This window comes from Calliopsis andreniformis, chromosome 3 (assembly GCF_051401765.1).
Source record: "Calliopsis andreniformis isolate RMS-2024a chromosome 3, iyCalAndr_principal, whole genome shotgun sequence".
NCBI lineage: Eukaryota > Metazoa > Arthropoda > Insecta > Hymenoptera > Andrenidae > Calliopsis > Calliopsis andreniformis.
Window position 1 is genome coordinate 13,914,915 of NC_135064.1, and position 121,896 is coordinate 14,036,810.

The 121,896-nt window shown below is 37.9% G+C and overlaps 8 protein-coding genes across 10 annotated transcripts; 5 read left to right on the forward strand and 3 right to left on the reverse strand.

Moving 5' to 3' along the window:
* Positions 1 to 54,129: 54,129 nt before the first annotated feature.
* Positions 54,130 to 56,881, reverse strand: Mad1 (Mitotic arrest-deficient 1). 2 transcript variants are annotated; one of them, XM_076393561.1, is made up of 7 exons: positions 56,777 to 56,881; positions 56,404 to 56,670; positions 56,093 to 56,323; positions 55,583 to 56,019; positions 55,060 to 55,512; positions 54,692 to 54,990; positions 54,130 to 54,629 (listed from the first exon to the last, which is right to left on the reverse strand). In XM_076393561.1, exons 2-7 carry the CDS (start codon positions 56,668 to 56,670, stop codon positions 54,277 to 54,279), a joined length of 2,040 nt encoding a protein of 679 aa, XP_076249676.1. In that variant the 5' UTR covers positions 56,777 to 56,881; the 3' UTR covers positions 54,130 to 54,276. The 2 variants fall into 2 exon arrangements, with proteins under 2 accessions (XP_076249676.1, XP_076249675.1); XM_076393560.1 differs by having other exon boundaries at positions 56,747 to 56,806.
* Positions 56,882 to 57,404: 523 nt separating this feature from the next.
* On the forward strand, positions 57,405 to 58,764 carry Emc10 (ER membrane protein complex subunit 10). The gene is made up of 4 exons (XM_076393606.1): positions 57,405 to 57,674; positions 57,747 to 58,010; positions 58,167 to 58,433; positions 58,506 to 58,764. Exons 1-4 carry the CDS (start codon positions 57,615 to 57,617, stop codon positions 58,602 to 58,604), a joined length of 690 nt encoding a protein of 229 aa, XP_076249721.1. The 5' UTR covers positions 57,405 to 57,614; the 3' UTR covers positions 58,605 to 58,764.
* Positions 58,765 to 59,008: 244 nt separating this feature from the next.
* On the forward strand, positions 59,009 to 62,348 carry LOC143176982 (BBSome complex member BBS2). Its single transcript, XM_076374681.1, has 11 exons — positions 59,009 to 59,310; positions 59,429 to 59,548; positions 59,667 to 59,855; positions 59,938 to 60,120; positions 60,185 to 60,407; positions 60,518 to 60,729; positions 60,882 to 61,052; positions 61,149 to 61,253; positions 61,395 to 61,698; positions 61,777 to 62,031; positions 62,107 to 62,348. The coding sequence occupies exons 1-11, from the start codon at positions 59,086 to 59,088 to the stop codon at positions 62,199 to 62,201; spliced, it is 2,082 nt and encodes a 693-aa protein (XP_076230796.1). The 5' UTR covers positions 59,009 to 59,085; the 3' UTR covers positions 62,202 to 62,348.
* Positions 62,349 to 62,506: 158 nt separating this feature from the next.
* LOC143176983 (ras-related and estrogen-regulated growth inhibitor) lies at positions 62,507 to 85,304 on the reverse strand. Its single transcript, XM_076374682.1, has 6 exons — positions 85,242 to 85,304; positions 65,986 to 66,074; positions 65,748 to 65,914; positions 65,279 to 65,501; positions 64,594 to 64,780; positions 62,507 to 63,134 (listed from the first exon to the last, which is right to left on the reverse strand). Exons 1-6 carry the CDS (start codon positions 85,287 to 85,289, stop codon positions 62,952 to 62,954), a joined length of 897 nt encoding a protein of 298 aa, XP_076230797.1. The 5' UTR covers positions 85,290 to 85,304; the 3' UTR covers positions 62,507 to 62,951.
* Positions 85,305 to 87,292: 1,988 nt separating this feature from the next.
* On the forward strand, positions 87,293 to 94,685 carry LOC143176984 (insulin-like growth factor 2). Its single transcript, XM_076374683.1, has 3 exons — positions 87,293 to 88,404; positions 92,332 to 92,596; positions 93,307 to 94,685. Exons 1-3 carry the CDS (start codon positions 88,073 to 88,075, stop codon positions 93,313 to 93,315), a joined length of 606 nt encoding a protein of 201 aa, XP_076230798.1. The 5' UTR covers positions 87,293 to 88,072; the 3' UTR covers positions 93,316 to 94,685.
* An 8,428-nt stretch (positions 94,686 to 103,113) lies between these two features.
* Positions 103,114 to 107,181, forward strand: Betacop (coatomer subunit beta). Its single transcript, XM_076393398.1, has 10 exons — positions 103,114 to 103,233; positions 103,408 to 103,821; positions 103,895 to 104,228; positions 104,298 to 104,586; positions 104,663 to 105,003; positions 105,064 to 105,328; positions 105,406 to 105,773; positions 105,835 to 106,279; positions 106,346 to 106,581; positions 106,645 to 107,181. Exons 2-10 carry the CDS (start codon positions 103,454 to 103,456, stop codon positions 106,876 to 106,878), a joined length of 2,880 nt encoding a protein of 959 aa, XP_076249513.1. The 5' UTR covers positions 103,114 to 103,233; positions 103,408 to 103,453; the 3' UTR covers positions 106,879 to 107,181.
* On the reverse strand, positions 106,995 to 114,513 carry Trpl (transient receptor potential-like). 2 transcript variants are annotated; one of them, XM_076393396.1, is made up of 18 exons: positions 114,334 to 114,513; positions 114,021 to 114,243; positions 113,578 to 113,775; positions 113,263 to 113,452; positions 112,633 to 112,818; positions 112,090 to 112,280; positions 111,837 to 112,015; positions 110,918 to 111,202; positions 110,615 to 110,805; positions 110,466 to 110,548; positions 110,263 to 110,384; positions 109,446 to 109,636; positions 109,125 to 109,315; positions 108,842 to 109,041; positions 108,461 to 108,748; positions 108,218 to 108,293; positions 107,315 to 107,630; positions 106,995 to 107,130 (listed from the first exon to the last, which is right to left on the reverse strand). In XM_076393396.1, exons 1-17 carry the CDS (start codon positions 114,511 to 114,513, stop codon positions 107,368 to 107,370), a joined length of 3,237 nt encoding a protein of 1,078 aa, XP_076249511.1. In that variant the 3' UTR covers positions 106,995 to 107,130; positions 107,315 to 107,367. The 2 variants fall into 2 exon arrangements, with proteins under 2 accessions (XP_076249511.1, XP_076249512.1); XM_076393397.1 differs by lacking the exons at positions 106,995 to 107,130; positions 107,315 to 107,630; positions 108,218 to 108,293 and having other exon boundaries at positions 108,569 to 108,748; positions 108,835 to 109,041.
* Positions 114,514 to 118,235: 3,722 nt separating this feature from the next.
* Positions 118,236 to 121,095, forward strand: LOC143177298 (uncharacterized). Its single transcript, XM_076375165.1, has 8 exons — positions 118,236 to 118,330; positions 118,406 to 118,573; positions 118,615 to 118,728; positions 118,774 to 118,915; positions 119,928 to 120,161; positions 120,442 to 120,585; positions 120,845 to 121,011; positions 121,053 to 121,095. Exons 1-8 carry the CDS (start codon positions 118,236 to 118,238, stop codon positions 121,093 to 121,095), a joined length of 1,107 nt encoding a protein of 368 aa, XP_076231280.1.
* Positions 121,096 to 121,896: the final 801 nt, after the last annotated feature.

Sequence of the window (121,896 nt, forward strand, 5' to 3'; positions counted from 1 at the left end):
TACCTTCAGCAGACCAACGTTATCGTTTCTTCGATAGAATAAATTAATTGGTCCATTTCACTCGTTACTACCTCCCCTGAAAGGTCAAAGCGACGAAATCACGTCAGAGGGTAGAGTAAATAGAACCTGGAACTGCAAAGAAAGAAACAATGTTATCAGAAGGTATATCCGAGAGCAAACACTTTTTGTCAGACCTTCGATTCATAGCTGGAAGGTAAATGTCTTGGAAGCGCGCTTCACCCGTGCCACTCTGTAGATTTACTCTACATAATCAAGAAAACACGTAGCAGGGTTTAATAGCGCTCGGAAATTCGTGTTCCATTCGACCCAGGATGTGATTGTGCATGCGAACTTCCCTAATTCGACCGAAACTAGACCAGGTTACGTATCCAGAAACAGGATTTGCCTTAACTGTTGCGGCTCCGAAAAAATTCGTCGAATGGCACGAGCGGGAAAGAGAGTTTGGGAACTACACGGCTGATTCGATTATAGTTTTTGCCTGTGTGCCCGTTACCATCTCTTCTATATTCTACATTCACCCCTTGGCCCGTGAACGAGGGTATTCGCGAATTTCGAGACAAGAGGGAAATATTGGTGAAAATGGCGTGGAACGAGAATAGCTTTCGAAAAAAATTAATAGATTCTATAATGGTATAATCTTAGGTGCATATACATAATGAAAAATAGAAACAAGAGGTATGAGGTGACATTATACTTCTACATACATGTAGATGTTTGAGACTGTGTAAGAAGTCACATGATGTAAGGGTTGACTCCTTGCATACTAAGTGCATCGCTTGCATGATTACCTAGGGACGGTAAGAGTTTAACCAAAAATGTGATTTTGCTTTATTTTAACACTAAGTAATTCATTTCAACCCATTTTTATAGGATCAGAAAAAACAAGTTTAACGAAACTTTTATAACAAATTCTAAAAAGTAGTTCAATATACTGAATTAAAAACATTTGAGAAATAATATCTATATCTGTAGATAAAAGAATCATTAATTGAACAGTTTATTAACAACCATGTATCTTCTCGTTTGAAAGCTATACATGAAAGACGGATATTCAATTTATTTACCATGTGGAACACTCTACGTATTCAATCAGAATTTAATTGAAATCCTTTCAAGGGTTTACGAAAAAAGAAATCACAAACTTCGGCAAATTTCCATATGAATGAAGCTCGCTTGTGGATCCCCTCAATTACAAAATAAATGTAGATACTCTTCCCTCAAAAACAGCCATGATACACTGCGTTGGAACAACTAAAAGACACCTCTTCGAAATCAAATTTTCTTCCACACTAACATATTCCATACCCAAGTGTCCACGTAATTGTTTCACCGCTGCTTCTCAAGAGACAGTCGCGAATTAGCCTCGTTGAGGAATCACTCACGCACCCCCCAGGTACCATCGTTTTTCATAGTTCCTCTATTTTGAAAACTGACCTAACCTGCTCCCTCCTATCATCTCTCTATCCTGTACAAACATAGATACTCTCCCCTAAAAAAGAGCCACAATACTCTACGTTGAAATAACGAAAAGATACCCTTTCGAAATCAAATTTCCTTTCGCGCTAACATATTCCATACCCAAGTGTCCACGTAATTGTTTCACCGCTGCTTCTCAAGAGACAGTCGCGAATTAGCCTCGTTGAGGAATCACTCACGCACCCCCAGGTACCGTCGTTTTTCATAGTTCCTCTGTTTTGGAGACTCTGACCCAACCTACCCCCTCCTATCATCGCTTTATCCTGTATCCCACGGGAAATTTTAAACTCGCTCACCTCCCTCCCGAAGCGAGGCCGACAAGAGCTTGACGCCCAACAGGGGGATAGAGAGCGATGCTACATTTTCCGTTTCACCTACCGCATACTGATCAGCCGACGATAGGAGGCGAACTACTTCCTCGCGGAACTATGATACCGCCGTGAAGTAACGACTCTGTTTTCCACAAAGGATACGCTGGACCGAATTGAACCCGCGCTACTCCTTTGTATGCGGTCTTACGGCCGGCGCGCGCTGTTATTCTACTGGCGTTAAGGGTAACATCCTGCTAAGGCGAATCTGCCTCCCCCGGAGCATTTTAATGGCTCCATTGCCGCCCTACGGCACTAGAATCCGTGGCATATCCCTGAGTGATACTGAGACTTTGATTTTATATGCTACACAATCCAATTTCGCTGAGGTACATTCGTGGAACTGATTAATTCTATGGTACAAAAGGATTCCGAACCGGGTCTGTGTTTTTAGGATTCAGTACATGTATGACTGGAGGGAATAGTTTACCATGTACGCTTGTTTAATAATAACGTGTTTTGGTAGATCTTTCAGAGATACCTAAATGTATCTGTGGCAGTAAGGCAAAATGACCTGGGTTAAATTTTCAAAAAATTCGAATTAAGGCCTTAATGGAGATCTAGAAGAGTTTAAAATTTCAATATTTGAATAGATATTGAATATTTGGTCGTTTAGGTGTTTGAACGTTTGAATATTTCAATAATTCAATGTTCATTCGTATATTGGAAAATTTGAATATTTGAAGTTCTGAATTTTTTAATAGTTCAGTATATGAATACTAGATAGTGTGAAGATTTAAATACAGAAATATTTGAATATTCGAATATTAGAAAATTTAAATGTATCAGAATACTTAAGTAAGTTTAGGCTAGTATTCGAATATTTGAAAATTTAAATTCTAGAATTCTAATAATACCGATGATAAAAAGTTATTATAGGCATACTCATACTGTACTACCTAGTATAACGCTAGTTGCTAAATTTCAAATTTTATTGAATAGTAAACATATCTATTTCTAACTAGATCATAAAAATATCAACTTTAGCTATGGGAAAAATTAATTTCCACGATTTGTTCCCGTCACTATTCGAACGCTCGATATTGAACTCTTCAAACCTGATCTCGAACAATTGTGGGATCGGTTTAAAGTAAACGCCTTTTGTCTCAGAGTGGAAGGGACGAAAATGGTGACCGCAAATTAATGGGCGCACGAGTGGAGTCTTCTGCAGTTCTCTTGGCGTCTTCTGTGGAGTTGCCAGGAAGCCGAAAAAAACCGGAAAAAATGTTAAGCGCGTGGAAGTAGCTCTAGCTGATGGAAGTAATGGTCCTTGTAAAAAGAGGAAGCGGGGTTAAGAATCCCGAAGCGACCAGAAGTCTATACGTGACCATATCTTTGGGACAGTAACATACTTTCCAGCTAATCTATTATGGTCTGACAATGAAATATCTTTGGCTATTTTTGCACAACATGCTTTTATATGTATACTTTTCATCGCTCATGTAAGTTCCTTCGGACTTAAAATACGAAAATCCAACTCCTTTAACAGGCTAAATGTGTGATGGTTCTTTGTAATATTTTATATGGGATATAAAGGCTATCGCTATTATGAACCCTTACTTACAACTACTGTCATATTCAGCAGTGTTCACAATAAAACAAAGGTACATTGAGGCAACTATTTGCCAGAGTTACTTTTCCAAGGTTCAAGTCCAACGCAGTGGGCTCGCTTTTAAGGGGATGGTTTTACGAGAATTTTTAGTATGCGCTTCGACGTGACAGAATGATATGATGTAGTATGCCGCTGAGGAGATAAATAAGAAAGCACTTATGTCTATGTCTCGTAAAGTGTTTATACTTGTTTCGAAAGCAGTATAATCTTTTTAAGTTGTAAATATAACATAGAAAATTTACTTTCAAAGGTACAACGTCCTTGAATTCACTTCCTTATATTCAGAAACTACTGTGACACATTTTTCTTTTATTTACCTCATTTCCAACTTTCATACTTAAGTCTCCTACATTTCTTTTCTCTTAATTTCTCTTAAGTTCTCTTAATTTTGATTTAAAATATAAATTACAAGTATCTCTAAAATAATCACATTGATTTGGCTAACTGTTTTGATGCTACATTACATGTACAGTTTAGTTTAACCCTTAACTATTGACATAGAGTTTGCTAGACTCTGATAGAATCAAGTAGAGTCTGGTAAACTCTGGTAGACTCTAGTAGACTCAGGTAGACTCAGATAGACTCAAATAGAATCTGGTAGTCTCTGGTAGACTCTAGTAGACTTAGGTAGCAGTAGGTAGACTCAGGTACACTCTAGTAGACTCAAGTAGACTCAAATAGAATTTGGTAAACTTCGATACTCTCAAATAGAGTGTAGTAGACTCAAATAGATTCTGGCAGACTCCATATCAACAGCTAAGGGTTAAAAATAAACTCCACACCTAACTCCACATCGACCAGTTATCAAAATCACTACGAATCACCTGCACCTTACCAATTGGTCCACCTAAATTTCACAACCCCTTACAAATACTTCGCGACAGTATCCCCAGAAAAGGCTCGACTTCGTTCAAGTCCACATTACAAGACGAGACACACGACACGGTCTTCGCTCAGAAACGAAAGCTCACGAGTCGCGAAGTTTGCCAGGGAACACGAGTCGAAAATATCGCGCCATGTGTTGCTCTGAAAAATTAATCGTTTCAGGGTACTCCGGGGAGACGGTTGCAGCCACCAGCTCCCGCCGTTCCACCGCTGAAAGACGAGTTATCCCGTAAATTCTACCGAGCACGACGCATCGCCTGCTCGGCATGAAAATTAATGACACGGGCGTGACAGGAGGTGGTGCCTCCGGCCTATGCCGTCAAGACTAACCGGGCGGAGGTGGTCCTAGTCGAGGGACGACGATGGTACCGCAATAATGCAAACAGACACGCGATAATCGGCGATGCCTCGTTAACGAGGGGACTGGGGGCGAAGCACGTAAGTCATACGTGTGTTTCTGCCAGCCGCCTCTTGACGAGGGTTGCTTACGTGTTTCCCGATCCGGCAGGATCCCTTTCGCTGCAACAGTGCAGCCGATCGAGCTCGCTGTAGCCGGAAAGTTTTTTCGCCTTGTCCGATCCTTCCGTTCAGGTTTTAAGGGGTTTCTTTTAACGAACCAGGAAGCGCGGAGTTTATACCTTGAACAGCAAGTGCTCGCGGAGAAAGGGAAACGGGGATTTCGTTCGGTAGGTGCCTGGGTTGAAGAAGGACGATAGTTTCTCAAGTTATTTCGGTTGATTGCTGAATCGCTTGGAAAAGTCGAATAGTTTTAATGTTTGAAGTTCGAGAGAGGGACCTCGTTTGTTTCCATTGGGACATCGCTGGCTTCGCTGCGAGTTATGCCGACTACTGCATTTCAATGAGTGAAAGTGTATGCATGCAGGGGTGCGGGATTATTTAAATATTCGCGGGGATTAAATGTCCCCGGTTGCTGGATACGGACATTTGGGGATGATTCTTAACTCGTACGGGGAAAGTTCAAGTATTTCTGCTGTTACTTTTCGATATCTGCTGCGACAGGAAATTCATGGATAACTTATGGAGATGTAAGTTCGAGAATTTGAATTTCTAGTGTACAGATGTGCACCAGACGTAGTGACAATTTTTATTCCGAGTATGGTTGTGTACATGTATCGACATTTTCACATTTTCGCCCTCAGAGCGAACGGTTTTCGCTTTTCAAACATTTAATACTCGTATTTTTTAATATTCCAATATTTAAATATTCAAACGCCCATGTATCTCAATACTGAAGTATTTAAATTTTATAATAACTATTTTAAATTCCAAAAAATTCAAAGAATTAAGTATGTAAATTTTCAACTGCCCCACAGTTTAAATATTTAATTTTTGTCAAATTTATGATGCCGTTTTATTGTCTCAAATTTCTGGACTGTAATCCATTAGAATAAGACCATCTACGTCATAACACATAATTTTCTACATGCGATTGGACAAATTGTATTATATTTTCTAATACAGACAACATATCAGTTAAATATTAGTATAAAATGTATTCTACTTGCAATTAGAATTACGTCATTTACTAGATGTGAGATACTGAAAACGGAAAATATAAACGGAGCATGGAATGAGCAGCGAGTGGTGGAACTTATAACGCAAACGGCGATTAGGAATGCTGTTGGTGGCTACTGCCAATCACTCTAAAGTCACCACCCGCATAGCAATTTCCTGCGAGCCTTGCTGGGCTATACTCGATCCCTGAGTGTATCCTCCTATCACCTCATACCTCCCCAATAATCAACCCTCGGCTTGGCGCTACTCCTCCACCTCCATTATTTGTCTCTTTGCAGATGGCACTTTACTTGGAAACAATTAGCTACAACCGAACTGGCTAATTACGTATCTAACATAGAGTTTCCTATCAGTTTTGCTGCTGCTCTTATCTTGGACATTGGATCTTTGAAATTTGGTTTGAAATTTCAAGCAGAAGCACTATACAAATAGAAATGAAAATGGTACTATTAGAAATCCTGCATTTTCTACGCTCGTACGTGTTTTACAATTGTTGAAAAATTTGTTGCAAAAATTTTCGTAAATAGAACCATGGTATAGTGCATGCTATGTGCATTTGATGGTGCTGTATGAAAAAAAAATGGAAATTCGTATAGCGTACTCGACCTCGTCTCTAAGAGCTTAAGCAGTAATTTATGCATATGTATATATTATACAGAGATGCCTGGTAATAGTTATATGCATAATGTCTCTACCACTTTTACTTTACTTCCTCTGCTCGAGTGATTTCAAATTAAAAAAATTTCAAATATTGAATTTTCCAAATTATTAAATTCGTAAATCCCCATATTCTTAGACTTAAAAATTTTCTTATTTTTAAACTTTTAGTCCTTCTAGTTTTTCAAATTTCTAGACTCTAATATTCGACATAGAATCACTCTCCTCCTGGTGTATACTTCTAGGCACAAGCTCAGGTAACATAGCTACCAGAAAGCTCTACTATATTCATAGCCAAACTTTTTTAATTTTTTTCGAAACCAAACAAGTTTGAGATTTTTTGCAGGCATCAAGTGTAAACGTCTTTAAATTCTTTTCGCAAAGTATTCGCTCCTCGAGACGAGGTTACACTTTCTCCACTTTTTAAGCTCTTCCTAGTCACAAAAAGTTTCGAGTAGCTCGCGTAAATATAAGTAAAACGCGTGAAAAACTATGGCAACTGTAAAACTCGCGTAGAGCTGGCTGAACAATCCCTTAGCTCATCCCGCTTATCGCTTTCGCCTTCTTCCTCTGCGACAGCGTGCGATCCCACGGAGACTCGTTCAATCATTCATAAAATACGCATCTTAGAGAGATCTTCCCTTCATGTTTTAAATATTCAGCGGCACCGTTCCCTCCTTCCATCGCCACACCCAGTCCAATCAACCTTGTCGCCACCCTGGCAGCGTCTATCAACGCAGCTTTCACGCCCGCATTCGGTGATCGTTCACACAAAGCTTTCCAACCCGCTTTTGAATGATCCGCCAGCAAATCCTCTCGAACTGGCTCCTTTTCGATGTTTACGATCCTAACCACCGCTCGATCGCCAAAAGAAACGAATTTTCATCCCCTGAGAGAGACTACCAGTTCTGGCTACCCTTTCTTGTGGATCGTTCCTCTTTGTTAAAGAGTGATATGCTGTCTTGTATTATTGGTGAGGGGTGAGTCATGTGAACTTCCCTAAAGAGGATTGATTATCTCGTCTTTCGTGAATTACCTTTAGGTACTTAATGAAAAAAGAAAATGATTAATCTTAATGAAGATGTCTGAACCTACTACTAGAAATAAAATGTTAGAGTAATAGATTAGTTATGACTAATCAAAGTGCAATTTATTTGAAATTCTGTATTGAAGTTATTGCAGTTATTAAAATTAATTAATTTTTGTAAAATTCATGAAACTGAAATACCTACTTATTTTAATTAATTTAGTTCAAGCTCGCGTACGTAATTTCAATTTATCCTTGGTTAGTTCCACAATGAACATTTTTTAATTTCCAACTTGTTAATTCTATAAAAATATGGTAGAACCTGCTTTCAATTAACATTTTACAAACTTATGGAACATTTTAAAGCTGGTATTTTACATTTATCAAGTGTCCAGATATTTTCAGCTTTTAACACAGGCATTGTAACAACAGTATTATCATTTTCATTTGCACAGTATTTATGCAAGTGAAAGTGTGCCATTATTGAAGCGTAAATCTGTGCATATTTACAGAGTAGTTCAATCACCCAATATTGTTGCAAAATTTCTTGTTCCATCCCTCTCGATTAGCAGCTTCAAACATTGCACGCGAGAATATAGTCCCCCAACGAAGCCGTTCCTCGAAAGGAAATTAATAGTACATTCCCCTTAATGTCAGCGAGTAGGGAGGCGTGCCGTCAGAATGAGACATGGAAATGTATTATCAGGCGAATACGTCATCGCGGGATTTCGGGCGGATGGGTCGATTCCGCGACACAATTTCAATGCAAATTCTCGACTTTCTTGCGTTGCTCGCGTTTCGACCCAGTCCTCTAAGTGTCCCAGCGAGAAAAGAAAAACAGATACCCCAGAGAGAAACTCTCTAAGGTCTTTGTTTACATCGCCTCCGCTGAAAAAAATTCACCTCAATCGCGGGGATTTATCGCCATGTGGGCTTGTTCGCCATACAAATGCCTCCTTGTTTCGCTGAGAAATCCTTTGTTCGTATTTATGGATCGTTACACGCGAGCTTCGAAGGAGAGAAAAATTGCTACGGTGAATCTGTTGGTTGTACCACAGAGGAAGTTTTATGAAAAGAAATTGATGAATGAACCCGTGCTCCTTCTAGACCCGTGAAAGTTCATCATACCACAACGATAGCCATTTTACAGAATACCACTTTAATAGGAAAAAAATTAATCAAGTACCTGGTACATCTCAAATATAATCAGACTGAGAATGTATTAACCCTCGAATGACGAACGCTGGATCAAAAGTGACCCTGAGTCCGCTGGATCTACATATAAATGTAAAACAATTTGCTCTCCGAAGGTTAATTCAAACACCAAACATACTTCTGAAAATTATTAATTGTGAATTTGGACCATGTTCCTGTGACATTAACATGGGCAGAGCCACACCAATGTGCAAATAAATCTCTGGAAACCTATTTTCAGAATTACCTTGAATATTCTTGCCACAGCGTAAAAATAAATCAAATTAGCTATGAGAGTGTACTTTGAGCTTCGCTCTCGTTAGGCTAATTAATCGAAATCTTATTAAACTTTCGGTCTCGTCATTTGCCAGACACAGTGGCTGCGGAAAGCAACGTAAAAGCTGATTCAATTTCGTAGTAAACAAAACAGGCGCAGAGATCTTTCCCTTATTCTAACCGTACAGAGAAAAGGAATTAGAAGGTTCATAGGAAGTGGGGGAGTATCATTTCCCTTAATTATGCAAAATAGACTTATTTGCGGAACGAGGGGTGGTGTTTCGCGCAGAAAATCAGAGTGGGCGCATTCTTTCTCGTGTTCCATTTGCCGTATTTTACGTGCGAGTCCTCCTTGAAAACCCTTCGCTCTCCGTATAAAGTGGCGGAGCGCCGTAAATGCTTATGACCCCGAGGTAAACGCTCCCAGCGAAGGGTTAAATAGCGGAAAGGGGGCTGGCCGAGGAGTATCTGCACTCGGTGACTTTATTCCGCTCTCTTTTCTCTCCCCCCCTCGCTGTCCTTCTCTCTTGGTCTGTGCAAACTGGCTACTTCCCGGTAAATTTTGCAGATACACGGAGGCTGGCTGCCAGACAAGGCCGTGCGAAGAAGCCAAACAGTGTAATGCATCCAAGGAGGCAAAAAGAGGGGCTGAATTAGAACGGCAGAAGTGGTTGGAACGGTGAACGAGCCACGCCGCTTGGATGACCATCGCGACAGAGTGTTGGCTGTTTTCTGAAACGGTTCATTAGAGGCTGTTTTCGCTAGAAAATTATCTGTCTCGTCTTTGTGCCTGATTTAGTTCTTTATTGTATCTGTCTGGAGCTCTCTGTGGCTGTAATTAAGTCGTAAGGGAAGCTAAACTTAAAGATAGTAAAGTCTGTTCGTTGACGGTGCGTGGGTACCGCTGACGACAAACTTAAATTTTCTATGTGAGTTACAGACTCGTTCGCTGGTATTCGAAATATCAGTTAACCATAGGAAGTATCGTAGATATAGAATTTCAGTTAATTATGGAAATTATTGCGATGCATTTTGGTTCTGTCTGCCTTAGGCTGCGGTTACAGTGGATGAGTTTTCTGACGCACAGAAGTTCTGATGAAAATGTCTGAACTATTTATCGTGCCAGCGAGCCAAGTTCTGACATATTCGTCAGAATACGCATCCACTGTAGTCGCAGCCTTATTTTCAGCTTGTCAACTCGTGTTCAGTTTTTTCTTAATCTTGGATCAACATAACGGCGTTGCAAAAAATTGTTAATAATGTAATATTTGGAGAATTTACAATTCTTTTTGTTTGTAAACTTCTGTAAGTTATCTATGGATACTTCTCGTGGACAATATTAATAGTTGATTAATACAAAATGTTCGATAATAGTTGCCAGAAATTTGAAGGGATGATTCTGCATGACAGAAAAAGCCGAAGATTATTAAAAATGACGAAATTATGTTTGAGTGTCTGGCCTGCCATTCTACTGACTTGTTCTACTGATCGTTGCGTCTGTGCTAGCTAATGCATGCTGGCAGTAGAATAAATTCGAAGTTAGACACATTTCATTCGAATTTTAGGCATTTCCAACAATTGACAACTTTGATATGAAGCCACAAACGCTATTTCATTGTATAGAAAGTTGAAGTTATTAAGTAATACAATTTAGTCAAGCCCCATACCTTGCTAGTACATTTATTCTTCGTAATGTCTTTAACTTCCTTATGTATATGTGTACATATATATATAAGAAATCTTAAACTTCCAATATCCTTTATAAAGGACACTAGAATAGCTCGATCTCGAAAACCTAGGGACAAAGAGAAGAAATTTCCTAAAGAAGCTTCATTCCATCGGTCCAGCACAAATTTAAACGAAGCGTAAATTTCACCTGTAAGAATTGGAACGCAGTTACGAAATTGTCCGTTTCTAATCCAATTTCCACTAGTACTTGCACCAGAACGAAGTAACTTCATCCAAAATTAAGCAATAGGAAAACAATCCAACCGTTGCGTAACTTTCCTAGCTAAAAATTTCAGCGATCCACGGGAGATGAGACGTAGCTCCGCCTCAAGATACACAGAACACAGCTACTGGTGTTTTTTTTCTGTTGAAATATTCAGCCGTTTCCAGAGTCTGGAAAGCATATTCTAATCTACACTCACATTTTTCTACGATAAGAGACTTAGACGACTATACATATCTCAAATTGCATGCAGAACTTCACTTCCATAACTGCTGAACTCTTCACGTCACAATTTCTCTCATAACAATGACAAAGTGAAATCATGTTAAGAGAAAAATATTTTTTATATTTTTTTAAGGTAAAGGAGGATGATAGAAAATATTAACGAGACATTACACTATAAGTGCTAAAGAACTGAAAATACACAATTATTTAGCGTGGATATGATGAAACAGTTATAAAAGAGGCAAATGTAGTAGAAAATGTATAGGGCAGAAAATTAGAAATAGTTGATTAATTAGGACAAATTAGAACTTATTAGGTAGACAGAGTGAACAATTAGAAGTAGTTGACTAATTCGAACTAATTAGGACTTACTGAGTGCAGTAAGCGTAAAATTAAAAATAGTTGACTAAGTAGGACTATTTGCAATGTCTCACTTTTCGAGCCTTTTACTTCATCTGTCTTTTTTATAATTTTCCTATTCTATTTTAAACACATAATGCGTGTTTGAAGGATGCTTTATTAATCATTTTTTACTATTCTTTTTTAACGATGTGAACCATTGATGGTTTACACAGTATTCAATTAGCTTAAAAGTACAACAATATTTTTTTATTTATTTGGGGGTAGATAGAAGGAAGAATTAATTCTACTTTCCTTAAGGAATTATTAACAACAGCCTACTCTTATTCCAGTTGGAACATAGTATAACTAGGAGCACCTATCTTGCACCACATAATAAATCTAGAATAAATAGTGCTTGAGTAAAGGCCATCGAATCACGAAAGTGATTTTCGAAATGAACAACAGAGTATTACTTCAGCCCCGCTGTGAATTTTAATTACAGCAATTCCTCTATAAGAACCTGCTTAAGTTTCACAACGAAGTACCGATCAGATACGACACTTCCGCGGAAAGCTTGTCAACCGAGGCACCTCAAAGAATTAATTTTCCTCCTGACCCATTGGAGAGTTTCTTTGTGCCGCCCGCGCTCGAGCTGAATAATTAACAACTTCGTGAAAAATTCAGTGGCCCTTGCATCGATGCTCTCGATGTTCTCAAATCTGTTGACTGTGGACTTTCGTTGCCTCTGGAAAGTGGAAAATAGATGTGACCAATGATTACAACAGTGCTCTGTGATGTTTTATGGAAACAACGATATGGAAACCAGAGCGGAAAGCTTTCAAAGTTGCACTAGCGGGAACGCGTATAAATTGCAGAAGGCAAGCTGCGGTCCACAATTGCTAAAGCATAATGGAAACTTCGCCAAACTACATTTTTTTTTTTTTTTTTTTTTTTTTTTCACTTTTTTGCATCAAAGTGGCGTCCGTGTTGTTCCAGCCATCCTGTTATAAGGTAACAAAAGGAAGGACCGCTAAATTGAACGCAAGTACATAAATGCAAACAAACTTGGTACACCTACAATAAATTCCGGGATCTATTCTTGCGCGCGTATTATAGTGAGGAATATTTGGTAAGAGCTATCGAATATGCTACGGATGAAATCTGTGAGTGGTAGCCGATAAACCACCCTACATGTTTACTCTCGAATGGATTTATTTGTATAAGAGGTATTATGTATGATTATACGTGTTCCATTTTAAACTAAATACTACGTGCACTATTTTCTCGCTGATAACTCGCCGATATTCCCCTTCCTGCTTGGTATTGCTATTTCACATTTTGCATCTATTAATAGATATAATATACGATACATAATGTATCTATTAATATATATAAGATAAATAAGAATAATATAAAATGACACAAAAATCATATTTCGTTATAAAATATTATTAAAATTGTGTTTGAGGTCTTGTTTTTAAGTTATTGAAAGTAGAGGCACAGTGAAATGTGTCTGACTTGTTGACTTATTCTACTGACAGTGCTACGCCTGGTCGACCTAATGCACGTCGGCAGTAGAATAAGTCCTCAAAGCAGACACGCTTCTCGCACATTTTAAGTGCATTTTTAAAAACTTGGAAACAAAGCGTCAAAACAATTTCATTAATCTTCATTGTCATCTTACTTTGACATAAAGAAACATCCCTTCATCCCAGCAAATACTATACTTTTGACTTTACTACTAACTTAATTTAGGTACTCTTTGAAGCACTTGATGTCTTATCTGATTCTACTGATCAGAATATCGAATCTGAGAAATAATATAATTCATTCTCTAATACATTATCTAGTTTCTCACAAACAAATAAATAACAACGTCGTGTTGCATACAAACATCTTTGATGGTGAAACTGAAAAATATTTCACTTCACATTATATTACTATAGGTATTACAATTCAGATTAGAACATTACTTCTATTAGCATAGGGTGCGATAAAATCGTAGCAGTACGAAACCTGCTATGTACAGTCTGCATAAAGCAGTATAAAGTCAATAAAATAAAATACCCCAAAGAAAATTCTAAATTCTTGTCGTAAGAAGATTTAAAAGAAAAGGGGAGAAGAAAATTGTTTGGAAAGATAAAGCGGCGCTTTGAGTGCGCTGCAGATCAACGTTCGTCGAATGTGTACCCTTATGATCATGACTGGTTGATTTTCGAAGGCAAAGGGGCGAGAGAATCTCCGAGCAGATTCACGGCAAATTAAGTACAGCACGCAAGGGGAAGGGTAAAAATTAATCCCCCGGCGGCGAAGATCAGCCGAGTCGATATGGTTTTCACGGGTCAGATCTTCGAAAGTGGGTAAACCTGGGAAGCAGGGGCGAAGGGATAGGACGAGCTAGGCTGGAGAATATTCAGGATAGACAGCATTAAATATAAACAGTAAGGGGGGTTACGACATCCCCGTCGAATGTCTTATAGGGAGACCTTCTTTCTACCTCGAAAGAAGAATTATTTCCCCTTTTTGGAGTCTCTCTAAGAAAAGTGAGTCATCTGGTTCATTGACCTTCTAAGCTTACTAAATGGGTCCATTTAGATCTCAGTTATTTCAGTAGACTGAACTTTATGCAGGAATGGTTAGTATAAATGTATTGCTATGGATAGGGTGCAGAAGGAAGAGAAAAAGGAATCCGTCTTGTCTGGATGTATTTATAAATTTTTATATTTGAGGCATTGAGAGTAACAATGGACTAACTCCACTATTAGGAAAATGGGAAAAACAGGCGATTTGAAACATAGGGTTTTTTTGTAATACTTTTATGCTACTAACTGAATTTTGGAAAAAATGTGGTGTAATTCACTGTGCTCAATGTCTCATTTGTACAATATCTTCGAGATATTGACTTTAAACTTTAGATCTCCATTTCTTCATTGCAGAGAAATTTTTTTCTCTTTTATCCTTTCTTCATTCTTCTTGCCTTTTAATACATCGTCAAATAGTACGGAAAAAGTTCTTCTACTTTAATTTTCTTCCACTAAATACTCAAATGGTACCTTACAAGCTACGGTTAACTTAAAAACTCAAATCTTTTCAGCATATAATTTATCTTGCTCACGGTTACAGTCTCATCTTATAACTGATGTATACATTTGCGAGGGTATCATTCCCATCACTATTTCATTCCCATAATCTCATAATCTTCCACAAGCAGACGTCACTCGACATCAAAGGTCTATATAATTCGTATCTTTAAATCCAGTTAAGATTCCAGGATCTGCTCATAATCGTCAATCCTTGCGCCATGCCAACAAGCACTCGCGTCGTGACTTCTCGTAATTCCCAGTGACTCCACTAATTTTATACACCTTTACCCTGATTCCATCTCCTCAAGCCATTCCAGCTACATCGCCTTTGCTGCTTCCAGGCGACACAGTTTTCCGCGTTTCTGGAGAATTCCTTTAACCGCGCGCAGGATTCGACTCGCGTCGCAGAATTTTCGCGAGTCACTCGCCTTATATCCGCAAATGCGGCGATGTAGCGCGCGCGCGCGCACTCGTCTGTGTTCACGTTACCTGAATTTCCAAGCCCTGGCTTATTTAAGTACGCCGTGAGCACTGCTTTCGCGCGTCCCGTGTTTGCAGAGTTCATGGTTGAACGTTCGTGGTTATTTTGCGCCAAGCGGGCCGAAAATTTCGCGCGTTTCCGACCGTACGCTGTCTGGTACCACGTACTGGCGATAATTTGTCAGCGATTGCGCGGAAACAAGACGCGGGGCGGAGGACCACTTCGCGCCGTTCCTTTGACCGGTCGCACACTGGCAAAAAACGTCGAGATTCCGATGCTGGAATTTAATTACTGTTAACTCTGCTAAGTATACAGGTGAAAACGCTGCCTGCTGCAATAGTACTTACATTTATTCGTGGGATTAATAGACCGAAATTATTTGAATGCAGGCGCAAACGGAGTCTGGTATTTTTGTATATTTTGAATCTAGGTTGACGCATAAAGGTGGGTCTACGCTGTATTTTATATAGCAACGTTATATTACTTTTTAGAAAACAGGAAGGAGAGAATTATGTGTACGCTACTGTACATAAGTATTTGAACACTTTTATGTTAATGGAAATACCTGTTCATGATACTTCGTTCATAGTAAAAATACGTATTCGGGAGATGCCTGTACTTTTTTATTTGTAGTAACTGCTACCAAATGTTACTCTCATTAATATTTGTGAACCTTATACGTATAATCATCTGAGATGAGGTTGGTAGTTAAAATTGTATCATAGAATTTTACTTGATATATTTTATATACTGCAATAATGTGGAAGTGTTCAAATACTTGTGCATGATAGTCCATGTCTCTTTTCTGTTTTGTAAAAAGTTATATAACTTTGTTACGTAATATGTAGCGTAGACCCATCTTAAGTTTTTATCGCGTCATTTCCAGGGCTGAGTTAAGGATTTGCGAGGCCTAAGACTGAGAAATGAGGGATGGAGTAATACTGTAATAAAATATTCCCTACTTTTTGAGAGGATTTTATACAGGATAATTACTTTCAATCCTTAGGTCGAAGTAAACTCCAAAGTGTCACAGTAAATGTTATTTAAAAAAAAAAAACATAAAGAAGTTGAAAATAATTATTTTTAGGTGTTTACAAAAATTGATTTCAGTACATGAAAAAATAAGGCCTCTCAAAGAGTGAGCCTCTTACTTTACCAATTCAGATTTGGACATTTCTTCCCTTTTTCAGTGAAATTATTGGTACCTACACTTCGAAATATGTTATATTTTATAACTACACATTTTTGTTACACATCAGTGTTGGTATTCATTAAACCTCAGTATTTATTAAGCTTGTGGAGCGTTTTTTAGAGATCATAAATGGTGGTTTCGAGTTGAGAAAAAAGAACGTTTCTGACACCTGGTTTTGGTACGAATTCAACAAAGTCACAGTTGCTGATGCTGTTAAGAACGTTTGTGCCGCATGGGGAAAATGCTGCTGCTCGGAGGACATTGCGGAAATGGTTCAAATGTTTGGAGAGAATTCTTATGGTGTAGTACAGCTTTCCTTAAATCGCTAGAAGTATTATCATGGAGGTCAAATATTCCATCTCTGAAGTAAGAAAACCACGTCTGAGGTATTCTCTGAACTAAAGCATTTTCCCCACAACCAGCAAACATTTATTTTCCACAATATTGATAATCCAGACGTTTTTGTTAGACTTTACAAAAACAACTGTCAAAAATGTTATTCATCTTCAATTTGGTATTCCATCATCCATGATTCGTAAAATCCAGATAACTTAATCAATTCAATAACACTAGGTACAAATAACAGGAACATGGTACTATAAAATAACATATTTTGATGTCTGCGTATCAATAATTCCTCCGACAAAAAAAAAAAAAAAAAAGAAAAAGCAGAAAAAGTGACATAGCACGAACTTCTACATCAACCCAATAATTTTGAACAATTTCATGGAGGCCTGTACCGTGTTATATGTGACATGAATTTTCTGAAACGCAACACATGTAGCGCTTCAAATGTGGACATTTTTGTAGCCTTGGATTTTCCACAAACACTGGCGGAAAGTTAGCTACACGCAAAGAGTGCTAGCTATAAACGGATTAAAAGAATCGCCGATGCGTGACGCTGCATTATCGATTCCCTGATTACGTTGGTTTATCGTAATCCGGTTAAAACTGCCGCATTAATGTCCCTGTAATTCGATTAATTAACCGCAGCTATTGCACATGTTGCCGCGTGTCAAACGATTGTCGCGGCAACTTTCTGTGCGAATAATCATTTCTGATACCGTTACCACGCCATGGAGGCGGATAAGCAGCAAAATTCAGCGGCGGGGGAAAAAATGTAGAGTAGAAGCGTGTTCGCGGAGAAAGGGGGCGAATGAAGAAAGTATTTAGGAAATATAGAGGTAAAATATTTCGAAGTAATTGGAGAAGTAATTACCGGGACCGGTTTTGTCGGTGTGGGGAGCACTAACGAGAAAACGTTAACGCGGCTCGCTAAGTGCCGCGGCTGGAACTGCAAGGGGTACCAATATTCTCTTTCTCAGTGCTTTTTTCTTCCCACCCCCCTCGTGCCTGATCTTGTTTTATATGTTCCAGTTGGCTCGTAACTTGTGTAACTTTGAAATTAAAATTTACAATTATGCTTCTATAATCATACACAATTTATCCGCTGTAGCCGTAATTTTTATCCTGAGTTATAGTAACATGTTGTGTCCTTAATATCTTTTTTCCTGAGCTAGACTGACTTTTCATTTTCAAATTTTACGCTCAAACACTTACTTAAATATTTTAATATTATCATATGCGCACTTTTATTGAAATACCAAAGCTATATTTTTTTTTTAGTTTTACAGGAATATATATTCATATACGTAATGATAATTTATTACATGTCTTTTAGTAATTTTGGGGAGTATCTACTATTAGTACAAGCAGAATAATTTCAACAGCTAAAATTTTCTAACATTTAAATACAAAAATTTTCGAAAGCTTTTTACTTATTTCAAATTCTGAATCCCAATTCCTGACACAGTATCTCTTACTTTTCGATATTTTCCTACAGTGAAATTTAGTGGTATATTCATATATATCTTCATCATGTTTAACTCTTTTTCTGTATCTTCAATTCTTAGTATTCTCTTGATACAATCTTGATGGTACAGTCCTCATTTCTCATACGTACTATTCTTTCAGTCTATAAAGTCCTTACCTTAACGTTTTCTATGTTTTTAACCAATTTCAAATCTTGAATTTGTATTTAAAGTTTAAACACATATACATTCTGTAACCCTTTCCAGCAAGTTCAAGAGATACTCTAAACAGAGTAGGTATTACAAAGACTATGCAAGCGTAGCTCTTGCGATACGGTGAAGCGAATTTTATGTAGCCATTCGATTTTAGTTGGCTATTGGAATGTCAGGTTTTCCAAGCATAGAGTGACCTGTATTAGAATCCTGTTTCGAAGTTACAGCAATTTTGGGTTCTAGTAGATCCGATTATCCACAAATGTCGTGGTTAATCTTCGCGAAAGCTCGATGTTAAGCTACTAAGAAAGTCTCGTTCTGTAAGTTTACCAGAGACCGTTAATGTATGGGACGTAAGCAGCTCAGCTGTTTTTCAAGCAGGAGATTAACAGGAGGATCCGACTGCTATTTCTTAAGAGCGAAATCCAATGAACTGTTGGAAGAAGTTTGAGTTGATTATGCACGACGGCGCACCACCCCATTTTAGTTAAGTAGGCGCTCTTTAAACGAACGATTTTGTGATAAGTGGACAGCTCGAGTAAACCTAGCTTTCTTACTGTCTACGTCTGGAAGTACTTCATTTTTATGAAAGCATCTGAAGTTCGTTAGTATTTCATCTGCTGACGTTGAAAGGTGTCAACTAAGTTTGAGTGCTTTAATGACAGCTTCAGTACTTGATAAAATTTTTATGTATATTTTGTCCTGGAAATTTCTAAAGTAGCGAGACAGCTTGCATTTATGCTTCAAAGGGTATTCTTATTAACAAAAAAGGGACGTTATTTGAAAATCTTTCGCAAAAAGGTGTAAGGGTGAAGAATTTAAGACTTAAATACAAGTTCGTGTATTGTGTATGTTATATTTGAATGTATTTTTATTATACATGATGTGGCTACAATTGGATCCCAAGAGAGGACAAAATATAAACTTCATAATTTTTTGTTGAATGCAAATATAATTAGACAAATATAATTATTCAACTTCATCTATTATCTATTATCAAACCTTTCTTCTTTATAAAACTCTCAAAAATCGAAGAGAAAAAAGCACCGTTTCTTTGACCCAACGAATGAGGATACTTCCCCAAGAAAATGACAACCCTGTCAGGAGTTCAACCTATGGATCGATTCGATCATTCGTTGGAACCCTCGTGATACACTTGCAAAATTCTCTCAGAGAGAAAAGTAGCGTACCAAGGGGGATAAGTAGTAGGGTCACATGTGCAAGGCGAACACGGCCAGGTATTCTTACGTGTCTACGTATTTTATGTCCTTAAAAGCACCTTCTTATCCTGCCTCCTTTACGCAAGGGACAGCGAGGACGCTAAGAGCACCGAAACTTATCTCGGCTTTCTATTATTTATACGTTCTGCTCTAATGGCCAAGACGTGCTGCCTTTTGTTGTATTTCCACTATGCTTCATCTTTCTAATTCCAGACAGATATGATCATCGTGATCCACAGGCGAGGCTTACTGCGTGGCGGTCGAAGACAATGGGCGTGGCCCTAGACTCAGATGTAACGCAATTCGAACCCAACAAACATAAAAATGAAGAGATCGCTCGGGCTCTTATAGAGACAACATCACGTACATTCGAAACGATTAATCATCCCCTGGAGCTTCCCTTCCCGAAGAAACTACTTTGAGTTATGAACAGACAGAGTTCAACTCTGATCTATTCCTCCGATAACTGTGAGAGAAGGATGAAGTTGTGACGTCGATGAAAATGACGTACACTTCCGTCACGGTTCGTGTTCGTCTGTGTACTGCTACCTGTATCGAAGCTCGAACAAATAGCTGTTCATCTGAATTATTCTATTAAACGCGAAACTTATAATTGCAAATGTCTTGCCCTTGCTTCAGAGTCGCAGCAGGGCGGAATCTTCGACGTCTTCGGAGCCACGTTTTTGTTACTTTAAGAATGAAATGACCATTCAACAGGATCGCAAGGTAGAACGATATTTAAATATCGTCGTAAGGTTGCTTTTTACGATGTCTCTTACTATTCGTATGATTTTTTCAACAACATTCTCGTATTCTCGGAATGATCCCTTATATAACTGCAAATTGCTCTTCCGGCAATTCCGCAAAGAGCACAATGCAGCCCTTAAAAGCGAGCGCATCAGACATTCTTCAGAGCTATTTTTCGAGATTCCAATAATGTTTCAGTAAACGCTTAACATACGTACATGGACGCTTCTCTCCTGGAAGTAGCTTTTTCTTTAGTAATCTGCTTCAAGTGGAATAGCATTTCATTTGCTACGTGCATATTTATTACATAATATTTCAATGCCAAAAATTTCAAATATTTAAGTATTGAGATTTTTAAATATTATAGTATTCAAATTGTCAAAGATCTTAATATTTAAATATATGAAATTTTTGACATTGAAATATTTGAATTTTTCAAACTTTCAATATTGAAATACTGTCAAATAATTCTAATTTTTTGAGAATCACACATTTATATATTCGAATTTTTAAAAATTTGAGTACTGTAATATTTGAAGAGTTCTATCTTGAAGTATTGGAAGTATTGAAATATTTAAATATTCGAAAATATGAATATTTGAAAATTTGAAAATTTGAAAATTTGAAAATTTGAATAGTAAAAATCATTCGATATGAGGAATTGCTTCAGCCTATCTCACATGTTGATGAGACTAATGAAAACTAAGATACGTACATCAACGTGAAGTAACTGAAGAATCATTTAAGTGACAAAAGATACGAAAAAGGTTGCAGTGAAAAAACATGAACCTGGTCTTGTAAGTGAATGAGGAAGAGCAAGCCACGAAACACGTCGACCAGCACGAGTGTCGTTACCATGCCAGCGAATTGCCTTTTTTTCTGCGGTAAACACGCTTCATACGACGGCAGCTTAATTAAGAAGCTTCAGTCTGGAAGGATTCGCTCCATAATTTGATCACGAGGCGGGAAGTATGGTTCCTTGTAAAACATAAAACTAATATCTCTGGATTACGAGCTCCGACGTCCTCCTTACATACACGATTACCCTTCGCTATTCGTGGTTTCTAAAGCTGCCAGGAGTCATGAAGTTCGTGGCTTGACTCAAAGGAGGTTACTAGATAAGGAACTGCACTTACAAGAGTGATCAAGATAATATGTGCAAAGCGTTCAGAAGTGTATTATTAAAATTAAGAGATTAGAATATATAGAAATTGTGTCTCAATTAAAATTAAATCAAGAAGTTAAGATTAGAAGAATTAAATATATGTATAGAAACTATACTTAAATCAGTTTACTGTGCACGTACTCGTATTATTATGGATGTGTAAAATACTACAGTGAACTTAATTTTAATATAAGATATAAACTATTGTAAAAATTCAAGCACGAGAATTTACAAGAATAATCCTTCGTGAAAAATTTCGTGAATCACTCATTCATCTGTTGTGCAAATAAAAATAAGTCATATTAAAAAATTATCAATATAGTGCGCTTCAAAAATTTCTTTGCATTGATTTTATACCAATCCGCAAGAAACGAGAACGATATTAGTGGTGCAGCCTGATGAATGCATTCAGCTCTCCCGTTAAAAGTGAATTCAGCCTTTATATAGATGTATTACCTTTGACATCGGAATCAAGATCGATTTAATAGAGCGTAACAAATTGTCGAGGCAACTTTATCGCACTATCAGTCCGCAAAGCTCTTTACAAATACGTGTTCTCGGACGTGTGCATTAGTCTTGAAACTGTCAACCAAGGAATATCGATCGACCGTCTCCTTTTTCTTAATGCTACCCTTTCAAATTAGAACTGCCTATCAACTCAACGCAATTGCCTTTAGAGTCAAGAAAAATATTTTATTTTAGATAAACATGAAGCTGTCTCCTGAAACCATGTTGCTGCTTCTTTTTCTTTAAATCAACCACAAACTGTGATGTCCTTAAAGATATAAATGTTGCAAACGAAACGAGAGGTGCATTTATAACGTCACGTCCCCGAGACAATTTTACGTGACGAATTAAAAATTCTCTGTGCGCGTGGCCATCAACAGAAAGGACTGAACTCGAACGCGGTTAGTCCAGTTTGTTGCAACGACAAAACAATAACTCATATTCGTGGCATTGGCGAACGGACGTTTTGCGTGCCGCAACACCATACTGCGCTAATGGTCGCGGTTGTAACTTCCTCCTATTTTGATCGGTGAACCTCTAACGGCCTGTTATCTATCATTTTCATTCAATGGCTGTTGAACCCTTTTCGCAGACACTTTGTCTCGGCGCAGAATAAGGTAGACTTCAAATAATAACATTGGAAGCTCGTCTGTAAGATGGAGTAGACGTGATGTGATGAAAACGCCCCAGGAAATTATGGTGCTCCCTAAAATTCATGCGAAATTGCCTCTGAAAGAAGTACTTAACTCTGTTTTACTTCAGTCCATTTTCTTGTTACGTCCCCGTTGCTCGAAGTTGAAATAAATAATACTTTGAAGTGAATTTTTTTAATTGGAAGATCTGGACTGAAGATGAACTTGATTAACCAGATATGTACAGACTATATATGTACTAGTAGCAGTAATAGTAATAGTAAGTACAATATACAGGGTGTTACAAAATATGTGGGAGTTGATTTTTGGAATAAATAGACTAAAAAGTACCTCAAAAATTACACCCATTTTAACGACCTGTATTTGGAATTATCAAGATTCTCTTGTACCTATTTAAATACTCATTTTTCAACTTGTACCATACACTCTCTTGTAACCATTAGTTCACATGCACGAAACTCGAAATTAATTACAAATCGGAGGGTTCATTAGCAACAACTCTTTAACCAACCTCGCTCCTTTATTCCAAACATAAAACTGTTCCTTAATTTAACCCCTGATGATTTGCCTGTTATGATTTCGTAATTTCATCATGTCGTGATTTCAGCGAATATCGAAAATCTGAATAAGTTATAAATAAAATACGAATAATAAAGGAAATAAGGCTACTAAATATTAAATACTAAATAAATGAAATACTAATAATAAAGGAAATATATTATTTATTCGGTAGGTATATTACTTTTTCTTAGTGTCCTATCTCTTACTATTTCATAACATGTAGATTCAAAAACACCTTAAACATCGAATTATGTATCCAAAAACATAATTCGAGTTTTGGAAAGCTTCAAGAATCCTTATATTCTCGAATCACGACATAGTTTTGAAAAGAAATATTCTCGACCCACTCGACACTTCCAGATTACCACGCACCTCTAATTGATATGTATTTATGAATCACCCTCTACAGATTCAACAGCATGGAATCGTAGCTCAGTCGAAGTGGCCACTGCCACATAATCGCAAATGCCTCGCTAGAAGGACAAGGCGAGTCGGTGAAGGGATTAGATTCTTAAAGGTGTCTTGACACGCGATTCTCTTTCTCCACCGGAACATCTTTAAGAGCCTCGATCATGCGAGTTTCACGGAAACGCAAAAGTGTTTCGTGTTGGGCGGCATTACGCCCATTCAATCACGCGAATGCGTTCGCCCCGATCATTGATAACAAGCAGATATCCTATTGGGAAATGTTTCATTCATTAAAGACCAGTGAATTCAGACGTAAATTTTTCGTAATGAAAATCAGGCCTCGGCGAACATTTCCAAGGAATGCTGGGATTTTCGAAACGAAATACGTTCCACGAGATGAATGGCGGTGTGTAATAAGTACCTGGCCACGATCAGTCTCGCATTTTTCATGCTTCAGAATTTTACTTCGACCCCCTTCCCACCTTTCTCCCGCAGTAATCCTAGCACACGTTTCGATATCTACACATTCCAAGGCGCTGAATTATTACTTCCGTGGAAATCCGCGGGCGCAATTTCCTACGTAGATTAAAGTGTCAACGGAATGCTTGAAGTAAGAAATGCACTATTGCATTGTGGGTTCAAAGAAAAAAAGCTTCATGTTTCACGTTAATACAACCTGCCTCGCGTAGTTTGCATTCCGATGATAATATGGATTTTGATATATTTATAAAACTGCACGAGCGCGAAATCAGAGAATGAATTGCTATTCATTCCATCCCATGATTTTAATACAGCCACATTAAAACATTTACAACGCTCAGCGATATGCATACTTAAAATTCATTTGTTCCAGCAAGTTTTTACGCATATCAGATGGTATCTCAACATTTGTTCTATGTTATTCAAATACATAATATAGACCTGTAATTACTGTAAACTGTAATTAAGACTTTAAGTACCAATTTAAACACGGCGACTGTTTTAGTTAAGCAGTTTTTAGTAATAAGCATGAAAAGGATATTAAAATATCGAACTTGTATGTACACTTCCCTCCAAAAGTATTAGGACACTTATTTGGCCAGGTTGTATGCATTTAAGAAGAGTTTTAAAATCAATAACGAATTGGACTTAAAATGCCTAAAATTTACGTGAAATTCGTCTGACTTATTCTACTACTGATATGCACTAACCTGAGACACAATGAAATTAGTAGAATATGTCTCAAGTCAGACATAATAAAACCAGTAGAATAAGTACCAAGCCTAATATAGTAACCCCAATAGAGTAAGTTCCTAATTAAACACAGAGAATTAAGTAATATGAGGGTTAAATCAGGCATAGAGAAATTAGTAAAATAGATCCCAAAAATTGTGACTCCTAATGCAGATACAGAGAAATCAGTAGAATAAGTTCCAAGTCAGACACAGCAAAATCTCATCAGAGTAGATACAGAGTGCAGATACAGAGAAACCAGTGGAATAAGTTCCAAGTCAGACACAGCAAAATCTCATCTTGTTTTAATACATAAATCACCTCTCAACATTTCTAATTATTGACTATTTATATTATAAAACGATACATTGTTACATTCAAGTACATTAAAGACAATAGCTGTCCTAATACTTTCGGACGGTGGTGTACATTCATTTCTTTCTGTTTATTTTAAAAATCTATATTCTAAAGCATAATGTCTTAGCACTAAAACTTCCAAGACAGTAAAACTGACTGGTATAGTTACTCCTTATACAAATTTTATCCTTTACAAATATTATTTCTTCTCAGTCATATAGAATAGAACTGAAACAATGTTTAAATAAATGTTATTTCTGTGAATGTTATTATGTACTATCTCCAGAACGTATAATTTTGATCGTGTTGGAAATAGACATACGGTAACTTCGGTAATTCTAGTGTTAACTACTTAACCTCTAATTAATTTTCGATTCCTGGCAAGGAATTACGTGTACATTGCAATATCGATATAGCACAGTACAGTCTAGAAGTTCATTCGCGCTTACGATTCGCACTATCTAACTACGCTTGAGTGGATGTACTGTAGCAAAGGCATGAGAATCCTCCAGTAATCACATCCAAGTGTTTCCAGGGCGCTCGGGAAGGGCATGCTTCCCGAAGCATTCTCAGCCCGCCGAAGGCATCGTTCATTCCCCTCTTTCCGCGAGCCACCCCTCGGGGGAGTTTATGTATGCCGGACGTAGTTCCGCGCCGATTCATCAAACGGTCCTCCTCCTTATCGTTCTTCGCCATTTAAGAAAAGACCTCCATAACCCCGGCCAGAGAAGAAAGAATCGAAGGTGTGAGTAGCATAGCTATACTGATTCCAGGAAAGGGAGGGACAAGAGGGATAAAGTGAGAAGTAACTATAAGGAAAGGGGGATGAGAGTGGGAAGAATGGAAGCAAGGGGAAAATATGTCAAAGCAGTTCAGGTTTCTTAGCAATAACGTTGATTTATGATTACTAAAAACTCGGATGTGTCTGCAATACTATTGTCATATGCACTTTTCGGAAGTTAAACTCGTTAACTTCATGTTCTGTAAAATTTTTCAGTTGATTAGATTCGTTTGCATGTACTCGAAATATTGGTGAATTCTAGAAACCACTGTAATATGCTTTTTTTATCTGTCTCATTTCTCTTTCATTTTATCTTTTACACAGTTCCCATAATTTCAATATCGAATGTAAAATACAACATGCTTAAAATTTGAACATATGAATTTAATAATTCTCCAGTGATAAAATTAGTGAATCGTTGCACGTATGAATGAACTGTTTCCTCTTTTTAACATTTATTATCCAGCTTGTAGAAAATCTCCATATTTTCCTAACACCCCAAATAGTCCAATCCAAATTATCATTGTGTAAAAATAATTACACGAAGCATGAAATACTTTTCCCAAACGTTACATCGTACGCCTAAAATGTGGTTCTATTCTTGAATGACCTTCATGCAACCTTGAACGATCTTGACTTGACTAGACAGTTAGGAAACACTAGTTACCTATGTCGGTGTTTCAAGTTCGCGAACTGATGATAGTTTCCTGACTCCTTCCCATAGTTGTCTCCCTCCTCTCTTCTGCTTGCTTGTCTTACACCTCCCCCCGCTATATCTGATTCAGAATTGGTATAGTTGTGTAACTGGTGCACAGGACCCTCTGTACGTATGTGGAGGTGGAGACATCGCCCTCACCAGAGGTGTCTCCAGGAGAGTGGCCGGAGATTGGAGTCTGTCACTAAGCCAACTATCGGCTCGCCTCTCACGTGTTTCGTCCTCGATGCTAGACACCGCGCCCAATCCCCCTTTTCTTCTTTACTCCTTTTTTCTTCCGGCTACATAGAAAATTGCCAAGGAGACGTGGTGTACGCGCTGGAACTCGCCCCGATAGATTGAGAAGAGAGCTTATTGCTCCGGCGGACCATTTGCCATTGGGAGCTCTTTTGGTCTCTTGTCTACCGTTTACTTTAGATGTGTTCTTCGTCGTGGAAATTTGGTAGGGGGTTCGATTAAACAACTTTCTTGAAGATATGTATGTCCGTTTCAACGAAACTTGACGATAAATTTTGCAGGAACAGAAGATAAGAGCACTCGAAAGAAGTTCTTAAATTTTCATTCTGCCTGCAGAGAGAATGCTGTTAAATCCTAGATTTATTGTACTTTCAAATACAGTAGAGACCTGATAATTCGGCTGGTCGAAATTCGTATTCCGCTTAATTAAAATTCCACTAAAATTAAGGAATCCCGCTCGGGTTAATCCTTTTACCAACAAGGACTCAGGAATATCCCGTTTCTCGTTAAATTTGAATTCCCGATAATCAGAACCTCCAGTTTATTTTATTGCAATAAGATGATATCGTTATGGTTCATCGATAATTGTCATTGCACTTTCGAATATCATTCCAATTTTGCCCTAGATATTTTTAATCTTCTTTAAAGGTAGAGCCTCTTTATGGACTATTAATCCTTAGTTTTTGCTGAAGCGAAAATCATTATCGCATTCCCCTCTGGGGAAGAGTTATTTTCTAGATTCTGTCAACTTATTTTCTACTTTCAGAAAAAAATTATTTATTGGAGAGAACAAATAACTATTCTCCAAACGAATTATTCTATTCTTCTATCAATATTATTAATAAAATAATTTTTAGCTCAGTAAATAATTTTCTTCTAGGCTCATAACTCTTCCAGTAATTTCCTTCTATATTAAACGAATAAAGTGAGGAGGAACAAAAAAGAGGTTAGTCTCGCACAATTCCTATCTATAATCCCGACACTCAACCTGAAAGAGCATCCCATACCTACAGCTCTCAAGATTTAAAGGAAGAACTTTTCTCAAATTCATAATAACTCTTCAAGATAACTCCTATCCACCGACTATATTTATTAAAATCAGAATAGCGTCCATAATACTCATCCATTAACAAAAATTTCTCCATGCCATGCAATCCGAATGAAAATCCAAGATTATTGGATGTTTGAAGAAGGAAAGCCTCTTGCTCCAACTCATCGAGCAGGCTCCCCCTGTTGCCATCTTAGGATGGATCGGCGAGTTTAGCAAAACGAAGAACCGCTTACTTAGAAGATTTCTTAGGTGGACTATGGCACGGGGCGAGGCAAGGCTAAGCTGAAATACTTTCGTAGGGTGGAGGGCAGAGGGGTAATTATCTGTTTCTCGGCTCCATTACACCTGAAGGACGAGTGAGGGCTGGCGAGAAAAGCAGCGACCGGACGAACGTGACGGGAAATAAGAACAGGCCGAGTGGCAGCCGGAAATTACAGAGTCTACAGGTAGCGAGCACTGACACTGGAACTGACAATATGTACCCTCAGGGACCGTGCAACCCCCGAAAACGAACGCTGTTGTTCTGACGACTCCTCTGGGACGGAATTGCTGGGCAGTTGTTACTGCGTAAATTGACTGTACGAACTATTTCATTGAGACACTCGATGGATCTTCAAGCCTCGATTCATAGCCGATGTTGCTTTCAAATTTTGATGGAGAACTTGGCAATCTTCCTCGTGAAATTTTTGCTTCGACGGGTGGACGAAATATGAGATTCTAATTGAAATACCTGTTCTACGTGCACTGGCCAGGAATTTAAGAGAACATTTCCATTTCTGCACTGACTTTTAGGAGATTTCTGGAGATAAAATTCGTGGATTGAGAAACTTGAAATTTTTTGTGCGTTTATTTACGCTTCCAGAAAGCACAGACATTTTTGTGCAGAGCATGTTTTATATTAATCAAGTTATTACGTATTATGTTATATTTACTTACAAAAGAAATTTAAGACAATCTTTCTTTTAAGCTTATTATTTAGTGTCGCATCAGTCACTTTTTGGGTTATTAGCGACTGAGGTAGGTTATAGCTTATTGTACAATTTAGTCTATTTTAAATATCGTAATAAGTTCTCAGTCGTGTTGGCGTCCATCAAGTTATCTTCCAGGGTGGGTTTTATATTGCACTGTAGACGATTTGTGATGTACTTGCTGCAGTCCAAGATGATGTGATCCATTGTCAGGGACACTTTGCATAGTTCGCAGATTGGGTGTTCTTCTTTGTAAAGGAGGTACTAATGGGTGAGTTTTATATGTCCTATTATAACTCTTGAGGTTACGACTTGATCGTGAAAGACAATCTTAATTTATGCGAAGGATTATAGAAAAATAATTCATAGTAGTGTAAAAAAGAACTCAACATCGTTGTAAGTTATTCATGAATATCTTTGATATAGAATGTATAAGAATTACTATAAATATCGTATATGTATATCAGCAAAGGTTTGTAGTCAAAAGAAGCTCACCTTTTCCCATGTATATCAACTTTTAACTGTCTGAGGTGCAAATTTAATCGAGGAAAGATCGTAATAAAGAAAAATATATAAAAATGAAGTTTTTGGTAAATGAGAAACAAGTCTTTCGCCCGTGGATGGTAGAATATTTATGAGCAGTAGTGTATAGTGAAACCAGACACAGGCTGTAAGAAACTTCTTAATAATTAATCCCAGCGTCTTCGTTTTCAGCCGGGAAAGTAATTTAATGAGCCCTTTGGCTGTCTTATCTTCGCGGGCGTTGCTTGTTGGTCCTTGGAGAGCAATAAAACACCGCCGGGAGATTAATTAATCTCACCTTTTATTATGTTTTATGTTAATTCTGTTCTTTTACTTTTAGTTGAGAAACAAAGGCACATAACAATTCCACAACTGGCATTTTCGTATTGATAGAGAGTTCCTACAGCAGCTGGTGTTTGTTTGGATGAGAAAAAAGTACGAGGTATATTGTTAGTGTATTGTGAACTTCATTAACAAAAGCTAATGAGCTTTCTCCAGACGAATTATTCATGTGAAAATGATTAGGGAGTTGGTACAAAGTCAATTACGTACTAGAATCGGAATGGTTAGCTGAAATGTAAAGCTTTCATAACTTTGTCGAGGGAAATGTTAGCACGAAGTTTTATAATATTTTTTAAATAATGTCGGTGGTAAGACATTTATGACGCTTTCATTGAGAAATATCGATAAACCTGTCGTCGCGCTTCCATTTGTACGTCGAGAAACTGACCGTGTTATAATTACTCCTCGGGAACTGACTTGGAATTTTTTATGATATGATATTTCAGGCTTTTGCTAGTTCAAATATCATCTACCCTTGTACCGTCTCAGAATCAACGAAATTCCAGAATGAAACGAGTCTAAAATTACTGCACATGCATTAAAAACTCGAGCAACACTCGGAGTTATGTTCGTCGTCAATAGAATTTTAATTTATATCCGCCACGCAGTGAATCAGCTTAAAAGAACGCTAACCCGCCACTTCATGTTCGCAGAATTTTGTGAAATATCTCAGCAATTAGAGCCACAAATTAGAGTTAGTGCAATGAACATTCTGGATAGAGAACATGGAAACAGTTTCCCTGATTGCTCGACGAAAATAAATCCTTCTGAGGTAAAGAATAGGCTGGCTGATTAGCCTTCGATTTCGGCGAACATGATTTAGAAAAAAGTGACATCATAACCTTGCGTCTTTGAAGATCACTAACACGACGAACCACTTTAATTCTGAAACCCTTCGGTATACGTTAATTGCGAAGTTGCAATTAACTCGAGCCTCATCTTCGCGTTTTTTATCGCGTTTCTGCTAAATTTCTTGAAGAAGAATTTTCAGAGTACCTCCATCTCCAGAAGCAAGTTTTTGGTTAGTTAGACCGGTGATTCGACTTTAGTCTTTTTTGAAACTTTCAGATTTATTAATGTAAGGAGTTTATAACAAACTTGGCGCAGATTTTGCATGTTTTATAGTCCTTACGGACCTTCATATTGCAATATAAGGTTCTTTGGAATCATAGCTATACTGAGAGCTGTGATAAATTTCCAATTGAACAGAATGTAACGAAAGTTGTTAACATTCGAAACCATCGTGACAGTATGTTACATGTATATAGCACTCGATTTCTCGGGAGGATCGATAAGACTCTTCTCACAGTACTGATAACGTAGTTTGCATAAAATAGCCGTTTTATCGGCACCCCATCATCCATCGAGAATTGGCCTGCTCTTCTTCTAACAAAAATTTGCAATCTGTCTAATAAAAAATGAAGCATACCTCTTCACCGTTTTGCCTCGGCGATCGGTGAAATATGATCCAATAATGCGATCGTCTATCATGTCACAGCGTCGCATTGATACGACCTATCTGGAATATGATAGAGCGTGGATGAAAAACGAATTTCCCTGTAATCGTCCAACAAATATCCCGTTTAATGACGCGACCTAGTATAATTTATCTGAACCTCGTCACTACCGAAATCTTCAGTCCTGTTCATGTTCTTGTTCTGTACTCATTCAGTTGTAGCAGAATTTCAGCTATGGCTTTGTGATATTAATCCGCTGAGCCGCGCTTGTAATTCGACTTAGAAAGGTAGAGCGACTGAACAATAGGTACTAGAACTAACGCTATGAATTTTAGCCGTGAACTTAAATAATAGATCTAACACTGGCTTGAGTAAGATCCAGTTGGAGGTAACTTAATTAACCCTTCTGTAATGTTTAAATAGTTAGCATTTATAAGAATGGTATACAGTATCGCTCATAAATATTCGTACGATTTCACAAATTTGGAAAATTACAGATGAATTGGTAGTAACCGATATTTATTGCTTAGACTAACCATTAATTACTGCTAAAAATACGATTACATCGTTTGAATACTTATGAGCGGTACTGTATATGTACGTGTAGCAGGACTTTGGTTAATTAGTTTAACAGATGATATATCCACTACAGTACTTCAACATCCACTGGAATTTTAATCTGTCTTTGCCGAGTGATAGTATGCAGATTGCTAAAGCTATTTGTAAAATACTAGGTGTAGTTATTAAACAGTTTTGAAGATATGAAGAGTTAAAAATTCATACCTTCTTTAAGTACCAGTTCCAGAAGTACCAGAAGTACTAGAAGTGCTGAAGCACCCTTCTGATAGCTAATTTTAATTTTTGGGGTAGCTAGACTACTATGGTAAATGTTTCAATATTCAGACGCTTAAAATGTTGAATGTCCTAAGTAAGTGACCAATTGACATACTCTGACACTTGAATTGTGACCTACCAGCTACACTACTTTATATTATACTATTTTATGACAGTATTTTCTATTTTTTTTTTTAGTAGTATTGGTTTTTTTATTACAATTTAAACTTGAAAATGAATAGAATTGACGTTAGAGTCAGGGTACCAGAGATATGGTCGCTATTAGGATACATTCGTTATTAAATCATAGTTCAAGAGTCAGTCTGAATTTTCGGGCTTTTAATCTCGCTTTATTAAAAGTCCTATGAATTTTTAAGAAACACAAAACACTGTTTAACAAATCATGAGTTGGATTATCAAGTTACATTCAATTCGGCTTGAGGTTCACTCATACCCAAAGACAGGTTTTCAACAATACCGCGAGAATTCATTCACATGGGCAGTTTCTCGTTTTCAGCTCACACTTCAGCATCTACCGCGACGCATTGTCTTCGTTTCCGTTCCGTGGTTCACCAGACCAGGAAACATCTAATTATACCTTACCTTTTCTGTTTTTCCTGTCTCGTTACGCCCTTCTCTCGCCGCTGCTGAATTTTCATTCTCTTTCGCCCTCTCCACTCTCACGCGATACGCATTCATGACTCTCCTTTCTTCCCCGTTACGCGTTATTGCTTCAATCATTCCACGCTAGTGATTATCCCCATAGCAGCACTCTCTCCCTTGGATTTTATTAAACTGCCGTCGCAATTGCATTTGCATACTTCTTGCCGTCATCCCTTTCTTCGTTTTCGCATAATTCCCAGGGTCTCCATCCTCCTTGCGCGCTACTCTTTCCCCCTGGCGTTATTTACTCCTTGTTACTTTCCTCTTTCGAGTTTCGCCAGCAACTTTCCGCGGTCCGAAACTTTCTTACCGAATTTTTTAAATTCGGTTTACTTCCTTTCTGTATTTCAGTTACGTCGACCCTATCGTGTTGGCGACTTACTCTCTACGGTCTCATTAAAATTTCTTGTAAAAGTCTGGGACGCCATAGTTAATCCTTTTTTTGGCTTTTCATTTATACAAACTTCCACTTTTGCGAGAACAGCTAAAGAAATGGAAGATAAATAGGAAATTGTATTCTATAAAAATTATAACTGTATATAGATCATTTTATATAAAATGGTATAATTAATGCACGCTTGAATCTATTATGATCATATAAATATCCGTATCTAGGTAAATTAATAACGAGATTACTTTTGACAAGATTTTATAATAAAACATGTTTCACAGTAGTGTAGAGAAAATTCATTATTTTTCGATTTATATCACTAAATAATATCGATAACTATTTGCAGAAATGTTTCTGTACAATTATTTTACCTTATTTATACAATATCGTATTTGCGTTCGAACATCATTAAAAATGTATCAAGCGATTAAACATTGAGGAAGTCTTGCTGAACTGAAAAATTATTCTACAGTTAAAACGTTGCAAATTTATTTGTATTTCATTATTTATTAATTTGCATGAGACAGTGCATGTAATTATTGTTAACGAAAAATATTGGAAAATTATTATTACTATTAATATATTATCGGGAATATTAATTTTATGCACATTACTCTTCGTTCAATTAATCTTATAATTTCAATCACCTGCGGAACTGGTTTCATTATTTCTCCCTCCCTTTGCCATGATGATACATATACCTCTGTAGGGCGACGAATTTCTCACTCGCTCTGAAATCTGCAGAGGGTACAGATCGTCCTAGCGATCGTTTAGGAGGACTCTGGGGACACTGGATCCTGAATCCTGGATCCTCGATGAGCCTACCACCCTGGACGACCTTAGTCAGTGGACAGCTTGACCGCTGATCATTCTAAGCCAGTGATGAGTTTTGTCTTAATTTTAAATTCAACTCTTCTGTCATCCCTATTTTGTATGCACCTTACTCCACCTCATCCCTTAATATTAATGTATTCTTCTTGATCAGTGATGAGATTTGCAGTTTGCATTACGCCTTATATTTCTTTAAACTCACGTGATGTAGGAAAACATGAAATGAAGACATCAAGAGAAGATTTCGTTTGATTTTTTTTCTGTTTTAATGTAAATACTCTCGGATGACTCAGGATGCCGTTCTGTCGGTCCTCTTTCGTTCCTGTTTCCTCCTGTTTCTTAAAGAAATCTCTTCAGAGGCTGTGGAATGATCTGTTGAACTTCAATCATTCTTTCGTCATCTTGTAGCAAGCAACTTTTTTTTCTTTATTAGATATAGGCACACACAGCAAATTCAAAAGTCACATCGTTGAAGTTTATTAACAAAATATCTCATTTTTAATCTTAATTACTCATTTTTAGGTTTAAGTAAAATATCAAATGAAGAAATCAGAAGCAGATTTCAGTCTTTTTTCCTTGATTGTTCTATCGATGTTTTTTCGATCCTCTGTTATTCTTTCTGAATACTTGGTTTTATTAAACCAATTAGGAAATTTTAGTAATTTACTACGCTGAATGTGAAACGATCTGTCGATTCTCTCTTCTTCCTTTATCGTTCTCTAGAAAGCTCCCCTCTGTTGGCCACGGTCCATGGCCCATTCTAACCAAACAGCCCCGTTTCTCCTTAGCCACCTGACCCCTCGTAACTCGTACTCCCTGACCATCGCAGATTTCTGTTCAGCCTTTTCCCACCTCACTAATTTTAATTTTAATCTTCCACAAGTTTACTCTAGAGCTTAGAGTTTAATCGACCAATGACACCAAGTCCACCGCAAGACTTCGTTGCTTCTACTTTCAAACTCTCTAGCTTTAAGAATAGTTTCAAGACCCTAGCTCTAAGTCTTCGTTATAAGGTGTCTTTAAAACTGCCAAATAGTCATTCCTTATCTTTCTTTGCACAATCACATACTCCTCGTCATGGGCGTGGAGGTCACCTCTGCTTCTCTTGGTAGAAGCAAATGGCCAAGCGTGGAATCGGCGGTCGATGGAGCAGGTTCTCCTTTTAGGGATCTGTAATCTAGGGCTTAGGGTTTAGTCGAACGACGACACCAAATCCACCGCGAGACTTCATTGCCTCTACTTTTAAACTCTCTAGCTTGAAGAATAGTTTCAAGACCCTAGCTCTAAGTCTTCCTTATAAGGTGTCTTTAAAACTGCCGAATTGTCATTTCTTAGCTTTCTTTGCTCAGTCACTTGCTCCTCATCTTGGGCGTGGAGGTCACATCTGCTTCTCTTGGTAGAAGCAAATGGCTAAGCGTGGAATCAGCGGTCGATGGAGCAGGTTCTTCTCTTGGGAATCTGTAGGAGAGACGACGCGGACGCCAGAGGGTGTGTGGAAAGACACTCCAAGGCGGAAACCTCCCAGCTCAGTCTGGCGCACTCTCTTCGGTCAGTCGACCGGTAGCAGGTCTATCCAAAGGTAGCTGTAGGCTACTATAACTCCTGTGAGGATACAGGGAGAAATGTGTCACAGAGTTGGCCTGAGTAAGACACCGTGCATCTTCCCAGCCCGCCGATCTTCAAGGTGGCAGTCACAGGGTAGGGCTCGTACTATCGACTGTCAATCTTGGTTACAGTCCACGTTATAATCCAAATTGTTCTAGTTTAGCATAATTTTTCGTAACCTGCACTTTCCTCGTTAACTTTCATTTCGAAAAAGAAGAGCCTTTCTTTAGCAACTGATATTCCATTTTAATATAATCAATTTAGAGAGGCAGCGTTAAGGCTCCCACAGACCAATTTTCAGCAGCTGCAGCAAATCCGCGGCGAATTGAGAAAACAGACACAAATTAATAGTGGTGAGAAAAGGATGCCACGAAAGATTCGCTATGGATTCGCTCCCGTTGCGGGAAATTCGCTTTGGCCTGTGGGAATCCTCATTTAACACATACACGAATTATTCTTTCTACATTTTTACCTAAGAAACAATATTATGTAACTCGATCTTCTAAACTTTTCTTGACAATTATTTGGCAGTTCCCTGCTTTAAAGTCCAAGTGAAGGACATGGATGGAACCTAGCTTCCACTTATCTCTTTGACTTACTAGTCTGAAGTCTAGACTTGAAGATTTTTGTAAAACGAGGTCAACTAAACTCTGGTTCCATTTACAGTGTATATTCCCTAAATGGTCGAATTCGTCTCACAAATATAATTGGGTATACTTCCAATGAGAGGCCAACAAAGCCAACATCAGAGTACAGATCTATATCTCTGTCTCTCTTCGTCACCTTCCTGACGCGTGCGCATTGCGCTTCAGAGAACATAAAAGAGATGGAGCTATATACTTCCCATATATTTTCATTCTTCTATCTTGGCTTCAGTACGCAATTTCGATTCCCTATATAGTCTTAAACATATATGTTCTCACCTCTAAGGGCGTTCCAACTTCTCTACGTCAGCAAAAATTAAATGAGGTTCAAGTTTCGTGTCCCTGGCAGCTATATGCTCGCGGTCGGTCCTGAGCTGCGAGCATTTAGCGAATAAATTCTGTACCTCCTTGTGGGTGGTCTCCAATCGCAGCAACCTCCTCATGGCGAGACCCAGAGAATCGATAATAACCAAGTAAATTGGATGTGAACTATGAATATACATTATAAGTTTATAATTATAAAGCCGGTTTCAGAATAAACTTCTAACATTATACGGAAATATTTCTAATTAACATCAATTTCTTATTCTTTCTATCTTCATATTCTACCAATACAGGGTGTAACAAGTATACGTTGAAATATTCTAAGGGGTGTCGTATAACATATACTTGTTATACCCTGTGTATTACATTTAAAAGAGTATTAGGTTACTAGAACATTAACCGACCGTGTTTTGCATTAAACCGAATTCACGTTAAGCCGCAGAATACGAACGAACAGATAACGCGTGGAATAAAAGCAAAATACAGACAGCACTGCGCGGAATGCCGCTTCCATTATCGGTGCCTCTCTATTCCCTTGGCAGTTCTATAAAAAATAAGTATTGCATTCTTCATCGTGCAAGCGACAGGTTGTCTATAAATCTCTGCAGTTCCGTCGAAGACGGAGAATCCTTTTCGCCAGCAGGATCAGAAAATATCGGGGATAAAAGGCGAAGAAAGACCGTCGTTGTTACGTCATTCTTCAACAGTGCTTGCCTTAATTTTAATATTATGTCTACTTCCGACGTCCTTTTCCACTACCTGCCACAACTGCGTCCAAGCTGAATAGGCGTAGAGATCAGTAATTGTAGCTCGATAACTTGAGAAGATGCTCTTTTAACCTTCCAATAGACGCCTAGTCGAAGATTATACTCGTACGTCCTGAAGAGGCTTCTCGATCATGAAAACGAACGTCGACTTGCTGTCGGATCGTTCGTGAAGATAACACGTGCAGCGTCGCGTTCGATCGTTTGCCTATCAGCCTGTTGCGTTATAAGGGCGTATACAAGGCGGAGTGCATGCTATGGAACGCCTGAAAGGTAAGCTGAAATTATAGTGTAAGAGTGGGAGGGCTTGCATGAAAAAGGGTGAGTAGAGGGGCGAGAAGGAGAGAAAATAGAAAAGAAATTAGGGGGATAAAAAAGGAGGAAGAGATGGGAAGTGATGAATGGAGAAAGGTAGAAAATAAGAAGCGCTGAAAAAAGAAAATGTAGAAGTGGAAGAAAAGATGGGAAAGGAAGAGGAGTGGCAAAAAAGGGTAGGAATGATGGAAGAGAATATAGGTACAGGAACTCACACATTCGTTCGCGTGCACTCAGAATTGTAATTGCATAATTCTTGAAATTATTCTGGTAGTACTTATCTGCTTCCGTTTTTACGTTTACATTTAACTTTTGGTACAAAAGGTCAAGTGTCTTTAGAATTTGTGATAAATTTAGTAATCCTTCGTGAACAAAATTATGTATCACTATATGCGTACTTAATTCTTCTTTTATTAATATAATATTTATTTTCTTATGATTCTACAAAATGTATCCAATTTTTTGTAACGTCCTATATAAATTATTAGAGACCAGACAGCTAGATAGAGAAGGCATGATAAAATACAAAAGTTGTAAGAAGGTGGAAAGTCCAGAAAATATTAAATTACAAGTATATCTCTTATCTGATTAGGGCACACCATCTCTAACATCTTTGTAAAAACTAATTAAGGATAAATTTAATTTGAAAAACTCAGTAAAGCGACGAAAAGCAGATGGAAGTATAATTCCATTACGATATGCTTTAATTAGTGAAAATAATTTACCGTATTACGTTTCGAGATACTCCGCATTGAATTGTTCTTTCTTACTTTTGCTTCGCTTAATTCATTATACGCTAGAATAGTAACGATATATCAACGCACGATTTGAATTTTTATTAACAGACCATATCTGTATTCATAATTTTAGGATAATTATTTAAAAAGAGATAAGTCAACATCATTAACGATTTCGAATTAATGCCATCTCACCTCTAAATAGCATCTTGATATTCGCTTGATGTTTGACTGAATAAACATTCCCCTTTCGTCAACAACTTATTAAACTTAGTAGACTCATAATTTGAGAACTCCGTGAAATTAATAAACTTCCTGATTAAATCTCACACCGATTTCCTGGAACATACGCCTCCTCTTTGATTCCTCTCTCAAGCCTAATCGAGTATACAAGTGATTAATTAATCCTCCTCATATTTTGTACATATCATTCCACTTGCTTTTTCCCTTCTATTCAAGGTTTAATCGTGCTCCTAAATTTTTTACTACGTAAGATTGAAAAACTCTTTAAATACTCTGGGGATTGCTTATTGGAACTAAAAACCATGAATGCAATTTCAAATTTCGAATATTTAACTAAAGAAAACTGACTAGTACTAGGATACTTATACATGTTTTTATACCTCTGCCAATTTTTGTCTTCACTTTAAAACCATTTAAAAAAACAAAGATTTTTTTTCAATTTTCTCAGTTTATATATAACAAACATTTTTATAAATCATTTTAATACATAGATGCAGAATTAAGTACAGGCACAAAAATACATATAAGTACCCTAGTTACCAATTTTATGAAAATATTGTTAGCTAATATAAGCCTGGTAGTTACTAGTTGCTTCGTTATGGCATGCAGCGCGAGGTAGGAATGTTATTCTAATTTTAGGATAAAATTTGACCAGCTCCACCCTTCACTGGGAACACCGCAAAACCAACGACCTCGTTTCCCTGCAACATAACTCGGAAGAGTTGAATCGCGTTTCATCTGGAGCCTCTGATTATTCTGCTCTCACTACTTGCGGCTGGCTTGTCGTTTCTTGTTCTGCTTGCACCTCAGCTGAATGCCGTAACTTCGGGGTAAGTTTATCGCGGCCGGGGATACGATTGAAAATCAATGAGATCCGTCAGCGAAACTGACGCGGACGCTTGCTCGAGGAGGCGAACGTGGAAACGGATAATACTGGAAAGTGTTTGCCATAATAAATGCGGCGTATAGAGAAGCGAGGAATACCGGTTTCCAGTTGCATTGATTTTGCAGACGAATTCTACCACCTGTCTTCGCTGAAAATGGAGAGGAACAAAAATGCAAAAGATATTTATTTTTATATTGGCAAAAAATTAATTAAAAATTTTTTACATTTTTCCGAAAAAGTGATAGACACTTTCTATACGGCAATATTTCCACGCCTCAGTTCGTCGCTGTATTGCTATATTAGTGACTACTGACAAGATAGTTTTGCAATAGTAAAAATAATATACCGATATCCCTGTTCCAATACGATGTATGGAAGTTTTTAATCAAGTTTTTATTTTAAGTCTTTTTGAATTTATTTTTGTTGCTCGATTTCGAGTACCAAGTGTGAGAAATAATGATACAGTCGTATATAATTATATTTATAGTAATATATAAAGAGGTAGAGTTGTTTTCATTTTTCAGGGTAAACTCTGAAATTACTGAACCTATTTGAAAACGTCTTTCACTGTTTAAAAAGTTATTTTTTCCCGAGTGACATAGGCTATACCTTATATTGTTTTAGTGTTCGATATCTTTATATAGCTTCAGTCAATCCACGACTTCCACGCAAGCGAAGCTGCGGACAAAGGCTAGTAAATTATAAAACTAGACTGAACTAATGAATTTTTCTACTCTTCTATAAAATTCTATTTTCGCCAGACACGTGGCATTAAAATGAGAGTATCAATATTATTTTTAGTCTCCTTAACCTCTTCACCTATTTCAAGTGTCTGTCATCTATTTCAGGTGTCTGACTCGTACAGTTTTTACAATACCTTCACTGTCGATTACGCGGTAACGCGTGATAAGAATTTTTCACAGGTAACCGATCACGCACCTTCGCGTGAGAGGTCTATGTTCGCTTAGCGAATACTCCGTCGTTTCAGATCGGCAGCGAAGGTGATAGCACCAGGAAAGAGAATTGTAAATGAAGGGGTTAATATCCCAACAATATTAAAGCAGACAAATTTTGCTTATTACACCCCCACAGCTCGCGTCTCCCCCAAACCGACAGTAGTCCACCCAAGAGCATAAATTCCTCAGAAGCATATCTCCCGCTGCAAACTCGTCGGCAAGACGTAAACCTCCGTCACCTAAAATTGCGCGCTCGAGAACGCAGAAGCAGCAGCATTCGCAATTTTCCTACAATCCCGTTGAATTTCCCAGCGAAGAAACAGACGCGGCCGTTCCCCCGCCGAAACGCTAAGACCCACTTTCTCCCCATTGTCACATCATTCCCTATCATTCCAGGTTTATCTTTCCGGCTGAAAAATTGCCAGCCACTGTCAGAAGTACTGGAAAGTCGCGGGAGGGTGGGGATGATCCGGGGGAGTAAGAAGCAAGGGTTCCGATAACCCGCGGCATGACTCTCTATCTCCGACGCTTACTCCTGCCGTGCCGGCTGCTATCTTCTCCTCTCGCTCCTCCCTGTGACAAAGTGCGGCGGGGAGATCGAGGGGCGAGCAGGAGGGAGAGAGGGAGGGAGGGAGGATGTGCACGGAGGTCCATACCATTCCTCCAGAGATATCTGGAGGCAGACAGCGTCGATATAACCTGGCTTTCCTTCGCAACTCTGATCGACAAAGTTCCTCCTGACAGCGCCGCGGGCACACAGACACGAAAGTTAGCGCAACGGCGGCGGAGGGGAGGGAGGTGTCGAGGGGAGAGGTAGGTCGACCTGCCTCCCTTGTCCCCCGAGCCCTCCGTGAATGTCCGTCCGTCCCTGTCGCGCGTGGCCAGCCCTCTCCCTTCCGTCTATCTACGATTCTCTCCAATGCGAAGAACACTGGCCCCGTGCACCTACGTCCGGATAGCAAGTTCCCCGAAGATGGGCCAACTTTGATAAGATACCCGTTTACCCTCCTCCCCTCCCGATTGATTATCTACCCCTGGCCCTGGTGTCCGTGGATTCCGATGAGGAATCCCGCGTACCATTTTACGTCCGCGAACAACGATCCCTCCCGCCCAGCTACCGAGGGAAACCCGAAACTTGAGCTGATCGACAAACTGCAACTTCTGTGAGTGCCAATTGCTGATACCCGATCCCCGAATTCTTGACGTAGCCGCGGTTAATGCGGCGCTCGACGCTTGTTGCTGGCATAGCTGCGGTTCCACTGTTATGGGACGCGTTGTTCTTCGATGGATCGTTAGGCTTCGGAGGGGAGCGACGGTGAGGTGGCTTATGAGTGTAAGGGGTGTGAGGTGTGGAAGAGAGGCGGTTGTTGCTGGAGGGAAGTTTAAAAGGGGATTCTGGATGTTGCAGGAAGGTGAGAATTGAGAATACGAAATTGTGATCGAGACTGCATTTGTTTATGTATGAGTTCGCGTAGCATAGGGACGTCTTAAGAATGTCTTGATGGCATCCAGTAAAGTCTTAGAAATGTCTTAAATATATCCAGTGGAGTCCTAAAAGTGTCCAAAGGAAGAGTGTATTTTCGTCTTTAATAGATGAAGTGCGAGTATTTAGGTACACGTGATCGTTATATTCGATTGTAAATAACACAACATTCAACAGTAAATATTATCTCTGCCATACTTGAGCCGTAATTTCTGTTATGAATACTGTTTTATTTTATTTTTACGTTTTTATTAACTCTTCTATATTTTGTTTGTTATATCGCATATTTTATTGTTTAAATGTTTAATGTTTTTAAATACTTTTCCAGCTCCGAAAGATCGAAGGGATAGGTCATTTTTCCGTATTTATCAAACTGTGTAACGTGTACCGTATTCGGTACACATAGTCTGAAAATAGTACTCAATTGAAATCGCAATACTACAAATCCACTGAGTAACATTTTTAAAAACGGTGGAAGTTACAGACTTCTCTATAAAAGTTTTCTATTTTACACACTTAATATCGTAGCAAAATATCAACTTTTCAAAGGAAGTTCAGGAATAATTAAAAAAAAGAATTAAAAATGACAATTGTGTTATATTCTTCAGATATCGTTAGTTGCGAATGGTTCATGCAATGTTTAACGCGTTAAACAATTTTTATGGATAAATAACATTCCAAATATGGAACTTTAACAATCTAGAAATTTAATGACATCAAAATTAAAAAATTGAAAACACTGAAAACTTGTATCTTTTTATGATTAAGTAGTCATTTTGGAATATTATGCACAGTCATGTGATACCAGTATCCCTTTTTCTTCTCTTCTGGTCTTCGTTTTAATTTGACGTTTAGAAGTATCATTTAATTATCGCCGCGGAGGCAGAAAAAAACGCTCCTCTGCAACAGGCCTAAATTTTCGTGAACTCCATACATTAGGAAAGAAGCGAACCATGCAAAGTAGACCAACAGGTTGAAGAAGTTCAACGAATTCCTTGTCTTTCTTTCGAGTCGGTGAGTGGAGTTTTAAGAAGCGGAGGAGACTATGCTCGCCGAATACGGAAGGCAGACAAGCAGTAATCGTAAAGTAGGGATCAATGTTTCAGCGTGCATCCAGGGTTCTGTATCCAAGATGCATGTAAATGGAGGCGGCTTCTCGTAATTCAGGGCAACAAGGGCTCTCCAGCCACGCCTTGTACTGTGTTAATCATTTACGAAGTTTTGTTAATCTTGCTAAACTCGGCATGTTAGTATGCATGTCCTTTTAACGTTTTCCATAGTGTGCAGGCCAGAGAGGAATCTGGAAAATAGGGAACTGGGTCGATTGAGATTTGTTTAGAAAAGCCATGGTAGTTGAAGCCAAGTTTGTTTAATCTATGTTTTTACGTGTGTTGGTTGATATGACTGTGAAAAAGAAAAAAGAGATATGTATCTCTAACGAGGCGCTTCGGTGGTTCTACTCTGGAAAGGCTAAGTTGTTGAACACATAAACTTTTATGTTTGCAACCATTAGATATACGTACGTAATTACAGCAGTGTCTGGTTATATTTATTATATATTTTGCAGAATATAAGGAATTCGGAAAATAGGATTTTAGGAATATAAATTGTAGAAAATTTTAGTAGGTATCTAAATATTACACAATTCTAATATTTTAATATTTCAATATGGGAGTACTTTAAAATTTTAGTATTGGAATAGATATTCACTTGCATACTTGAATATAGGAATATTTACTTGTATACTTGAATATTGAAATACGTGAAAATTTGAATATCAAAACCTTTAAAAATTAGATGCTTAACAATTTTAATATAGTCACCCATAATTTAAAAGCAAAATACATAATAATTTAAATATTAGAATATATGAAAATTTGAATACTAAAATACCTTCTTAAAAATTTGAATATTTATAATCATTTTTTGACAGTCTAGCCACAGTTTCTTTAAATTAATAGTTTGTCTGTTGTACGTCTGTAACCACAATCACTTCAGTTCTGATAGCAAGTGAAAGTAGGGACGGATTATGACCGAACACAATATTAGGACTTAACTCAAGAGAAAGGGAAATTTCATTCACTGCTTCAATTAAACGATAGTTACGTGCTACAATACAGCTATCGTATGTGAAGAGTGGCATTTACTGCCTTTTAATGCATGAAATAAGGAAACATTTCGTCACAAAAAGCTCCACTTAATTGAATGAACCAAGTCTCCAACCACCCTTCACAAAAAACTGCACCACATCAACCCCTTCGCATACAATGACGAGTCTCACTCCTGTAGACCAAATTAGGCTTGTAATATTGTTACTAACAGCGTTTTCCCCACGATTTTTCCCTCAGTTCGCCAAACAAATTTTCACTGCAAAACATTTTGAATATTTTATTTCTACAAAACAATGAACCACGTTCAAAAACGCGACGAGCTCGAGCTTAGAGATCCACCAACACACAGTGATCCATAAACTTGCAGTATCCGATGGCGACGTGCATGCACACTTAATTGTTAGTCCTTCAACGTAGAAGAATATTAAAACCGAGGAAGCCGACTATGCAAGCGAGCGCGAAGTAAGTTGCGCCCTGAAACGCAATTAACGCGTCCCGGAAATTCCGTATACATGGCAACAACGATGGTCCGTGTAACGTTGTCGTGGCGGATTAATATGTGTTGATAGAGTTAATATGAAGTTCGAGGAAATTATGGAACGAATGGAGTCGGTTGGCCTGACTTAAACAGCCCTCTTCCGCCTTTCGCCTCGCAGGGCCGTGATTAAAAGGGTGAGCGTGTTCGAAAAATCGGACTCGTTAGCCGAGAACACGGAGGTGTTGGTGAGGGGAAAAAAGTCAAGGGAAAAGAGAAAAACACATTTCTGACTTATCGAGTAAATTTAACGAAGCACAGGCAGCGAGGCCGAGAGGGCTTCTTGCTCGAAGCCTGCACGGCGTTGCAGCTCTCACGTTAGAAGCTCCTCATTATCGAAGTTTTCGGTAATATAAAAGCGGCGTTTACGTAGCAACTTGACATCGTTCCGCCGCATGCAAATTACATCGAGCCCGAGCTGGGTTTTGAAGCATGCCTACGACCCGCGTATATTGTTGCGTTTCAGCCACTTTGCGCGTTACCTTCAACCCCTTTCGAAACGAGTGGCCCGTTATCGATGCTTTAAGCACCGAAATGTTCCATTTTTAGTAGCATATACCCTGCTCATTTTATGCATGGTTATCCTAATTAAGCGACGATCTGTAGAAACGAGCCTGTTCGTCGTGTTTCCTTAACAGGTTTAGACGACTTTAATGCTTTGCACGCACTGTGTGCGGAATTTATACAGCTCTGTCTCTTTAATATAGTCGCTGATGATTATGAGCGTTCTTTGTACAGCCTGCTTTGGTTATCTAAGCGACTATGGTCGTGAATACCTATTCGAAGAGTTAAGTAGACTTAATAATACTCTATGTATAGGATGTACGACAACAGGTGTCAGAAATTTGAAGGGGTGATTCTACATACTAAACTAGGAGACGGAATTGTATCTAAGGCTTTGTTTTAAAGTTATTAATTCTTGTTCTAAATTTTGAAAGTTTTGAAAATTATTTTACTAGGATAATAGGAATGTATTTACACTACGTTGTAAATGAAGAAAATTTAATAGTATGAACAACTTATTTCGAATTTAATGTTAAAATGATCACATTTGTTATATTTTTCTTCTCGCCTGAAAAATAACAAACAAGACTCGTTCAGTTCTCACTTCTCAGTATAGAGTTATTACAAAAATCCTTGAAGTATACGTCAAAAATATCTGACTTTCAGTTTACTCTACTGTCAGTATGCATTAGTCAGACTAGCCAAATCAGACGTAGCAATATCAGTAGAATAAATCAAGTTGCACATATTTTCAGTACAGCATACCTTTAACAATTAATAACATGAAAATGATGTTTCAAAAGCAATTGCCTCATTTCTTATTTTTCCCTGAAAATTTCTAATATCTATCGTTGTACAATAACAATTTGCATTAAGTGTTTTCAGAACTAGCGATATAAAGGAAAATGATTAAATACATGTAACAGCGTAAATAGAACGTATAAAGTGGAATTTTTTGATGTTCAATTTTGTTCGAGCATGAGCATAATGAAGGTGAGAGGTTGAAAAGTGCACGAAATGAGATCAAATATTCGTGGTCTGACCGTTCACTGACTCTGTCTACTGCGAACTCGGCCCGTGCACATTTTCTAACTTTCATACTTGCCTCTAGACATCTACTTTAAATTAGAAACGGTTCCTCTCACACGTATAACTCACTCTACTTACCGTGAATTAGAAGTTCCTCTTGCACACACAGTCTGATCGACGATTGACTGTATCTCCTGTGGGCGAGGAACGCTTCCCCGACTCTTATGGTCTGATCGATATCTGGATGTATGTACTGTGGAGTCGATCTGTTTTCCTCATGCTCGTGGTTCGATGTATGGCTGAATCTATCCACTGTGAATTAGAACCGTATCTCCTGTGCACATGGTCTAACCGAATCCTGTAACTGCCTCTACATACCCACTGTGAATTAGTGGTGTTCCTATTACGCGTATGATCTTAACTATGATTCATTTTACTTACTGTGAATTAAAACTTCGCCTCACATATCTAGTGTAATTAACAATGAGAAGGATTGACTGACGTTCATTGTTTGGCGAGACTCTATGTACAGTGGCTCCGAGTTAGTTCACCAAAATTTCCCTGGGATAGTTGACCGTCGCTATCGCCACCAGTTCTTGGAAGCGACTTCGCCAAGTGTCTTCAGCGTGACGAATTTAAAGTAAATAAGCGTGACCTCCTTGGACGAGACCCTTTAGTCATTATGTCCTATATTGATATCTCACTTGTACTCATTCTTTATTACTCTACCTATTTATCCACTTTGAGACGAACAACTCGGAGAAAGAAAATACTCAGAAATTCCTAGAAGTAGACCTCTCGAGATTCTTGGCCAAATCTGGTACAGTGGCACCACTGTACTAAAGAACAGATCTGGTTTACTCATGCTCGTGGTCGATTTATGGTTAAGTCTATCTACTGTGAATTAGAACCGTATCTCCTGTGCACATGGTCTAACCAACTCCTATAACTGCCTTTACATACCCACTGTGAATTAGTGGTGTTCCTTTTGCGCGTATTATCTTAACTATGATTCATTTTACTTACTGTGAATTAAAAGTTCAAATTACATATATAGTGTGATCAACAATGAGAAGAATTGACTGATGCTGATTGTCTTATAAGAGTCTGATTCTGTCTACTGAGGAGCAGATCTGATTTATTCGTGCTCGTGGTCGATCTATGGCTGATCTATGGGTATCTAGAACTGTTTCTCTTGTACACATGGTTTGGTCGACTCTCAGGACTAATTGTACCTACTATGAGTTAGATCTTCCTCTTACACATGCATTGCCTGACTTATCACTGACTGTATCTACTGTAAGTTAGAAACGTTTCTCTCGTATATGTAGAATGGTTCACGATCTTATTGACGAAATATTATTAAATTCACATTTGCAAATTCTAAGTATATAAAATTCTATTTTTTGTGTCAAAATTGAGCAAACTGCATGAAAGGTATGTATGGAAATAAGAAAGAGGCAAATATAAAGATTAGTAATACCATAATAATTTCTAGAATTCTGTACTTAAAATTCTTAATACATACATATGAATGAATATGTTAGTCAATGTACTTGGTCTGACTAATGACTGCCTCTATCTCCTGTGAACGAAGAACGCTTTCCTCACGCCCAAAGTCTGACTAATGATTGACTTGTGTCGAACTTCTTATACTCTGAACTAAAATTTGAAGTTCATTTTCTGAAGAACGAAGCGTGATCTTATGTAAATTTATTGCGCATTTTCAGACTAATATTGTTCGTCTCAGGATACCCTGTATATCGGTTCTATCCCAGAGACTTAGGTCGAATTGCAATCGTTGAACAAGTGTGTCAGGTTAACCTCAACTGGCGGACTCTTTTTCTTGTAGAGAGTAAAAGCTCCTTCTCATTGATCCCTGCAGCACCCTCCAGTCCGCTATCTCCTCGACGCCGAACTGGAAATGCCTCAGGTGGAATATAGCTACTAGTTTTTTCATAGTCCTTAGTAGTGGAACCTCATTTCTAAATTGCAAGTGGTACATACAGGAATGAATCGTAAACCATACAAATGAGTTCAGAGGGGTTGAAAGTGGATCTTCGGGGAAGGATTGGAAATGGCTTGAGAGCAGTCAGAATATATTAGGGAAGAATATAAATCATCCAGGCGTCTTACATTGTCTACTGTCCTAAGATTAATCAAAGAAAGCACCTGCTGATAACTCGTGACCTAAGTAGGATGTCTAAGATGTCACTGTACGTTATCACAATCTGATTTATAATATGTAACCATTTAACCAACCTAAAATGTCGTTATCTTCAAAACAAAAACCAAAACGCAAAACCAGATGCAGATTATCCAAAACAGTCACCTAGACTTATACAAATTAAAAAAAAATACAAAACTTAGTCTTAAGTCTTCTTAAATTGTACTAATCTTAGATCTTACGGATCATTTTTCTAATAAATAGTGATATTACACGCTTCTCAACGCTTCCTTCAAATTTCCAAACCACGAAAGCTTCTTAAGAGCAAATCGGAGCCCCTTGATCTTTATTCATTATTTTTTCTCAGTATCTCGAGGAAAATCACGACCAAATGAAATCCTTTAATCGGACAGTCAAATTACTCAGAGTCCAGCTCGACGTGGCTTGTCCCTATTGCCTTAATATTCGCCTGCGTCCCTTTGCCGTCCGAATGCTTTCGGGCGTAATACTAGCGGGCAAGGGATTATTCCGTGATTTTCTTTTCGTCACGACGTTGTTCCACGGAACACTATGAACGACGCGCCTGGTAAAATTAAAAGCATCGAGAGAACGTGGTAAAAGGAAGGTAATCTCCAGCTCGTCCTAATTAGGTCACACGGTGACATCGTCGTCGAGAAGTGGAATACCGTGGCTCCACTCTATCGCTTTGATGTAATTCGAGCCAGCAGCTCCACGGGACGCGTGTAAATTCCACGATTAAGGGGAATCAATAAAACTCTGGTGGCATGCGTAGGATCGTTAGAAGGGTATACAGTCGAAGTATGAGAAAGTTTCAGAAGCTTATCGGGCCCTCACTTCTCTGGGAAAAGAGCCCGGAGAGGTTGAACTTTGCAAATAGGAAGCTTCATTTAACCCCGTCCCACCTCTATCCGAGTTTCTTTGAATTTTACTTGCCCCGTGACAATGACTTAAGTTTCATTCTCTTCAGATAGTTCCGTGCTGGGCCGCCTATTCCCCTGACCTCCCGCCATGTAATTTGCACTTATCGACTTTCGCGTGATTCGCTTTTTCGAGAGATCCCAAACAGGAGGAAGGGCTCAGGAATTCTATTAACTGAAATATTTTTATCCTTCTTTGTGACACCATTCTACTTATGCGATGATACAGAAGTGCATGGTTATAGTTACGATTTCCACCCTCGGTTATGCGTAGTTACGTGGATAGCATTCCCATTGCATTGTTTCGTTTCCACAGCGCAAGAGCTTTTTAACTTTCAATTTTATGAATTTCTAAATGTTCTAATATTCAAATACTCTAGGGTTGTAATATTAACAGTTTTAGATATTACAATATCAAAATATTTAAATAATTTAATGTTGAAATCACCTAATAGTAAATACTCAAATTCTCTAATATCTAATTAGTAAAATTTCTGAAAAGGAATTTCATATTTAAATTTCCACATATTCAAATATAGTAGTTTCCAAGCATCGCAATATTGAAACTGTAATACCCGATACTAAAATTTTCAAATACTTAAATATTTTAATTCTCTAATATCCAATGTTAAAAATTTCAACTACAACTGTTCAAGATTTAGTCTTAAATACCTAAATATTCAGATAGGTGTTTCAATATTGAAATTTCCAAATGTTTCACTATTGAAGTTTCCAAGAACGTTAATATTTAAGTACTGAAATATTAAATTATTTCCATAGTCAGATTTCCACATTTGTACTTCTAAACAATCCAAAGCCACTTCCCAAAACGTTATCACCTATCTCGTCGCAAATAGTTCCACATATGAACCCAAGAAACGTAACTACAACCGAATACGAGTATACACTATCTTCTTTATATCGTGTTCCCAGAAGTTTATAATTAAGATGCCACCAGCCGAAATAAATCATCTATTTAAGAATTCTGTCCACGTAATTACTGTCTCCGCTAAGTGACGTAAAGCTCTAATATCGAAGGAATAGGCGTGTTGGAAAAACGCAATAACGCGAGGTGGTAATTCCCAGCGGGGCTGTCGACGCCCCTCGCTGAGAGATTCAGAAATTGTGGTGGTGTTTAGTTCATGCTTACCAGCTGCCTCATACTGTCAGACTTCACCTATGTATGCGTCATTCATACACAATTGTGAAGTTGTGAAGCATTATGTACACGACAACCAGTCTTAATCGCAATTAAAGAAGAGTTCTAATCTAAACGCTGGAGACTCGAAAGTTTGAAATTGATCGTAAAGCTTCAAACCACTTGTATTCATGTTATGTTCACACAAGGCTTTAGTCATGTAAAATAACATTCACATTGGTCAAGTTGCCTCAAGTTACTTGCATTCAAGCCGCTTGCATTGAAGTAGCTCGACTAATTTGAGCAAGACTTAAGACTGCTTACACTAAAGAAACAGCCATTTTCTCTGTTTAATCAAATAACGATTCTTACAGGTCGAAGAAAACTTCCAGCGGATGATCAGGCTCGTACTCAGCAAAAAGGAGCTCATCAGCCTGATTTCAGATTGATAACCAACTCTGCGGTTACTTCGACGATCGAGTTAAGGCCCGCACAACGTGGAAGTAGCGCACATATGGAAGACAGGCGGATGACTTTGCGATTAAACGCGATTATAATTAAGGATAATGGAGTTTCGGCTTGGGAGTTCCCGCCAAGTTGAGTCCCTTCACAGCTGGCGCCGTTATATCGAGTTTCTGTCGTTAGGTAACTGGCAGGGCCTTTCAAATAAAGATATAGACACTTCGAATAGGAGAAGAATATCTGTATAGGCATTCGTTCTTTTTCCCAGCCGCCGTCATTTCAGATCACCGACGTCGATCTCAGTTTATAATTAAACTGTTATTTAGTGAATGGTACACAATGCGACAGTAATATCAATGAGTATTAACAGATTTGAAGGATTTAAATAGGGAGCTCCTGTATAAAGCGTTATTTCCTGACAATTTTTAAAAATTTTAATTCATCTTTCAACTGTGGTCAATTCTTTAGTTTTCTATAGAAAATCACGAACTAGTGGTTTTCTTCGGGTTTTAGTTCATCGTAAGTTGACCATGTATAAATACAAAATGCATTTAGTGGGTGAAACATATTTTTCTATAGGTTCCATGTATTAAACCATTGTGCTTAAAAAATAAAAACAGAGTTTCAAAAAATATATGGGACACAATTTCCACGTGCCCTGCGATTGGTGAATTAAATTGTTTTCAACTCTTCAGTGTTAGAACATTTGTACGTGCGAATTTTGTTACATGCGGTAATAATAATAATACAGTTTTTCAGTATCTTTAGGTTATCACTAACATTTTCAAAAACTAAAATTTTTATACATCCGTAAAAAATAAAAGTTTAAGAAAAAATGATAGATCACTATTATACGCATACAGCGATTCTATTTAGGAAAATTCCTCTTATTAAATTTTCAACACTTTAAAAACACATGTACTATTCAACTTAAAAAACTTAAGCTTCTTAATCATATAATTTTCATTTCCTTTTACACGATACTTCTGCAGATAAAAATACACCTTCGTCGAAGAGACAGTATCAATGCTACCTACAGAATTATTTCACCATGCAACAAAAGATCGCCACTTCTGATTATTGATCATGGTTCCCTATTATAAAGTCATTTATACCTTTGTTTGATCATTTACCGCTGCATGCATGGCATCAAATATCACGTAACACGTACACAGAGGCGTGTGCAGCCACACTTCCAATACCAGGCGTTGCATACTCCATAGGGATGACTCAGTCGCTAATGAAGACTACCACCCTCCAGTTTCTTGATGGACAATGCAATTGGAATTGTTCTTTAGGGAATTCTAACTCCTTCCCCGGACAAGTAGGGCTACGAAGAGAGCAGTAAAGGATCCTCTGGGACATCCAGGGAACGCTCCGCGATCTACCTTCCATCTTCCGTGGCTTTCCTCGGCGATAAGAATTCGAAAAGCTCCCCTCGAATGCGCTTTCAACGGCTCGTTTCGGCGGAGAAATTACGACATAATTGAGATGGATGATTCGCTCTACCTCCTACAGAACAAATTCCTCTGTTCTTCTTGAGCATGCACTAGCGATCATATGCATATGTTTCATCCATTGTCCCGACACAATACCTCCCAATTATTCCTCTATTTCGCCTTCTTCGCCCGAGCCCGCTTGAGTTGAATTCGTTCTTCAAGGAGGAAAGGTAGGTGTATGAACAATGTTATAATTAAAAATAAACAAAAGAAATTTTAAAGAAACTTGGGCTAGAATAAATATAATACCTGCATTCAGTGACTGGAGTCAGTCGATTGAAAAGAAGCACGCATGGGTTCATTTAAATGGAGCAGCGTTGAGATATTATGAAATGGAGACATATTGATTCTAGAGAAATTTGAAATACAAAAGAGGAATATTAATTTTTATTAAGATTCTCATTTGACTTCAAACTAGTATTACTATGTCTAGATAATTATTTAAAATTTCTGTTCTATGGTAATTATTAAGTGGAATGTTGGAATATTTTCTTCGCTGAAAAAGTATTTCGATATCTTAAAATACTAAAAAAGAAACGTATCCTACACTGTAGATAATTTAATAAGTAATACTATTTTCTAATATGAATTTCGTTTATTTACCTGTTTTATTGAATATTGCGAGTATTGTTTCATAGCCTAGTCTATGCATGTTAACAAACAGTTTTTCCATCAAAGAGTTTCGAGTTTCATACGTAAAGCTTGGACGCAAGATTAGCACCATTTATTTTGGCCAGACTATCCGAAACACAGGCAGAAGTTAAAGTTCAACGGAAAGTCCGATATAGTATTGGGTCAGAGCAGTACTGTCTCCTGTTAAGTACAGGATTTCCTTAATGCTCAAACAAGTTAGTTTCAACAGTATCAATTGCAACGTAGTGGCTTAAGAATGACCACTATTGCTTGGCTCGAGGAACCGAAAAGACAAAGAATACGGGTATGTAGTAAGACTGTTTTCTAAATTAAAGTGAAAAAGAAGTTGGTAAGAACTTATGTACCTATATTTTACTATTAATTGTCTACTTTGTTCGAAGTTGAACTACAACAGAGATTAACAAAACCAATAACGATACTACAGTTTCGAGATTGGTTTCAAAATTATTGGTACTTTGCTGTAACATTCGCAAGAACTACAGCGTAGATATTTCGCAATACTCAAACATTGTGGCAGACTAAAGTGATGTTTCTCTTCAAAAGAGAATTATACCTAGCAGTAGAGTAGCGGTAGCAGTTAGTTTTATAAGTTTGTGTAACTCTTAGACTATGCAACTCTAATTTATTTACTTAGTGACTTATAGTATTCGTAAATAGTCTGTAACCATTCTACAAAGAAAGTAAGCATTGAATTCTGTTTATTGCTTTTGCTATTATTGTGTTTTATTTTTCTCCTATATTTCGTTCGGGAGAGAATTGACACTATACATCAAGATTTTGTTAGTTTGATACATTTTCTTCCTATCAGCATTCATTGCAATAAAAAAGACTTAAACATTTCTTCGAATTTAAAACATGCACACTAAAGTGTGAGAGTCATCTAGCAGTAATCGCTATGAACTAACATATTTTGGACTTGGACTGTGGCAATTTTTACTGTAGCGACACATACGAGTATACAGGATATTTAATGGACTTTCGTGTTTCACGGTCCAAAATACCGACTTCTCGGAAAGCCATTGGTTTTCGCGCGTCCTCTGCGATTTTCGAGCAGTGAATGTAGAGAACACATTGTTTTGAGAAAATACAAGTGCAATCATTCTACTAAAAAGAATGGGTAGAATTAGTTGCACAGTGGGTAGAAGAAAGGAAGACAACATATGTAGATAAAAAATAATTAAGACAGTTTTATTAAATATTCTGATTTAAGAAACTTAAAAGACACATGAACAGTAAGAGACATGTTCAAAAATGAATACTTAATACAAGTGTATAAAACTTTCTTCAGTTGCAATGATCAGTTAAAGCAATCAGCTCATAACATTCGTCATAGTCTGTTGATTAAACAACTCTGACTGTACAGCGTTGAGGAACATAGGCACACTGTGCTGTCTTTCCAAATGTTGTTCGACTAACATACCGAGGGTCGCAGAAAAGGCGGTTTCTAAAAGATCCACTCCTTCTTCTCCAATCTGAAAGAATAGAAAATCTTCTGGCGACTCCGCATACTGACTAGAAAGTTTGTATCGACCCTCTTTGGTTCTATCCACTCTCCAACCAAATAATTGATAACAGGCCTGTCGGTACTCTTGCGACGATGCTTTGAAAGCGTCCTTGAGACGAGCTATCTTGATCTCATGCGTTTGTTTAAGCTCTGCTATTTCTAAATGGAAAAGAACTCACATGAAGAAAATATTTTAAAAAAATGCTAAATGTGACATTTACCTTGCGCTTGAAGAGAAGAAGTTGCTGCATTAGATCCACCTTGTGCCACTTTAGCTCTTAATTCTTCTAACTCTTGTAGAATTGCCTTTTGTTTCTCTTCTGCCTGCTTTTCAGCAATAGCAGCAGGATTCATAGTAAAATGTAATATCCGGGCGTTGCAGTTGAAGTCGCCTTTTAATGCTCGATGCTCTAGTTCTCCCTTCAACCTCTCGATTTCTTCCCTCAACTTATTGCACTCGTCTATTTGACTGTAACCCTCAGCTGACTGAAGATCGCTTTCTAATTTGGCAACTAATTCTCTGAAATTATAAACACCTCGATAAGACAAAATGAGGATGATGCGCGATTATACTTACTCGTACACTTACCTATAAGCATCTATAGTGCGTTCTAAGGCTGGAATTCTTTCGGTTATAGCGTTGTTACTGTCTACTGTGATCTCTTTCTCGTATAAATCCAACTGCTGTCTGTAACTGTCCCTTTCCCTCGTAACCAAAACCATCTTCTTCTGTAGCCTGCTCACTAACTTGTTCAGTTTCTCTTTAGATAACGTTACATCTGTAGCTAATTTCTTGGCATCCTCGTAATTTTTCGATAAATTTTGTGATTCCCGCATTATAGCATCCAACTTCGACCTAAGCTGCCCTTCTTCAGCTTTTAACACCAATTCTGCTTGCTGCAATCGATTCAGTTCACGTTTCAAAGCTGACGGCCCGCCACAAATACCAATTGACTCGTACTCAGCCAGACGTAACGAAAGCTCCATTTTCTTTGCTTCCAGTGTAGCTACTTGTTGTTCTACTTTTTCTGTATGTTCTAACCTATAAAATCATATCTTTTTAGAGATAGTAATTGTTGCATAGTTTATACGAATAATTTACAAAGACACACCTTTTCATTACACTAGCCATTTGTTCTTCTAAAAGTAACTTTCCTCTAACAGATTCCCTCAATGAAGCAATAGTCTCCTTTGCTGTATTAAGCTCTTTTTCAAGTTCATTTGCTTTAGCTGCTTTTGCTGTTAGCATCTTGCCCTCCTCCCATAATGCTCTTTCTGATTCTAGTCTTTCCATCTTTATTTTCATACTCTGAAGTTCTACATTTTGTAATTCTAATTCCTGTTGCTTGGTCTGATACTCTTTTAATTTTTCTTCTAGATGTGTTATTCTTGTTTGCGCTGCTTCCAATTTCAACTGTGTATCTGACTCATCGGTAGCATCTTTTGATAGAGGTTCATTCTCTTTTGTAGGAATATGTTTAAGTTCATCCAATAATTTTGCATTTTCATTCATCAATGTTATGGTCTTGTGTTCCAAATTTGTTTTTACCTGTGAGTTACAAAGTTCATATATAAATATGTAAACCTACAACAGTAGTATATATTACATGTTGTCTTCTCACCTGAAATAGTTCTTTTTCTACATTAGCCTGTGCCTCACGTGCCTCCTGGATTGTTCTGCGTGCAATATCCAGCCGTACTTCCAACTGTTTAATAGTTTGCTTATCTTGCTCTACTTGCATTTCTAAGATACCCTTTTCTTTTTCAAAAACTTCTTCCATTTGTCTACGTATCTTGTGAAGTTGTTGTACAGCAGCCTCTTGATGAGACAGCCGTGTTTTTAAAGACACAACCTATTTCAACATTCATAAATATTTGCTCGTATACTTATTGTTTACACATGTATTGACAACTGTTAATAAAACTACATTACTTCTCCCTTCATTCTTCTCCATTCCCAAGGACTACCTGGAACAGCATCTGTTTCACTTTTATTCAAAGTAGAATTACAAGAATCATCAAGCCTTGGTCTTTTAGGTGAAACAGTACATCCCTCATGATCACTAAATACAGGTGATGGATATGCAGTCCCTGATAATCTTAATGACATACTGCTGCTACTACTTTTCCGATAATTTTCAGATCCTGACCTCAGGTTCTTTATCATTTTAATAACACTTGTTGGGTCTTTGTCATTCATCTTTAACAAGAAATGACAAATTATGTGGTTTATGAGAGGTTACTCAAATTTTTTACTTTATTATTTTTATGCATACTTGAATAGATAATGTATTCATTAAACTCACTTTGAAGAATTAAGCTATGTGTCTCTCTTATTATAAAGAATTTTATATAATGAAACGCGTGTTGTTTGATTGCAATTAACGTATACTTAGTGCATCAAAGCTAAATCCTAAATCGTTTACTGTGTATAGTATATACTAACTTGATACAGTATAATAATATACAATATGTCGAATATGCTATAGATAAGTATCTAAAATATATAGTGTGTTAACGCTTAAATTTTTACACTAGCATCTAAATAAGTTACTAGAAAACTCAGATCTACGCCGCAATATTAAATATTTTTATTGGTAGATGTAACATTACATATATTATAGTTGCTTATGAATTTTTAATAGATAACAATTAATGAAGGCAAAATTTAAAAAAAGTAACTTATTCAATTTTAAATCACACGCAAAGCATTTCTTCAATTTAGCCAATCGTGTTAATTCTGCGGTTTTTTTCTGAATACGGTTGGTCACACTGATTGTGTATTTGTCAGTTGAGTAAGGTTAGGAACGAATGAACTATTTATTATACCGTGTGATTTCGACAATCAGTGAGTCTTAAGTAACTTTAACTTAAATAACTAAAAGACATTAAATTCGGTAATTTTTTGAATTCAATAAAAAATTTAAGAAAGTTGATTAATAATTACACAAAATATAAATATAGTTAAAACAGTCAATACTTACATACTAATTGAGTAGTAATATCAGTTCTAAGTTGCAATGAGAAAATTCCTAAATTCCGTTGACATCATTAGATAAATAACTCATAGAAGAGTTATCGATGTTGTAAAATGTGATTGATTTCATTTTATTCTTTCCTCATTGAAAATTAATATTTGTAATAATGCATACCTTACATTTCTCTATAAGTTTATTACTCAGCATTTTGTCAGTGGCTTATGGGGTTAGTATCGTTTTAAGCATATAATTATTTATCTATTCAAATCTTTGAATGAAATGGTTTTTAAAATTTCAGAGTGAGTTGGACTATGAGGGGTGGTTGCAGTTGAGACTATGGCACGCATTAAATGATGAGCCAGAACCTATTTTCATTGAAAGAGGAAATGTCACAGTGTCTAGTGTGCGCAGTGGTGCATCTGTTATTGGACAAAATGGTTTATTACCAGCTCATGTAAATGAGTTAAAAAATCTTGCTAAACACAATGGCAAATATAAGTTGAAAGCAGTAGCTAGAACTTCTTCAGGGAGTGAAATAACATTCCTAACTTCTGTACCTGCGGTAATTTCATTTATTCTATTAAACCATAATATCAAAAATAATGTAACGCATGGAGGACAGAAAAAAGCAACAATTTTTTAAAATGGAGTACAAGTCATTGTATCTTAGCCTCTTATTGTCAAGGTTGTTAATTGTTTATATTCTATTTTTTTACAGTGTCATCTCCTTGGTTCTGACTTAGAAGATGTAATAACAATATGGTTGGATAGCGCAGGTGAGCCCATAGTTGTGAGTCAATCATCACCTGGTCCTTGTAGTATAGAAAGTCCATTTACAAATATGTGGACAACTAATGTGATCGTCAAGCATCCTGACGGTGGACCTGTTCCGGACACTGCTACATACATTCAGAAACTTGAACGGGAAAGGGAAGCAAGGGAAAGAGGAGAAGCTAAGGATAATAGACCTTATTTATCAAAATATGTGAGTATTTCTATAAAGAACTGATGACATTCATTTACATGAGTACTAACTGCTACTGTTTTTCTGTTTCAGTGGGTGTATATTTTCTTCGCATTTGTCTTCGTCGTTTTGTCCTCGGCGACAAATCCAGAAGCTGGAGGAGCAACAGGCGGCAGCGCCCAGAGGCAGTGATAGAGATATTAAATCGTTACAGCCATGTGTGCATTGTGTCTTCGAATGTACGCGCGTGGAGAACATTTATTATTTATATAGATTAATAATGTACTTTCATAATTACGGTTGTAACGTGTATGACCTCTCCAAAATAAATGCTGTAACTTAATTAAACCTATTTCCGTTTTCTTTACAATTCATTGTCATATCCTATATTACTACAGAGGAAGCCCATTTTCTGTTATATTCTCTTTTTTTTTATTATTATATTAAAAACAAAAATAAGAACCTCATATAAGTCGCGTTAACTTATCCTTATTTTTCTTTCACAACCACGTTCTACAACTGTGTGATAGCAATATGCATGGTTCAATATACAGGGCAAGGTTCACAGGTAAAATGGGGTAAAAATCAATAGTCTACTACTCAGTGAACAGTCCACAGAGTGTAGTTAGCACTATGCATTAGAATATGTGTAACCTGGCAGTATAGTCCTAACATGGCAGCGTTCTCTTTGAACATTCAAAAACACGTAGAGCCTGGACTAGTCGCTTGCGGAAAATTCGACGGCTCCCATGCATGTTTGGTGGCAGCAACATTTGGTGGTAAAATACTGGTACACAGTCCTCATAGACAGCCACAGATAAAGGACCAAGATCATGAACAGTCAAACAAGAAACTGTCTTGGAGTGGGGAATTGGCTGAACTTCAAATAGGGGCCGAAGTATAACAAAAAGAATTATGCCTCAGCTAATACATATTACTCAATAATATTTAATTGCTTGGTATTATTCACTAGGCTTAATGACACGTGTTTACTTAATATCTATATGCATCATTAGATTACTGCGCTTTGTACCGGTCGTCTTAATGAAGATGAGAGGGATATCCTGCTAATTGGAACTGCAACTCACGTTCTCGCCTACCATGTTGAAGATAATTCTGATATCTTCTATAAGGAGGTATATTGAGCATACCAAACAGCGTGTACTGTTAGAGATTATTATATTCAATCACCAGAGAAACAATAATCAAGCTATCCCACATGAAGCTAAGCTTTTGCATTTCTTCTGAGGTCAGATGTCAGACGGTGCTAGATGTATAATCATTGGCAAGTTAAGTTGGCTGCCCAATCAAGCGGTGATCGTTGGTAGTAATTGTTCGGTGACCTTATTGGATTCTCAAGGAACAGAAATATTTTGGACAGTGGTAGAGGGTATTGTTAAATCCTTGGCTGTCTTTGACTTCGATGGAGATGACGAAAATGAGGTAAATTCCATTGAACCATCCCTTTTCATATGTCTTCAAAGTACCTACTAGATGGTTCACTAGTGTATCTTCGAAATGGTAGCTAGTCGTAGGCACAGAGGATTTCGACATAATGGTGTATAAGGAGAACAATGTTCTTTGGGAAGTGAAAGAGACAGCTTCGATCACTACCTTATGTGGTCTCCCTAACAGGAGGTTCGTTTATTCTGTCGGAAACGGGACTCTAGGTGTTTATGAGATGGCTCAAAGACTCTGGCGCGTCAAAGTAAGTCGAACTAACAAGTAAAATCGAGCAATCATCAAATATTAGATTAAATAAATTTTTATAGTCCAAGCACAGAGTAGTGGTTACTCGAAGTTTCGACTTAAACGGAGACGGCGTTCCAGAAGTCATAACCGGCTGGAACAATGGGAAATTGGACGCGAGAGCAGCTAATACTGGCGAAGTAATATTTAAAATTCAATTCTCTGCTGGAATAGGTGGAATCATTGAAGCTGATTATAGAAGAATCGGGAAGCATGATCTAGTCGTGGTGTCTGTCAATGGCGAAGGTAAAGTAAGAAGTTGAACTATAAAATTAAAATTGTAAGACCTTTTCCTCGAATACGATTCTTGAGAATGCAATTTGAAGAATACTGTGTAATTACAATCGTTTATTTAGTACGTGGTTATGCATCTGGCTCGACAATGGACACTCCAGAACCAGGTGAAGCTATGCGTGAACTGTTGGCTAAAAGACAGGTGTTACAAATGGAACTCAGGCAAAGGGCTGCGTCGGTACCCAGTATGTACCATCGAACGAAATTAGCTGTCAGTGTGACGACAGCATTAGGCGCTGCACGTGTCGCTCTTGCGTCAGGACCAGGGCTTCTGGTAAGTCGTTAGTGGTGCATAAATTGTAATTATATTTTCCTTCAATCTTTATCCCTCGTGGTAGTTAAAATCCTTTTTTAGAAATAAACTATACTCGACAGGGACGTATCCCTAAGAATACCTGGTTTAAACTTAGAATGAATCTTCCTCAGATTCACTGTGCAATAGTCTTCACTGAAGGTGTGTTTGATGGCGAAACTCTGGTGGTTCATCCCAGCAGACCTATGGGAGAATTGGAAATCGAACTTCGTCCCGCGAAAAACACTCCTGTGGACATACACGTGAAAGTGTGTGTTGGACCAGCTGGCGCTGATTTGTTACAGGTAAAGGATAAACCACAATCTAGTATTTAATTAATTTGCCGACTTTTTATCCTCATTATTTATTCTTCGTCTTGTCACTGTTTTGTACTCCAATAGGTGTTCGAGATGACACGCCAGTTACCTAGGTTCTGCATGTATGAAGTTATTGAACGACCACCACAAATTGCTGAGGACTTCGGAAGAAGTAGCGTCATAGCTGAGGTATTTGTTGAGAATTTTGTTATAGTATATTAAGGTCTGTTGATGGATATTAATTACAAGTAAATTGGAAGTATAGAAGCTTTTATATTAGAATCAAATTTTAAGAAAATCTTATCTTACTCTTTGGCTTCCTTCGATTAGTTTGCAGAGAGGCCACAGAGGATTGCACTTTGGCTGAATCAGAGTCTAATACTTCCGGAAGAATTTGAAATCAAGGAAGACGGCGCAGGCATTGAACTGTGGCTCCGTGGGATGAGGGACAGCAAGATTCACTGTTTTATGGCAGACACAACTGGAAAAGTGACTATTCAAACAGAAGATTCCACGTTTGCGGGTGATATCATTCAATCATTGGCAATGTACTTGGGCGTCAGAGAACTCTCATCGGAGGTCATGTTTCCGATGGAGGAACAGAAGCTGTTGGACGCGTTGGAACGCACAAAAGGTAATTTACATCGACACAAATCATTCTTCATATTTTAGAGCGAATTGTAGTAGATAATCAGTGGTCATTTTGGTTCAGATTTAAAGGAAATCGACGCTAGACTACAAGCAGAGGCGGCTAGCGAAACTACTTTGATGAAGAGTATCATAATCCGCTTGGAAGATGCCAGGATCTTGGAAAATATTGATGAAATGAAGAAGAGACTGGTGCAATTAAAGAATGTTAACGTAGACTTGATAAAAGAGCACGAAATTAGAATGAAGAGCTATCGAGAGCTAATAGCGAACTTGAAAGAATTGAATTCTGGTGTTCAACGAATTGCAAGATTAAGAAGTGAGATTTCTTCTTTTTTTAATTTTCTGCAATATTTTGTTGAATAATTAAATCTATATGAATGTGTTTTTCCAGTTGGTAAGAGTGCCTCGAATACTGTGGCTCATTGCAGAGCGGCGATCCAAGAAGAAAATGCAAAAGCATTCACTATAGCGATGAGACATGGTTAAATTTTAACACTGTGCAGTTTGTTGTTACAATTGTTTTGAATACATGCTATTTTGCAGAAATGTTATCAGTCATTTTCATTTATCATTATATTTTTATACTATTCTTCAGATATTTAAAGATGTACCAAATGTCCGTCATATTTTTTACTTTTCTGATCTTTTTTTATTTTTGTCGAATAAGTAAAGCGATTGTATCTTATAGAAAGGGTAGACACAATAAACACTTACTGATTAGATGAAGAAGAACATGTATGTTGAATTGTTTAATAATATTACAGAGTTTCTACCTCAATTAAAAATATTTTGGCATTAAAATAATACTAGCGCGACTGTATCTGTACAGCTATTTTCTCATTACAAGTAGAAGTAACAAATAAGAATTGACTACAAAATACATTATAAACTATTTCCACAATACAACAGAATTATAATATTAAAAAATATCAGATTAAATAACCCCATCATGTCCTCTTTAACATGAACTACGAAAAAATAATTTTACACTTAGATATACAATATTTTTCACATATTTTGTATTCCAGACTTTTGTCTGAAGCGTCAGTAAGTTAACGATCATTTTCCAAATTTTATCGTGTACTTCAATTTCTTTCCAAAAGTGGGTATTCTTTAATTCATTTCCTTCTAAAAAGGGGAAGTTGCCCTAGAATCTCTTTAAATTAAAAAATTCTCAAGAATTCTCTTTCTGACCCACTTTTGGTAACTGAAAGCAATTCAAGATGCATTCGAAGATCAATGCATCGTCCCTCTCACGGAGATACTGAACCTTCTTTTGAGGGGGATAGGCGAAGGTCGTCGAAGAGCATTCAAAGTGCCGTCGGTGGAGGCCCTCACCCTGAAGCAATTCGTCTGCGGTTCAGAATTGCCCGGCAATTCCGTCAACAGTTTGAAGATGTCGGTGAAAACGGCCATGACCTGTCGAATAAAAATAATCGGACCAGTTTGCTGCTATCATTACGTAACCCCGCAGCGGGGATTATCTATTCCAACCACTGTGACCAAAGAGAGAGGCGAGTATTTTTCTCACAGGCCATGTTTAAATCGTTATTATCTCTCGTGCCGTTTTTTCTTTTCGTACCCCGGGTTTTATTCGCGACACGTGTTTGATGGTTGATCCTTTCCCCCCCGAACGTCTTACTTCTCCGTCATCTTTCTTCTTTCGAATCTTTCTATCGGTAAATATTGAGAGAAATATCTTTGCAAGAAACTCAAAGAATGAGTAAAGGTGGAGAGCAGTTAGGATTGATTAGTAAGTTTAAATTTTTATTTTTTCATTGTAATAGATGATATAGTAGAATAGAAATTTGAATAGAAGAGTAGAGGCCGCTAATTTTTTTTTTACAGAAATAGAATAAATAGAAATTTGGATATTTATCTTAATTTTATTAAAATGAAATTTTTCATATTTTCTTAAAATGAAAATGAAATTGAATTTTTTACGCGAACCAGGTATTTTCAAATTACACGTTTCTTGCAAGAATTGTAAACTGGATTTATAATAAACACTCTGCAATGTTCTTTTGATAAATACGAAAATGCTAAAAAACGCTGAAAGGCACTATAGAAAATTCTGGATATCAAAATTTACTCCAACATTTAAAACTCTAAAATAAGTAGAAGTGAATGATTGTTATTTGAACCTTCCACTATTTCTGTATCATTTGTAATTCACATAATACAATAGTAAAAATAGAACGTTTTTGCGATTTGTTATCTTTACATTCGTAAATAATAGAGAAAGTATATCTATTTTATGAAGATCAAGGACGAATGGAAAATGGAGGACGATTTCCAGATCAAACGACCCTATTTAAGTGCAATCATGAAATTTGATTATGGGTCGGAGGAGGAGAGGGACATGTAATTAATTGTGAAACAAATTTTTAATTACGGTCACATTATGATGCAGATAAGCGGATACGGTACGCGATTATTGTTCGAGATGCTGGAGTCTATCGCTTGTCGACGAGACGCGCGATACAGATTTTGTTTACGAGCCAACGATCACGCGTAAACGCCATGACTTCGGTTTCCCGGTGGAGTAAACAATCATTTTAGAAAAATAACCAGCCGATCACGATTAAAAGAGGGTTTCTGAGTGTCACTTTGCAAAAATATTCTCTACTTCCGTGCACCATATAGACCTAGAATATAGATTTATAGACTAAAGAGAAAAACTATCGCAGTTTTGAGAACTTATAAGCAAAATTTATTCTCTTCGAATAAGACTACTTTCTCGTTGTAAGCTCACATTTTTTAATTTATCGTAAGAAGAAAAGAGTAGTTTATTTCTAATTTTAATTTTGAAATGTTGTAATTACTGTTAAACATCAATGAAGGTAGATATAGGTATATAGAAAAGTAGAGTAATTACCTGTTCGACAGACTCCCTCACAGAAATCTCGTGAAAAGCGTGCGCCTCGATTTCTTGTGCCCTTTGGCGGCCTTCTGAGGTGGAAACTACCCTTTCACCAGGAGTATATGACAGGTCAGATTTGTTTCCTATCAGGATCACCACAGGTGGTATTTTCCTAGTTTTCCTTGCGTGCGAAACCAGAAATCTAGGTAAGAGAACAATTCAACATATAAAGCTTTTCATTTAAAATTTTTGTCGTTCCGATTTGTCACTTAGATTTCTTTTACCCTACCAAAATATGCAATTTTACCTTTATTTTAGAACTTCATCATACTTTTTAATTTTCTTTTTATTCAATTATAATCCCATTTTTCTTCTCAATTCTTATATTTATTATATGTATTTCTAGTACAGGATAACTCAGAATTATCGGTCAATAAAGTGTTGCATGATAGAGAATCATAAGGAAAATTTGGTTCATTTAATAAACATGATTAAAATTTTGTTTTATTTTCGATTATAAGGTTTTAAGAACTGCAGATTTTTAAAAATAATGTGAAAATATACTCTTAATTGAATTACTTTTTTAAATTCTGAATAATAGAGCAAGTGCAATAAATATTCTATTTAAAAGAAGGAAAATCGTAGAGTTGATTTATTCTGCACTAGATTCATTCAAATGACATTTCATCGATATTCTCACCGAAGACGAGACGTTTCGTCGAAGCTGACACGATCAGACACCGAATAAACGAGGACTATAGCGTCTGCCAATCGAAGTTTGAATTCAGTCGGCGGAGGTAAGTACCCTGGTGGATCAGTGATCTCCCACGAAGCATCTAAGAAGTTGTCCACTTTATACAGCCTCTCAGTAGTACCATCGTATTCACCGATATATCGTTTTGTCGCAAATCGAACTGCCAGAGCTAGAAAAAAACAATCGTTAAACGTTACTAAAGTAAATCACTCCTTTGCATTCATATATCATCTACTTTTTCGCCTAGCTATTTTTTATAAGATTTCACAAAAATTATATTGCAGAATCTTACATGAAACGAAAGAATAAAAAATCTATGAAAAGCTAAATCGATTGGACAATCATAAATCACTTTTTGAATACTTTTATTTATGAAAGTTTCATCCCCTCCCAAAGACTGAATTTTTATTTTTACCAGTCTTGCCGACACCTTGATGGCCCAGAAGAATCACCTTGATGAATCTAGGCTCTTTGTTACTAGTCAATCCAAGGTTCCATGCTATTGGCGGACTAATCCTTTTCTTCAACGACGCTGCAGGTGGACTGAATCTCTCCATGACTCGACGTTCACTGTTTTCCCTCCTGGACGTCTCATTGATTATGAACCCTCTCTTACACGAGATGGTATTTTATGGAGGCATTATTATACATACAGAGCTTCCTTTAATATCCAATGGCCAGTATCCGGTAAACACGTCGATCGATGATGTTTGTCCTTGCCAGAGTCGCTTCTAGTAGGAGGCTTTCAATAAATTAAGGAAATTATTGACTTGGTGTTTGGGGAGTAATTTTGGTTTCGATTACTTAACGTAAAGTGGCAATTAATTGACAGATACAATTTATGTAGTTTTAGATTTATTGCTTGCTGTTTTTGATAAATGATGGGGGTGATAATTTCTACAATCATGAAAATATTATGGAATCGCATTCTATAATGATGTTATTTGCAATATTTATTTGTCAAAAAAGTGAATTTTTATTTCTAAGCCTTATCCGAGACAATTCTGGATTTTTTTATAAGAGATTACAAATTTCTTAAGAAGGTTGAAATACTATTTACGTTCCACACTTCAAAGTGTTTTAAAGTATATTAATAACATGGTCAGGTATACAGAAGGTACAGATTTTATAATGGCTTAAATAGACCGCCACACCAAGGAAAATGGGATAATTGTATTTATGTTGAATATTAAATAGAATCATACTAAATCGAAATAAATCATTCAATTTGAATTTTTCTTTTAAACCATGTCAAATGGAAATCTTATAAAACAATTCATGTAAAAACCAAATTGCATGCACTTCGATCATCAACTCGCCCAGCAAAGTCCCGCACGAAGAACGCCTACAGTCAACCATGCTCCAAAGCCAACAAATGCAATTACAATATTTTCCCATATCTTTAATTTTGTCATTATTCCTACCTAATATAAACTGTGACTATTAATAAATACTACAAAAAAGAAGTATTAAAATTTACTATGGAATACTGAAGTAATGATATTTTTTCTACAGTCCCCATGCATGGCGCCTCACTGTGTCCCCTGCATGTTAAGCGCTCAACTTTCAGCTGCAAGGGGGTAAATCGTCAATCATAACCTACTGTCGCAGGAGCGACAAAGCGATTCAAATGGTCGATCATCTTCACGATTATCCCGGAACACGCTACGCAAGAAGCGTCCCCTCCCTGTTGACCCGTTCCCGTCGATGGCGCCAGGAACGCGAACGAAACGCGAAGGTCATTACTCGTCCTAATCAAGATGGCACGGTATCAGCGTGGTGTCGCCGGGTCAAACGGTTTTAACGGTCGTGTTTCGTAATTTCGCGGTCCTCCTCCTGGGTGGAATAAAACCGAGCATCGAACGGCATGCACCAGATACACAGGGACCTGGGGACGTCGAGCCGAGGAGAGAGACCCCGGCACGCGTCCTACGAACGGTTGTTATTACTTTTATGTAAGAGCACAGACGCGAACGGCTATTTTATCGGACCGTTACGCGTCGCGATCCAGCGATCGGTGCGTCGCGTCGCTCCGTTTCGCGATACAACTTCGCAACGGTGACTCACTTGCCGTTTCTCTGCCGATTTCCTCCGCGGTTCGACGCACTTTCCGCGATGGAAATTCAATCGCCTCTACCCGCGGCGGCTCCGAGCGTATCGTCGACTGCACAGGCGCCATTAGGGGACGTTTCATCGTATGGGATGTACGCTACCGTGCATTTGTATTTCGATACTTTCACGATATTGAAATATGTTACATGAACAGAATTCTATGATATAGGTTTGGCTACAAATCTCGTCTCAGATGATTATATAAGGTTTATAAATACCGATGAGAATAACATTTGATATCAGTTTGGATAAATAAGAAAGTGTAGGTATTTCGTAGATTTCTAATTATGTAAACGTGTATATATATTTATGTATGGTAGTGTACGCTCTTTTTCATAAGTATTTGGACAGTTGATGAGACGAGTAAAATGTTCGTAATTTTATTTTCAGAAGAGATTTCTTAAATGAGTTGTTATCGTTCTGTGTACCTATGTCACTAATGCTAGAAAAATTGATACTAGGGACGCATACCTATGTTCAACATTTTCCTAGCAACATTTACAATTATGCAATAGCCACTAGAATCCTATTTTGGAGTGAAATAGAGCATTCATTGAGAGTTGAGTGCCTAAACTCAGAGAAACAATTGTGGATTTATTTACAAGATGCAAGTCCAGAATACAGAATTATGATTGAAAACTTTGAACTTTGATATCTTGCAAATAGAATTATATGATTTATGTTGTTTTGCCTTAAGGCTAGATATTTATGAAAGGTTGCATATTGTCAACTTAATTTGATTCTATTCAACTGAGTCTAGGGTCGGTTCTAAACTGTGCTATTTTTCTGCATGCAAGAGATAAGTTAGAAGTTGTTTTGTATACCGAAGTATTTCAGAAGATAAAGAAATGAACATATTAGCAAATATGGTTTGAAATCGCTGGTTGGCAGAACGGGAACTAACTGTTGACAGCAATCTTTAGAATTTTACTATATAAATAATGTAATTACTAAAAAAAAATCGAAAACTGAAGACAAGGGATTGTAGTTTAGCGAAAGATCTGACTGCTTTGCAATTAAATCTTAGAATCGCTAGAGAGATAAAACCATAGTGGAGATTTTAATGCCCATTTGTCGTAAGAAAAAGACAAGTAAATATGTTAGTGTACTCCAAAGAAGATTTGAGGTCCATAGAAAAGAAGTTCAAGCATTTTAGAAAAAGTACTGTTTAAATAAATAAGTTGTACATAGATAAGTACCCAATTGAACATGCAAATTTATCATTACAACTTTCCTACAAGACTCTAAACATCGTTTAAAACACATCGTCATAACTCGTCCTCTTTACCAAGATGTTTAACAATGTGTTAACATGCATCCATAATATGCACGTTCTTATGAAACGTGCACGTGATCTAACCCAGCAATGTAGCTGCCGATCCGATTCGTAGATTTCAATACTCTCCTCCGACCTCTTGCGAAATTCTGTTTACATTTCGCACTTTTACGGCAATTCAATCTCATCTGACCTCCAAAATGCCTTCATTCACCTAATTTCTATATCAGCTCTAGATTTTTGATTCATTCACCAGATTCCTTCATTCACGAGCATGGGGCGGGCTTATTTAGCCCCCTCTAGTTCTATCATAAACTCCATCTTTGTTCTTCTGCGATCACGTGACTTTTCGCAGTTCGCCATGTTCCACGAGTCTCCTGGGAATCGTGGATTTCTTCGACAGAAAATCGTACACTTCGTTCGCTTTTCACCCTGCGAGCAAGGCAGACCGCTGAGATACCAGAGGATCGCAAAAGACTCTCGGGATCTGAACAGGATTCGTCATCCAACCCAATTTCCAGGAATCCCTGAACCAATTCGCCTAAGCGCGCCCGTGTTTCCTGGTACACTCCATCTGGCCATTGATAATCTAAATATAGACGCCACGAAGTCGGCCGTTGTAGGAGGAAAGCGTGCCGCTCCCCGTTGACCTCATGCGAGTTCTTGCGGGGGTTATCGGCATTGTAACTCGCGCCCTTATCAGTTATCATTGCTCCCCACCCGCCTGAGGCCGCGACAACCCGAAAAAACGTGCCCTCTAGTTTCACCTAATAAATAGATTAAACACGCCTAGAAGCGCCGCTCCCTGAGGAGCCACCACAAACTTGTCCCCCCTCCTTGCCCCCTCCCTCACCAATCAGATAAGATAACGATAATTCATCGATTGATCGTCCACGGGGAGCAAAAAGGGGTGGTCTTCGGAGAGGGATAAGGAAGTATGTTGTTTTGTTTTGGGAGCTGGAATCTGTAGCACGAGGCTGACCGATGATACGGGGTCACCGAACTATGAATAGGTCCGTGGCCAAAAGACGTCCCGCAAAAAAAGATATCTAGAGAATTAGCTGTTGACTGAACCAGCCGAGACGGGAGACTTAGGGCTCGGTCGGTGACACGGGTCGATTAGCGCCACTGGCTGAATTGATTTCGAGTCGACTAGGGGTCGTGAGGTGCATGGCCCGTGTACTGGACGTGTGAGAACACGGATTCTTTATCGATGCATACGAGCGAAGGATCATTTGTCGAGAACGGTGATCTCTTTAAATTCATTCTGGTCGAGGTGGTGATTGAGACAGTTTTGGAATTTGTTAGTGAGTGGGATGGTCGACTGAATTGCTAAGTCATGGACCAGGACCTCTGTGCTCTTTTTGTGATTATTTGCAACCAGACCGAGACGAGTATAAAATATCACATTCAGTTAAACGACCTCCACCACAAACGAGTCTGAGGGCTTTCCTGTGATTATCGTGGCGGAAGAACCGGAAGTGAGAAGACGTGACGCGCCGAAGACGACGGTTTTATATGCAAACGTAAAGGGAATTTACGAGCCCGTAAATTTGGGCAAAATTGTGAAAAAGGGGACACATGCCTACTTGGTAAAAATAATCGTGTGATGCAGCGTCGAAAAATGCTTTAATTGGGCTGGATTTGTTTACTGGTCTACTATACAATTGATTAAGAAAATTCTACCTCAAGAGCTTGTGAGAGATTACATAAACGACATAGAAGGCTCTCGGAAACGAGATTCTATTCAAACGGAGGCGACGAAAACAGTAATTCAGCCAAGATAAACCATTATCTTAATGTTCACAATGTTTTCACAATTCTACACGATTTTACTGTCCCTACGTTTATCGTATCTATATAAAATTCAATCAACTCCAAATTTCGTAATTATACATCTTTGTACCTTCAGAGAGGTTAGATCTACAGGGCATGCGCAGAAGATTCCCGCGAATTTCGCTTAATTTCAATTAGTAAGATCTTTGTTAAGGAAATATAGAAATAAGTATATTAACTTTGTGACATTTTTTATTATGAAAATTCAATGTAATATGTTTATAACTAATTCATTGATGTAATTTGCAATTTAGGTGAAAACTCTTTGGCAAACAAATTTAGAACCAAAAGTTTTTGAAACAGTACGAGCTTTCAGAGACTAAATGGAAGTCGAGAGATTCGATTAATGATCTCAGAAGGATTTCATAGATCTTTAAGAATTTTTCTTATTTTCTGGGATGCTGAACGTAGGACGACTTCGTTGAGGAATCGATCAGCAAAACTCCTCTATGACTAACACGTATTACGCGTGACTCATTGAGGTGTCGATAATCCCCGATTGAAATTAGTAAACAACTAATCGTTTGTTTCGTCGATCGTCGAGACTGTTCCGGTAAAAAATCGATTATGCGCGGCGTGCGCAAGGCTATTTACTCGCTCGTCCACTCCTTATCGACGCTATGGAACCCGTCTCCTATCCAATTTAAGTTTTATTTTAAACAGTCTCGAGACGAACCAAGAAGTCTTGTCGCATATTTACAACTGTCAAGCAAATTAATAACACGAAAGTTATTAATGCTATCATTGTTGCTAAATTATGGTATATCAGTCCAGCGGAGTAATAATTTATGGTCTTGAAAAGGTAGAATTGTATTGTTATTTAACAATAATTAGCTTTAGGTAAAAATTGTTAAGAACTAGATTAAAATTGCTATACTTAAATAATGTTGCATGTATGTTAAGTAATAATATATTATACATATTAAACATTAAGGAACCGAATTACTATTTACTAGTTACTACTAGTTACTAGGTACTACTTAGATTTTCCTGCTTCAAGCATCACGCCTACCCTGAATAAATCTCACAGTTTCCTACTATATCGCGTGTCTCTGATAACGGGCAAAGCACATGCAGTTGTTTATTTTTGCTGCTTTTCCATGAGAGGTTTTCCATCAACATGTAACAGTCTTCAGAAAAGCTAGTCTTAATTGATTTGTAGTTTTAATATTTCTGAAATCCACATATATAACAGAAAAAATGTTTTCCACCACTTAAAATGTAACATTTCTTATAATTGCATTCAAGTACTAAAAAGTATAATTATCGCTATTTCATTGTAACAATAAAGGTAACTTCAGTTTGCGCTCTTAAACAACTTTTAATTAAAAAAAAATTCATGTTATCACAGACGTATAACATCTCTCATTTCCCATACAATGCAAAAAATAAATAAATTACTCAAAAGATAGCAGAAAGTGAAGCATAAAAAAAGGCATCACTTCATATAAGACTATTGGTTTCGTGCATATTAAATTACCCGCAATGAGAAGACATCAATTTTCCTTCATTAATATTACTGTTTCGCGTTTAATGCATGTGTACGTGGCAACGATAAATACTTTTTAAAATTCTAAAAAAATTCTATCGTTCAAACTGCCCTACTCAGAAGAGCGATTCGATGCGCACCAACACAACGCAGCCACCCGACGCGAAGAATGTAAATAAGGCATTATCTGCGGAATGAGCGTTCGACTTCGTGTCCTTTAATAGACTCCGAGTCTAACGATCCGCGTATCTCCGCAGAAGGCTTTCACGGAATACACCAGAAGCTATAGATCCACGGGATAACGATTGCATTCCCAGTTTCCCGGAATATTCTCTCTCCGTCTTCGTGTGACCTGACACGATTCCCCACGATAGGAAAGGATTGTTGACCACAGGCTGGCGCGAAACGCGAGCGATGTGAAGGAACGGCAGGTTTCTATTAATAAACGGCCGCCTCGTAAAAAACCTATTACCCGGCCGAGAATAATTGCTACAATAAAGATTGCCGTTTCAATTATAACGCAGGGACCATTAACGGTGGCGTTTAACGCAGCGCGCGCTCTCTTTCTCTGCCCCGTTCCTAGCCTTTTTTTTTCCCTCTCTTTCCAATTGATTGACCTCTGAACCGATGTGAACGTCCAAGATAGCGCGGCCCGTACTCTCTCCCGGCGATGTGTCATGCACCTTATTGAATATCTCTCGTGTTTTCCCGCAGACAGTATATACGTAAGCGCATGTATACTCGTGTATAATAATATTGTCCAGGATACATGGGGTAAAGTTTCAGTTAAATATAGAACAATAACAATGGACGAGCGACCGACAGCGTAATATTCGGAATACTTTGTTCGCGATACCGCTCACCGTCTGTGGCTGGTAACCGAAACCGAAGGGTTCAACCGACGATTAGGTGAAACGATCATCGTACCGACTACCACTGTCTGATTAATGGAAATATTCCGCTGGTGTGGTTGCATCGACGTTTGAAAACGTTCACTTGCATAATGGCGTCGTAATTGCACGCAGAACGCGCATGTTCTGGGGAGCAATGTTCAGGGTGTGTTGTTCACGAACAGTTACAGGAATTGTGTAATGGCCGTTGTTTTCCAAACGGTATGTTTACTGCGGCTGGTGAATTCGATGCTGTCCTTCTAATCGGTGGCATTGAGGCTTGCGAGAAGCGTGCGCGTGCTGACCGCTTCCTCGTCGAATCTAGATTGCAGTAGTAATGATGCTAAAAGTAGGTATTGTAACACTAGAAGTAGTAACGAGTCGTCTGACGAAGAGGATGGACTTAATCTGTTGATGTTATTGGAAACCTTTTGTCTGTTTTGTGGATGGCTGAAGCTACTTGGAGCCACTTGGGGTTTTCTACGCTTTAAGATACATGTTTTGCTAGTAATCAAATGTATTGATCCTACGTAGTCCTGCCAGATCTGCTACTAGCCAAATGGCATTAAAGCACAAGTTATTTTTTTGGCTAGTTATCCTTCCACTCGATCTAAATCTACTCTAGACTCATTCGATTCGTAACCCAGGTCTACCCTGACCTACCTGAAACCTCGTTTATTCACATAAACATGTTTGTAATCATTTGAATCCGTTCCAAATTTTCGAAATTTATTGTTCGACAAGGTGCCTCTTTGATGCGTGTCCAAAACTCATTTGATCTACATGTAGGTTGAACTTAATCCGAAATTCGTCTGATGGGCCACACATTTAGTACAGACGTCCTTTAAATTGAAATTAGTAGAGGCCACAGATTCGGTCTAGACATGTACTTAAATCGGACATAATCTAGACCTACCTTACGTCCAATTTAGAACTAGCTCAATTCGGCACACGTACAGTTCTGCCCGCCTAATCGACACAGAAGGTCAGTAGCCAAAGGAGCTGGGTAAGAACACGTAGAAATTGTTTTTTACGTCATTCGGTATCAGATCTGTTGACCTTCAATTTATTGACCAGCCAGGACAATGGCACGTCTACCTAAAGAAGTCATCGTCTGTTGGATGCTGTCAGCAACAGGCATGCAACGTGGATGTTTTCTGGCCGGTATACGACGATAAGGGAGTCGTCGACACCGATGCTTCACTCCGTTTCATCGACACAGGTCGATCTTGGCGTCTGAACTTGGACCTCGTCGGCGTAAATCAGCAAAACAACCGTCTCCGCAGATTGCATCCATAATTGTATTTTTAAACTCGGCCTGTGGCGCGCGTACCCGGCCGCTCCCCTAGGCAATTTGTATCGTCGCTCTATCTGAGAAATTCTGCGGTCGTGTACGAGCGGTCGACGAGCCGAGGGGAAGGACGAGGGAAACTGAGAGTCAGTAAACAGGTGATGAGGCGTCTGAAGCGTATAACCGCTGGTCGTGTGACTGAGGATGATGCGCCTTTCGCGATTAAAGGTTATTGATTGCTGGGAATTTCTTAGAATTCTCTCTGGTTAATATCCTTCTGGCATTAAATATAGGTATTAATTTAATTAGCTTGTAAGCTCGCTTGTAACTTACGAGCTAGCGATAAAAGCGTTGGCAGATTAAGTTGATGACGTTCCATATTTTCTGCCTTTGGAATGTGATGTTAGGTAATAAGGCTGAGGTTGTGGCGAGGGGTATTCACCTTAAGAAGAAGTAAGGCTTTTGAAGTCGATAGAATATGTAGATAGTCAAATAGATGTAAATATTTTTAATATTTGTAACGAAGTGTACTTATATCTAGCTTCTAGGACACTGCAAAAGCTTCCAAGCAGTGGAAGTAGATGTGACTGCCATGAGAGAAAAAGTTTCAATTTTTTTTAAAGCAACTTCGTCCATTAACCCTTATCTGATATGATATAAGTATTATTATAATTTTATATAACATTATTACAATTTTTCAATTTTGTAATTTCGAGTTACTAAGAATACTATCATTCTTCCCTATCAGCTAAGGATTATTCTGTTACCAGAACTAATATTTCCAACATTCCCAAACCCTCCTAATTAATCTCAATTTAAAAGAAAAAACAGGTCAAACATAAATCAGCCTAAAGAGGGTATTCACTCTAACATATAACCCATAAAAAAGCATCTAGACCCCAGCCAATGCCACAGAATTCATCGAACCGATCAATGTCCTTTTTATGGCGGGTTGTCCTATAAGAATACTTTGTTCAAGGCTTAGAAATGAGGTAACTGTCCCGTGGCAAAGTCTTCTCGCTGAATTTGCGTGTCTGTCAATTATTAACGGCAATCACAGTAACGTCGTGTGTCAATCGGGCAGAGTGGCATCGTGAGTCGACTGACGATGGCTCCTCGCTGCAGCCAGAGGTCAGCCCGCGTCTATTACCGCGCGCACGTTGTTGTTAAGGGGGTGAGCACGAGCAAGGTGCATGATCAGTCAACGACAATGAGGTAAGTACGGGTAACATAGATTAGGATGATCCTCGGCGAACGCTGCGAGACCTACTTCTTCCACGTGTGCGAGGCTCCACGCCGTGCACTCCTAATCTGTCTTCGGGAACCCTAGATGGCTGAACCAATTCAGATCGGTGCAACTGAACTGCTTTCATGAGTGGTAGTTTGAGAAAAATTAACGCAATGATCATGCTAAACCTTCTACCTTTCTCAATGCAATTTTTGTTGTTATTTTGACAATGATATTCATATATTTTGATATGATCTATTTCTTGTCTAAGAAATCGTAGAAAAATTGGTAAGAAATATAGGTGCGTTACTGAATGGCAATGTTATGCTTTTAAACCTTAAAACTGACAAAAACTCAGTAAAATGCGAGGATTATAGTTGGAGAGCTCTCTCCTCACGAATCTTCCTCTAGCTGCAAATGGTTAATTGAATGATTTACGATTGATACGATACATATTCCTGCAACGATCGCGGCGAGATCATTGTTCTTGGAGGCGTCGATTGGTCGCCAGTTATAATTGGCAATTGCAATTCAGGCTGATGTCAGAGCAACATTATTCTAACTCGTACATTAAAACTAGTGATAACGGTTGAATTAGATACAGCTACATTGTAACAATAGCGTGATGAAATATTATACTGGGTTTTTAGAACTAGACCACTTGCAATTGAAGATAAATGAACTACTTTTTAACTCAATCAGAAGATTAATGAATAATTGCATTTTTTTTATAAATCAATTTAAAAAGACTACATGCCAGTAATTTTATCAGGGAAATGACACAGGAGAACAAGTGCGCTCGTTAGGCTCAGCTGGACTCAAGCCCCAACGTCTTCTGGAGCGCAATCGTGGCTGATCATCTAACCAGGACCGAACGAGGCAGTAGGTGAATTAGATCACTAAGCAGAATTATTTTCGCCAATCATTCCTGTCGGCCCGCTTGAGTTCCGTCCTATTCGATTAGTGTAAGCCACTATTAACCTGTTGAGAGTCTTGTCTAACTATAAATGGCTCGTGTTATACACTTATTCTGGTTCATGATGTTTATAGTTCAGGCCTTATGATATTTAATAGAAAATCACAATTGTTATTCAGTAATTAAGTTATTCTAGACGCGGAATTATCAGAAGTTATTTTGTAGAAACATCCATCTTCTTACTAATTTAATGTTGTGTAATTTTTAATTCGCGTTGTACTGGAAAAATAATCCAAAATGAAAATTTTGCTTCCTCAATGTCATGTTTAAAACATACCTATTAAACTATATAGGAACTTAGTATCTCAGAACGAAGTTGAGCTACAAATTATTAGACTCCTCAGACCTAGGCCAATATCCTTTAACTCTCCGCTGATATCATAGCTCACTATGACAGAATAATTGCGATTTTATTAGAAGTCTTTTAGATGCTCTTCTTTCAGTTTTATTAATTTTTGTAATTTATTCATAAATAGATATCCTCGACATAAACTATTAAAAGTTGAATTAGTATTCAGAGTGTTTGATGGCAGAGTCAGAAATTTTAAAAGATGATTCGACATGTCAAAATAAGACTAAAATGAAGAATGAAAAAATTACGTTTAAGGCTCCCTTTCAGACCCTAAAATACGCGTGAAATGTGTCTAACGTGGGACGTATTTTACTGCCGACGTTCACTAGGTTGGTTAGACACGGCGAAGTCAGTAGAATAAGTCCCAAGATAGAGACAGAAAAACCAGTAGAATAACCCACGTCAGGCACAGAGAAACCAGTAGAATAAGTCCCAAGTCAAATACATTTCACGCGAATTTAAAGAGTTCTCTCAATAACTAATAACCCTGAAACGAAACCTCAAATGCATTTTCGACATTCCTAATTTTCATCTTATTTTAGCACATAGAATCGTCCCTTAAAAGTTTCGACATCGATCGTTGAATATCCTACAAATACCGAAAGCTGCAACATACGACAGTTAACACTTTAATGATCGGGGAATTTTTGCAGAAATTAACACCTGTAATTTACTATTTTTCATACACCTTCCTAAAATGTGTTTCGATGCATCCAAAACTACATTATAGAATTTTACTTGCTGCATTTTACATATTTGAAGAACGTGAAAGTGTCCAAATACTTATGCACAGTAGTATAAGTACTAATACTAATACTCCAGTCGTTAAAGTGTCAAAAGTTCAAATCCCGATGATCCTCGCTAGCTTTTTGCTCAGAAACTCGTTTCGAAGCCGCAGGAATCCCTCAAAAGGATAATTGATTGATTCAATTGCACCATTACGCGAGGACATCCTCCTCCCCAGGGAGATCGGCCAGTCGGTGCAATAAAATCGTAACGCGAGCAATAAACGCGCACGGTGTACCGTCTCAGCGTGCTCTAACCATTTAAATTGAATATGTAGGGTAAACTTCAGGATGAACGTCGAGGCGATTGGCTCTGTTAACCGTGGGGCGCGCGACGCGACGTTTTCGCGCGTCGGAAGACGTTGTCGTCTTCCAATCTACGCGTGTCGCTTGCGTACGAACCCCGCGATATCGTTTCTCGATAGTGACGCAAAGAATCGACGCGTGGTCTGATTCGAGCCGCGCGACGCTGTCGTTTTCGCCGACGACGTAGCAGATGTGATGTCAGGCGATTGATGGCGAGGTGGCACGTCAGCAAGCACCACACGTGTCGCCGTTCACGCCCGACGAACGTTTCGTGCTAGTAGTCATGTATTGCATTGCTTCTTTCTTTGTGAGGTTGACTGTGTAGGTATTTCAGTGGAAATAGGTGGGAAGGTTTCGGGGAATACTTAATTCATTATATGGAGGAATTTTGTAAGATACTGTGGAGTTAATTGATGCCTTTGGATAGCATTTCTTTTAACTACTTTGGCTCATAGGAGAAATTTAATCCTCGACTACCCCCAAATTTAAGAACGAAAGGTTTTGATTAAAATCTATTGATATGAAATATTTTTTAAATTAATATGGCGTTGATTGAAATTTGGAAAGCAGGTATGCCATATATTCCCAATTTTCATTATGTCTTTGATATTTAAATGAGAGCAATAATAAAAATGTATCACGTGGAATGTACCAGACTCCGAGTCAATAATGATGGGTTAATCGAAATCAATGGTGTTAGGAGTTTAGAATTTTTTTTTAATATTTAGCAGTTAAAGAGGATTACAAGGAGTATTACTAGATTCGTAGATGCCAATAGACTTGGGTACACGTATAGTTGTGAACATTGTTCTTCTTGAATAGCAAGGAAAGAAGATACAAAATACTATAAGATTAAAATATGAAATTACTTCCTATTCATTGATGTTTCTAATTGCAAGTAAAATGTCAAACTAAAATATATATCGTGTGTATAAGTAACCAAGATATCGCGATAGGCAAGGTGTGTAAGACAAGAGGTAAAGTTTATTTATGATTTTCAAGGTTCAGTGTTCAGCTTTCACTACCGAGGGTGTTCTTTGAAGAAAAACGATAATCCTTTGCAACGTGTGGTTTCGATCCCACAGAGTTATTTATATCAAAGTTGCACGCATCCGTTGCAACCCTAACTACATCCCAGTAATTGCACAGCAGCTATGAGAGTGTATCTATCGATTATTGATGAAATCTTCCATATACGAGGTGTTCCAATAGTTTCTGAAAAATATTTAATCTGTGAGCTTGAGATTCCAAATTTCCATATTGACAATTATTTAAAATGCGAGAATAGTTTAAAAATTAGAATCGGGTTTCTTTAATACGGATAAAAAATAATTTTTGTTACTGCTTTTTCTAATAAGTATTTCATGCAATATTTTATACATATAACTACAAAATAAAAAAGAACTAACAAATTTGATCAATTAAAAAAAATTACTATCAGAAATTCTCGAAGCTTAAAAAATATATAAGAAAAAAAAATACTAAAAAGTCTCGAATCACGAAACCGTTTTCACTGGCACCCCATGAATATTCGAAATCGAGAGGGCAGTAAATTTCGTGATGTATTCTTGATATGTCAATTACGCGTATCGAAACACCTTTCATAAAATAATACGATGATCGTTGCAACCTTTTCAGCTGCAAGGTACAACAGAATCTTTATTTCTGGACGGCTTATTATGTGAACCGTTTGATTGCGTGCCTTCAAGCATACAGGCACGTTTGGTTAATGGTTGCAATCAATCACTCGTAGGGTTTTATTAACTTTTTGTTGCATCATTGCAGCAAAGTAAGCGTATATAATTTCCTGCCACTAAAATTGTATTGAATCGAGTAGTACCTCATGGGAATGATTTAACAGGTTCGTGAAACAAGTTCTTGATGCTGTAAAGAGTACATCCGTGACCTTTTATAGAAACGTGACGAGGCTTCTCTCTTTAATCTTTAACGAAGTGAGAATTTTATGAGAGTGCATTACTTACAATTTATGATACGAAATTTATCATTTTGTTATTTATGTTTTAATTGAGAATGTTACTGTAGCATTGTTTTAAATTGAATTTTGAAGATGTTGGATTATTGCAAACCTTATTTGATTGAGTAGAATTTGTCTGACCATAGTCAGGGTATAATCTACTAGCTGCACAGAGCCTCGCAACTCTTGACTACAGTTGTAACTTTAGAAAATATAGTTGCATGTCTCACATCTCAGAACTTTAATCTTTTTATGCAGAAAATGGAGAGACATTTAAACTTTACTTATGAAATAATGAAATAAGCTAATTATCATCCGTTTGATCATTACATCGATGTCAGATCATACAAGAGACGAGTTTGCAATAGACCTCTACGAAGCATCTTGCCCTGTTACCTCTGTCAGATATTTCTCTCGAAATATCGAATATAATTCTCAGTTTTAGAATAAAATACATAGCCACGAATAGAATACTAATTAATATGAATCAAATAGCAATTACTGCAATTTATTTATCGTTGATGCTTTCAAATGAAACGTGATCTGTACGTAATCGACAAACCCATAATTAGGAATTATCGTTGAAATCATGTTATTATGGAAATGTAAAGATGTCAGGGCAATTCGACTTCTTCGTCAATGTTGAAGGTCTGGATACTGTTCAGCGAACCTTGCACTTGTTTACAGTATTCTCACAATCGTGCCGCGTCCCATTTCCCGGCCGATATTTTTCACATCCTCTGGATCAAGGCCGTTCGAGCTGAGACGCAGAAAGAGCAACCAGGAAAGAGCATTGTTCGCGAAGAAGCAAACACGCGAGGCGATTGGTTCCACGAGAAACAAGAATTAACTGGCGATTTCAATGGGATAATTGAATTTAAATGAAGGAATATATTTGAGAAGAATAGTCAGTGGAAGGAGAACAAATAAACTGTTCTTTTTCTCAATTTCACTTATGTTTGAATTCAAGATCTAAGAAACGACTGTCTCTGACTAGAAATAGTGACTTTGTAAAAAATAAAATGACTATAAAATTGCTAGAACAACGTAGCTTACAAATACACTTGTCTTCACTTTTCATTGTCCTTGGGTAGCATTTCAGACATCAAAGTCACGTATTTACAATATTTTGTATGAAACTTGAAGTGTTTTGCTTTTATTTTGTCGCTAAGTAGGTTAGACAATGTACAAGCCTTGCCTTGACTAATCAGTAGCATACTTCCGTCCCTAATCAGACAGCCAGTTATCGATTGAAGGAATTAAAAACAAATCAAAATTAGTAGTAAATAAGCATGTAAAACTTATTAAGTGACTACATAAAAGTACTTTTGAAATCTGACTTCACCAAACATTACCATAATTCATTAGTATAGCTACCTATCTTTTACCATCATTCAAAAACTTAACACTAGCTATATTTCCAACGTAATAGTCATAAAACTTCCACAATCACACTATCATTTTATCAAACACTATTTCAATAAGATAACATATATAAGAAATAAATAATAAATTATAAGAAACAAACAAAATCTGCATCACAGCTCGTTAGTAGTATACCCTGGTGTCTAATCAGACAAAATTCCCAAAACACAAAATGCAACGTCACAAGTCCATTTCATGCGTAGAACTTGTCACATGAAACAGGAAAATCTCGTTCAGAAATAAACTTTCCTAAATATAACTAAATTGTAGAAGTGCATGACACAGTAAGCAATCGGGCATTTCGTAAGAACCAAAATGGCGGGACGGTTATTAATGGCGGACTGTATCGAAGACCCGGCCTTCCTTAACATCGTACTGCCAGCGAACGTAATCAAGGAGCCTAGATCGTGATTGGCATAACGCGTTCAGCCCCGAATAGACGTTAGCATTCATCTTCGATTCTAAGCGCACGCAGATATCGCCCCCCTGCGAGCCTGTAGCCCCGATTTCAAAGTGCAATCAACAACGGTACACGTGACATCCTGGACCTAGATTCGACCAGCTGCACGACCGCGTTTTCCAGAACGCTTTGGGCCGGCGATAGTCGAAAAAAATTTCGAAGCGTGCAAAACAGGCGATAGAGAATGATCGACAGGCAATACGATACCACATACGAACTTAACCCCGTTTAACTGACTCCCTGCGGACGTTGGTTACATGCCCCTCTAATGCGAAGTCTAACTTGTACCACTACGAATTGATGTATTAGAAATATTCTAGGATGTTCTGCTTTAAGTTTTACTTGTTTTGTTTATTTAATGACTGCAGATATATCTTGGAATTTTGTGAGTTGTGTTGGAGTTTTGTTTTGAGGATTTTAGGGTAAATAGGGATGTATTGGCTTAATGAACTGAGAGATTGTTTTGAAAATACATACATGTTTTGGAGAATGGCCGATTAATTAAAGCGATAGTTGAAATCTGTTATTTAATTTAAAAAATATTTATGACTGATTCATTCTTTTGAAGATTATGGTATTGTATATGTAATTTATCTCGAATATGATTCAACATTTAGTATATTTACTTGTAATACAAGGAATTTATGAGAGCTTTTAATTGAACCTAGAATAGAATAGAATAGAATTTAGGATAAAAGTTTTATGTAAAATTGTCTTGTTTAGTAAGATACTGAAACAGTGTAAGTAGTCTTACTTCTTCATCATTTTGTTTTGATACGATAGATTTCCATCAGGATTTATGAAATCTACAGTCTTTTCTGAGTTTATTTAAATCCTTGTTAAAATTGTGACACTACATAACGAATTACAGAAGCTATGTTTTATAATACTGCATCGGAATATGAAGGACCTATAATCTACAGGTAAGGATAAAACAAAATTACCATAATCATTACTATTACGTTACATTATCTTTCCTCCATGAAGAATGATAAAAAGAAATATTCCCGAGAAATCCTGTATCAAATATTAACACATTTATGATAAAATGTACCTAGTAAAAAGTCACCCTTGCAGTATAAATTATGTCACTAACCAAAATTGTTTCCATTTAAGGACTATAGAAACGACAGTACCCGATTATTGACATAAGGGTTAAATAAATAACTGCAATAAACATCACCACTCTTTCATCCCTCCTTCACCAAACATCACTTAACTTTGTCTGACATGTCTAAACGCCCAATTAACGATGCGACAGCCAAGTCAGCAATGTTTACATTTCCATATCGCGAATCGACGCTTACGATATTGTTTGGTAAAATTCAATTAGTCCGAGAAAGTACGAGCACTTTCGCTTATCAATCTATTAGCATTCTTGCCACAGTTATCGTTTCCTATAAATAAACAATCACCAACAAACGTGGCAAATGCGACGAGATGACGCGGTTGACCTGTGGCGACTCCCAACGCTAGTAATTTCGGTCTGGCAAGATTAGCGAGCGCATACAGCGAAAGGAGGAAAGAGGCTGCCGTGTTGCAGTTATCTGACCGTAAGCGGTGAAATGTTTCGAACGTTGACGGTCATTTTTCGATCTATCCCTGCCAGTGACCGCGTAATTGGCAAGGCCAAGAAACCCGAGGCGTACTTCGCACTCGTGAAACGAGTGATCTTATTTTTAGCGGCGGATTATCGCCGCGTGAGAATCAAATGTCAAATGTGGAACGATATAGGAGCCGCGGCGGCAGAAGAAAAACGGCCAAGTTTTTACATCGGCGAAAGAAGACGAAACCGACGCGTTCCTCCAAAGAGCTGGCGAACGATAGCGCGCAGGCGAAGGGCCAGAATCTGAAATAATCTTCTTTCCTTTCTATCGTAAAATCGAGAAAGATTCTTTTTTCTTTGTGATGCGAAGTGCAGAGGGAGAGGAAAAGAGAAAGCGAAAAAAGACCATTGTGGTAGCGGTCGAAGTTGATGCGCGAGGCTTCCGGTAACGAGAAGTGTTTTCTTGAGAAATAATATATATATATATATCGGTTGGAGATTGGGTTTATGGAAGTTTCGAGTAACAGGAATTGAGCTTATTTTGTGTAGGAATATTTTTACATTTTATAGGAAATTTCATTTAGGACAAGATGATTTTAAACTGAGACTTTTCTTCGAAATTCTTAACTGAGCTTGATATTAAGGAGCCAGTAGAATAAGTCAGTTACAAGTTAGACGTACTAAGCAAAGAATTGACAGAAACAAGTAAAAAGAAAGTTATGCCTTTGGTAACTAGTAGGATATACAATATATCCCACTTGTTGCCTCTTAGGTCTTCTCGGAATGTTTTTAATTTTGTGCAATTTATATGTGGTAATCAAGAAGCAAAAGAATTGTAATTGAATTGTATAGAATATTCTCGAAAGTGATCTATATGTTACTGCAGAATGGCGTTAGTGTGACAAATTTGAGTATATGTGTTTTAGATGATTTAAAGTGAATAACTGGTTCAGTTCATTTTCTATAACGTCGTATCAAACTATACACTTAAAACGTACGTTGCTAGTTTAGTTCCAAACAATTAAAAATAATACTTCTTCGTTTTCTCGTATCGTGTCTCGCATTACACGAGATATAAACCGTAAAGACCACCCAAGTATGATCGAGCTATATAATCGTCTTCATTGATATAAAGGAAGACTTTTTATCAAAGACGATAAACGTATGAAACTTGATAATATTTCTAAAAATTATACGATATAATTACTTCCAGATAAAATTTATTATCCATTGAAAGATAAAAATAAAAAAATTATAGCAAATTTCATTAGGTTTAAAAGTATAACTTTGTAATTAGTTAAAGTAATAAATCTATTTTATGTGTATTTCATTGAAAATAAACAATAATTGATATAATTGTAGTGAAACACACGATGAATAGCCTCAGAGACAGGTAAATAGAAATGTCCGTGTGTGATGTGTCTTTATCTACTGATTCCTGCAAAGCAGCCTACATGCGCCATTCCAAAGGGAGAATAATTGGATTTTCTTTTCCAAGCAATGTTACTTGTCAATAAGGTGGAAAAATTAACTAGTGCAAAATTTTAACTTTAATAACTATTCAGTAGCCATTGTTAAAGTTAAAATAATTTCTTTAACGATCTTTAACGATCTTTTAACGAGCAAATAATTAAACACTTTATTCAGTTGTAACAAATGAGGAGTCACCTCAAAATATTGAAACACTTAATCATTGAAAATTCATTTATAACAGATTCAAAACGTTTTCAGCTAAGTCATCCTGATTACGCGAGAGTACTTCCCAAAAAAGTTTCGAGAAAGTTCGTCTCTAGAAGTTTACACGTAACGCAAGTAGAATAAGAAATACTAAACAGACTCAAACATAGAAATACACTACAACGAGAAACCGAAATATTTGCAACGTACAATATTTCCCAATAATCGCAAACGAGAAGAACAAGTGTATTACCTCGTAACAAGTCAAATAAAAATATCAATTACCTGAGTCTCAGCGAATCGCAAATTATCTTGGGAAAATTCTCGAAACATTGAACCAGTAGTTACACGAACTCCGATAAATCGTACGCACGGGTGCAACGCTCGGTGCATCCTCGTCTCGCGACAAATTGCCCATTGAAATCGTCCACGTGTCGCGTGTTCGCGTCCTTGGCGTTCATTCTTGCGCCACGAGTACATTCATGGAATTTCTTCCTGATTCGCCATCACCTGCTACAGAATTTACAATCATGTTACACGTGGTAAGATTGATGACGGTTTATACGTCGAACGTGCTTTCGCAAACGGAAATATCGACTCGAACATCCGCACGTGGCTTTTCTCTACTGCGCATTGACAATAAGAACGATAAGGGCGTCGAACTTCTCGAAAATTTCGGCACACTGTGATGGCACACGCTCACTCTACTCGTGTCTCCACCACCTCGCAACTCATTCTACTTACGTCTGACTACCGCAATGACGGATACAAGTGGCGTCAGTATGAACATAACTAAAGAGTTTATATAAAAAATAACACTTGTCAATCTTTATTTATTTATAGAAGAGCAAACAGAAGTATTGTTTATTAGAAATTAGTGCCTTTTTTTAACAAAATAATCATCATAGTATATACATATTGCGTTTTTAATGGAACAGGGACTATTATGTTGTGGAACTCCTGTCTGGTTACCAGAATATGTTCTTAAGAATCGTAAAATGTGACAAGTACTGTTCGTGTTATGACACATTCAATTGAAGGGAATTAAGGACACTATAGGTCCTCACGCGCTGTCTTCTCAGTTCTAGCGCTTAATTCTACAAAAATGAGTAGTCGTGTGAATAAGCATAAGAAAGAAGTGAAGTTACTCAGTGATGATTACTAACAAGTGTATGAAGTAATCGAACTCTGTGGGAATGAAGACTAAAGTGGTAAATTTATTACAGGATTCTCGAACGTGCATCTTCCCTTTAAAGGTGAGAAACAATTGAATCATGAATCAAACATCGAATAAATCTCAACGACCAGTATTATCGTTTCGAAGTCGTTGTCCCATAAATCGCAATTTCAGCAGGACCCTCTACTGCCCACAGAACTCGCAAGTGACTCCTACCGCTCATCCACCGCCCAGCTTCATCTCTTAATTCCTACGCGTAGAACAAAGTGTAAACAATCAGTGGGAGGCGGCAAACACTAGTGACAAGAACAGTCCCCCTGAATTTATCTACTTGATTACGTGTCCGTCGTTGACACCCTGCGACAGAAATACAATGATCGTTGCATCACTGCATCTACCCACAATCGTCGTAACCTCGCAGAAAACTCCGCGACTGGTAAACAGACGCACGCAGTCGTGGCCGCGGTCGCTTAACCGGGGCGACCGAGCATCACCTGGACTGGGATCGTCAGCCAAGCGGAAAGAGGACGTATCTAATCATCGATTCATAAAATGCGGTAATCGTTGCGAACGTAGAAAGACGAATAGGTCGGGGGGCAGAGGAAGGAGGATCGAGCGAAGACCTCCACATCGTGAAACGATATCGGAACTAGTACAATCGGCAGAAAGAAACGAGGGTACGAGGTCGGTCGAACGTCTCCCGCTCGGTATCTGTTCAAAAATATGCGAGGAATATATCGGACCGAGACAAAATAGCGGCGTATGATTAATCGACGGCCCCGATAATGGCCACCCTTTGTCGGGGGCCGCGATCGCGCCGAATGTTTACTCACTCGAAGGAGGATGATCGAGTTGCGTGTCGGCCCTCCACGATGGCACGCTGGCGATTCCAGCGGGGAGAGCACGGTGTCACCGGAAACGGAGGATGGTGCCGACGTAAGGGCGGAAAGAGAGCTGTTCGACGCCGCGGCATGGCCCCTGTCCCGTCGCGCATATTCGAACAAGCGAAAGGCGCCGCCACTCTTCCGAGGAGAGATTCCCTTTCGTCGACCGAGACGAGGGTCAACGGAGTTTACGACTCCGAAGATAGCCGGCGGTGCTCGGGAGGTTCGGTTCTTCTGTACCAAGAAAATGAGAAAGAGATCGAGCGATCTCCCGCTTCATCGACCCCTTCTCTCGGTGTACTGTGGAGCACACACGAGTGCCCGTGTATACCACCAGCAGCCAGCATGACCTCTCTCCCTCCTTCTCTCTGTCATCTCTTCTGTTCCTCCGCCGCCTACTCCTACGGTCATCATTTCCCCTCTCTGTGAGATGAGTCTTCTTATCGCTCCTCTCCTCTAATCCGTGAAATCTGGAACAAGAACCGCGTGGCGAGGCGAGCCGGTACCAGTGGCACCGAGGAACTCGGTACCAGAGGAGGTCTCTTCAGAAACACCAATCCATCTATCCACGAACACTTTTCTTCCGTTGCCTTCATCTCCACTTAGCATTGGCAAAAGTAACGCACCGTCGTCGACCTGCTACCAAGCATTGGCCGAGAGACGATCGTCTATAGATCAGTGAAACAGCTCTAACCAAGTGACAGCCAAGTGTCTGGCTACCGAATCGGTAGACAGCCGTCATCTCTTACCCATTTCTGAAGAATCTTCGAGTCGTGACGGAGTTTCGGGACTCGAGAGACCAAGACTGCTTAGGAACCGCTAAGATTAGGGGTTTAGAATCATAATTACGCGAAACCAACGACCCTGGACCGAGCCAGGAATCGTGGAACGTCCAAGACACGTGACGATCCGGTGGAGAATGTCGCCAGTTGCGAGTCGATCGTGAACTATTCGCAGAGTCAAGAAGCTTCAACTTGTTGCGTGCATCGTCGCCTATTCGAGGACCTACTCGTCTATTCAGTGTTGATACGGTTACCATCAAGAGGAACGTCAGAATGACGACTAGTGGCTGTGCCATGATCTCGTCCAAAAGATGCAGAACGAGGAGAATGGTCCTGCTTGGGCTGATCCTTCTCACGTTGTTGGACACAGTGAGTGGGATACCCTACAAGAGATCGTTGAGGCTCTGCTCCAAGAGTCTCAGCGATGCTTTGTACTTGGCGTGCAAAGGCCGAGGGTACAACGAGCCATTTTCCTACAGCGACGAGGATGAGCCTCAGGATCCTTTGGGGCCTGGATTGGCTGAGGAGTGCTGCTACCGACAGTGTAGCTACTCGCAGCTAGAACAATACTGCAAGCCGGACAAGAGCAGTTCTGCGGACGTCGTGTGAGTGGATGTTAGTCTCTCTTTTTTTCTTTGGTTTTTTCTCACCTAACACTGCCTCTGTTCGCCTCTGGTTGCGCCCTGCTTCTTGCACGTTCCTGTCAGGCATCACTTTGTCCCTGTGCTTCTCCCCTGCCACCTGAAAATAACAGAAAGTATTTCTTCCACGTGTTGCAAATCATCCCTGCGATTTTCTCCCAGAGATCAGTCGCCGCTCACAGTCGGTACTCGCAGATTAGGCTGTTTTTGTATGAAAACGTGGCCGACAACGCAGAATTCGGATGATAGGTTTGTTAGTGAGCTTCTTTTCTGATATTGGTAGCACTCGTGACTCTTGATTTCCACTGGAGGCAGATGAAATTGGAAGGTCAACGTTACACGGGTTGCCGATTATGGCCACTCACCTCTGACTCTGTTAACCTTTTCAATAACGCCGGTCGACCCTAGATGATCAATTATGACAGAAATGATGTTTGTCTGCTGTGAGTCTAGTCACCTTCCTTTACCGTTGACCATCTCCTCGGCAGGTCTCAGATCGTAATTTAGGATTACTTTTCACGAGCTGGTTTCGTGGTAATGTCGACTTAAGTCACGCTTGCTTCATTATGCAAAGTGAATCGCGTTGGCGATAGCCGCAGTTGCGGTTTTTTCCAACCATCATCTCAGTTAATTCGCATTTGATTGGTTCAGGCGAATCTTAAAGACGTTATCGAGGTAAGGAGATTAGAGGAGCACGGATTCGAGATGTGCACGTGTCCGGCTGGTCTGGACCGTGAAAGTAGCATTTCACTAATTGGTTAGGAGTAAAGTGGAATAAGTCGCGGAAGTGTCGGACAAATTTGGGCTGTCTGTTTTCAATTTTATGCGTTTTGTATATCGAAGAGTACCTTATTTTGAGGATTGTACCTGAGCTTTGATTTAAGTTAGTACTGTCAATTGATTTATTTGTCAATAGTTAAGTAGCCAGATTAATTATAGGAATTAAATTTTATTAGATTTTTACTGAAGGATTTCCACTGCTTTCATCATTACGAACTCTAAAGATGTTTGCACACCTAACTCTTTTCTAAGTTATAAAAAGAACTAGGACCGCAAGCAATCTTTAATATAATTATATGAAACTTTTCGTAATTCTACACTGTCTCAAGTTCCTCAAAGCGCAATTAATTTTCCTTCATTAACACAGTAAAATTGAACATAGAAGAACATATAGAACTAAATCTCGATGTCCCAAGAGAGGGTAGATAGCTGAAAGCAACCTCAAAGTAAAAATATAACCTTCTGGTCAGGTTCTCTACCACAGTTCACATTCTCAATTTATCTCTCTACCTCTCAATTCCCAATGATTCTAAACAATACACTCAGAGAGTCGAAGTAGTAGCTTCCAGTAGCTCACCACAAATCAAAGGAACCACCTGTTAGCCCTCATACTCTCCATCCAAGCCCCCCATAGTTCTCTGCCACAGATACCTAACATTTCACGCGGAAAGCTTCACCTCAGCCTCGCGTGAACGTTTACGTGACATTTTACGCGATGATTCCTTGGGCCGTCCAGTTGATCCCCGCAATCAACAACTTGTTATTCTTTCCTTGGTCTCGATAGAAGGGAATCGTGGATGCGCGAGTTGGACTTTTACCTCGTCGATAGTAGGTGGTTTACACCAGAATGTGTTATTAGCCGCGGCGGGACGAGTTAATTACGGTGCACAGCCTCCGCTGGCATAGAAAACCGGAACAATTGTGTGTCGCGGGGGACAAGCATGGAGGCGAATTGCGCGCGTCCGCGCACTATCTGCCGCTGCGACGATAATCTGTCGTCGGTTTTCCTAAAGTTCACGGTTGCACGGAGAGGCCTCAGGAAGAAGGTTAGTCCGAAGTACTAGGACGAGTTCGCTATCACGCCTCGTTCTCGTTTCTTTTCGCAATTCTTCGACTGACCACGTTTCCCTCCGACCTGATCGCCCGTCGATTTCGCGCCCGCGGCTGGTATCACGCCTGCGGGCTTGTTTACTCGTGATACGGGCGGATCACCGGTGTTAACTGTTTGGTCACCGGGAAGCAAACATCAACAATGATGCCTCTACCATCGTGATAAGGACCAAAGTTACTGGTGTCACTGTACACTTTATTTCTATAGATTGTTTGCGTTAGATGTAGACTTGCAGTCAGGAGGACCAAAGGACCTGTGTTCTGGGTTCTGGGTCATTGACATTGATAATGATCGAGGTACCTGGGGACGATCTTGGTTTGGATAGATTTAATGTATTAAGTCATCGTGAAAGTAATGTCGTTTTCTGTTTCACGTTTTGGGATAATAGAGTAGGAGCTGTCTGAAGAAGGAAGTGAAAAGGTGTTTGGTAAATAAAAGATAGGGGTAGACAATAATATTTGTATATTAGTGATTCAATATAAAGTGCAATTATTTAGTTGCATGTGAAATAAGATAACGTTCAATGGCATTACGTATGGGATGGCTTGATACATGTAGATGTCTTAAGTTGAATAGTGAACGTTTGGCTTCGATGGGGGAGGAAAATTTGTTGGCTGATTTTCACTTTAAAGGGGATGGAAAAGTTATTGATAGACTTGTGCTAGGATTTAAATAGGTTTAGAAGTGGTTTGGTTCCTAATTTGGAACACCTTCTTATGGGATATTTAGATTAGTAGATTGGGATACAAGTGAAGGAGAATAAGACGTTTCTGACAGACTCGTACATGGAACCCAGTTGCTCTTGAGAAAACTTTAATTACTTTTAAAGTAGTGAGAACAAATTGATTTCCTTATTTTGTTTATTATAGAAGAATTTTAATTATTCTTAAGAGAATTTTATTTTTATTTTCCTCTGAAACATGCTACAGTTCTGTAATTTATAAGGAACTTATTTTGTACCTTATGCTAATGACTTAGAAGTGTTCTTGTATATTGTTTATTCTCATCAATTAATTGGTATATGTACTTTCGTGCATAAACTTGTGAAAATTTACTATGAAATGCAATTGTGAACTCGTTTATCTCTATTTGACACCAGCTTGAGATGTTTGCTGTGGAAAGTTTACATTGGCCTATATATACGTTTCGGTTACTATATTGTGTACATTAATCTCTTACTTTCCGCTATGACTGTTGATCTTTCCTCAACTAATACAGTGATCAGAGCTCTTTTCCAATACCAGCAATGTCTCATGTGGCATGACATTCATAGGGCAAATTAGAATCTAGATAAATTCTCAACTACTTCACTAATCTTCTAATTTAACTTATACCATAAAAATTATAAATCAATTAAATGGTACTTAAGTACTAAATACTGCTTCGAATAATTATTTATTATTATTATTTTATTATATTATTTTACTATTCTACTTAAAATAGTACATTTCAAACTATAAACTCTACATAAACTAATGAAATTCATTTTCACTTCTTTCTGAAAACGCAATTTTAAATAAATCAGAAACATAATCCATCCTCATTAGTTAACTCACACAATCTACACAGCTAAAATAGGGTGCAGTATTCAAAACTAAAACACATAACAAATAATACCATTTCAAAGGTAAGAATACTCAGGTGTGGATTTCGTATCGAGTGCTGTGCCTCACTTATCTATACTAATTAACAATGATTAAAACCATCTCTGAAATGTAGTTTGTGTAGTTCTCTTTCTCGACTAGTTTAAGTACACACTAACTGTATACTAACACCATAGTGTCATCACAAACGTTTCTTTTCAAACCTTGAAAAGAATCAACGCTTGACAATGTTCAACCATAGCTAACAGTAACTGGCTTTCCGTATGGTTTTTAGTTAGCCAACTATTCTGTCACTAATACTCAATCGCGGGGTGAACCAGAGAGCCGCCTGCCCTTCCGGCTACCCTCCTCTCGGCTTGCGTGTGCTCATCACAGTTCCCTTTCCGTTTTTTTCAGAAAAAAACCAGTCTGGATAGTAAATACTATACCTTATCCCTCCATGAGGCCGGAAGCGTCGTCGGAGGAGAGATCGAGGTCGGATATCGACTACGACTTCGGCACGAATAAGCGTAAAATCCACGGATTGAAATGGGCGCGAAAGAAGGGAACTAACCTGGACCGCGACGATGTCGGCTGCGATGGGAAAAGCGCGGTGAAGAGGCATTGCAGCGGCCATTGCGGGTGCAGGCATCGACGACAGAAGCGTCGTCGACTTAGCAAGGTGCTTTTCCTTTAAAGCTTCGAACAAACTGTCACTTTTGTCCTCGTCCCTTTAAGCATCGAACGTTGATCTCTCAGCATGTTCTAACTCATCGTTCTCATTTTGTTCCTTCTTGCTGGGTTGATACTCGATGATGCTCACAGCGAACCTTCCGCTGCTTTCGCTTCTGTTCCTTCCCTTTGGCGACTCGCGAGATTGCACGTTTTATGGAGACTTCTGAAAATAGAGTCACTCGATAGTTTCCGTCTGGAAATTTGATATACTATTTTACTGTTTTGAGAAACTTATAGATGCACTTTGCAATAGTTTTGGAAGTTATTTTCCGAACGTAACACTTTAAACCCTTTATGTATGCGCAGTTAAAAGTAATTTTATGATAAAATATCTTTAGTAATCTTGGCATACGTAACTTTTGCAATGAATTAAAAAATACAAGCGGTATTTCTTCCTATTCAAATGAGCTTAAATTCCTTTGCTAATTGATTCTCAGAAGACTCTACCCTACAGAAGCATAAGAAGATTTTTTCGAACCTACTTCCTGAATTTAAGTACTTCAGCTGTATAAAAAGTCACAGAAAATATTCAGAAAAATGTTCGAATACGCTCCCCAGCAGGACACCATAACCATCCCATCACCCTTATCACTTTTCGAAAATAATCACCAAACATCGAACACTCATCTAACTTATTCCGTTTTTTCCTGCTTACAGGGATTTTAAAAACGCTAATCGAGATATCATCGAAGAACGAAGCTTTAAATGAGCCGGTGTCCGCAAGCAAGGGTACACCGTTCCCTTAAGAAGACATGAACTTCCGCTAGGATGAGAAGAGAAGAAATAGACAATAATCGTACGAACACGTCGGTTCGTAGCTTGTGATCAATGAAGAAAGTTGAAGAAGAAGCGATGAGAAGAAATAGACGGGGAAAGAGAGAGAGAGAGAGAGAGAGAGAGAGAGAGAGAGAGAGAGAGAGAGAGCAAGAGAGAGAGAGAGTGAGAAAGAGAAAGACAATTAGACAGACAAAGCGACAAGGAGGTAGATTGAAAAAGAAACGGATGCAAACAGTCAACAAGACGTCTAGTCCCATAAAAAAGTGATAATTGGTCGTTGTATTTTACGGTTAGAAGAGGCTAACAGTCTCGTCGTTCGATCGTCCCCCCCTCGAATCCAGACGGTACAGCGAGCTCGAGAGTGTTGGAACGAGAATAGTGAAGTAATTTAATTAGAGAAATAATTAGATATTAAACGATACGTTCGTCGAATCCTAGCTCGATCGTTGACCGCCTGAAGTGATCAGATACAGAGGAGCAACACCACCTCGCGGTTCTCGCGTTCGGGAGGAGCGAGACCTGAAAGAAAAGAAAAAAAGGAAAGAATGTGTGATAGACGACTGAGTCGTTAAAGGTTTTCATTATTTTGTTCTCGCTTTTTATTTTCCTTTTATTGGACGAGTCACACGAGCGTGTTACGTCGAGCTTCGCGACATGGACCCGATCCTAGAATGTAATTCAAGCGATCTGGACCTGATGTTAGTCGCGCGATCTCCTAGAGAAAGACTTAAAACAAGTGCTGTATATATATGTATGTGTATATGTATATCTCTGTATGTATATGTATATTTTTTTGTTCGTTTTTGTACGTAACTTTAAGTGCCACGAGGGAAGGGGTCCAAGACCGCTTCCCTCGTATTTCTCTTTTATCTATATATTTTTTTTTGTCTCTACGAATTTGGTTGCCGGTGACTTTTATCTCCTTTGTCGAACAATGATCTCACTAGTATTAAATCTGAATTTTATTTTTTTTTTAACATTAGTGCTAAACGAACTAGTCACCACGGACGACGGTCAGAAGCATCGGGCAACTGTTTTCGATACGGGGGGACTGGTCCAAGGCTGTCTCCGGAGAAATGGAGGACGCGATTCGTGCAACGTTACGAGAACGAATCGGGTCCTCTTGTATATAGATATTAGCATTGCCATCATCATTACTCATCTCTGTATATATGTTTCTCAAACGCATACTCGTACGCCTGTATTTCACCTCTGTTCAAAACAGAAAAAGAAGGATATAAAGGAGTATTTATATACCAATCGAATTGTTACTTGCTTGACTTCTTTTCTCCTTCCCTGTCCAATTGGGGGACCCGAGGACGGCGATTTGCACGAGGGACACGTGGCGGCTGTTGCGTAACCGAGACCGGCTCGCAGATAGCGATGGGATCAAAGTTTTCGGCCATTTTCTTTTTTTTTTCTTTTGGTCGAAGATTTATCAGAAAGTTCGGGTGTTCACGTGAGAGAAATTTGCGAATTTTATTATCCCCGGGGACAAACGGGTCAAAGGTGGCCATAGGTTCCATGGGACGTGTTGTAACACAACGTTTTTTCTTCATCGTTTATCATTTTTTCCCTGATTTTTGCTCAGTTATTCAATAAATTTAATAGAATCTGTCAGTGACGCTATAGACAATATTTCCTCGGACATATCAGTTTACGTAGCAAATTTTTGAGAAGATAAGACGAGATTTCTTCATATTGCCTTGGTTAAGCTCTTACGCTACAAAGTGGTCTATCGAAGTTACCTAAACGTCGAGGAAGCTGTAGACAAGCGTCTACTATTCGAGCCGCCATATTATGGAGAACTCGTCTACCCTTTTCTGTAGCTTATCATCTCAGAAGCTTCCAACAAATAGGTCAAACTCTAATCAAATAGTTCTCTTTTTGTTTTACATTTACCTTGTGATTACATGTCTAATCTAAATGATAAAACCCAATTTTTTATTGCCACTGTATATGGAAATTTTATTATAGTAGTCTCCTTATTATTCCACGACAAGTAAAATTGGTATTGGTACCATTCGGTTTCTTCTATTTTGTTTGGCAGAAGCTTTTATTTCAAGTTTCTTTAAGAGTAAAGCATTTTTGATCGGTGCATCTTCTAGCAAGTTGAATTATTACCGGGTCACGTTGGCGCGAACGTGTTGAACAATGCTCGTCTCGTGCACGAGGAGATGATGGGAGAAGTCAGGCTTTATTAAAGGATTTCGTGACAACTATTCTGAAGTTGTTAAGCTGCTCTATGTGAAACGCTGCTTATCGAAAGTAGAAACTGATGAATGGGCTGCAGATTTGTATCTATTTATAGAAAATTTCAATGCACAGAATGTACCATGTATAGAAACATATCAAATATAGAAAGCTAAGGTATCTACATGATATAGTATTTTGAGTGTGGAACGTTTCTTTATTTAAATTCAATTTTTTCACTGCTGTTCATAAAAATATGAATTTTTATAAATGTCCACAGTCTACTGATATGTGGAGAATATTCATAATCTTCAAAAAGTTGAGCGTCTTTATTCCTTGGACTTTTACAAGCGGTTGTGACAGTCTGAGTTTTGAAACCAAAAATTTATGAATCAATTTTCTTTTTAGTGTGCCGCCGTGTACTCCTAATTGGAAAATCAACGAGGGTCCTTTGGTCCAATAAAAATCTTGTCATCCGTCTCACGTCGTCCAGAAATAAAATTTCTAGAATCTTACACATGCTTTCGTTTACGACTGGCGTTTCGCGCACAGTGCAGAAATAAATTTTATGGACGCTCTCAAAACTTCACCGTGAGCTTTTTAGAGACCAAAAAGAAAAGAGGCGGATGATTCAGGGTGCGCCGACGTCTAACTAAATTGGCATTTGGTTGAACTCTCAGCAGCACGTTTCGATCCCATCACTAGCTGCAACTAACCCATTACACTGACAACCATTAACTGCTGCACACGGTTCGCTTGTAAATTGGATGATAGTAGCAAACCCACTACGGGACATCGTCTCTCGCGATTCTTCATGCAAGTGCACTTTCAGCTTAAAAGAATACCATTAAATTGATAGATAATTCAAGGCTCGAATGCTCGCTGGGGGTGTGTGAGCTTTTTAAACAATCGCGAGAAAAGGTTGCTGGTTTTGGATTATTGTTCATGTTTCTCGTGAAACAGAGAAGCGTTCGATAACGAGAAGGTATTCTACCTTTAGAATTGAACTTTTCTTAGATAAGTTCCATGTTATGGGCCAAATTAAACTAGGGATAGATTTTTTACAGGTGTAAGTTACATTTAAGTTATGTTTGAATTAGGTATGAGTTATCATTTGATAAAAGGAACAAAATGTACTTTTTTATTTAAACCTGGATTTCTTTTAGAGAAATTATATTTTAGGTTCAAATTAGGGTGTGGGTAATTCTAAAACATGTAGAGTAAGTCTGACTCTAACTAAGTTGACTATCTTTTGGAAGAAAGAAAGAAAATCTGTATTCTTCGCTTAAGCCTGGACTTCTTAAGATGAACTTTATGTCAAAGGTCATGTTAGGCTAGAAACAGATTTCCGATATTCATTCTACTTTGAGACAATTTGAGGTAACATAATACTCTCACTCTTTTAAAGGAAGACAGAAGAACAGTAAAACAATACTTGTAATGTTTTATTTGTATTCTCGAACTAAATTCGTAACTCTGCCTAAATACTCAATATTGTGGTAGATTTTCGATTACGAAATAAATTTTACGTAATTTAATTTTTAATCATCTTAAAGTGGATCGACTCAATATCAGTCTCTGAGTTCAGTCTCAATCTACAAATAGATTAAATTTGAATAAATGTTATGTACTGTTATAATAATTGTATTCAAATTTTATAGTGGTAAAAATTACGAAGCAATGCTCAGCTGCTTCATACAGTACAGTAAGTGCACGAGCGTACTTTATTGTCTTTCTTGAAAGATCTTCTGAACACACTTCATAGTTTAAGTACAACTAATGTACGAGATAAAATTATGTACAATTTAAGTACAAATTGTGTAAAACTCGTTCTCTAACAGAACAATGACACTGATACTATTTTTTGAAAATAGTGCGAGTTTTGAAAACGGAGAGCTTTTGAAAACTCTCATTAATATAACATACATGGAATCAAGCTTGGATTCTCATAGCACAGTTTCGCGTTAGGGCAACACTTAGCGGCGACGTTTAAGAAAATCTTCTTATTTAGATCCTTCGAATTTCTGGGCATCCTTTCGCCAATCTCCTGATGCAATTCTTCCAGTTCTTCCGAGCTTAAATCGTAGCCAAGGATGTCTTGAGCATTCTGGAATAAGTATCTACTTGTAATGGATGAAGCTTCTAAAATAAAAATCTGGAAGCTTCCTTCAGATAATTACTTATTATTCGATTACTACTCACAGGAGATCTCAGCACCAGAACCTTGGACATCAAACTAGGTTCAATTACATCTACAGCTGCACGTTGCATACCATAATAACCGTAAGGTATGGATGGATATTCTGGATAGCTAGGTACGACCTGTTCTGCTATTTGACTTCCTTGGTTATCAGTAAAGTCTAATCCTGGAAGTTGGAGATGGGTATTATGGTAAACGTCCTGCATTAAATTTCCGTAACCACCAGCGGGAGTATTCATGTAGCCCCATTGCCGCTTTTCGCCAACTATCTCGTCCTGTGATTGCTCGCCCTCCGATGAATCTAAAAAACAGGTGAACTTCGTTCATTTCTAACTCGATAATTTCAAAGGTGGAATAAATCAGAAACTTCTTTATAATCATAGAAGACGATTTTTATGGTCACACCTGTCCAAAATTATCCAACTTTTGTAAAACCATTGTTTTACGGTTGTTTTGAACTAAAGAAGACACAAAATGTTCAAAATTATCTAAAAGACTCAATTTCACATTTTTCTGCAATTACTGTTTTTCTTCATAGTTGGGCAGTATAGAAACAAGTACAGATAAATTAACCCTCATCTCAAAAAGAATCATCCAGGAAGTTTGAAAAGATATAAGAGAATTTGACCCACTGACTATGAGAAAGTTTATTTTAGGTGCGACTTTTAAGAAGTGGACTACCTTTCAGGACTCCACCTGTTACTACCCAAAACAATTCAATGGATGAGTTGAAGAACAATACAAATCCAAAAACCACATTTTGAGATATTTGATTTCAACGTATAGTTCTATACATTTTGCATGTAGCTTTGAAATTATTTGAAATTGGCGAATTTCAAACTTACGTTTTTCTTCAACTCACCAATTCAATTAGTGTTGCAGGGAAGCACGAAAACCCACTCCCTTATTAGGAGTCGCCTATTAGGGATTCTGCAATAAGTTAGTTCTAAACAGATATCACTACCCAAGTACCAAGCAAACAAGTATCTATGGACATATAAATCCTCATCCCAAAAGAAATCACAAGAGACTTCACTTGATTCACTATACGTATAACTTCAAGTTTATTCTGCGCGGAATTTGAAAGGAGTATATCATACACAATCTACCCTTCGAAACCCCGCCCATTGCTACCCAAAACAGCGTGTCGTATCACAAATATGTCCTACCGCAAATAGTGTCTAATAAACTATTATTAGATAATATAGATCTCATAGATGACTCACCTACTACCACGTCACCCTTCGCCTCCTCCTTCGCCTCCTTCGCCTCCTTCACATTCTCCTGTGCTGCATCGCGTTTGATCCTAGGCCCCTTGCAGCTGTTCATTATAACGTCCCTCGCGATGTTCTTGCAAGTCAATGGCAATCGTGCATCCCCCAAAGAGACGTCTAAAAACGCAGCGAACATCGCCACGCAAAACGTAACGCGGATTACTTGCACACGATGCATGTCACACTGGTTAACTAAAAGAGGTTGCCCGCTGTTTACACACAATTGCCACGAGATCGTTGATTCGCTGGTCCTTGTGCAACTCCAGACGTCGATGGATCCTTCGCACTTTTAATCCCACTGTTATCCGCGAGAACGTGCCGCATTCTCGTTCGTGCAATCGGCATTGTTTACGTGACCACCGCGTTCCAGTCGTGTTTGATATTGTTCTTTATCGTCATCGTGAGAATTCCGGCAATAATTTCATGGGTTCAATCCAAACGGTATGAAAATTGCGTTCGAACTCGAGGAACCCGAGAAACTTCTTGAAATCCAAGGTCCAAGTTAGATCTGAGTTAGATCTGAATGAAATTAAGCTAAACTAACTTTAAACGAAAGCTAGGTTCAACCTACTTTAGGTTTGAAATATTTCTGATTTAGAACTGGGTTAAGTAGTTTATGTTTAGAATTAGAGAGGGTTAAAATTGTGACTATAGAGCTAAATAACATAAGTCACATTTCTGACTTTGAGTTGTATGTTAATTAAATTGGGGAGGTCAGCAGCAGTGTGTCACTGTTGTGTAACTCTGCTGTTTTTGCATTCATTTGATGTATTTAAACATCACGCAATAACTTTAAACAACTGACTTACGTTGTTTCCTGTCACACTGGTTCAGTTGAAATCTACAGTATAAAGTCTGTGGTTTTGATGAAGATTGGAAGAACTTCTCACTCGAAAACGAGATTATAATAAAACGCAAGTATATAAAACAGTATTGAGACTCGAAATTTAAAACAAGAATTTGTCGAAAATAAAATATGCGATTTTCACTGCTTTGCCTTACAAGCACACAACTATTATTCTGGTCTAAATTAAGTTCGACCTATTTTAAATTTGAAATACTTCTGTGCAAGATCTAAATTACCTATGTCAGAGTTAGACACTTATTACATTTAACTCACATCGTTGTTGTGAAGTGTTAGATCTAGAATACTATGAGCTGGAAATACTACCCGATTAAAGTCGAAGTACGTCTGAGTTCCTCTTGCCATATTTAGGTCACGCTGGTGTGGTTGTGGTTTAGGTCTGGGTTAGGCATGCATTCAGTATTATAAACTAATTTCAACTTAAACTGTGATAATAGTTTAAGCAGTATTATTCGTGCAGTATTATCAGTTTCGTATGTGTGGAGCTAATGAGAATAAAGTATCTCGAACAACGCACTGGCAATAGTTAATCGAGCCGACGAAGCAATTACACAGCGGTTGTAAACCGTGCGTATAATTTTCAGCGAGGAATTGAAAGTCAATCTACCCTTATGAGGTTTATGTAGAATTGAACGGTCCATTAAACCGTGGCGATGCCGAGATTCATCGATTGGTCACCACCGACAACGTGGCAAACGCGAAACATTGTGGGTCAATAAAGATGGTTTCAGTGATTATCTTTGCGCAGAGATGCCTGGTGCGTGGCCAGGAGCAAAAGGAAAGACAGAAGAATGAAAAGAGAGAATCAACGAGTTGGTCGGGTATGTGACCCCCTTTGTGCGCGGACGATGCGACGCTCAGTGCAATAGAAGTTAATCGAAAAAAGTAGGCAAGACAGGGATGGGGGGAACAATTGTCGATTGGCTCCGGCGTCGCGTCGAGACGCTTGTAATTAGCTGGCGCGCGTGAGGGCACAATGATCTAGCCGCTAATTTCGCCTGTCGCGATGGGGAAACGGTTCGTCGTATAGAAACTTAAAGAAAAGCTTAGAAACTGGTAAAGGAGGCTGTTCGTTGCATTTCTTTCAAATAATTGAATGAATGTGGTACATTTTCTGACTGTTGATCAAGAATCTATGATTTGAACCACACTTTGAGTCACGAAGAGCAGAGATTCATTGTATTTTTTTAGTTTGACTTTTCTTTTGAATACGAAGACTCAGATTTAATAAAAAAATATCGTGTGAAGAATTTACAAAAAGTCGAGTGTCTTTATTTTGTCAGTTTTTATAAATGATTGAGAAAGAGAACACTGTGATACTATTATACAATTTGCATTCTAAAACAAAACGAAGTTATGAAACACGCTTATTTTCAATCTGGCCTCGTAAAGATCTTGTCATTCGTCCTGTAACGCCTAAAAATAATGTATGTAGAATCTCACACGTGCTTCCATTTACGACCAGCACTTGCAGGATTACGTGGATCAAAAATAAACTGTACCAATGTTTATGAAATTTTATTGGAAACCTTCCACTGAGGTGCTGACTTTTCGTTTCTGTGATGTGGGCTATTAATTCTAAGTTCTTATAAAATATATCTCGTTGATTAAAAGATACTTTCAAATCTTGAGTGCTAGAAGAATTTGCATAAATATCTACTCACAGGGGATTTTCATTTATAATGATATTTATATTTTTAATTAATTAAAGTACTTAAATACTTAAGTAGTGTTACCGAAAATCTCATTAGGTACATTTTACGCAAAACTTCTAAAAATGCTTCTAAAAAAGCTTCTTAATACGCCCTATATCGTAATGTAATTTATCTTTCCATTTTGGAATCAGATACTGATACAAAGTATAAATAAAAGTCAAATAAGGAATTTATAAAGCATTTATCATGCGCGAAAAATATAGTGATGCCTATTACATAAACTAAAAAATTGCACAGGGCAATCGTGGATATCTGATCTTTCTTTATAATAGATCAGAGTTTATCATAATGTCAATACTATCGCCGCGTGAAAAATCGAATATTCTGCGTGCTTGCAAAGTACAACGTAATTACTTCAAAATACTTTAGATAAGTGATAATGCAAGTACGCGTACACAAGCTGTAATTATCGAATAATTATATTTTTACATAACTTAACTACATTGATCTTTAACTTGTAAAAGTATTATACATATTTATTTCCATATAGTTAAAATTTGTACCATTGACATACTGATAAATGAATATAATTAAGATAAAACTTGTGAAGAAATTATTTCCTTTTTTAAGCACAGTTCAGATCAATTTAGCTTGATTTCTGGGTCAGTATTACTCTGACTACTAATCAAGGACACTTATTTCTTAAGCAAGAAATTAATAACATTATATAAATAGTAAAAAATTCAATAATAATAGAAAACTCAAAATGCAAAGAAAATTTGCTTTTTTTAATTTCTGTTATGTATGTATTAATTGCTAAAATTTTCCGAACGTGCTTCACAGAAAACGAATTTACAAAATGGAAGATAAGCAACGACGTAAGTTAGTACGTGATATAAAGTGTTTTAATAGCTATATGCGTATGATTACGTGATTAAATGACGAATAACTAAATGAATTTTTAGAAAAATTTTCAAAAATATGTTGCGATCGAAAAACTATGTTTCTTAAAAAAAAGTATATCTTTTGAAAATAAAAGCTCAATTTTCATAGATTCGTAGCTCTCGGTGACACTGATTGATTCTGTTAAAATATTATATAATAGTATTTTTTTGTAACAGTTAATTATTTATTCGTTTAAAAACGAAGTATTAAAATTTGGAGGCAAAACAAGGAGTAAATATAAACAAATACTGAAAATAACCATATATCACCGATTATTTATAAAGTAAAAAGTGCAATATATCGAAGATCATTCTTCGTAATACGATTTTTTCGCGTATGTGTGTTTGATTATATAAAATGAAAACGTGATCGTTTGGTAATTTAATATTGAAGTATTAAATTTCGAAGATGAAAAATAAGTTAGAAACTTATGGCTTTGCAAATGAGAGATATGCAAATGATATTTTATAAAATAAACAGTACAACATTTTGAGAGACGTCCGTCTACGTCAGACGACGTGGACAGTGGCGCCACCAGTTTCTACTCCGGTACTCCCCTGATGTAGGGGTTTGACACGTATGCTGTTTTCCTTATTTCTGGATTAATATAAATGTCAGTAGACTATTTAAAAAATATCGTTGTCCTTCATTTTCACGCAGTTGTCTCGTGATCAGGTGCGTTCGATGCTATCGATATTCTCAAGAAATCGTCGTTTAACATAACAGACGGAACATACGATCGAAACGACATAACCTTACTTTGAATTTGTTTTCTTGAAGAACATTTTTCAAGTAATCCATTACGCTTTTGTAGCAGAAATTTGATCGGTGCTTAATTTGAATTTGCAGATACAAAAAAGGGATTTTTTGGATACAGTGTAAAATAATTACAAAAATGAGCACTATTGCAGAGCAACCTTGTTACACGTTAATAAACATTCCAACCGACACAGAGCCATTGAACGAGCTCCAATTAAAGCAAGATCTTGAGAAGGGTGATGTTCAGACAAAAATTGAGGCTCTTAAGAAAACCATTCATATGATCCTGAGTGGGGAACGTCTGCCAGGACTCCTGATGACTATTATCAGGTTTGTCCTACCCCTTCAGGATCACACAATCAAAAAGCTTCTTCTGATATTCTGGGAAATTGTTCCAAAAACTTCTCCCGATGGCAAGTTGCTTCAGGAAATGATTTTAGTTTGCGATGCATATAGAAAAGACTTACAACACCCAAATGAGTTTGTTAGAGGTTCAACTTTGAGGTATGTAGCTAACAATGTATTACTTCAACCAATTAGATGTCCAGATGGATGGAAGAATTTTCATGTTTTTCAGATTCTTGTGCAAACTGAAGGAGCCAGAGCTTTTAGAGCCACTAATGCCTGCCATAACTGCTTGTCTGGAACACAGGCATTCCTATGTTAGACGCAACGCTGTTCTTGCTATATTCACAATTTACAGAAACTTTGAATTTCTTATACCAGATGCTCCGGAATTAATAGCCAAATACTTGGAAGGCGAGCAAGACATGTCCTGCAGGCGAAATGCATTTTTGATGTTGCTGCATGCTGACCAAAATAGAGCATTGGCTTATTTAGCTGCGTGCTTAGATCAAGTACCCAACTTTGGGGACATACTGCAGTTGGTCATTGTTGAACTAATTTACAAGGTGCATACAAATTGCAGAATTTTGCCTCTGTAGTAGGTTTCAGGTTCTAGCAACTGTTTACTGTCCTAGGTTTGTCTTGCAAATCCATCTGAAAGAGCGCGTTTCATTAGGTGCATTTATAGTTTATTGAATTCGCCAAGTGCTGCTGTTCGTTATGAAGCAGCTGGTACTTTAGTAACACTTTCTAACGCACCTACGGCAATCAAAGCTGCGGCCTCCTGTTACATCGAATTGGTTGTCAAAGAAAGTGATAATAATGTCAAATTAATTGTATTAGATCGTTTGATCGCGATGAAGGACAGTCCCATTTATGAACGAGTCCTTCAAGATCTAGTTATGGATGTACTTAGAGTTTTAGGTAAATATTCGAAATCAAATAACGAAAAAATCTTTTAATCAGAGTGTTCTTGAAAATGGTTTTATTCCTTGTTTAGGATCACCAGCACTAGAAGTTAGAACTAAAACGTTAGCTCTGGCCATGGATTTGGTAACCTCTCGCACAATCGAAGAAATGGTACAACTTTTAAAAAAGGAGGTGCTCAGAACAGCTGGCGGCGAGCACGAAGATGCGGGCAGATATCGTCAACTTCTTGTACGAACACTACACGCTTGTTCTATCAAGTTCTCAGATGTTGCGGCCACAGTGATTCCCGTATTAACAGATTTCCTATCAGAAAACAATGAAGCCGCAGCTACTGATGTTCTGGTGTTTGTCCGCGAAGCAATTCAACGATATGAGAATCTCAGACCGCTTATTGTGGAAAAACTTCTTGAAGTAAATATCTAGAACATTCCCATGTTCTAGCAGATCAATATAATTTTGTATTTTGCATAGGTTTTCCCGCAAATAAGGTCTGTAAAAGTGCATAGAGCTGCACTATGGATTCTCGGTGAATATGCAACTTCAAAAGCAGATATAGAAGCTGTAATGAGTCGGATACGAGCTGCTCTAGGGGAATTACCATTACTTGAAGCAGAAAACAAACGACAAGCTGGTGAAAAATCAGTGGAAGATGGCAGTGCCCAAGCTACACCAGCGCAGTTGGTTACATCAGATGGAACATATGCAACCCAAAGTGCATTTAGTGCTGCATCCGCCCGTAATTATTCTTAATTAATACAATAGAGTCTGATATATCTATTAGATTATTATTTCAATATTGCTTCATTGATACAGGCAAGAAGGAAGAGAAACGACCAGCGTTAGTTCAATACATGATGGATGGTGACTTCTTCATCGGCGCTTCTTTAGCCACGACATTAGCCAAGCTAGCGCTCCGCTACAAGGGTCTAGAGAGCGATACTCAAAAGAGTAATCGCATGCAAGCTGAAGCGATGCTGATCATGTCTAGCGTGTTACAATTAGGTCGCTCAGGTCTCCCTACAAAGGCGATGACACATGACGATGCTGAACGATTATCCTTGTGCCTGAGATCTCTCTCTTGTCCAACACCACTTATTCAGAAAGTTTTCACCGAAGGTTGTCGCGACGCTCTTGGCAGAATGCTGACAGCCAAAGCAGAAGAGGACTCACAAAACCAAAAGGTTGTATTTAGAATCTATTTCAAAATATTCAGAAAATAACTATTTATTTTAATTCATGTAGGCGAAAGAGAAACCAGGTAGCATTGTCCAGGTGGACGATGCAATACAGTTCCTACAGTTGAGCCGTGGATCAGATTTAACCGGTGGAGCTGGAGACGTTTTCGAGCAAAGCTTAAGCGCAGCTGTTGCTGGAAGACCTGGCGCAGGCGGAGATGCTCCAGCGCCTAGTGCATTAAGCAAAGTCACTCAACTGACCGGCTTCTCAGATCCTGTTTACGCAGAAGCCTTGGTCCATGTTAATCAGTATGACATCGTACTTGATGTACTAATCGTTAATCAAACTGAGGACACTCTACAAAATTGCACTCTGGAGTTAGCTACAATGGGTGATCTGAAGCTGGTGGAGAGGCCTCAACCTATTGTCCTTGCACCAAGGGACTTTGCAAGCATCAAGGCAAACGTGAAAGTTGCATCCACGGAAAATGGCATAATTTTTGGAAATATAGGTACGACTATAACATCTATTTTTTAACCTTTCTGGATGACTTAAACTAGGAATCTATTGTTCACAGTGTATGATGTATCTGGCGCTGGGTCTGACAGAAGTGTTGTTGTATTGAACGATATACACATAGATATCATGGATTACATAGTACCCGCAACATGTACCGATGCAGAATTCCGACAAATGTGGGCGGAATTCGAATGGGAGAACAAGGTGTCTGTAAATACGACATTATCAGATTTGAGAGAGTATCTTGCCCATTTATTGAGGTCTACAAATATGCGTTGTCTTACTCCAGAAAAGGTATATCATTTGTTGTATTCATTTGTATAAAAGAACTTTTATGATACTAATTTATCGTTTCAGGCTCTTTCTGGACAGTGTGGATTCATGGCTGCAAATATGTACGCGAAATCGATATTCGGCGAGGATGCACTAGCCAATATGTCTATTGAAAAACCATTAAACAAACCAGATGCACCAGTAGTTGGACACATTCGTATTAGAGCAAAGAGCCAAGGAATGGCACTATCATTAGGAGATAAAATTACTTCCACACAGAAAGGTGGACCACAGAGCAAAATTGTGCAAGCTGCTTGAAGCACGTAGTTTATTAATCTCTGTTTCACTCATTCTCAGTATTTGAATTGTTTGGGTAACCACCCACTATTGGATTTGTCTGATCGATACAGTGAATGGCACCTGTCATTTGTCTTTGTCAATTCCGTAATTCTAATTACTTTCATTTAGATATAGAAGGATGTTTTATACGATATGTGCTCGTAGTTAATTTAAGCATCATTTACATTTTATCTTCTTTTCTGTACCCCCAACGCCGTCGAGCGTCGATACCTATGTATTCATAAGTGAAGAAATATACATATACGATACTTTAGCTATAAATATGTATTTCATTTAATTGAAAGTGCCTTTTGTGGTATTTTTTATAATATAAAAATATATTAGAATGTTTTTTATCGAAATTTTTATTTTATTAATATCCGTTTGATGATATAAAATTAATACAGTTTTTTACCTGCTTATTTTAACTAATTTGGGTCGGTGGAAACGACTGCATGGTTTCATGGCTTATAACCAACCTCCTCTCCGAGACGATTTACAATTTAACGATTGCGGTGATTTTGGCTTAATGTCTACAAGCTTTTCTTTATCCTCTGACGTGAATCCCTTCTTTGGACTTAACGCAGGCTTCAATCGCGGTTTGATCATTCTGTTATCAACAGGTACGGATAAAGTGGATTCGGAAACCCCGTGAGACAGTTTGACGAGTCTTGGAGAACTGGAGGGAACTTTCGAACTATTGTGGTAAGTGGACAACGTAGATGGCGCCTCTGTAAAGAAAAGATATCCGAAGTAGACTATCATATTACTTTTTGAAAAATATAATAACACTTTAGAATCTATGATTTTATTCTTATGGAACACTTGTGAATGTGTATACTATTAATGACATACTTTGTTAGTGATAAATTTGATAATGACGAAAACGCTGTAACATAACAAGTAGTATTTAAATTTAGTAATGAGAGACCGAAAAGGACTTTTAAGCAATTACTCATCTATTTATTGATTAAAATAAACTTCGACCACATATTAGACGATATCTATTACTGAATATCGATGTATAAAGAAACTTCTGTCGAAGTTTACTGATCAACTGATACACTACTGACCTATTGATACTAACTACTGCTATACTTCCTAAGGAAATTAGTTTAATTAATGGCATTGCGTTAGAATTTATGTACAGATTATTTTAAAAGGTTTGAACAACTATCTTAAAAAATGTTCTGTTATTCCACACATCAACTGTCTTTAAAAGGTAATAATCGACTTGAAGAAGAAATATTTAAGAAATAAAAAATATGTACATAGGTCTTACCCAGGGACTGTTGATAAGACATTGCTGAAGACTTACCAGACTTCCTTTTAGCTTGCACGGGTGATGCAAATTTAATGGGTTTCTCATCAACGTAGTTCATCGAACTTACACGCTTCAAAATAAAATAAAATGCACTTTACAGTAATTACGGAATAATCGTGTGAAGTAGAAAAACGTTTGTTTCATCAGTATTTAATAGAAGTCAACAGCCTAGAATCTTTAAGTTCTAGTTGATGATTGTGACATGAGTTTTATGAGTTTGAATACCTAGGACTTTACCTTAATGGTGGATGTATCAGAATCTGGTGATGGTGATATCGAAAGTCTAGGAGGATCAGCAAATGTGACTTGTGAAACATTATCAGTTTGGACGATATCTTGAAGCACATGAAGAATTGTGGAAGCTGTGCTTTCAGGCAGCTCAATAGGTGACACAGGTTTCAAGGGACTCTTATTACTCAGCTTCTGTGCTTCTTCCATGGCCCTCTTCAAACTCAGTTGACTCTGTAGTGACGCCTTGCTCTTGCTCTTACCGATTTGCGAGTTTTTCATAGCACTGTCTACCACCTAACATAATTTTATCCACACAAAGTTATAGTATGTTTTCTATAAATAAGAAACAACTTTGGTAGAACTGAAACCTGAAACTGAACTCTGTACCTCTCTCCATCGTTGATTAGCAGATCGCTCTACAGCCAACTTAGCGACTCTTTTCCATCTAGCAACACTGTCTTCACCTTCAGAAGAAGATTGAAGTGATGTCACCTGCTCTTCTGTTTCGGGATCTATTACAGGAGCCGCCACGTGAAAGTCCTTCATCAGCCTCCTCTCCCAGACTTTCTTCTTCTTGCCCAGAACAGCTTGTCACCATTTACACCAATTAGCTAAATATTTCCCCTAGAAGAGACTATCCACATCTCTCAACATTAAAAACCTCGCTTACCTCTTTCTTTAGTATCTGCGCCAGCGATGTCCATACCATTTCTCCTCAAAATCTCCAACAGTTCGCACCGCCAGGACGACAGGTCCGACTTGAGCTCATGAACATCGTCCTCGGTAACAGGATCCATTTCGTGTTCCGAATGCGCGTTAACGACGTACCGCCATATCAGAGCCCTCATTACTGTGCCGTATCTGATACAAAACGAGACAAACAAGCTGGCTCGTAAAACGACGGGAGCGCTAAAGCTGTCTGATCGATCGCCATCGAGCAGTTGTTAAGTTTTACCCTCGATACCGACGAATCGTGACCTTCGCCTATTACCTGTTGTCGCGAGCCCGTTTTCGTTCGCCTGCCTCTCTGTTCACCATTTGCTTCTTCTGGAGGCCGCATAGTCGAAGCAGCAACTTAGGCGGCAGGAAGATGTTGAAGGGAGGCGGAAGTGTGCCGCCCTCCTCGAAGTAGCTCATCCACAGCTTCGTCCTCGCGAACTTCCACTCCGTGTCTGCGCGTTCCTGTGAAGTCCAGTGAGAAGAAAGTAATATTGGAGACACTTTGATAAGAAGTTTTATGTCGAAGCAGCATGTTTTTTTATGTTATGGCTTTTGCTCGTCGTCTTTGCTTCGGAGCAGTGTCTCTTCTTAGTTTGAAGTGTATGAGTCTCTCAGAGGCTATTCCTATTCGGAGGATCCGAAGAATCGATTATTCTTTATTGTATCTTATCAAAGTATGAGACCTTAAAATGGAAAATTAATTATTTGTAGAATGTTTATTCTGAAAATGACATCTTCATATGGAATTATTTTTTTAAATATCTTTTACTCAGGGAGACTTTCTTACTCGTGTCTCAAGTCGAGGCGAGTCTCAGATATTTTCTATACTTTTCGTTGTATCTCTTCTTTCATTTCATACACCCCTTAAATTTCCTTCCCCGCCTATAGGTGAACAGTCTGTATAAAGCAATTGTTACAAGCGCAATTCTTCGCATAAAAAAATATCGAGACACCATTTTATCACTTCAAAATAGTGTGTGCTACTGATTGCAAATAGATATCATGATACTTAAACTGTCTTACATGAGACCTTGCCTCGAGTCAGGCGGCGAGGTAACATGACAGTAGAGTAAGGGATGCTTTATTACCTCTATCATGGCGTAACTGTTACTCATCATAGCTATCAGAAGATTCAGTAACACGATCACGTTGATCACAGAATAAGAACCGAACATCAGCAGACCCCAGAACCGAGTATAGGACTTGATGCCTAAAAGTTGATACAAAAGGAAAATTCTCAGAACCTTCCTTTACTTCTAATGAATAATGTTTAGATGAAACAGTAGCTTACCAGTGAGTTCGAAACTTTCTATGCTGATCCCACCGAAACTAGCCCAGAAAAGGCTTTGGCAAGATTCAAACAAATTGCTGAACCTGGGAGACAAAGAATGAAATTTAAGTATCTTTAACAAGTTTTGTTATTCGAATTATATGAACTACCTTCTCCATCTTATGCAAGCTTCACTGGCTGCATCCCAGGAAGAGTCACCGACGCCACTATAACATTTTCTTCTCTCCAATTCAGCGAAGTACCAAAGTAGTTGGTTTAAGCCGCAAGCGAAGGCGAAGAGTACCAGTGTATAAATGAAGAAGAATTTCACAATATCTATCACCATTCTGCCAAGAGATATCTAGAAGAAAAGAGCTTCCATTGTATTCTAGATTTATTTCAAGACTGTAAGTTTAATACTGATAAAAAGTTATTAGAATTTGATACTATTTTTAGGGGGTTTGTGAAGGTACCTGAAGAGGCCCTAAGTGAGGGTTAATACTGAATAAATGGATCAATTTCAAGGCGCTGAAGATATTAGCTGCTGCAAATAGCCCTTCTGCTATCAATTGAGTGTCAAAGTCGCTCCAAGTTTCTCTGGGCACTAAAGCCGCCATGGGGTCCTCGTTTATTTCAGCCTTCTGTTGGAGATACGCGGCTGTTCTGAGCACAGCGGTTGCGACGTAGAGAGAATTTCTGGTGAAGTCGATGAAGTTCCACATGTCGCGTAGGTACGCCCTTAATCCATCTACGTATGCCTTGATTAGGATATGTAGATGAGATACTTTTTTAAGAAATTACTTCAAAGTTATAGGAATTAATGTGAATTTCAATAATTGAGATTGTTGTCACTACAATTATTATTCTAAATGTCAATCTTTCGCCAACTATCTCTCGGTAGTCTGTTTCTGGTGGATCTAATCAATCAATCACCAGTGGCTTCATCAGTTTTTCTTTCGTCAGTAGGTAACTTATATTCTTGGTATATATAATTAGTAATATAACAGAAATACAACTTCAGGACTATCATCTTTTAACATTTCACTATTCACAAAATGTTAGTAATTAAACTAGTAATTAGTATTTTAAGTTAAGCCTCTTAGGAGCTGTCAGAAGGAAAGATTAGACTAAACATTTCTAACTACAGCAATACAAGAATACAGTGATAGCCAGAAGAAAGCTTAAAGAATGAAAACATCGTATCGTTTCATATAAATATTAGATATTTAATGGGAGTAGCCTACATCACAATAAGAGAGCTCTCTAAAATATACCACTGCCAGTAATACAATACAAAAAATTTAGCACTGCAACTGTCCATATAGACACATTAGAGCACTATCCTTAAACTTTCTCGTGACCATAACTGTACTCGCTAGACGTCTCCAGTACCTCTCTCATTTCTTGCCAAATAAATCCAAGAACGTATAAGACAACGATACCCTCTAAAAGCGTCGGGGTTGCGCCTCGTTGCTTCGCCAGTTCTGCTTCTAAATCCCTTTTCGTTTCCTCGTTACTGAATATTTTCACTAATTCCACTTCTGCACGTTGCGATACCAACATAAGGATGACTATCCCGATCGTTTAGTTTATTTATTAGATATCAGATATCCATAACATCAAAAATTCAATTTTAAGTACTCACATAAGAAGAATACATAGGATGAAGCGTGAACGAGAAACTTAACGAAGGGCTTTCGCACCAGCTGGCCAGTTTTTGATTCTGGCGCCAGGAAGTAGATCGTACAGTAGAATGGGAACATTATGGCAGTCCTCGCAAGAATTCCACACCGCTGCCAAATGGTCATGCGTCGAAAACCAGGCAAGCCGTCGTACCTTCGATCACAAAGAAATATTGAATTAGTTAGCGAATAGTTAATCCTTTGATAGTCATCCCGCGTGAAACTCGACATGGCAAGTCTTCAATACAAATCAAGTAAAAAATAACAAACGATTTTTTAAATTATTTTTTAATGTATAGAAGCATTTAAAAGCATAAAAAACACACTTTTTTCAAAAATTTGCAATTTTAATAAACTGTCAAGGGGTTAATATATTTTCCATGATTATAAATTAGTTTTACTATCTGCAGCAGATAATAAGAATATGCAGTGGTCTAATAGCCTGCTGGAAGTAATCTCGCCTGGAAATTTCAGGAAAGTTGAAGTAATTTCCTTAATGAACATACCAAATCGCAGCCAGGAGTTGCTGCACGTGGGAATGGGCGACGAAAGTTTTCTGTTTGTATTGTATGGCCAATTCCAATCTGGCCAACTGTTTCGTGGCTGGGCTGCCTTCGTCCTTTGGCTCGTAGTTGAGGATTGTGTGCAACTCAGTCGTCGTTCGCACTTGTTGCAACAGGTCGACGGCGAATCTAATTGAATATCGGAGAACAACTTTGAATTCGATTCAGAGAAAGGGGCATTTACTTTTAAGGGGTTGAAGAAGTAACAGACATAACAAAGAAAGGAAAAAGAGAAGCAACTTGGTGTGACAACATTTAATGAAACTAGGAAAAGTTCAGGGAAATTTTTTGAAAATTATTAGCAATTGTAGTTTATAACCATACTTGATTATTATTATTGTTCTGAGAATACAAGATTTAATTTTCTGATTCTCAAAAATAGGGTAAACCTAAACCTAACCCAGAGTAATAGGTACACTTATCACAAGAGAACGCAAAGCTATAATAATTTCTTTTACTTTGTAACACGATTGAAATCGAAACCCATTAATTTGGTTCAGAAAGCATGTAGACAGGAATAGTTGCTTATCTAGTTGAAATTTTCATTGCAAGTGACTTAAACACTCATACAACCTTTCTACTTGTCGACGAAGCTTTAGATATTCTCCCCTACTCTCTGGCTCGGCTATCGTTAGATCCCGAAGTTCCCAGCTTAATTGAAAAGCTGTCAGTAAAGGGTCTGCAGAACTCAGTGCTATCAAACTTGGACTCGCCAACGCTCTATACTCCGAGATTCTCGTTGACGATAGTCTTAGGGGGTCATCTAAGACATAAATACAAAGTAAAGTAAATTTGGAAGCTGTGAATAAGAAATTGACAGTGAGAAAGGATTTAACGACTTGGATAGGTCAATAGACATTTTACACTAAAGTACCATTTTCGTCTCACCTGTGGTGGATCGAAGACAGTCAGTACATCCACATCTGATGTCATGAGGCATGGGTAAGGTTGCCCCACGATCCAACAGCAGCTTCAGAATCTCGTAGTTGTTTCGTTGGGCAGCCAGGATCAGTGGCGTTATCTCTGGAGGGTATTTTGCGGTCGCTGGGTCGATTTTTTGCCAACTGTAAGTGATGTCTTTGGCAGCTGGAAAGGAAATTAAGAACGAATTCTTGAAATGCTTTTAATTACAGTTATTGGTGATGTCTGAAACAATTCAAACTTCGTTACAATTATATATGTAAAACAAATTCTTGATGAACTCTTGAAATTCTTGAAAGTTTCGACGTGTTTCAAAAGCTTGGTGAATATTCAATATTTTACAAGTATTGGGATTTAAGACTGATATTTAAGACTAATTATAATAATACTTGAATTCTAAAGCCACTCACAACTGTCTTCACTCATATCCTCAGTGATTAACAGTTCTTCGTGTTCCAACAGCAACTCAACAGCCTCCACAAACTCCTGATCGATGGCATGAAGGAGAGCATCCTTCGTCTCGATGCCCATCACCACGAGTAGCTCCACCATTTCTAAATTCTCAGCTTCTATGGCTAAAGAGAGAGCGCTTCGACCCAAGCTATCCATGCAGTTTATATCCACTGGTTTACCCTTAGAAATAAGATCCTTAGGTAAATCACTTAGATTCTTAATTAACTCGTTGAGGAGAAAGGGTTACAGCAATTCTCTTAGCAGACTTACATTAACGCCCCTTTTGCGAGCTGATTGAATGAACCTCTTCACGTTAGCCAGATCGCCCCTTTCTACTGCTAACAAGTACTTCTTCTCTTCGATGTTTAGAGGCCTGGGGAATTGGACGACGTAGGTCTCTGTCTCGCTTGGAGGAGACTCTAATTCCTTTTCTGACTTGTGACAGACCATTTTCGATCTCTTAATTACCTTAGGACAGAAGACTATGAAAATGGAAAGAACTTATGGTATAAGTGAATATAATAAATGAAGTTGTTAAGAACTGCAAATATCTGTATTCGGAGTACTCGAGTACTTTATGCTCCCATCACTTCTGAATACACACTTTCATTTTTAAAGAGATATCTGTCAAGCGATTTGTTAGATAAATATTTAACAAATAGTTATAGATCGAGGAAATCGACATTTTTTATACATTTTTGACCATGTTTCAAGAAAAGAAGAAAATTTACAGTATGTTTCAAAGATACAAACAACACAATAAAATTATTATAAATTTTTCTATTTGGAAATTAAAATATAGTCTATGAAATATAAGCAAAGTATCAAGGTACTTTTGACTGGCAGTGTATAACCTGAAGGAGTATCACCGCTATGTCTGATATAACTCATACACTCCGACAGTAGAATAAGTACCGTCTCGAGTAAGACACATTTTACCTGTATCTAACACTGAAACGAAGCTTTAAACTCAATTTCGTAAATTTTTTTCACTTAACTTTGGTATGTAAAATCGCCCTTTAAAATTTCATACACTTGTTGTCGAACTTTCTGTATAGGTCAACATTTATAGGTGTTCATTACACTCAAAGTGTTAATAATCCCACCGAAAGGTAAACATGACTACTAACGCTAAAATTACCATCTTAATCACCACAGAATTTTCTCTACTCATTCACTCACCGACACACCCCAGGTTTCAAACGCGTCCACTCTACATACCTCCAACCCTTACCGAACCACGAGTCAGCAGAAATAGCTTTGGAATATTCCGGCACACTCAGCGATAATTGCAGGCAAAATCTCTTACACGAGGGACAAACAGCGTGTTCGAATAGTCATCGACGACAGACTCGGGGATGGTCGAGCGAAGGAAAGTTTTGCAGGCGTTCAACCATCAGCTCAGCTTATATACATACATGTATAGCGGATGACGGAAATCGAATTACGAGCATTAACCCAGACCCTGTTTATTTGCACCGTCGTTTAAGGCGACGTACACACACAGGCTAATTTGCTTATCGATATCTCGTTAGCTACGTGACAGTTTGTTGGCAGGTACTCGACATGGCCAGTCGAACAGTGACTTCATAACGCCAGGGAACTGAGTGGCTGATGTCATTTCGTTTGCCCATGGTGCTCTATGCTTTTAGCCAAACTCGTTACTTAAACATATACTGTGATATATTAATTTTGTCTTTGTATGTAGAACAGAAGAAAAGGAAGCTGACTGTGTAACAGATTCAATTGTATTTTAGCTCCTTTTCCTTCGAGGAATCGCCAACCAGTGTTTGAATATTGCAGTGGTGGAGGAACAGTGAACCATTGCTACCAAGATGGCTACCTAGGTGGCACAGTGCCATTGGTTTCTTTGATCCCCTTAAAAAAGGGGATAGTATCTTGACACTACTACTGTCCAAACTTGTTCTAAGCTCGTAAAGCTAACTGGGACGCCTAGTATCGTTAAATTGTCGTTCGAAGGGACGATCAGTCGTCAGACAGAGATCTCCTTCAGCAAGGCGCCTCTGTGTTGTAACCATGCAACTTGATCACCTCGGTTATCCTTTCGCGTGACCTTTTTTACGCTGTCCTCTTAAAACTGCTCCTAAAAGTTACGAGTATCTCTAGTTTGATTGATTCAGAACGCGTTCTCCTTTTGCTTCTTCAGTGATCGTGAAGGCATCGAACTGTGAATGCAACAGCGTTCAAGAATCAATATTTAACCTTTAGTGCATTCCCCAGTTTTCGATGCTACCGATGTTCCAGAAGCCCATAAAACAGTTTGACTTCTTCTGAATTATTTTTTGATGCTTGTAATAAACTTCTGATCTCAAGAGTCGTCTCAGCTTTTCTCTCATGGAAGGACTGTAATCTTTTGTATTATACTAAAGCAATTAGCGAAAAGATTGACGTTTTCATTGATATCCTAATAGGACATCGTCTTCATAGCAAAAATCTTAGACGCTTAAACGTCGTTAAGAACTATTAACAGCGCAGCTCTCGGAATTACAACTGCAAAGTTCATTAAACTGGTCCTACATTAAAATGTTTCCTAGCTTACTGTCCCCTTTAGAACGAGGGGCGACAGGAGAATGGTGGCAGACGAAAATCAAGGAAAAAAGCTAGGCCAGCTGTTTGCACTGCGGCTTCATCCCTGTGCCGTGGTTTCGTGGCATGTTTGCACAGTGGCTGCATCCACTGGGGAATGTTCAGCCACGGTAGACTGTCTACTGCTCTTCATTTAAGAATTTCTCGCATTCTCTTCGAAATCTTTATTTCTTTTTTGTATTTTTATTTTTATTACGAAACGTTTTATCTAGTACTGGGAAACAAATACTTTTCTATTTTTGGTTATTAAAGTATTAATCAATTTCTTGACGTAGATAAGAATACTCAATCTACTTTAGATATAGCTTAATTAGTCGTTGGATATGTTAAACATTTTTCTAACATCGTGTCCAATTTATAGAAATTGTAAATAACTGATCCATAATGAAGGAATTGTTAAATTATATTATTGCTGTCATAGAATTGGTTTTATGAATTCATAAGAGAAGTGGGTTTATCGATTTTTGGTCCCTTAAACGCACCTAGAGGAAATTTTCAAGCCATTTGAAGAGTGTTATACACAAAAGAAAATAAATGTATAGGTGCTGACTCAAGGAAACTGTAAAATGTCGATAACCCAAGCGGTTGATCCGTCATTGCAGAAATAACACGTCCGTTCCTGAAGAGAGGGAAAGATAAAGAAAACTCGGAAGTCGTACGAGGTCGAATGAAAATATTACACTATAATCATATGATGGTTTAATGAAAGGATCACTGTTTTTCATTCACTTCATAAAACTTGTGTTCAAAGAGATTTTAACATGTGTTTCAGTAACGTATAAGAAATATAAAAATGAAAATTTCAAATATTTTGTTCAGTATAAATTTAGATTTGTTACGAAAGTATGAAGATTTTGTTTATTTAAGCAACTCTCGCTATAATAATAATTTTAAAAAAGATATAGCTATACAAATTGTATGCAGCAGCAATATATAAGACAGTATAATATAAAATACAATATAAAAATATAAAAAAACATAAAATGGTTTGTGTAGGGAGACAACACAACGCAAGATGCCTTATTTGTAGACAAGATCCTCGAATTGCAAAGCGCAAGTGTTTAAGGGAAAGGTGATCCTCTATAATCAGACACGTCCTCCGAACCAATACGATCCGAGATAAATTCTCTGTAATTCCTTACCCATGCATTATTTTGAAAAATATTTCAAATAAAACTCATTCATCCGAATGAGTACTTTCGAAAGACGTCCAAACTTTTAAAAATTTATTCTCAAATGACTAATTTCTTCATATACGTAGTGAACCTTTTTTTAATGTAATCAACATGAACCAGAATCGAATTTTTCGTGGAACTACATCGAAGAAAGAAATCATCGAATAGAACAGAAAAGTTGTCTCTTTAAATCAGAAACTTTTCTTAAAGAGTCATGCCTTTGCGATACAATATTAATATTAGACGACCAATAATCTACCTTGAAGCGGATCAAGTGAAAGCGGACGTGCTCAAGGCAATTGTATCGCAAAGAAGTGTCTTTTTCCGCTCTAGCTTTGATCGCTCGGAAGCGGAAACTTTCTTTCGCTCAGAAGACAGAGGAAAAACGCGATGATCGTACTCGAAGCGGAAAGAAAAAGGATTGAAACGAGGAGTCACACCGTCAATAAATCCCTGCCACGATTCGATGCGATCTTCAGTGTTCAGTTTCAATCCTTCTGTGTGCACACTCTTTCTATCGTGTTCCCCGAGTTCCTCGATACATTTCGTTGAACTCTTAGATCCCCTAAAATGGTGTCGTTCATTCGCATGATTGATATCCTCGGATTATTAATCGTTTCAACGTTACTCTTCGACCACTCATTCGCTAATCAGGAATTCAGAGGAATCTCTACGAGCTTCCGATACCCGAGAGACCTTGAAGCAGCTGCTAGTGAACACGGAAGTAAGTATTTAGATGTGTAATGTAAAATGTCATTCAGAAAATTAGAACACAGTATGGCTTATTTTCACAAATAAAATATTCTAAAAATATAAGGATATATATTCTGTTTGACATTGTAAAGGTCTTTTTCTTGTCTATGAATCAGTGTTTTATTATGAAGTATTCTTTATCGTAAAAAGGAAACAGCATCTACTATCTACTTAGATACTACTTTTTACTGGATAGTACTTTTTACGAATTTTCACAAGAATCAATTCAAACAGGTGAAGGCAAACACCAAGAGAAAGGTGGTGGTACAGAGTATGAAGAGGATCATCATGCTGTGGATGGAGAAAAGGGTGACAAGGTATTACTATTTTCAGTATCACTATTTACTATTACAGTATCATTATTCAAAACCTCAAAACTACTTCCACTAGTCCTTTCGACATTTGACCGCTTTCTGTTTGATTACACCACAAACTAATTTTTATTTCATAAAATTTTCCCATGTTTTCATATTGATATTTTCATTCATCATAATGAAAATCTTCATTAATCATAATTAACATCTTCAATTTAACTGTAACTACGATATGAAAACTAGTATTATCATCAACTATCACAGAAGTTTCCACAAGCACATAAGATTCTCTGTCCCATTCTCGTCATTGTCCGCGCCCTCTCCCTCCCTTTCCCTTTTATCGCTCGTGATATTAGTGTCCACGGCTCCTAGGGATTATTTATTATACGGTCATTTTTGCGTCGAACGACATCCTCGCAGCGCTGAACGATGATTCTTTCTTCACCGGGAAAATATTCTTTGTAACGATACAGCTTTACACTACCCCTTAACATCCACCCCCTTTTGTATTCCCACGGATGCTCCTGATATTGCTTTCCACTTTTATTCAGAGGGAGGACTGACTTCGAAAGCAATTGGTATGTTTACTTCGGTTCTCATTGAATTATTTACTGCAATTCACATTTTTATCTATATAAATACTTTTCTTGAAAAGTAACCACGTAAATGAAATACGAATTTTTAACGATACTTTAGATTTAAAAAAGAGCCTTAATTATAAATGAAAAGTGGATAGTAGGATTTGTAGTTTTTCATAGAAAATACTGAGTGAGCATAGAAAATTTGACCCTGAGAAATACCAGGCACTCTATAATTCTATTAATCCTCTATTTGGTTAATCATGTCTGACTGCACAGTGTTGTCTCGATATAAGGTGGATAGTAAATGATATAGAGTTTTCAATGTTCTCAGTTTGAACTGGTTTCAAGTCATGAACTTGTATCGAGACAATACTGTAGATTCAAAGAAATGTAAGTTTACCACGGAGCTTGTATCGAGACAATGTTGTACATAGGGCTATAAGGTGTTCCACGAGTTCGATAAAGGCGAGAAAGGTCATCACGACAAGGAAGGTCACAAGCAAAGGTACGACGAGAAGAAGGGGGAAGAGCAGCAGAAACACGAGGAGGCGAAACATTACGACGAGAGCCATCGTGGCGAGGAGGGAGAGAAAGCCGCGAAATTCGACGAGGAAGGGAAACACCAGAAAGGTTACAGCACCAAGGGCGAGCACAGCGTTTTCAAGAAGGTTCATTTCTGAAAATAAAAGTTATTTAATTTTTAGAACAGCCTATATTGAGTCGATTAACCAAATAACTAGTTATCAATAATTAATTAATTTTCTCGTTAATTCTCGTTGAACCTATCTACAAGATACGGCTTTTTTGCTGTCCAAGTTATAAGAAGTTGGGAATTCAATTTTCTGGATCTAAAGTGCAAGGGTGGCTATACGTATTAATTAAAAATTACTTAGGAAATTTCTAGAACTTGGTTGCCGTGGTAAATATTGGAGTGAAACTGTTTTATAGGACGAGTACGAGAAGAAGCACGACTTTTACGACGAGTATCACGAAGATGGCGATCATGAGAAGCATGGAGGCTACCACCATGAGCATGAGGGTAAAAAGGGCGGCCATGAGAAGATTGGGCATTTGGACTCTGCTCGTCGCGAGGTCAGTCAAGGGGAACGACTTTTTTTTATATCTACAATATTCCTGTTTCAAATATAAACTGAATTCTGAACAAAAATATAATCGAAGCGAGAATGCAACCAATTGCTTCTACAGTAAATTTTTCCATTTAGTAATTCCATATTTTTTCTTAAAAGTAACATGAAATAAGTAACAAAGTATTTCAGCTTCTGTATTAAATGCTAAGTATGAAAGATTCACAGTTTAATGAACTCTTTTTTAATTTACTGTAATTTCTCAGCATCATCATGGTAAGAAGAAGAAACACGAAGAAGGCCATCATAATCGCATGCAAAAGGGACGCAAACTCGACGAAGGACACGATAACCACCATCGCTACCAAAAGAAATATGGAAAGAAGGGTGGACACGACTCAGGGAAAAAGTGGCACGCCAGCAAAGGTCACTAGTTCTTAATTAGACATAGGTTTTCAAATTTTTATTTTAAAGCTACTTAGGGATGAATATATTCCAATTTGCAAAGGACAACTAGACGACGCTCTCAAGTTCACTCAATTGAGTTTGAAAGTGTGATGATATCAAAACTAATGTTCCTGAAGAGGCGATACAGTGATAATTATTAGTTTTATGTTTTTTTTATTAAGAGCTGAAGAAAATGGCGTATCGAGTAGGAAACTTTCAAGATAGTACATAATATACCTGTTGCATATACGCGACATTGTCTGATATAATTATCCCTCTACGGGATCGTTATTCAAACGATGCTTTTGGACTTTGTAATCTGAGTCCTTTGAGTCGCTGCCATTTTAAATGATAATAGAATCTGTTACAGCGAAAAAGTACCTTTTAGTCGATGGAATTACACAGGGGAAAGTAATTCTTTGTTCACTGTTTCACGTGTCGGAACGTGATACGTTTCGAATAAAAGAATGATTGGTTTTATACGTCCATGAAAGATTCGTTTTTACAATTAAATTATTGTTACATATTTCCAATCCATGTGCTATTTTATCTCTTATTTTATCTTATTATTTTATCTCACCATAACCATAGCCATTTTATATTCATTTTATTCCTTCAGCCCTATACAGTATAGAATTAACGAGGATTATTACTAAAACAAGACAAGTTATTATAATACCCTGTTTTATGATGAAATCGAAAGTTTATTTGAAAAAATTTAATAAACGAAAGAATTTCATATTTTTAATCTTTCTACATGTGATCAGACAAACGACAGCCTCAAATAAAATATAAGTGAGTTGTACGTATATATTTATATGAAGTGCAGAACTTCTATAGTAACTGAATTTTAAAGTATTTAATGATTGCT

Excerpts from the sequence above, each read along its gene's own strand:
- Emc10 (XM_076393606.1), top strand. The coding sequence starts at position 57,615 with ATGCATACCTTACATTTCTCTATAAGTTTATTACTCAGCATTTTGTCA. Across the intron at positions 57,675-57,746 it reads TTTTGTCAGTGGCTTATGGG|AGTGAGTTGGACTATGAGGG; the intron begins GTTAGTATCGTT and ends TTAAAATTTCAG. Across the intron at positions 58,011-58,166 it reads TCCTAACTTCTGTACCTGCG|TGTCATCTCCTTGGTTCTGA; the intron begins GTAATTTCATTT and ends ATTTTTTTACAG.
- LOC143176983 (XM_076374682.1), bottom strand. The coding sequence starts at position 85,289 with ATGTTTCGAGAATTTTCCCAAGATAATTTGCGATTCGCTGAGACTCAG. Across the intron at positions 65,502-65,747 it reads TCAAGGTGTCGGCAAGACTG|CTCTGGCAGTTCGATTTGCG; the intron begins GTAAAAATAAAA and ends GTTTTTTTCTAG. Across the intron at positions 64,781-65,278 it reads GACGAAACGTCTCGTCTTCG|ATTTCTGGTTTCGCACGCAA; the intron begins GTGAGAATATCG and ends TCTCTTACCTAG.
- LOC143176984 (XM_076374683.1), top strand. The coding sequence starts at position 88,073 with ATGACGACTAGTGGCTGTGCCATGATCTCGTCCAAAAGATGCAGAACG. Across the intron at positions 88,405-92,331 it reads AGCAGTTCTGCGGACGTCGT|AAAAAAACCAGTCTGGATAG; the intron begins GTGAGTGGATGT and ends CGTTTTTTTCAG.
- Mad1 (XM_076393560.1), bottom strand. The coding sequence starts at position 56,767 with ATGAATACATTATCTATTCAA. Across the intron at positions 56,671-56,746 it reads TGAATACATTATCTATTCAA|ATGAATGACAAAGACCCAAC; the intron begins GTATGCATAAAA and ends TTCTTGTTAAAG. Across the intron at positions 54,630-54,691 it reads TTCTTCTCTTCAAGCGCAAG|AAATAGCAGAGCTTAAACAA; the intron begins GTAAATGTCACA and ends TTTTCCATTTAG.
- LOC143177298 (XM_076375165.1), top strand. The coding sequence starts at position 118,236 with ATGATCGTACTCGAAGCGGAAAGAAAAAGGATTGAAACGAGGAGTCAC. Across the intron at positions 118,729-118,773 it reads AATCAGTGTTTTATTATGAA|ATACTACTTTTTACTGGATA; the intron begins GTATTCTTTATC and ends CTATCTACTTAG. Across the intron at positions 120,162-120,441 it reads AGCACAGCGTTTTCAAGAAG|GACGAGTACGAGAAGAAGCA; the intron begins GTTCATTTCTGA and ends ACTGTTTTATAG.
- Betacop (XM_076393398.1), top strand. The coding sequence starts at position 103,454 with ATGAGCACTATTGCAGAGCAACCTTGTTACACGTTAATAAACATTCCA. Across the intron at positions 104,229-104,297 it reads TTGTTGAACTAATTTACAAG|GTTTGTCTTGCAAATCCATC; the intron begins GTGCATACAAAT and ends TTACTGTCCTAG. Across the intron at positions 104,587-104,662 it reads GGATGTACTTAGAGTTTTAG|GATCACCAGCACTAGAAGTT; the intron begins GTAAATATTCGA and ends TTCCTTGTTTAG.
- LOC143176982 (XM_076374681.1), top strand. The coding sequence starts at position 59,086 with ATGGCAGCGTTCTCTTTGAACATTCAAAAACACGTAGAGCCTGGACTA. Across the intron at positions 61,254-61,394 it reads GAAGTAGCGTCATAGCTGAG|TTTGCAGAGAGGCCACAGAG; the intron begins GTATTTGTTGAG and ends TCCTTCGATTAG. Across the intron at positions 62,032-62,106 it reads ACGAATTGCAAGATTAAGAA|TTGGTAAGAGTGCCTCGAAT; the intron begins GTGAGATTTCTT and ends GTGTTTTTCCAG.
- Trpl (XM_076393396.1), bottom strand. The coding sequence starts at position 114,513 with ATGGTCTGTCACAAGTCAGAAAAGGAATTAGAGTCTCCTCCAAGCGAG. Across the intron at positions 112,819-113,262 it reads CTTCGTCGACAAGTAGAAAG|ATTCGCCGTCGACCTGTTGC; the intron begins GTTGTATGAGTG and ends ATATTCAATTAG. Across the intron at positions 108,294-108,460 it reads CTGATACATCCACCATTAAG|CGTGTAAGTTCGATGAACTA; the intron begins GTAAAGTCCTAG and ends TTTATTTTGAAG.